We start from the raw sequence: 144179 nt of genomic DNA, 5'->3' as shown, positions 1-144179 counted from the left end.
ATATACAGCCTTGATGCACTCCTTTCCCAATTAGGAACCAGTCTGTTGTTCTATGTCTGGTTCTAACTGTTGCTTCTTGACCTGCATACAGATTTCTCAGGAGGCAGGTAAGGTGGTCTGGTATTCCCATCTCTTTCAGAATGTTCCACAGTTTATCGTGATCCACACAGTCAAAGGCTTTGGTGTAGTCAATAAACCAGAAACAGATGTTTTTCTGGAACTTTCTTGCTTTTTCCATGATCCAGCAGATGTTGGCAATTTGATCTCTGGTTCCTCTGCCTTTTCTAAATCCAGCTTTAACATCTGGAAGTTCACAGTTCACATACTGTTGAAGCCTGGCTTGGAGAATTTTGAGCATTACTTTGTTAGCATGTGAGATGAGTATAATTCTGCAGTAGTTTGAACATTCTTTTGCATTGCCTTTCCTTAGGATTGGAATGATAACTGACCTTTTCCAGTCCTGTGGCCACTGCTGAGCTTTCCAAATGTGCTGGCATATTGAGTGTAGCACTTTCACTGCACCATCTTTTAGGATTTGCAATAGCTCACCTGGAATTCCATCACCACTGCTAGCTTTGTTTGTAGTGATGCTTCCTAAGCATGACTTCACATTCCAGGATGGCTGGCTCTAGGTGAGTGATCACACTGTGGTGATTATCTGGGTCATGAAGATCTTTTTTGTATGTTCTTCTGTATATTCTTACCACCTCTTTTTAATATCTTCTGCTTCTGTTAGGTCCATACCACTTCTGTCCTTTATTGTGCCCATCTTTGCATGAAATGTTCCCTTGAGATCTCTAGTTTTTCCCATTCTATTGCTTTCCCCTATTTCTTTGCATTGATCACTGAGGAAAGCTTTCTTATCTCTCCTTGATGTTCTTTGGAATTCTGCATTCAAATGGATATATCTTTCCTTTTCTCCTTTGCCTTTAGCTTCTCTTCTTTTCTCAGCTATTTGTAAGGCCTAATCAGACAGTCATTTTGCCTTCTTGCACTTCTTTTTCTTGGGAATGGTCTTGGTCCCTGCCTCCTGTACATTGTCACGAACATCCATCCATGGTTCTTCAGGCACTCTGTCAGATCTAATCCCTTGAATCTATTTCTTACTTCCACTGTATAATCATAAGGGATTTGATTTAGGTCATACCTGAATGGTTCCCTTCCATACTTGTTAGCATTTGACTTACGTATTGAGGTGCTCTTATGTTGGGTGCATATGTATTTATAGTTGTTATATCTTCTTGGGTTGATCCTTTGATTATTATGTAGTGTCCTTTGTCTTTTTTTCACAGTCTTTATTTCAAAGTCTATGTTATCTGATATGAGTATTGCTATTCCTGCTTTCTTTAGATCTCCATTTGCATGAAATATCTTTTTCCAGCCCTTCACTTTCAGTCTGTATGTGTCCCTTGGTTTGAGGTGGGCCTCTTGTAGACAGCATATATAGGGGTCTTGTTTTGATATCCATTCAGCCAATATTTGTCTTTTGGTTGGGGCATTTAACCCATTTACATTTAAAGTAATTATTGATAAGTGTGATCCCTTTGCCATTTACTTTGTTGTTTTGGGTTCAATTTTATAAACCTTTTCTGTGTTTCCTGCCTAGAGAAGATTCTTTAGCATTTGATGAGCTGGTTTGGTGGTGCTGCCTTCTCTCGGCTTTTGCTTGTCTGTAAAGTTTTTTATTTCTCCTTCATATCTGAATGAGACCCTTGCTGGGTACAGTAATCTGGGCTGTAGGTTTTTCTCTTTCATCACTTTAAGTATGCCCTGCCATTCCCTTCTGGCCTGAAGAGTTTCTAATGAAAGATCAGCTGTTATCCTTATGGGGTGTTATCTGTGTGTTGTATCCCCTTATGTGTTATTTGTTGCTTTTCCCTTGCTGCTGTTAATATTTGCTGTTTGTATTTGATCTTCATTAGCTTGATTAATATTTGTCTTGTGCTGTTTCACCTTGGGTTTATCCTGTTTGGGACTCTCTGGGTTTCTTGGACTTGGGTGGCTATTTCCTTCCCCATGTTAGGGACATTTTCAACTATTATCTCCTTAAGTATTTTCTCATGCCCTTACTTTTTGTCTTATTCTGGGTTGCTTTTTCTTTCTAAGACTTTTTGCTGTGGACCATTTTTAAAGTCTTTATGTGAATTTGTTACAATATTGTTTCTGTTTTATGTTTTGGCCATGAGACATGTGAGATCTTGGCTCCCCCACCAGGCATTGAACCCATACCCCCTGCATTGGAAGATAGTCTTAATCACTGGACCACCAGGGAAGTCACCGTCCCCTACTCTTTATTGATAACCCAGCCAGTCCTTTCTGCATTCAAACTGCAGTAGTCATATATGCCTATGACAGCTGTACTTCCAGAAGTCCCTGATTTGGCTCAGTCATTTCAACCAGGGATCGTCAAAACTGAATTACCACTCAAACACTCAGAGAATACTTGAACACAGCTCCTGGGTCTCTGGGTACTTCTCATCATCAACCAGGGGGAGCAACCATTCAGTTAACCAACAGCTGGAAGGTGGAGAAATCAAAGACCCAAAGCTGAGGGAAGGGGAGAGTGAGAGCTTGCTGACCTCAGGCTCTGAGAGCCTTCCCTCTTACACCCTCCCACGGCACATCTCAGTTTCCTGTATCACCTAATATTGATGTTACCGCAGCACCTGGGCTCCTTCAGATTGACAGCCTTGAGGGCTGCAGCATGATGTCAGCTATCACTTTGAATTCACCCTAGGTCATCAGAGTAATTGCGTAGAAAGGCAGCAGAATACTCAGGCCCCACCCAGCCCCTCATATGGTTCTCTCTTCTGACTTCTCCCATTCAAAAGACAGCTTCTGAGCTGAATCTCTCTTTTCTCCCAGCTCCCACCTCCATCCTGTCTTCAAACCCACTCTTCGAAAATCCTCCTTCCTAAACTGCAGTTGTTATAGACTATTTCTAAGTTACAAAGGGATTGTACATATTCCAAAAATTTTCCCTGCTGGAATTTCTTTGGAACTCAAAGCACATTTCCCCAAAAACATGGTGTCGGACAGATTCTTAAATCACCCATAAAGCTCTGTTTAACATATGATTAGATTAATTCATCATACTTTACTCTCTTTAGTTACTGCTCATGTGATAGATGAGCAGTCCAAGGCCCAGTGAAAGTGAGTTTCCCGCCCCAAGGCTCTCAAGGAGATTGAAGTGAGGACAGAGGATGCCTGGAGGTTGTGTGACAGGTGGCTTTGATGGGCTGGAGCTCAGGCAGTGGAGAACATGTTGGAGACAAGGTTGTATGGACACAGTTCGAAAGGCATTAGAGGAAAAGGGATGGAGAGTCTCTGAAAATGGATAGAATTTCAACACTGAATATCACAAACTTTATTCTCCAGTGAAGACATAAAAAATAACCACAGAGTGCAGATCTCATATGTGGAAATTGTCATGGCAACTCGTTCCAGGGTCAGGGAAAGCAAGCATCTGAGAACTGCATAACACTGTCTTCTGACTCTTTATCAGGGGACTGGGTGACTGCTTAAGGAGAATGAGAGGGCAGCTGCCAACACAATCACAGCAAGTGTCTCCCTTTCTTCACTGCCCACACCACCTGCCCATCAGCCATAGGTGTCTCACAGGTGGGCCCTCCATGACAGAACATGACCCTCCTTTAAGGAAGAGGGTAGTGTTTCCCATTCTTGCCTTGATTCAGGCCTAATATGTAAGTGTCTGGAAAGCTGGGAGGCCCCTCAGGTTGTGGACACACCAAGGGCCTCGGAACGACTCCAGCACTGGAGGGGAGGGGACCTGGGGAATGTCCTCACTTGCCCCTGGGGAGCAGTGGTGTGGTGAACTCGGAGCAGTGGCTCTGTCACAGTGGTCCTCTAATTTAAGTGAATGTTCAACATGTATCGAGCACCTGCCATTGTGTGAAGTATTTCCACATATTGTCCTTGAAGTTTGCTTTAATTTTATTCTATCTATATAAAAGTAACTAAATTGAGGGGGCCAGAGAAGGCAATGGCACCCCACTCCAGTACTCTTGCCTGGAAAATCCCATGGATGGAGGAGCCTGGTAGGCTGCAGTCCATGGGGTCGGTAAGAGTCGGACAGGACTGAGCGACTTCACTTTCACTTTTCACTTTAATGCATTGGAGAAGGAAGTGGCAACCCACTCCAGTGTTCTTCCCTGGAGAATCCCAGGGACAGAGGAGCCTGGTGGGCTGCCATCTATGGGGTCGCACAGAGTCGGACACGACTGAAGCAACTTAGCAGCAGCAAATTGAAGGGGCAGGAAGGGTACTCTTCCACTCCTGCTTTTATAAGTGAATATTTATTTTATAGTTTTCCTGTCATAACCATATGAAGAAGGCCCACCCTGTGTAAAACCTTGTGATCAATTGTATGTGTGGCAGGAAAGTTTGGAAATATAAAAACAGTCCTTCAAAAGACTTTGCAGTTTATATGGGAAATCAAACGTGCCTCAATCATATGTGGAAATCAGGCAAAGAAATGCTGATTGTGGAAGAGGTGTACTAAGGATCAGCCTTGATATTCCAAACTGGGATTCTGCTCTTATGAATCCACTTTTTCATAGTTCATTTCTTTTGAATAAGTAAAGCATGCGTGGAAGGCTACAGTCCATGGGGTACTCCCAAAAAGTCAGACATGACTGAACCGACTTAGCACACATACATGCATGCGCATGGTACAAACTCCAGTAGGGACAAAATGGTATTCAGTGAATAGCCTATCTCCCCTTCTTCCCAGTCGTCTCATTTTTGTCCCCAGATGCAACCATATTTCTAATTTCTTATACAACCTTCCGGAGTTTTCTGTGTATTTACATATATCATTATTTTCTTCCTCTTTGATTTAATTAACAGCATATCTTAGAATACTTTCCAGAGTAGTGTTTACATAGACTTCCCTTGTTTCTTTAAATTAGGATGGGTAAGCTGCAGCCTACAGAGTCATATCTGGTCTCTGTTTTTGTAAATGAAGTTTTATTAGAACACAATCACCCCCATTCATCCACACATTGTCTGTGGTTGTTGTTACACTACAATGCAGAGTTGAGTAATTGTGACAGAGAATGTAAGATCTGCAAAACCTAAATGCCCTTTACTGAATAAGGTTTTTGACCCCTGTTTTAAATGACTGCCTAATGTTCTATGTATGAACTGTTAAAATTTATTTTACTAGTCCCCTATTAAAGGACAATTCAGTTATTTCTAATGTTTTGCTATAAGTACAGCTATGATTGACATATTACTATTTGTGTTATTCTCAAATATGTGAGTATATCTCTATAATTACAGGAGGAGATTACTGGGCAAAATATGTCATAGATTTTTCATGAATATATGTGTTAATGATGGAAAGAAGGCTAAGACCAGAAGATAGACCAATAGCAAGAATGAACTGAGAACTCTGTGCTGCTAGGAGATAAAATGAAGAACACTATTTCAAAAGAGAGTAATGGTGGTTGCTTTCATCCATTCCTTGGAATGGGACTGTGGGAATCTGATGGGTAGAAAGTACATTGTTGTTGTTGTTGTTTAGTTGGTAAGTGTCCAACTCTTTTGTGACCCCAGGGACTGTAGCCCACCAGGCTCCTCTGTCTATAGAATTTCCTAGGCAAGAATCCTGGAGTGGGTTGCCAATGTCTTCTTCAGGTGATCTTTTCAACACATGTCTCCTGCATTGCAGATGGGTTCTTTACCAATGTGCCACCTGCGAAGTCCACATAGAATTATGTGTCTCATTCACATAATCTACTGATGTATCACAACTGTGCAAACCAATGCAAGAGCATTCACTCCTGTGAAGGTCACTCTTTGTCCTAATTGCAAACTCCTCTCCACCTCCCTCCCTGTTCTCATTGCCCGAAAAGAGCTGTGTCAGAGCCTTGGAGGCAAACACATTTGACTGTCAGAGCTGCTGCTTTTGGGGACAGCTGCATAGATCACTGGGGTCAGGGAGTTTGACTTTGTGTGGACAAGTTTGCTTGGCTTTGCCTTTACTAGACTGAACAGGTCTTGGTGATGGGGCTCTGGGTTCCCCAGCCTGGGAAGCCAATTTGGGCTCATGTCCTTAGAAAGGTGGATCAGGAGTCAACGAGCTTTGGGAAGAAAATCTCCCCAAGAGACTCAGAAGAGTTCAGATCTTCTCTGTAGAGAACAAGAGGTGGATCCAAGAACTAGGAGCAAATCAGGCTTCTACTTTCACCCACTAATGCCTTTCTGGGCACCAAGCCATATGCTAAAGGTGAGCATGTAGGGATTAAGAGAGAATTTGGATGCCTGGCCAAGGGCTCACAGCCTAGTGGAGGAAAACAGAAAGACCTGCAGTTCTCAACCTGTGTGCACCTTTTAAATTTTCAAGCAAAACACATCAATGCCTCTGTCAGACATGGCACAAACAGCTGACTCAAAGTAGTTCACAGCTTCAACTTTAGATTGAAACACTCCTTTACATAATGCCATATCTTTGCAAAGCTAGGTTGTTGGAGGTTATTGTGCTAAATAGAAAGTAACACATAAAACTCAACATAGAAGAGAAAATGAGGGTGGTAGTATCCAGTTTGACTCCAAGTTTGAGAAGCTATGTATGCCAAGAGGGTACACACATCCCACTGGCAAGTGAGTGTGGTTAAGAATGAAATAAAGCATGACTTTTTCTCCCAATTTATATGTATTGTTTTGTGAAGTGGCTACTAAGTTATCAGGAAAGAAATATTTTTTAGTAAATGGAACTATTAGTATATATTTTTGGCCTTTGTGCACTAGGAAAAAAGGAAACACTAGGGCACTGAGAACTGGAAATGTTTAGGAACTCTGAAATGGACATGTAACACTGCTTCCAACATTGTGGCCTAGTGAAAGCTAACACTCCAAGCTCAGCTACCACTTCCTCAACTATAAAATAGGGATAATAAGACTGAAAACCCTTGGGGGGCTATTGTGAAAGTTAAATGAGATAATGCAAGTAAAGAAACACTGGCAAGTCTAAATCCACAGAGCCTTGGGTACCATAAGAGAAGCAGAGTTTAGCCCTAACTACTCTGACCTACACCAGCTTCAATTCATTTGTAAGCCTTTGGTTTCTCAAATCAAGTGCTGTTGCCATGGTTACTCTTGTAATGTCTGTAATATCTGGTGTCAATCAACTCATTCTGAAACCAGAAAATTAATAATCCCCCTGAAATTTGTCATGGTATTACGTGAATGATGTCACCATCAGTCTTTCGTTAGGGCTTTCCTCCTAACATTAGTTCACAGTGCTTATTCTGTTTGAGAAGCCTAAGGATCCTTGAAGAAACAAATTTAAGACAAACTGTATCAGAATTATTCTCCAGAGTCTCTGACATATTTCTGTTTTAAAAAGTTCAATTGGCTTGACTATGGTACAGTTTTATTTTGGTTTATACCTATTAAAAACAAATTTTGTGTCTGAGATCTTATTTCACTCCCAAAGACAAATATATAGTAAGATTTATGACTCCTCATTTGAAAAAAGAAATGAACAAGAAAATCCTTCCATTTTGGATGCCACCCTAATTCCAAAGCATCCATGAAGATGGCTGTTTCTATCATTAAACAGAGCCTTCCAAACCTTTCAGCAAAGCTGGTATCTTTTCTGCTAGTTACAGATGGGTTTTAAGAACTTAACAGAAGTGTTAAATTTAGGGAAGATGATCAGATTAGATAAAAGAAGAGAGAAAATCCAAACTCTAATTGTCTAAATCAGTTGTTCTCAAATGGGGTGGGAGGCTGGGGAAGGGTGTTCACACATCAGAAGACATTTGGCAATGCCTGGAGACATTTTTGATTGTCACAACTGTGGAGGGTGCAAGGAGGTGACATTGCTATTGGCATAGAAGCCAGGGTTGCTGCTAAATTTCTTAACAGTGCACACTGGATAGCACCCACAACAAAGATTTATCTGACCGCAAATGTTAAGACGACTGAGGCTGAGAAGCTCAAGATGGCCTTGACATTGTTCCTTTTCTTCATTGAATCACACTTTTTGATTCTTCCTTCTAATACCTCTTCTCCTGACCTTATGAATTTCTTTGAATAATTAGCTTCTGAAATTAGGTTATAGTAGCTGTGGAAAAACATCAAGTTTTTTTCCAAATCAGTGGTTCTCAACAGTTCTGCACATTAGTATAACCTGGGAGAACTTTCAAACTATGTCAGTGTACAGACTCTACCTTGACCAATTAAATCCATATCACCAGGGTTAGGACCTAACTACAGTATGTTTTTAGTTTCCCAAATGACTCTAATGGGCAGCCAGGGTTGAGCACCAGAAATCTAAATAAAGAGAAAGGTTATTTACTATACTGTTCATGCACCCATGAAGAGAGAACTCAGTTGCAGGAGGGTGGGTAGAGGGTGGGTAGTGATATCTCTACCAATGTAGAAATGCTTTTTTCCCCCAGGGCTCAGGTTGACTATTTGAAGGAAGGGCTGTTTGAGATTTTCACTCATGAGGCTTGATCACCTGTAATATTTCACTTTTTGGTGGCTAAACTATGCCTGACCAAAATTTTATGTACTTATAAGTTCTCAACATTTTCTTAATCTTTTTCAAAAAATTACGAGTAAAAGAGAATTATATAGCCCTCTTACAGTACCCCCAAGCTTGACTTTCACCTTTCCCTGCGTCTAAAGAAGACTGGAGTATTTTTTCTCCTTGGATCTCATGCACCAGTGGAACCCTATGCTTCTTAGCATGCTGAAAGGCCAAAGGAAGGTTTTCCAATTTACCCTTTCTCTGTCCCTTTCACCCTCACCCGTAACCCCCTTAGCAAATGCTGCTTGAGCAGATGGTTTTGGTGTGATGCCCCAGAGGTTAACAGATGTTAATTCTGATGGAACAATAAAAAGACAGAACTTTTCCATTGCCACATTCAACCTAAACTTGTGGTGTTCCCCCAACAAATAAATGGTGCTTCAGATGGCTGACTTTAAAAATCCTAGCCAGGGTCAAAGAATTCCAAGAACAAGGGGAGAAGTAGAAGTCATCAAGGGAGAACTGATTTCAGCATCATAAGAAATGAACATTTTTTAGTAGGCAACCTACTTCTCATTTCCCAAGGATTACCACTGTCTGGCCCTGCCCAGTGTCCTCCTTGAAGGATATCAGATATTTAGGGAAGTAGACCTCTTTCTCTTGATGGACTGTGATAAACTATAAGTGTTCTATCAAAATGGAGCAAAGGCCCATAGATATATCCTCAAGAGTTCAAGAGTTTTCTCTTGATGAATATTTTTAGTATTATGCTGTCATGTCATTCTAAACAGTATGCGTTAGTCTGTCAGTCATGTCTGACTCTCTGGGATCCCATGGACTGTAGCCCACCAGGCTCCCCTGTCCATGGGGATTCTCCAGGCAAGAATACTGGAGTGGGTTGCCATTCCCTTCTCCAATTCTAAACAGTTTATTAGCACAATTCTGGTCATCTGAATAACTACTTTAAAATTAAGATGCCACTCTCTATAGGTACCTGAAATTGTGTTTGTGTTTATGTTCAAACCCTGCAAAGGGTCAGTAATGTTGCTGAGTGTTGCCCTAAAGCTGAAGTAGTAATTTGACTACAGAAAGATTGGATAATGGAGACATCACCTTCCCATAGCATAGCAATCCTACAATATTTGTTCTGTGAATGGATACCTTGCATGGATACCAGTTGTGAACATACCACCTTGAGCCAACAGGTGATTGACAGTGAGCAGAGTAACATATAGACAATAAAGCACTTTTTGTTCAATTCAATAAAAATATTTTAATTATTACTATTAACACCATTTTATAATATCTCCTTATGATAACCAGCGTTCACTACTTTAATGCTTTTATTTTGAGGTATAAAATGACTAAATTTATTTTTTTATTTAAATTTATTTATTTTAATTGGAGGCTAATTGCTTTACAATATTGTATTGGTTTTGCCATATATCAACATGAATCTGCCACAGGTGTACACATGTTCCCCACCCTGAACCCCCCTCCCTCCTCCCTCCCCGTACCATCCCTCTGGGTCATCTCAGTGCACCAGCCCCAAGCATCCAGTATCATGCATTGAATCTGGACTGGCAATTCGTTTCATATATGATATTATACATGTTTCAGTGCCATTCTCCCAAATCATCCCACCCTCTCCCTCTCCCACAGAGTCCAAAAGACTGTTCTATACATCTGTGTCTCTTTTGCTGTCTCGCATACAGGGTTATCGTTACCATCTTTCTAAATTCCATATACAGAGTGAAGTAAGCCAGAAAGAAAAACACCAATACAGTATACTAATGCATATATATGGAATTTAGAAAATGACTAAATTTAGAATTGTACCAGAAGCTACTTCTTTCTAGCATTAAACTCCAAATCATCTGTTTTGCTTCTGCAAATCATTATTTATCATATTTAATTGGTATTTTAAATTTAACTTTCATTAGTCCTGTATTTTGTTTATCCTTAGTTTACACATTTGTTTCTGCTTTGTTTTCACATGAGAGTCATATATTTAGGGGATATTAAAAATGTTAGTTCTTACTGGAATTCTAGGAGCACTCATTTTTTTTCCTTAAAGAAAGATTTGCACATTGGTCAGTTTTGAGAAATGCAGGACTAAAATGTTTCTTTTTGAAACCAAGGCTGGTTGAAACCTCAGATTTAGACTAGATTTGAACTTGGAGCCTAGCTGAGCCAACAGATTGACATTCTCCACTCTGTTGAGAGGATATTAAGACAGATTTTACCCAATTTTCCCTGCCTTTACCAGAAGATGAATAGCCATATTTTCTTCCTTCCTAGGTAGACTCGCTGAATACTTGTTCAGTAATAACGGGAAGGAAGAAAGAAGTTTAAAAATAGACAAAAATAAATAAATCTGAAAACAAGATTACCAACAGGAAGAATACAGATTGTAAACTTTGCTTCCTATTGGTATAATTTCAAAACTGATACCCTTAATCCTTTTATCTAAAATCTACTGTAACCTTTTTCACTGCATGATCCCAGACCCCACAAAGTCCTCCTGATCACAGATCTCAGTGTTCTCAGTCTCACAGATGCTCATGAAGGCATCTGGTCGGATACCAGGAGATGCTGACTGCTTCTTTCCCTGCCCCTCCTGGTAGCTCTGTAGCAGCCAGTCCTCCTGTCTCAGTTACCATTTGCTGTACACTGCCCCTGATGCCTGTGCTCTTGAATTCAAAGCATTGGGAATGCCCCTCGCCTCTCTTGTTATGTAACATTGGTGGCTCAGAGGTTAAAGCATCTGCCTCCAATGCGGGAGACCCGGGTTTGATCTCTGGGTCGGGAAAATCCCCTGGAGAAGGAAATGGCAATCCATTCCAGTATTCTTGCCTGGAGAATCCCATGGAAGCCTAGTAGGTTACAGTCCACAGGGTCGCAAAGACACGACTGAGCGACTTCAACTTCACTTTTACCTTTACCTTTGTTAGCAGGATACCAAAGGTCTTGTGCTTTAGTGTCTTACAGATTTTCTATTTAAATGGAAAAATCCAGTTTTTACCTTTAGCTCTCTTTCCCTAGGATCAAGAAGTAGAATTACTAATGCAAAGGGAGAAGGGAGAAGACAGGTATCTACAAGGCAAGGTGAGAGTCCCCAAAAGATGCTAACTCTGCTGACACTTTGACTGTGGATCTCTAGCCTCAGAATTATGAGAAATCAATTTCTGTTTAAGCTACAATGTCTGTGGTACTTTGCTGTGGTAGACCAAGCAAACTGGTACAGGGAGAAAGAGCTCAGGGCTTTCAAAAATCCACAAGTATTATGGAGGGGCCCATATATGGTGTCAATCTTCCTTTTCTTCAAATTTCTCTGTGTGATCAAGTGACCTGTCAATTGATTTCCTTAGTATACAGTGAAACATTAGTTCCCACTATTTCCATGCCAGATTCTAATGTTCTCTGAGTGCTCACAGGCATCTTACTTGCACCTTTATTATAAAACTATGTCTTATTTTTAAACTTTCTGTTTCAACCATGGTCCATTTCTCCACAAGATAATGAGTCTGAAGAACAGGGACTGTGGCTGTTTTTTTGTCTTCCAGTAGATAGTAAGTACTCAACGAATGTTTATGGAACAAATGATTTAATAAATGAATGCTTTAGAGATTTCCCTGTCAGTCCAGTGATTAAGAATTTGCTTTCCAACGCAGGGGAGACAGATTTGATCCTTGGTTGGGAACTAAGATCCCACGTGCCATGGGGCTGCAAGTACTGAGCCCATGCGCTCTACAGCCCATTCTCCACAACTAGAGAAAGCCCAAGTGCTGCAATGAAGACCCAGTGCAGCCAAAAAAAAAAAAAAACTAAATGAATGAAAAGTATATTTAAAAAGAACAACAAAAAAATAAATGAACACATTAATTAAAAAAAAAAAAAGGCACCTTTATCCAAAAGATAACTTGAAGGAGCTCTTTACCCTGGGAAATTTAGACTAAACCAGTTAAAATGATTTATCTAGCCCTTAAGTCAAAGTTGTGGTGACAGCTGGGCACCAGAGTGGTGCCACTTTTTGGAAGCTACCCAAAAGCCACTGCCTATTTGCCCAACCATAGAAGAGGTTATCTACACCCTGCAAGTTCTCTGGAGGGAAGAGGCCCCAAGGTGCTCTGCCCTGGGAAATCTGCAATGGCCTCCTATCCCTGGGAGGGACCTCTGTTAAATGCTAGCAAGGGAGAAGGTGACTGAAGTAAAAAGTTTGCTCTCTCAGACACATTTGCTGTTGAAAGGGTTTGCCGCTCCCCTTCTGAACCACTTTCTTTTCGGGAGCTACTTGATGCTGATCAGCTTTCCTAGGCAGCAAACATTTTCTGTAAGGAGCCAGATAGTCAATGCTTTGGGCTGTTTGGACCATGCAAATATGCACGTAAATATTTCTAGAAAGTAATGGACACTCTCCTCACTCATTTCCAGCTCACTAGGAATGAGCAAATATCAAGGCCTGTCCTCAAGACTGAAAGAAAATGAAGATAAAGGATACTGGAAAGGAAATAAGATGAAGCCACGTTTAGACCAGCAAAGCCTAGGTTGCCACCTGCAAAACAGCTCATTTAGGTTACAGCTCAAGTTATATTGATTTTTCGTTGAAAAAGGATGAGCTTATTTCTCTCATCAGAGTAAATGCTCTCATTTCAGACAAACCAAGGAAACTGGTGACTCGCTGACCTCAAATTCAGTGAATGCCCATGAGGGGTTGGCCTGGTCCTCGGTATGAAGGAAGGAGAACTCACAGCTGATATGACCTGGTGTTATGCCAGTCTGTGCAGAATTAGAAGATGGATTATTGTGGATTTGTTTTCCTTTGGGAATTAGGGCTGGCACTGGCTTAGCTTCAGTGCAGCTGAGGTATTAAATGAAATGCATTTCTATCTTAACAGCCGCATTCTATTTAGCCCAGTGACTTTGGGGTGACTTCCAAAACAATCTCATCAGAATGAGTTGGCAGATTAGGGCTAACTTGCATGTCAGAACTGCAGGCAAGGAGAAATGAAATGCACGACATTGGTCCTCCTCCTGCTCGCTGAAGAAGATGAAACGCCACAGTACGAGGTGGGCAAATGAGTATTGGTTGAACTTTAGATCTCCTTCAGTTAGCTAGCTTCAGGAAGATTCAAAGCAGTGTAAAACCTTCACGACTAGGTTAAAATATGCCACCATGTCTGGCCATGCATGATGCTGGAAGGCTTTCTAGGTTCCATGTCAGCTCTGATTTGAAGTTTTTCCCCTGTCTCCTTACCTGTTTGGTGAATTCACGCAGTTCAATCAGAGCAAATATGTACACACATACTGAGCATAACTCCCTCTAGATGGCCCTCCCCTTAACTGAGAAGTCTCCTAGCTCTGGAAGGCTCAGCTTTCTTATCTGCAAAAGGAGGCTTAGCCTCCACTTCTCACGATTGCTGTAAGGATTGGAGCAATAATGTATGATAACACGTGTGAGGATGGCTTATAAACTCTACAAACATCGGCTTTCATTTTACCCTCTCTCCTTGCCCAGAACCCAAACAGAATGTGTTCTATTCAGCTGACTGGAAACCGGGGAATGGACAGCTGAGTCAGCAACCCAAAGACTTGCTCTCTCATGGTCTTCTTGCCTTTCGCTTCCATCAATCAGCACTTATCAAAATAACGTCTGCATTAGAGCGGGAGACATTTGATTTACAGAAGCATGGATTTCTTGAAGGATTGGGACTAAAATGTTTTTCCAGATGCAATTCAATTTGTCAGTAGCTCCTAATTTTCACCTGTCCATCCCTGCCAAGCCAGTTCTGCACAGATTTGTCCTTTAAACATACATAGAAAATCCCCAACACAGTACCATGCAAATAAGCACAGCATACACACAGAATCAGTCTTACAAATGGACAGCCAGATGATCACCCATATTCTGTAATATGGGAATGCTGCTGAGGTTTCTCTGCTGTAAAATACCTCTCTACTAACTTGGGCTATATTCCCCAAATGCCACCATTATGGAGTTGCTCACTTTAAAAAAAATTTTTTTTAATTTGCTTTTTTTTTTTTTAGTTTTTTATTTTTTTAATTTTAAAATCTTTAATTCTTACATGTGTTCCCAAACATTTATTTGGCTGCAACAGCTCTTAGTGGCAGCATGCAGATCTTCATTGGGCGCATAGACTCTCTAGTTGTGGCACAAGCGGTCAGCAGTTGCAGCACGCAGGCTTAGTTGCTCCACAGCATGCGCAATCTTAGTTCCCTGACCAGGGTTAGAACCCACATCCCCTACACTGCAAGGTGGATTCTTAACTACTGGACCCACCAGGGAAGTCCCTGGAGTTGGTCACTTAACTACAGAATTGTCCCTTTTAAAAAGCAAATATTTCTTAGAAAGGTAATATTTTACAACAACCAGATATTAACAAGTTCATGTAAATTTCTTTATATCTTTTCTAAAGTACAGCCAGGAGCTTCCTTTAATCTAGTAGAATGGAGAGGGGTACTGGGGACACAGAAAAGGATGTAGGATGTATCAAAGAAAAGAGTATTCCCATTCCATCCCATTTACTCTTCTGTAGCACTTTCCAGTGGATTCTTGGCTATCTCCTCAGCTTTGTGTCAAATGCACCCTGGGGAGTATTCGTTTGATTGGTCAACCTCAGGCCTCATGTCCATTCCCTATTTGCAGAGTCGGGGATGTAAAACTGCCAAGGTTTTCACTTCTTGAGTGGGAGAGGTACTCTGTCTTCTGTTAAAAATCAAAATCCCACTGGGTAAATTTAAAAAATCTTACTGGCTCTATTCAGCAATTCCTGAATCAGGCAATATCCAGCCTGGCAGAGAGGAAGGAGCTCTGAGGAGCTGAACAAGGAGAGATTTTTATAGGCCAAAGTGAGAGGAAACAAAGAAGTTATCCTGGGTATTTGCTGATTGGTTGAAGCAGAGTTTGTTTCCATATATGGAACAAAGGGAAGTCTTCGAGCCAGGTCAGGTAGCTTGTGCTAAGTAGGCAAGAGCTGATTGGCTGACCTAGGCCTGCCTTTTCTGGGAGAGTTGCATATAGAACCTTAGTTTGGGCTTGCTGATTGGGTCTTAGCATGAGTGACTCCATCTTGGGCCCAGTCTGGTTACACTGATAGCATCAAGACTCATGTAGTGAATAATTCCCTCAAATATAAAAGGACTGAAATGGTAGACAGTTTCCCAAATGACAAACGCCCTTTAGTCACCTTTCATGTGTCAAGTACTGCATTCAATTCCAGGGATAAAACACAGCCACTGTCCCTAAGTAATTGATAGTGAAATAGGAGAAACAGACATGTCAGGGGACAGCTACACAGCTGTGCCCATTATAACAGTACTTAATAGAGTGCAAAAAGTACTATTGGATCCTGCTGCAGAGAGTGACTAAAACCCAGGAAACTGGAAAAGGCCAGAGTGAGGAAACACCATTTGAAATGAGTCTTGAAGGATCAGTAGAGTTTGCCTCTTGCAGAAGAGAGGGAGGTAACTACCTTTCTTGTGTGGGGAGGACATCTTGTAGAAAGGTGTGGAGTCATAAAAAGTTAACCACTCAGAATTCTTTGTTATAATCAACTTCCACTGATTTAGGCCAACTTAATTTTCATTTTTATTTACTTATTTATTTATTTTTGGCTGTGCTGGATCTTCATTGCTGCCTGCGGGCTTTCTCTAGGTGTGGTAAGCGGAGGTTACTCTCTAGCTGCGGTGCACCGGCTTTTCATTGCGGGGGCTTCTCTTGTTGCAGAGTACAGGTTCTAGAGCACACAGGCTTAGTTGCCCTGTGGTATGTGGAATCTTCCTGGACCAAGGATTGACCCTGTATCCCCTTAATTGGTAGGCTTATTCGTAGCCACTGGATCATCAGGGAAGTCTGGCCAACTTAATTAGAAAATGAATTCATGAGATGCTAGGTGATAGCTCAGAGGTAATAGAAAGCCTGGAAACTAAGGTTGGAAAACTGGTAGGAATCAAGGGATTGGAGCTAAAGGGCTGGATCTCGCCCTAGTAGCAGCTTGTCAGGATCCCACCACTGTCCTTTAACACAGAATGTTGCTGCCACTGCCACCAGCAGAATGGATTATCGATGGCCTTTGCATCTTTCAAAGTCCTGGGCCAGAACACTCAAGTCCCCAAACCAGAGGGTACACCCATACTTTCACTACTCCCCAGTGAGAATGCCCTTGGACTCCCACCCAAAATCACCACTTGGGATTCTCCCCAAATATGATAAAGGGTTTGTAAACTGAGCAGCCAAAAAATTAATAAATAAAATTGACGGATGTTCTCAGCAAAGAGTGTGGCCTAATCTGAGACTATTCAGAAATTCTGATTGTTAGATTCTAGGGTAGTGGAGGAAAGGGATGCTAGAGGAGGGTGGAGAGCGAAGACATCAAATTTTTGAAGACTTGCATGACCACCTCATTAATTTGAACTTTCTCCCATAGGCAGAGAGGGTCAGCAGAGACAGTAACAGCCAAATGACTGTGTGCAATTTTTGTCTTTCCAGAAAGATGATGTTGGTGGCACTGTGGACAGTGAACAGAAATGGAAAGAGATGGAGAGGAGGGTCAGTCAGGGCTTGTTGCTGGATTACAAATGAGAGACACAGAGAACTTGGGCTAAGGCAGTGGTGGGGCTGGAACTGAATGACAATTGGTGGGATTTGATCAACTTGAGGTTGCACAGATTTTACCAGCTTCACTCCCCTGCTCAGCGACTCCAGTGTGGAGAGTAGTAGAGAGCCAGGAAGCAGCTGCAGGCAAAGAAGCCTATCTTCCCCACTTATCTATGCCTACCCCAGGAGCAGCTGGGTACTTGTGGTTCAGGGCAGAGAGGAGATCTTTTGTGTTCTCCTCATCAAGGCAGGACCTGTATTCTGAGGCTCCTTTAACACTCTCAACTGCTGGGCCTTATTGGCCTAGAAGAACTGAAGGTGTGATGATGTCCTGATACCCTGCTGAGAACTCTATACCTGCTCCACAGTCAGCTCATTTTAGAAGTGTGGACCCGAAGTCCTCAGCAGTCTTGATCTGTATATTGTCACCCTGCTTATTTAACTTTAATGCAGAGCACATCATGTGAAATGCTGGGCTGGATGAAGCACAAGCTGTAATCAAGATTGCAGGGAGAAATATCAATAACCCCAGATATGCAGATGACACCAACCTTATGGGAGAAAGGGAAGAGGAACTAAAGAGCCCGTTGATGAAGGTGGAAGAGGGGAATGAAAAAGCTGGCTTAAGACTCAACATTCAAAAAACAAAGATCATGGCATTCAGTCCATCACTTGATGGCAAATAGATGGGAAACAGTGACAGACTTTATTTTCTTGGGCTTCAAAGTCACCATAGATGGTGACTGCAGCCATGAAATTAGAAGACGCTTGTTCCTTGCAAGAAAAGCTATGCCAAACTTAGCATATTAAAAAGCAGAGATATCCTTTGCCATCAAAGATCCATATAGTCAAAGCACTTCCCTGATAGCTCAGTTGATAAAGAATCCACCTGTAATGGCGAGACCCCGGTTCGATTCCTGGGTCAGAAAGATCCACTGTAGAAGGGATAGGCTACCCACTGCAGTATCCTTGGGCTTTCCTTGTGACTCAGCTGCTAAAGAATCCAGTTGCAATGCAGGAGACCATGGTTTGATCCCTGGGTTGGAAAGATTCCCTGGAGAAGGGAAAGGCTACCCACTCCAGTATACTGGCCTGGAGAATTCCATGGACCATACAGTCCATGGGGTCACAAAGAGTTGGACATGACTGAGCAACTTTCACTTTTCATGAATTTTTCCAGCAGTCATGCACAGATATGAAAGTTGGACCATAAAAAAGGCTGAGTGCAGAAGAATGGATGCTTTTGAACTGTAGTGTTGGAGAAGACTCTTGAGAGTTCTTTGGACTGCAAGGAGATCCAACCAGTCAATCCTAAAGGAAATCAATCCTGAATATTCACTGGAAAGACTGATGCTGAAGCTGAAACTCCAGTACTTTGGCCACCTGATGTGAAGAAGTGACTCATTGGAAAAGACCCTGATGCTGGGAAAGATTGAAGATAGGAAAAGAAGGGGAGGACAGAGGATGAAATGGTTGGATGTCATCACTGACACAATGGACATGAGTTTGAGCAAGCTCCAGGAGTTGGTGATGGACAGGGAAGCCTGGCATGCTCTAGTCCATGGAGTCACAAGGAATTGGAACAACAACAACAATTCTTGAGAGCTTTATTGCCTGAATTAGTGTCACTCTCTCATCCATTCTATGGGCTAAATGTTATTATAATCCACATTTTACATGTTACTAAGCTGAAACACAAAATTAAGTAACCTGTGCAAGTTTAGAAAACTGACAAGTAGCAAAAGCCAGACATAAGCCCGGGAATCTGGCTTCAGAGGCCATACTCAGCAGCCCCTCAAGAAAGGAAAAGGAAAGAAGGAAGTGACTCAAAAATTCTGTGCCTATTAGCCCTACAGTCCACATGGATATGACTGGGAACACCATGGTGTCTATGTTCTGGAGCAAGATCAGCAGTGGCTTCACACCTGAAAACAAGTGCCCCCCAGGCATATGCAGAGGCTTTCCAAGTGTATTGAGGGTGCAGTCAGTTTTAAGGGGACTGACTTCCATGTCCTCACCTTCCATGTGTCCTTTTCTAAGATGGATCTTCTTCTGAACTTACCGGCATTGACAGGCAGGCTCTCATTCCCCTCTCCCTTCCATTAACACCAAAAAAGCACGCCTCTTGTCCTTCCCAACTATTGATTATCCCAGGTTGTAGGGCCTCAGACAAAGGGACAAATGGAAATTCTGGAGCTGAGAAAGCAAATAACTCTAATGATTGGACAACACAGTCTTTAGAAATAAATGTTTCCAATACTTGGCTTTCAACAAGACTAAAATACTACCTACTAGAGATAAGAAGGGGACGACAGAGGATGAGATGGTTGGATGGCATCACTGACTCAATGGACATGAGTTTGGGTGTACTTCGGGAGTTGGTGATGGACAGGGAGGCCTGGTGTGCTGCGGTTTGTGGGGTTGCAAAGAGTTGGACATGACTGAGTGACTGAACTGAACTGAATAGAGATCATGGATCACTAAAAATAATTGTTGATGCTAGAGCACTACAGGACTTCTGGCATATAATTCAGGAGTCTGAGACTTGGATGACACTCCTATAGAGAAGGGCTTCCCAGGCAGCACTAGTGAAGAACCCACCTGCCAATGCAGGAGACATGAGACGTGAGTTCATCCTTGAGTCAGAAAGATCCCCTGGAGGAGGGCTTGGCAACCCTCTGGTATTCTTGCCTGGAGAATCCAATGGATAGAGGAGCCAGGTGGGCTACAGTCCATAGGGTTGCAAAGATTGGACTAGAGCATGGATGCTTGTAAAAATACCTCTTCAGGTATGCAAATATGTGAACAAGATTATTTAGTACTCATATCATTAAAAATGGAACTAGGAATATAATTTTACCTTTATTTGAAATATCCACCCATGGGTATATAGCACTATTCAGCCACAGATATATGACTAATTGGAGGTTGGAGGTGACACCCACTAAAGATGTATTTCCCAAATTTTTACTTTTATCCTTCTTTTAATTGAAGTATGGTTGATTAAAAATATCATGTTAATTTCAGATATACAGCACAGTGATAAAGTTATACACACACACACATATTCTTTTTCAGATTCTTTTCCCCTATAAGTTATTACAAAATATTGAGAATAGTTTCCTGTGCTATACAGGAGGTCCTTGTTGTTTCTGTACTTTACTTATAGTAGTGTGTTTATTTTAATCACAACTTTCAAATTTATTTTACCCTCCTTTCCCCTTTGGTAACCATAAGTTTGTCTTCTATGTCTGTGAGTCTCTTTCTGTCTTGGAAATAAGTTTATCTGTATTTTAAAAAAAATTTTTTTAAGTAAGCCAGCCAAAGAAAGATATCATGTGATATGGCTTATTTGGGTAATCTACTTTTACCTTTAATAATCATCAAATTTTGTAATATAATTATACTGTCTTGATAAATTACACACCAATAGTCATTTTGATGATACCTCAATGCAGAAAACTGTTTTTAACACTTAGACAAAAGGTTCTCAAAGGTTTTCTTGTGTCATAGCACCCTTATTGAACCAGAAGTATTTCCACTTAATGATATTCATATCCTAATAACATAGTAGACATTTGCAAAAATTAAACACATAAAGTGAGAGGAAAAATAATATTTCTATTTCATTCTTAAATAACCACAATTACTTAATAAGACGTGTGCACCTCTTGTACTCTGCACAGCTTCTTAAACCTGGGGGTCAGATTGGCACCACACCCTCATCGCCTGTCCCACACTGACTTTGTGCTGACTTGCTTTCAAATCAAAGCAACTGCAGAAAAAACAGTTTTTCAAAAATGTAACCTCATCAAAGGAATGTAGAAACAGTAAACTACTTCTAAACTGGCAGTTGACACAGTGTTTCCCTAGCAAATTTAAAATATCCCACAGTTTCCCCGTGATTTCACTGAAAAGCTCCTGGCACACCTTGTAAGTAGTTTGGGAGTAGCCATCTTAGAGCCTTAGATTCACAGGAAATAATTCCTTTAATTTCAATTTGTGCATCTCTTTTGTTGCAGCAAAAATGGTTGTATAATTAATAAGACTTACAAGCATAAATTACATTTTGTTGGAATAATATTCCACGGAGGAAGTAGAATGTAAATACCTTTTTTCATGTGTCTTTTTAAAAAGATGCTATTACGTATCAATTTTATATGGTATTTAAATATCATTGGATACATTTAAAGGAATGATATGACCTTTATTTTAAAATATTTATTTTTCAATATCAGAATTAATGACATATCAGCTGTTACATGCTTTGCCACTGTTTAAGTTTATGATTAAATATTTACATGTCAACCTATGTGTGAAGGGGCTATATTTTTTCAAAATTCCTTTAGGGCAGGGCTGGGTTCGATCCTTGGGTCAGGAAGTTCTCTGGAGAAGGAAGTGGCAACCCACTCCAGTACTCTTGCCTAGAAAATCTCTGCTTATTAGCAGCAGTCCTGGCCTCTTTCCACTATAGCCAGTAGTATTTCCCCTGACCATTGTGACAACCAGAAATGTCTCTGCAGCTGCTGCTGCTGCTGCTGCTAAGTCGCTTCAGTCGTGTCTGACTCTGTGCGACCCCATAGACGGCAGCCCACCAGGCTCCCCCGTCCCTGGGATTCTCCAGGCAAAAACACTGGAGTGGGTTGCCATTTCCTTCTCCAATGTATGAAAGTGAAAAGTGAAAGTGAAGTCGCTCAGTCATGTCCGACTCTTCGCGACCCCATAGACTGCAGCCCACCAGGCTCCTCCATCCATGGGATTTTCCAGGCAAGAGTACTGGAGTGGGTTGCCATTGCCTTCTCCGGAAATGTTTCTAGATATTGACAAATGTCTGGGATGGGGGTGACAAAACATCTCACTTGAGAGCCATTGTTTTTGTGGTGTTTAAGCAAAAGGGTATAAAGACCATAATCTAGACTTGACTTACGTGACAGGCAATAAAGCATAATCCTTAGGAATTTATGTTTTAGAACTTCTGGTCCTACTCTTGCTTGACTTGGGTGAGAGAGCCGATTTCTCTAAACCCATCTCTTCATCTATAACCAGAAACAAACTTTATTAGCACTTCAGAGTTGTTGCGAGCCTTAGATGAGAATATTCGTGGGAGAGCCACAGTGAATATGACACACAGTAACCTGTTGGTAAATCTTAGGCATTATAAATAGTTATTCCCAACACTTCTTCAGGATGTACTTCCCTATGGAGGCTCCTCGTCTATAGCAGCATCTGCCTGAACTCCTCTGTCTTGATATTGAGAACTTTTATCATCTGCCCCCACACTGTCAAGCTAGCCTTACACCCTAGTGAGGAAAGCATTGCACACCAGGCTCAAAACAATGCAGTCTGATTTTTGTCTAGGTCCAGTTTCTGATTTTTTTCACCAAAGACCACTGTGATCCACTTGGCCTATCTCCTGGTGTATGTGTGTGTATGTGTGTGTGTCTGTGATGGTGTGTGTGTTTGTGTGTGTGTTAGGAGGTATGCAACAAGATATCAGTTCATTTCAATCACTCAGTTATGCCCAGTTCTTTGCAACCCCATGGACTGTAGCACACCAGGCTTCCCTGTCCATCACCAACACCTAGCGCTTGCTCAAACTCATGTCCATCCAGTCACTGATGCCATCCAACCATCTCATCCTCTTGTCATCCCCTTCTCCTCCTGCCTTCAATCTTTCCCAACATCAGAGACTTTTCCAATGAGTTGGTTCTTCCCATCACATGGCCAAAGTATTGGAGTTTCAGCTTCAGCATCAGTTTTTCCAATGAATATTCAGGACTGATTTCCTTTAGGATTGACTGGTTGGATCTCCTTGCAGTCCAAAGAACTCTCAAGAGTCTTCTCCAACACCACAGTTCAAAAACATCATTTCTTCAGCGCTCAGCCTTCTTTATAGTCCAACTCTCACATACATACATGACTACTGGAAAATCCATAGCTTTGACTAGATGGACCTTGGTCAGCAACGTAATGTCTCTGCTTTTTAGTACATTAAGTTTGTCATAGCTTTTCTTCAAGGAGCAAGTGTCTTTTAATTTCATTGCTGCAGTCACCATCTGCAGTGATTTTGAAGCCCAAGAAAATAGTCTGTCATTGTTTCCATTTATTCCCATCTATTTGCCATGAAGTGACGGTACTGGATGCCCTCAAGCCAGTTTAGATTCCACTCTCCTACACCTGCTCTGCTCACACAGTTGTCTCTCACCTCTCTAATCTCCTTTAGCACTGGAGATCTGTATCACACACTGTAGCGCTTAACTATATACCCTCGGGTCACTCCCCTTGTTTCCTGTGTCTGTGGCATGGCCCCATTGAGATGAGTTCTTTAGGGCAGCAAGTATCTTACATCCTTTTTAGTATGTGTGTGTGATGCTCAAATGACAGCACACAGCATTGAGTCAATACAAGTTAATCAGTTAATTGTCTGGATCATTATATTTTGGTGTGTGCTACTCATGACATCTGTGTCCTAGGAAAGTTTATTCAGAGATTATCATGGGATTTGAAAATAAATAGCCCCTCAAAGTTGTACATGCATAGTAAGACAAGGCTATGTTGTGGAAATTCCCCAGTTGTTTCACATTTAATATGTCCTTCTGTGATTGAACACTGATGGGAAGGACAGGGAACATTAGACACCCAAGCTCCTCTTGTTCATGTACGATTATAGTCTCTAAGTGTGCTTTCCTAAGTAATTCCCTCAACTGCGGTTCATTAACATCCGTTAACAATCCCCTTCTGGCCTTAATTAATTACCTTGCTTTGGAGTTAAAGGGGGAGAATGGTTGTCAAGGGCATTATTTGCTCAATTACCCAAAAGCCATAGATAATGTGTGGTAATGAATTGGAAGATGGAACACCCAGCCCTTCTCCACCCCCACAACGGTAAAACAGCTCTGCCCTTTAAGGTGTGTAACACCAGCCCTTAGAAAGAACTTGTGTTCGGGACAACCCTAAATGAAATAACAGGACGTAATATCTTCATTTTCCTTCCAGCAGAAACACTAAAATTCTACGTTAATGACACAGCTCAGTTTTTTAGATGATTCAAAGACCGATTACCAAGGTTTCTTGCTTTTCTTTCATTGCCTACTCCTCCTCCTCATAGTCTGCTTTTTTTGGTCATTTCATGGCTATTTCATAGCTGGCTTCATCCCTAGGCTAATTATATCTTGTACGGTATAATTAGATCTTCTTGCAGGGGCTTCTGTTATAAAACTACATTTTACTTTTGTTTGCTTTTTAAAAAGCATATTCTGCTAGGCTTGGGTTTTAAACTACAAAAGGAGTACTTTCTCCTTTTTTAAAGAAAGCGTGATCTTCATCAGACCAGAGGTAAATGTGATCCTCTTTGAGATAGTTGCTAAGGAGATACTTGGTGTCATGTGGAAAATAACAAGGCTTCAGCGGGTAAAGAGCTAAGGTGAAGAGAAGGAAGACAGAAGCCAACCATCTCTTTTTTAATAGGATAGTGAAATCATGGCATTTTCCTTCTCTAATAGAAACTGTATATATTTTATGTCCTTGAGATCTTTCTCTTTGTACTTGAACCAAGGGAATCTGAAAGCAAATTTTTTTGATTGGGTCATGACTTGTCAGGAGTTGTGACTTCCTTCTACCCACTATAGCAGATTTTGAGCTGATATTCGCTTGGGGTCTTGAAACTATGACAGTTCTAGGATCAGTGAAGGGAGTGAGGAGGGATGGGGTTGGATTGCAAACCACTTGGGAATTCACAGCACTTGAAATGTTGTAATTCTGTACAGTTTTTAGATATAATTATTAGAAAATGTAAGGGCTTCCCAGGCGGCACAGTGGTAAAGAATCCACAGGAGACACAATAGACATGGGATCAATCCCTGGGTCAAGAAGATCCCCTGGAGGAGGAAATGGTGACTCATTCCAATATTCTTGCCTGGAGAATCCCAGGGACAGAGGAGCCTGGTGGGCTACAGTCCATAAGAGTTGCAAAGAGTCAGACACAACTGAGGGACTGAGCATAAGAAAATTATTGCTTAAAATTGTAAGATATGTGTACCAATAGGGGTCTATCAACTTGCACTGCTAGCGTTGAGAAAGAGTCTCTAACTTTCTGGGGGTGGAAGGGGGGCTCTATGAGGTGTGTGTGCATGGATGTATGTTCATGTATGTGGTTGGTGCATGAGTGTGCAGTATGTGTAAGTATCCACGTTTGTGGTATGGTGGGGTGTGTGTGTGTGTGTGAAGGCTTCACTCAGAAGGTAACTCCTGAGCTGAGTCTTGAGGAATGAGTGTCCCAGGGGGATAGAAGGGTGAGGACCTTTAAATCAGAATAGACAGCACTTCAGCAGTAGAGAGACAATGAGGAAACAGAAGCTAGCTTCTGCTAAAGTGGAGAGTGTAGGCTGGAAGATGAGACTGGATGAACGGCTACACACCCGCTTACAAATGCCTTGTCCGCCCATGTGCTGTGTTGTGCTTAGTCGCTCAGTCGTGTCCAACTCTTTGCAATCCCATGGATTGTAGCCCATCAGGCTCCTCTGTCCATGGGGATTCTTCAGGCCAGAATACTGGAGTAAGCTGCCATGCCCTCCTCCAGGGGATACCATCTGAGCCACCAGGGAAGCCCAAGAATACTGGAGTGGGTAGCCTAACCCTTCTCCAGGGAATTTTCCCCACCCAGGAATTAAACCAGGGTCTTCTGAGGTACAGGCAGATTCTTTACCAGCTGTCATATTTAGCCTGAGCTAATACTCAGACCAAATATGACACCTGAGGAGAGGGCAGCTAGTTTGATCATTGATCGGATAACTATTAAGCTGGCAGCATGGAGCTCATCCGTCTGTGCTGAGGCCTGGCCTCTCTGCTTCTCGGCCATCTCCTCAGGTTCCCTTGTCCTCAGAAGCTAACCTAAGCCAATCTGTTTAGACTCACTGGATTCAAGCTTTGGTCCACTCCCCGAGTCAGCCTGTTACCGCCCATGCGGCAGACGCTTTAGGCTTTGACTCCAGTCGCCAACTCTGAATCTGTTTCTTTTCAGCTGAAGGGCACATCCACATCCTTCCTTAAAATGGAGGTTCCAGATCATTGCTTTTGTACATACCTCCTTTCTGTACCTTTCATATCCACCTCCTCAACCAAGTGTTATCTTATTTTTATTTATTTACAGCTGCACCGACTCTTTCACTGCTGCGTGCAGGCTTTCTCTAGTTGACGGGAGGGGGCGCTACTCTTCACTGTGGTGTGTGGGCTTCTCATCCCGGTGCTTTCTCTCGTTCAAGAGCATGGGCTCCAGAACTTCCGGGCTCCAGTAGCTGCAGCCCGTGGGCTTAGTCGCTCCGTGGCAAGTGGGATCTTCCCAGACCAGGGATTGAACCCACGTTCCCTACACTGGCAAGTGGGTTATTAACCACTAGAAGTCCCCAAGTGTTTCTTTTGAACATTCTTTTCAGTTCACGACACAAAGTTTAAATATCTCTTCTTACCTATTTGAATAAAAGATTTATTTTGTTTTGTTGACTGAACACCATGGACTGAAAAACTATATGCCATCCTTCCCCCGACTGTGGCACAACAGGAAGTATATTTGATCTTTGTCCTCAGCAACTTGGGATTTCCTGAGTAATAGGAATGTCTTTTGTCATTCATAAGGAGTGCCTTTTGAGCCTACCTGAGTTTATGTCAATGACTTAGTTTTGATTCAATGGACATGAGTTTGAGCAAACTCCCAGAGACAGTGAAGGACAGGGAAGCCTAGCATGCTTCAGTCCATGGGGTCGCAGAGAGCCAGACACGATTGAGCGACTGAACAAGTGGCCCATAGGTAGCCTCAGGATGCGGCTGGTCACCAGAAATCCTAAGAGATTAGAAAGCTGGAATTTGTAGTCCCACCTACTGACCACTGTAAGGAGTGGCTGCAGATCAAGTCCTATAAAAACTCTTGAACCGCAAGAGCTGAAGGGCCTCCTTGCTGGTAAGGGTGGCACACCTCAATTTTGTGAGAACAGAAACTTCTGTGCTCAGGGTGCTTCTGAACCTTACCCTATGTATCTCTTCATCTGTAGCTTTTTAGATATCCTTTATAATAAACTGATAAAAGTAAGAAAATGTTTGATTTCTGTAAGCTGCTCTAGCAAAATGTTTTAATCCAAGGAGGAATCACGGGAACCACCAGTTTAGAGCCAGTGGGTCAGAAACACAGGTAACAACTTGCACTTGTAAATGCCATGGGAAGTGGGACAGTCTTGTAGGAATGAACCCTCAACCTGTGGGGTCTGGCACTTTCCTCGTTGATAGTGTCAGAGTTGAGTTAAATTTGCAGTACACCCAGTATGGCCACTAAGAATTGGAGAATGGCTAGGTGATGTTAGAAAACATACACCAAACCCACTGATCAACCACATTTGGCCATTTAGGCCCAGAGGTCTCATTACCAGTGTTTCCCCCATCCTTCATCAGTCATGGTTTGGCACAGTCCTTCTAGAAGATAAAAAAACAAATTTGGAATCTACCAAAGTTCTTCCAGTTCTCATCACTTCATGGTTTTATCCCTAGGTTTATTTGCAGCTCATAAACGCAAACAATGGAAGCTAAATAATACTTTTTGCATAATTTCTTTTTCAATTTCGCATCCCTGTATATCACTTTTCTGTGTCAGAGGAAAGCATGTTGACACTCTGTCTCACAGGAAAAATGGAATGTCCCCAGGAGCTCCCCGGCTGCCACTCCTGATGCCAGGATAATGAATGCTGATATACTCACTAGTATCAAGGCATCATCAGCCTGGAATTTTTGCATGGGCTCCCTCATTCTGGAAGTGAAACATAATAATGCTTAATTAATAATGTTTAAACATATAATGAAAACAGACAACTTCCTGATTTCAGTAGGCACTTGACATACAAGAAACTTGGCTGTAGTACTGTGAGATGATTTTAGCTCACATTTGATCATATCTCAGCACCTGGCTCAGTTTGATGGTGTCACCACTATCTCTGGAGGTCTGGCACACCTTGGCACCTCATCCAGGTTTCTTAGTAACTCCACATATTTGAAGTTTGCAAAATGATCAGATCTTGTCTTTGTCGTTTGGGCTACTATAACAGAAGTATTAATACCATTGATGGGGGGCACCTAAACAACAAATATTTATTTCTCACAGCCTGGAAGCTGAGAAGTCCAAGACCAAGGTACCAGCAAATTTGGGGTCTGGTCAGTCCTGTTCCTGGTTTGTAAATAAATGTCTTACTGCTGGGTTCTTGCGTGATGGAGAGCTAGACTGAGAAGAGACAGTAGTAGGGACTGAACCGTGTCCCTCTCAAAATTCATGTTGAAGCCCTAATCCCAGTACCTCAGAATGTGTTTGGAGATAGGGCCTTTAAACAGCGATTAAGTTGAGGACTTAAAGTCAGCCCTAGAACAGTCTGATCAATGTCCTTACAAGAAGAGGAGGTTAGGACACACAGAGAAACACTATGGATGCACATGAAATGACTATGTTAGGGCATGGAGAGAAGGTGGCCATCTGCAGACAAACAGGCCTCGGAAGAAACTAATCCTACCAACATCTTGATCTTGAACTTCTAGTCTCCAGAAATGTGAGGAAATTAATTTCTGTCTTTTAAACCACCTAGTCTGTGATATTTCGCTATGGCAGCCTGTGTGGTCAGGCCATTCAAGATGGCTGTTCTCTTGCCCTTGGTGCATCCCATTATTCAGCTAGCCCTTTCACTCAATGACTATTCAATTCTCACTTGACCTTCAAATCCTCTTAATTAGAGGGCGTCATCAGTAACTGCCTATGTATTTGCCCCCTGCCCAAGCCACTGGTTTCCCTGGTAACTTATGAGTCTACCTGACATTAATTCCCCCTGTAAATGGGAGCCTCCTTCTCTCCTGAGTAGCATAGACTGCTGCCCAGGCCTGCCTGCTGTCTGTCCTTCACAGTGGGGTGTTGCTCCAGGACCTTTTGCTTCAGATTTGTAAGATTCCCTATTCAACAAACCACTGATGTCTGTATTGCTGTCTCTGGGTTCTTTCTTTTGTCTCATGGCTGTGCAACTGGAAGGCCTGTGAGATGCAGTGAACACAGCCCTAGCAAATTAATACATATCCTAATAGACAATTGTTAATAAGCATTTAAACAAAATAAGAAACTTCTTTTTTGCAGTTATGATGTAAAGCAGAAATAGAATGACCTAGTGATTTTGCAGTCTTATCCTTGTTTCCAGGGAGTTTGGAGGAAAGCAGTAGCACCATAACCCACTGAAAACTGAATTGGGCTGATTCTGGGTCTGGATTACTGCCACGACTCAGGTGCCTGTGCGTGCATGCCCATGCTCAGTCATGTTTGACTCTTTGCCACCCTATGGACTATAGCCCACCAGGCTCCTCCGTCCATGGAATTTTTCAGGCAAGAATATTGGAGTGGGTTGCCATGTCCTCTTGCAGGGGATCTTCCTGACCCAGAGATCGAACCTGCATCTCTTGAGTATCCTGCATCGGCAGGCAGATTCTTCACCACTGCGCCACCTGGAAATCCCTATTCAGGCACCTAGTGGTGGACTGTGGATCATATGTTTTCACCTATTGTAATTCAGTTACTGTCTACCGCTTATTTTCAGAGCCCACTTTGACTTTGAAATGTGTCCTAACTTATATGAGCAGTGATATAGTCATCTTTATAGGTAAGTTTGGGTAACAGGCTTTTCTACAAGAAATCTCTTTTGAGCTGGGATCAGAAAATCTAGCAACAGTTTCCCTGGATAATTTGCTGAAGGAGAAAAGGTGCCAAGTGTCATTGGCAATGTGGCAAGATCATACCACAAAACAAATGAGCAAGCTAACAAATAAAAAGCAAGTTTGTTAATGGTACCTTGTTATAGGCCTCAGTAACCGCCCGCCCCCCCCCCCCCCCACCATGCCATCAGCTTAGAAACACACCATCAGCCTAGAAATCCTCCACCACCCGAGTCCAAGTGCATGCATGGGGTTGCATTTCACGTGACCTCTCTTCCTCCATGTTCTTTCAAAGGGTTTCTAGAGGACTTTAGCTTTGATGATATCTCCCATTAAGCCTGCTTTTTAAAGAAATCCAGTAACTTCCATTGGTGGTTCAGTTTAAGACTCTGCACTCACAGGGGCTCAGGTTTGATCTCTAGTCAGGGAACTAGGTTCCACATGCCACAACTAAGACCTGGCACAGCCAAATAAATAAAAATATTCTTTTTTAAAACTGACATATTTATTTTAAAAAATAAAGGCATTCAATTTTATTTGCTCCATCTGCATAAATATATATGGGCCTATGGAGGAGATCCCACAGTATAATGGATCAGCTACCCTTGATTTCCTGTCTCTGCACAGAGAGTGAAAGGATATTTTCCCTTCCCACAAGTAAATTTGCTTACAGGCAGAATGAATGCAAATAAAATTTTTAAAGAGTAGCTGTAAAGAAAGAAGATCCTAAGTGTTCTCAGTGCATACGCACACACAATTGTAATTATGTGAAGTGATGAATGTGTTAATTAACTTTAGTGTGGTAATCATTTCATAATATATACACGTATCAAATCATCCCCTTATGCATCTTAAATTTACACAATATTATATGTCAGTTATATCTCAATAAAGCTGGAAAAATGAAAGAGCAGCTATGATAAGGAAGATGGCTAGCAAGTAACAGTAGCTTAAGGAAAAATAAAATCTTTATATGAAATAACAGAAAGCTCGGGAAGTGGCCTCCGAGACGCTATTTTTATTTTCAGCATTTCAGGTTAACACAGATTGAGTTAATGATGTTTTCCTATAGCTCCCAGGCAGCTCAGCAGTGGCAGGGCTCAGACTCACAGAGATGCACTTCATGCAGATTTGAAAGAGATGAGAAGTCAGGCCTAGGGGGTGTGCTAAGTCTCCAGTCTGCAGACACAGAGGAAAGCAGTATTATGTCAGGGATTTCCTACTGCACCCTAGACACACGGCAATTTTCACAGGTCTTTTCCTTGTCAGTTTAACCCGTTTTACTCAGCTACCCAATTTCAATGGCTAACAGGCTTTTTTATTAAAGTAACCCCAGAGGTTCAATGATGGAAAATGAGCCGTGTGAGAGCAGAGGATCATTTAAGAATCCTGAATTCCATTTCACCCCTGGTGTTTATGTTTTCCAAGGGAGAGATAAAATGGTGTATGTTCAGAAAAAGGAAATTTCTGAAACTCTAATGGGAAAGTTTGAGATGCTTCCTGCTGCAAATAGATTGTTAAAGACTAAAGAATCAGCTCAAACTGAGGTCCACTCTTTGGTTGACTGGTGATTGCTACTTAGAGACTTTATGTCAATCTGTTTAAGTCAATGAAGATTGGTTAAGACATTTTGAAGTTCCAGGTCCGCTGTCTTTAGAAACATTTTCTCAATATATGCCTTTTATGGAATTATGTTCTCAACATTATTTAATTATTCAAAAACCTGACTCATGGATGCTTCATGAGTTTCAGCAAGTTGTGTCTCTGTGTGTGAGTGTGCACATATGCTCACATGCCTGTGTGTGTTTTTATGTGTACTCTTTGGGCAACTCTCTTAAGTTTTCTGGACAGTTTTCTGCATTGGGGTCATATTTTTTGAATCGTAAGCTCCAATAGGACTACTCCCATACCATGAGTATTGAATTCTATTATTGCATTATGACCAACCTAGATAGCATATTCGGAGAAGGCAATGGCACCCCACTCCAGTAACTCTTGCCTGGAAAATCCCATGGACCGAGGAGCCTGGAAGGCTGCAGTCCATGGGGTCGCTGAGGGTCAGACACGACTGAGCAACTTCACTTTCACTTTTCACTTTCATGCATTGGAGAAGGAAATGGCAACCCACTCCAGTGTTCTTGCCTGAAGAATCCCAGGGACAGGGGAGCCTGGCGGGCTGCCATCTACGGGGTCACACAGAGTTGGACACGACTGAAGCGACTTAGCAGCAGTAGCAGCAGATAGCATATTAAAAAGCAGAGACATTACTTTGCCAACAAAGGTCTGTCTAGTCAAGGCTGTGGTTTTTCTAGTAGTCATGTATGGATGTGAGAGTTGGACTGTGAAGAAAGCTGAGCACCGAAGAAATGATGCTTTTGAACTGTGGTGTTGGAGAAGACTCTTGAGAGTCCCTTGGACTGCAAGGAGATCCAACCAGTCCATTCTAAAGGAGATCAGTCCTGGGTGTTCATTGGAAGGACTGATGCTGAAGCTGAAACTCCAGTGCTCTGGCCAACTCATGTGAAGAGTTGACTCATTGGAAAAGACCCTGATGCTGGGAGGGATTGGGGGCAGGAGGAGAAAGGGATGACAGAGGATGAGATGGCTGGATGGTATCACCGACTCAATAGACATGAGTTTGAGTATACTCCGGGAGTTGGTGATGGACAGGGAGGCCTGGCGTGCTGCAGTTCGTGGGGTTGCAAAGAGTCGGACAGGTCTGAGTGAGTGAACTGAACTGAACTGATGATGCTAAAAACATAAGCATAATAGAGATGGTGTAAGATAGAGGATTTTCCTGAAAAGGGAATTGGAAGTTTTTGGATATTGCTATCATATTATAATTCATATTATCAATGCACATTGTCATATTTTGTTATTAAATTAAAATAGTAAGGGTTTTGTATATCCTTTTTTTCCCTCCCTACTCCCAAATGAGATAAATGAGATAAAGACAATCAGCCTGATGCGACCTATAAAAACAGAAGTCATAAATGTTTGGTCTTCCTATCAAACTCTCGGCCTTTAGGCAGCATCTGTTTCGTGTCAAATGCACTGTCTATGGTGTTTTTATTGACCTGTTTTATTGTGGCAAAAGCATATAACATAAAATTTACCATGTTAACCATTCTTAGGTGTACAGTTTAGTAGGGTTAAGTATATTCCCATTGTTGTGCAAAGGACCTACAGAGCTTTTTCATCTTGTCGAACTGAAAGTCTATACCCATAAAACAGCAACCCCACCTGTCCTCTTTTTCTCAGCCCCAAGTAACAACCATTCTACTTTCCATTTCTAAGAATTCGACCACTCTCATGTAAGTGGAATAATAGGTATCTCATGTAAGTGGAATAATACAATATTCGTCCTTTTGGTGATCAGCTTATTTCGTTTAGCATAATGTTCTCAAAGTTCATCCATGTTGTAGCATCTGACAGGATGGCCTTCATTTTTAAAGGCTGAATAATATTCCATTGCATGTATATGTCACATTTTGTTTATCCATTCATCCATCGATGGACATTTGAGTTGCTTCTACCTGTTGGCTGTTATAAATAGTGCTGCTATGACCATAGGTACGCAGATATCTACTTGAGGTCCTGACATCAGTTCTTTTGCATGCATACCCAGGAGTGGGAATGCCAGATCATACTACAGATGTATTTTGAAAATTTTGAGAAACCACTGTCTGTTTTCCATAGTGGTTGAATCTTTTTACAGTCCTACTAACAGTGCACAAGGGTTCTAGTTTCTCCTCACCCTCATCAACACTTGTTACTTTCTGTTTTTCTGATATTAGCCATCCCACTGGGTATGAGTCTTACTGACTTTTGATTAATAGGTTCTACAACTTTTTTTTTAGGGTCCATTTCAGTCTCCTATAATCCTCACTATTAAAATTTCTTGGTTTCTGTTTTTTCACTCAGCCTTCATTTAGCACCGACTTTGTGATAGGGATAAGGGGATACAAAGACTTTTTAAAAAGACACCTTACATGCCATCGGAGAGCTGACAGTCTCATCAGGGACAGACCTGTAAATATATAATCATGTATTTACATGTGATAAACATGTTATGTGTACATCACATGAGCAATGTGCCAAGTGTCAAAATACACTCAGATACAGAGTTACATGGCAGAATTAAGGAGGGAGTACTTAACTGCTTGGGGAGAGAACCCCAAGGAAATAGTAGTTGAGCTGGTTCTTGAAACATAAGACAAAGAAGGAAGGCTTAGGGATTTTGCATGTGCAGAGGTACAAAAGAACAGAAGAACATTCAAGTTTAGGAAACCACCAGCTGTTTCTTCTGGATATGGTCAGAGCATAGCATATGGACAGAAGTGTGAAAAGGCACAAAGGAATGTGACAAAGGAAATGGCAGAGTTGATGCTAAAATGTACACAGGAGTCGTACATGAAGAGTCTTATGTGTCACGCTCTGGAAGAGGATGTCACTTCCATGATTGGGGAAGTGACATGGTTGCAAAGTGTAATGGGGCTGGGGTAGGGTTGGGGAGGAAAAGAATGAAGATAAGGAGCACACTTCAGAAATTTCAGTTGTCCTCTACAAGTTAAATTAAATAGAGATGTTGATGTTGAGCCAGATTCAAAAGATGCTTAATGGTTGAATACATGGGCTCTGATGAGTCTTTCTGAAGTGATGCTTAATGGAAGGTGAGGAATCTAGGATGGCTCAGATTTCTGATATGTCTCATATTTCTGAAGGGTGATGGCATTACCTGAGAAGAGAAAATAGGGAAAAGGACAAGCAGGCTGTTGGTGTTTGTCAGGGTGACAACTCCAGGAAGATGACAAGGAGATAGAGTGGTAAGAAGCACCTGTGAGATACAGAAACGAAGATGCTTAAAGACATAATTGGAAAAATTAGGCTGGAGTTCCAGAATGAGGTCTGAGCCAAAATGGCATAGATTTGGAAGGCACCACTGGTTAGTAAAGCCACGGGAGGGGATGACATTATTTAAGCAGACCGTGCTGATCAGGAGAAGGTTGAGCACAAAGCTCCAGGGAGCCCAGTATTCTCAGGGTGAGGACTTTAGAAGAGCCAGAAGAAAAATGTTCTCTGGTCAGCCAGAGAAGTGAGATTATGACTGAAAATTGCCCAGTGAATTTGGTAACCAGGTTATTATTACCTTGGCAAGAGCATGTGCAGTGAAGCAAAGGATTCAGAACTCAGATTGCAGTGAGACTGAAAACCCTAAATGCAGAATACTCTTTCAGGATTTTTGTAAAAAGGAAGAGGAGAGGGTAGGAGAAATAGCTGGAGAACCAGAAGAAAGTTTTTATTTTCACTTTTTTCGGTTGTTAGTTTTTCTGAGGTGCATGTTAGGAAGCAGTAAAGATGAAAAAGTTGGCAATGGAAAAGAAGGGGGAAAATGGATGAACTGAAACATTGGATGGATTCAAAACAATGAGTAAAGACAGTACATTTGGCCAAAACAGAGTCCCTTCTGCTTCAAGAAGATTAAAAAAAAAAAAGATGTTTGTAAGTGGTATCATTCCTATTCTTTATAGCAAATCTCTTAATTTTCAGTGAAGATAAAAAGTGAGTCAACATTTTTCTCCATTTTTAAAACAATAACAAATACAAATCTTTATATCTAAATTTCTACTCCTCTTAGTCATTAGAACTCCAATTAAATCTTTTGTAAAAGTCGCCTTTGGTTTGCATGATCCAAAAACAAACAAAAGTTTTCTCGTAGGCATTACTCTTTAGGATTTCCCAGCAAAAGAAGGATCCTGAGTTCATTAATGGTGAGGTTACTACGCAACCATGGCACTATCTAATATCTACCACAATGGCCCTTCAAAGCTTCTACGCCAGGTAAGTAACAATGTGTACAGTGTATTCATTAAAGGACAGGGAATGGTATTATCCTAGATCCTGCATAGAAAACTAATGAAATTGATGAGTAGATATTTCTTGAAATGAAATCTAGAGTTACACTTCTCTCACCTACCAGATTAAAATTCTCTGGTAAGAGCACAAAACTCTGGTCACCACAGTCCAATTGACTGAACAAGGAGGCCCTGAGAGTGGGGTGGCTTTACTTCTATTGTGGCCCATGTAAGCAAAGCACAATCTCAGCCTATAAATGCCTCCAGGTTACAAAATTGAAGCCTGAGGACAACCAATCACGAACAGCCAACTTTCTTAAACTATACCTGATCAACAATTTCCTTGCTCTGTTCCACCCTTTCTCTAAAAGCCTTTCCCTGAGCTCCTGTTTGGAGAAGGAAATGGCAACCCACTCCAGTATTCTTGCCTGGAGAATCCCACGGACAGAGGAGTGTGGCAGGCTACTGTTCACGGAGTCGTGAAGAGTCGGACATGACTGAGCGACTTCACTTGAGCTCCTGTTAGGGGAGCACTCCTCACCATTTCAGGTTTGCCACTATTTCAAATATATTTTTGCTCAGATATGCCTCAGTTTATCTGCTAACACCACTCTATAAAAACTATGGACTGAATGAACGAGGGGAAAACTTGGTGAATAATACCTGGTTTCGATTTGGCAATTCACATCTATTCATGTAAATGGTCTTCTCTTTCCTCTAAGGGCTATCTCACTGCAAAATATACTCTGGTCTGCCTCCTCAGTGGGATGTTCACTCCCAAGGTAATGGCCTCTACAACACTGCTGTGTCTCTAATGCATGTCATGGGAATTACTCATTTATGTCAGGCTTCTGGCAATGATCCCTGCTATCTATTCCCTCTAGAAAGTGCTTCAAGCATTCTAATCTAGTTGCCTTCCTTCAAGATATGGAGAAAGAGATTTTGGAATATTAACTACCATCTACCTAGAAGAAAATAACTGGCTTTTCAAAGGTGTGTGTGTGTGTGTGTGTGTGTGTGTGTGTGTGTGTGTGTGTGCGTAGCACCCAATTCTGGTACATTTTGAACAGGCATCAGATTGTGTTACTACATCTGCTCTTCATATGAATAAAGACTGTAGGTCTGAGATACAATCTGTGAGAGTCAAATTTCTACCCATAAAGACAGAGCTACCTTGAAAAATGCATTTCACTGAAATTTTACTCTAAATGAGTATTCAGAATTGCTGCTGCTAAGTTGTTTCAGTCATGTCCAACTCTGTGTGACCCCATAGACAGCCTCCCACCATGCTTCCCCGTCCCTTGGATTCTCCAGGCAAGAACACTGGAGTTGGTTGCCTTTTCCTTCTCCAATGCATGAAACTGAAAAGTGAAAGTGAAGTCGCTCAGCCGTGTCTGACTCTTAGCGACCTCATGGACTGCAGCCTACCAGGCTCCTCCGTCCATGGGATTTTCCAAGCAAGAGTACTGGAGTACGGTACCATTGCCTTCTCCATTCAGAACTAGACATGCAAATTAAGAAACTTATTTTAATACAGTATAATTGATTTCACCATAGTTCCAAAAAACTTGGAAAATAGAACTTCACACTTGGCAAACTTGGCCATAAAAATGCACTAAGGTATTTCATTCTTCTCATCAACCATAACTTTTGATCAAAAGTGAATGCCTTACCAGAAAAACAAATGACCAAATCAAAAATGGATAGAAGACCTAAACAGACATTTCTCCAAAGAAGACATACAGATGGCTAATAAACACATGGAAAGATGCTCAACATTGCTTATTAGAAAAATGCAAATCAAAACTATAATGAGGTATCACCTCATATCAATCAGAATGTCCACCATAAAAAAACAATCCACAAACAACAAATGCTGGAAAGGTTATGGAGAAGAGGGAACCCTCTTGCATTGTTGGTGGGAATATAAGTTGATACAGACACTATAGAGAACAGTAGAAAGATTCCTTTAAAAACTAAGAGTGAAACTACCATATGACCCAACAATCCCACTATTGGGCATATACTTTGAGAAGGCCATGATTGAAGAATACTCATGTACCCCAGTGTTCATGGCAGCAGTATTTACAATAGCTAGGACACGGAAGTAACCTAGATGTCCGTCGACAGGTGAACGGATAAGGATGTGGTATGTATATACAATGGAATATTACTCAGTCATGAAAAGGAACACATTTGAGTCAGTTCTAATGAGGTGGATGAACCTAGGGCCTGTTATACACAGTGAATTAGGCCAGAAAGAGGGAAACAGATATCATGCATTAACTCATATATATGGACTCTAGAAAGATGGTACTGGTGGACCTACATGCAGGGCAGTAGTGGAGACAGAGACTTGTGGACACAGCGAGGGAAGGAAAGGGTGGACTGAATTGAGAAAGCAGCATTGAAACATACACATTACCATATGTAAAACAAACAGTGGGACTTCACTGTATGACACAGGAAGCGCAAATCCTGGGTTCTATGATGACCTAGAGGGGTGAGACAGAGTGGGACGTGCGAGGGAGGTTCAAGAGGAAGGGGACATATGTATACATATGGATGATTCATGTTGATGTATGACAGAAACTAACATGATATTATAAAGCAATTATCCTCCAATTAAAAAGAAATTTAAAAATGCCTTTTTTACCTACAGATTTGTTTGTTTACCTCTGTCAGAGACTCAAGCTGTCCATAAAATTTAATGTGTTCATGTGGATCCATATTGGCTAATTTTTTTAAAAAAGCATGGATTTGAGGACTTTTCTGCCCTGTTTATGCACAAAAATTATCCTAAACTGAAAGATATTTTGTGTTCCTTTACTCCCCTCTGCTGGTAAGTTCTAATATAGTGCTTAACTATTGAAAAGTTGATAGAAAATGTTCACTGTGTTCTTAAAACCATAAGAGAAAATAATGTTGAAAATCATGGAAAAAATTTGCGGTTCTTTCAGTTTGATTTATTAAACATTATTTTCTAGAATAAATCATTGGCCTCAGTTCAGTCACTCAGTTGTGTTTGACTCTTTGTGACCCCATGGACTGCAGCACCCCAGGCTTCCCTGTCCATCACCAGCTCCCGGAGGTTGCTCAAACTCATGTCCATCGAGTCAGTGATGCCAGCCAACCATCTCATCCTCTGTCGTCCCCTTCTCCTCCTGCCTTCAATCTTTCCCAGCATCAGGGTCTTTTTCAATTATTCAGTTCTCCTCATCAGGTGGCCAAAGTATTGGAGTTTCAGCTTCAGCATCAGGCCTTCCAATGAATATTCAGGGCTGATCTCCTTTAGGATGGACTGGTTGGATCTCCTTGCAGTCCAAGGGACTCTCAAGAGTCTTCTCCAACACCACACTTCAAAAGTGTCAATGCTTCAGTGCTCATTGCCTATATAATTTGTTTTTAGAGTCCACATATGGTTTTCCTCCATACTTGTATTTAATACATGGTCAAGAGAATGGAGGACTTCCCAGGTGGCTCAGTGGTAAAGAATCTGCCAGCTAGTGCAGAAACCACAGGAGAAATGACTTCAATCCCTGGGTTAGGAAGATCACCTGGAGTAGGAATTGGCAACCACTCCAGTATTCTTGCCTGGAAAATCCCATGGACAGAGGAACCAGGAGGGCTACAGTCTATGGGGTCACAGAGCTAGACATGACTGAGCAACTGTGCATGCATGCACCCAAGAGAACAGAGCCACATGGAATCGTAGGAAAAGGGCATTTAGCTTACAAACTGAAATAGTACCATACCTTGTTTGTATAAGCCATTTAGTTTACAAAACTTCCTCACATCAGTCTCATTTATTTCTTAAAACAGTAGCATTTGATAGATATGCACATTCTAAAATATAGAACTTATTCTTCCTAAAAAGCAAATATGATCACTGGGTTGGCTACAGGTAAAATTCTGAAATAGACTCAAGTACTTGACACCTCCAACTTTTCCTTTTTTTTTTTTTTTGCCATTTTCTCTATAAAGTCCTTTTTCTCTTCTTCTGGTGATGCATGATCTAATATTATCAAGGTCATGTCTCTCAGTGTAATTTCAGTTTTAAAAGAAAGTCAGAATGAAAGCTGAAGTGATCAGTCACTAACAGGAAATTACAGAGGATAGGAAGGTTTTCAGTTGCTACTCAAATCAAGATGTGTGATGGCTTTTGAATCAAAACCAAAATCTATAAGCAGCTCATGCAGCTCAATATCAGAAAAACAACCAAATCAAAAAAAGGGCAGAAGACCTAAACAGACATTTCTCCAAAGAAGACATACAAATGGCTAGTAAATACATGAGCAGATACTCAACTTTGCTCATTACTAGAGAAATGAAAGTCAGAACTACCATAAGATATAAGAATGACCATCACCAAAAAGACTACAAACTATAAATGCGGGAGAGGGTGTGGAGAAAAGGAAACGCTCTTGCACTGCTGGTGGGAATGTAAATTGATACAGCCACTGTGGAAGACAGTATGGAGATTCCTTTAAAAACTAGGAATAAAACCACCATATGACCCAGCAATCCCACTCCTAGGCGTTTGCCCTGAGGAAACCAAAATTGAAAGAGACACATTGTTCTTTGCAGCACTATTTACAATAGCTAGAACATGGAAGCAACCTAGATGTCCATCGACAGATGAATGGATAAAGAAGTTATGGTACATATATACAATGGAATATTACTCAGCCATAAAAGGGAACACATTTGAGTCAGTTCTGATGAAGTGGATGAACCTAGAACTTATTATACAGAGTGAAGTGAGTCAGAAAAGACGTTGTGGTACATATATGCAATGGGATATTGCTAGTGTTCAGTCACTAGGTCGTGTCTGACTCCGCAACCTCATGAACTGCAGCATGCCAGGTTTCCCTGTCCTTTGCTATCTCCCTGAGTTTGCTCAAATTCATGTCCATTGATTCAGGGATGCTATCTAACCATGTCATCTTCTGCCACCCTCTTCTCTTTTTGCCTTCAATCTTTCCCAGCATCGGGTCTTTTCCAATGAATCGTCTCTTTGCATCAGGTGGCCAAAGTATTAGAGCTTCAGCGTTGGTCCTTCCAATGAATATTCAGGGTTAGGTATAGTGAAGTGGATGAACCTAGAGCTTGTTGTACAGAGTGAAGTAAGTCAGAAAGAGAAGAACAAATATTGTATACTAATGCAAGTGTATGTGTCGTTAGCTGCTCATTATTGTCCGACTCTTTGTGACCCCATGGAATGTAGCCTGCCAGGCTCCTCTGTCCTTGGGGATTCTCCAGGCAATATCACTGGAGTGGGTTGCCTTGCCCTCCTCCAGGGGATCTTCCTAATCCAGGGACTGAACCCAGGTTTCCCACATTGCAGGCGAATTCTTTACCATCTGAGCCACCAGGGAATGGAATTTAGAAAAATATTACAGGTGAACTTGTGTGCATGGAAGGAATGGAGATACAGATGTAGAGAACAGACCTATGGACACAGCAGGGGAAGGAGAGAGTGAGGCGAATTGAGAAAGTAGCATCTACATATATATACTATCATGTGTAAAACAGATAGCTAGGGGGAAGCTGCTGTATAACACAGGAAGTCCAGCCATGTGCTCTGTGATGACCTAGAGGGGTGGGATGGGAGAGGGCAGGGAGGCTCAAGAAGGAGGGAATAAATATATAAATATGTATATATATATATATATAATTACAGATGATTTGCATTGTTGTATGGCAGAAACCAACATAACACTGTAAAGCAATTATTCTCCAGTTAGAAAACAAAATTTTTGAAAAGTACACAAACAAAAACAAAAAAAGGCTGCACCGGCATTCCCTGCAGAAAAGGTGCTGCAGTCCAGTTGATTGTGTATCAGACTGAGTGTGTATTCTGGAGCCAGGCTAGAATCTTAGCTCTGCCATCTAACAGTTTAGGACCTTGTACAATTTTCTTAACCTTGCTAACCCTTATTTTCCTCATTTGTAAAACAGGAATAGTACCTATTTCTGAGGGCTGCCATGAGGATTAACGCCTGACATGTTGCATATAATAAATACTAGTTCCTTCTGTTGCTTCTCTTGGCGGAACTTCTCAGATGGCAGAGTTAGATGCCAAAGGTTAGACAGGAACACCATTGATTTCAGTTATGAGGTTGTGAAGGTGAGTATGCTCTTTCTGAAGAATTTTTCTTAAGAACTATTTCGTAGAAATATTTACCAACCAGGCCCCATAGCTGCCTCTCCCAGAGTTTCTGTAGGTATCGAGGATCCTCCTCTGAACGTGAGAGATCCACGGAGCTTCGGGTTTGCTTCTGTATACTCTTTCTGGGCTGCAAGGCTACTATCTACAGTGAACAACTGCTTCTACTTGTTACAAAATTGCTTCCGTTTTAAGTTTTTGGTTTTTTGGCCATGAGGCACATGGGATTTTAGCTCCCCAACTAGGGGTCGAACCCCACTCCCTGCATACCACTTCTGTTTGGAGCGGTGCAGAGGGACAGATCCTGTAGGGCTGACCCTGCTGCATGGATAGTGGAAGAACAGGTTATGAATTTAGGCTGGTCAGCATCGTAGACCAGGGGGTCAGGTGCCCGGTATCCTTGAGAAACCACCAGCACCCCCTTAACCATCACTCTGGTCTCAAATGTGTGAAGATGTCTCACCCGCTGGTCCTGTGATCTATCACTCACTCTTATCTCACCTTTCAACTTCAGGGAAAGTTCCAAAGCCATCAGAGCTCCCCATCACATTGAGTTCCACAGAGACTGAATCCTGTGGACACCGAAGGTGGTTCAGTGAATTTAAGACTGCTGGCAGGGCTTAAGAGAATACACTCATTTTAATTCTGGCCATGAAAATGTACTGGGGTAGTTCATTCTTCTCATCTCCAATAAATTTTGATCAAAAGTCAAGGCATTTGGATTTTAAAGCCTCATATATTCTGTGGATTATAGTAATGTACTTTGCTGCCATGACCTTTTCAGTTTTCTGGAATTTGCTTGACTCAGTCTGGAGCTCTTCTCTGTTTACAGTATTATTGACCTCTCTGCATGAGGCACACAGAAGACACAGATAAACACAGTAAACTCTTTGAAGGACACTTGCAAAGGGGAAGTCTCACACTGTCTAACTGTGAAATGGGGATGCTGTCCTTTCCCTTTGTGTTCAGCATTTGGGAGTGAACACTTTTGCTCTAAGGAGTAGGGAGAAAGGATCACATTCAAAAGATCCCGGAGAAGAATTCTACACACCGTATGGCACATAGGGGTAAACTTCTCCTATGGTTTGGCATTTCCTCCAGCTGTCAGAATTCCCCAACGGCTGAGACTTCTGAGTTTGTACCAGCTACAAATACCTACAAGGAGATCCAACCAGTCCATTCTGAAGGCAATCAGTCCTGGGTGTACTTTGGAAGGAATGATGCTAAAGCTGAAACTCTGGTACTTTGGCCACCTCATGCAAAGAGTTGACTCATTGGAAAAGACTCTAAAGCTGGGAGGGATTGGGGGCAGGAGAAGGGGATGACAGAGGATGAAATGGCTGGATGGCATCACCGACTCGATGGAAGTGAGTTTGAGTGAACTCTGGGAGTTGGTGATGGACAGGGAGGCCTGGAGTGCTGCAATTCATGGGGTCACAAAGAGTCAGACACGACTGAGCGACTGAACTGAACCGAACTGACAAACACCTGTAATACTTATTAACAGTTAACATTTATTGAGGTCTTCTGTGCACTGGGCAAGACACTAATAATTTCATGAGTCATGTAAGTCTTATAAAAGGTGGATACTCTAATAATTTCCCACTATAGGTGAGGAATTTGGGGCTCAGACAAGTTAGGTAACTTTTCCATAATTACATGGTAGAGCTGGAATTCAACCTCTGGTCACCTGACTTTACTTTCTCCTAAGGGTATTCTCAATGGGTTCACATGAACACGGTGAACATTCCTCAAACACCCACCACCAAGCGCTTGGAAATAATGACAGAAAAAATAATTTACCAGTCAAATACAGGAAGAGCAGCCTCACTCCCTCCTCTTATTGGAAAGTCCCAGCGCACAATGGTGTATTAAAAGCCCCTAGAGTCCCTGTGGTGAAGAAATTGGTGCATTTGTTTGACAGGAGACCTTTTTAACACTCTAAACAGCTGGAGATCTGGAGTCTGTGCCCACAGACGTGCTGGCCTATGGGAGCCCTGCCTTCCGCTCCTCCCACATCCAGAGTCTTTCAGTTTTCATCCTCCAGGTGTTTTGTTGCTTTTGTTTGTCTGATTATCCTATTCCGTAAGAGTGGGAGGGAAAGCTTTTGCTAATAAGAATCCCTTATTCAATAATTCAAAAAGCATTCATTGAGATCTTTAGTCCAAGTTCAGGGCTACCTTTTATGGCAAGTGAACATGAACCTGGCCCCTGCCCTCTCAAGGGAATTTAGACCTGGAGGAGGAAAGTGATGCGTGCAACTAGCTGCTCCCACCAAGGACTCTAGTGTTGCCTCCCTGAAGCCTCAGGGAAGGTTTTGTGGGAGAAATCACCTTTGTGCAGGCTGATGAGTGTCATCTTCCTTCAGATCAATTACAGCTCCATTTAATTTTCAAAATGGCAACGACTATACTTTTTCATGATTGTCAGGTAACATCTGTATTAATTTCCTAGGGCTATCTTAGAGAAGTAGCACAAACGGGGTGCCTTCAAACAGCAGAAGTTTATTTCCCACAATTCTGGAAGCTAGAAGTCAAGGTTGGTGGGGCAGTGCTCCCTCTGAAAACTAGGGGAGAACCCTTCCTTACCTCTGCCTAGCTTCCGGGGGGGGCCCCCAATCTTTGGTTTCTGGGCATGCAGATTTAGCACTTCAATTTCTTTCTCCATCATCACGTAGCATTCTTACTTCACAAGACTGTGCCTCCTCTTATTATAATAGTTATATCGGATTAAGGGGCAACCCTACTTTGGTATGACCTTATTTTAACTGATAATGTCACATTTTGAGATGCTGGGGTTTAAGACATCAACATATCTTTTGGAGGGACACAATTCAACCCTCAACAATATACCCATTATAAATATTCAAGTGTGCCCATTATATCCATTATAAATATTTAAATATTATCACTTCTGTAAAAAAGTGATAATAGCAGAAAAGCACAAAGATGAACACAAAAGTCACTTGGCAATGTTATAACTTGGATGTAACTACTGTTAACATCATTCTGTTTTTCTTTGCATATACACATATGAAGCACAATCATACTATACATATAACTTTGTGACTTGCTTTTCCTCAAATTATATTTTGAACATCCTCCAAATCAATAAATTTATATCATCTATGTAATGGCGCTCAATAACTTATCAAGCCTGTATTGTGATTGAAGGCACTATTAAACTGTCCACTTTGTAGGTTTGTGAAAGATGGAAAAATTCTTAAGCTTTTCTGTACTTACAGTTTTTATTTAATCATTTTGGCTTATCTATCATTGTCTTTTTTCCGTTCCATTTTTCCTACCTTCCCTCACACCACTGCAAAAAAACCAGCTTGAATTTCTTGCTCTAGAACAGAACAGAAATTTGCATATGTCTCTTCCACTCACAAGTCTCAGAAGGCTATTATTCTATGTTTGACACCTTCTGTCTGTCATTTCAGAGTTGTCACAAGTCCTGGGCTACTCTTTTGGATATCAGAACACCACACAAGGCAACCTCAAAAGGCAAGAGAAAACCCTGTGGCCTGAGACTAAAAGACCTAAACCTGAGTAGTCAGATGATAACATTTACTCTCTATTCTATTTGCATAATATAAAATACAACAAAACATTTTGTTGGGTTTTCCAACCTAATAACCCATGGCTTCCCTGGTGGCTCAGATGGTTAAACGTCTGCTTACAATGTGGGAGACCTAGGTTCGATCCCTGGGTGGGAAGATCCCTGGAGAAGGAAATGGCAACCCACTCCAGTACACTCGTCTGGAAAATCCCATGGACTGAGGAGCCTGATTGATAGGCTACAGTCCATGGGGTCATGAAGAGTCGGACACGACTGAGCGACTTCACTTCACTTCACTTCAAGAAATATTTATCAGTTCAGGCCACTGTACTTTGAGCCTAGTCCAGAGTTTCTTAAACTTTAGTGTATAGACAACTCATCTGGAAACCTTATAGAAAGGCAGATTCTGATTCAGTAGATCTGGAGTGAAGCCTGAGTTACTCTTTTCTAACTTTTCCATGTTGACAGCAGTGGTGCTGATTCATGGATCGCATTTTGATAGCAAGGCTCTAGCTGAGAGCACTGATTAGGGAAGGCATCAGACCTATGCCTTAAGTTGGGCTGCCTGAATAACAGGCACTGAGAAGATTTGTGAGCAGGAGGCTTACTGGGGCAAACTCTTGGAATAGCAAGAGCAAATGAGTTTGGAAAGCAGGACTAGACAGATGGAAAGACTAAGTTGTGATACAGTTGCCACATAGGCCTCAGCTCATCCTGTAAGACTTTCTAAGGTTGGAAGGCCCTTCAGTTGTCCTGAACGGAGGTAAGGGACAGGTCTATGTCCCCAGACATGGACCAGACATGGCACACAGACTGCCCCCAGGAGGAGGTGTCCTCTGGGGTGAGGCAGCTACCTTCTGTGAGAGCAATTCTCTGTCCTCAAAGGAACTTGGTTATGAGCCTTCTGTAGCCAATACTTTTGTAAGCAAAGAAGAGCAAGCATTTCAGCCTTGGAGGGCGATGTAGGTGAAGCATTGCTGTGCCATTATTCTGGTGAGAACTCCAGTGACCTGAGAAAATCACTAAATTATTTTCTGTTAGTCAAGCTGACTTTTAGACATCTTCCCAAATGTTTTGGTTTTATTAATCAATGAAATAGTGTCTGTGCAACGTGCCAGGCCTTGAAGGCAATGATTTCAAGGCCGATCACTTTGGCTTTACAGAGAATATCTCCGGATCTGATTTAGAAAGCTACTCAAGTCATCTTCTCCCAAGCTGGGGTGCAAGAAGAAAATGTAGGGAAGAACTTTGAGAGATACTTGATTAATTTCACAGAAAAAAGAGTGAGATAGCTAAAGAAAAAATGTGTGCTGCCTAGTGGCGCTAACTAGAAGCAAAGTCTAGGGAATTCCCTTGCCATCTAGTGGTTAGGACTCTAGGGACATGGGGTTATCCCTGATTGGGGGATTAAGAGCCCCACTAACTGCAGGGCACAGACAAAATTGAAAATAAATAGATAAAAATAAAGGCAAAGTCTAATGATCAGTCAAGTTACTCTGTGGGGCATTCAGTAGTAGTGTCCTTCTACTTCTAGAGGTAGGTATGGGAGTTTGCTGAAGTGAGACAAAATGTCTAGGGATGAGTAGCCATATGGAAAAAAATAAACCTTGATCCATCCTTTATTCTACAATGGATAAATTCCAAATGGGTCAGAGATCTAAATTTTTTAAAAATGAAACCATACCGGTATTTTTTCAAAAAGAATAAATGAATTCTTTTATAACTTGGGAGTGGGAAAAACATTCCTACCTATCATTCAGAGTCTCATTAAGGGAAGAGGCTGATTATTTTAACTACAGTTTAAACAGACAACAGACAAGCAAAGCAAATAGTCCAATAAAGGTTAGTTTTTAGAAGTGCAACATAGGACTTCCTTGGTGGTCTAGTGGTTAACGATTCACCTGCTGATGCAGGGGACATGGGTTCGATCCCTGGTTGGGGAAGATCCCACATACTGCAGAGGAACTAAGCCCCTGCACCACAACTAGGGGCATGCCCTAAAACCACTCTCTGTAACAAGAGAAGCCACCTCAATAGAGGTCTGGTTGAATAAACTATAGTACATTCATAATAACCAAAGAGAAGATGTATATCTAGCTCATTTAAAACACAGTATTTTTTCTGTACATTTCCAGTGGGACACTAATATAGAGGGAAAAAACACACATGCAAATTGAAACTTCATTCAGCAGTCTTATGTTAGCAATACTGCTATCTTATTCTGTTAATATATATGTATTATTTATACATATGTGTGTGTATTTATAAACATGAATAAAGCAAGTAAATAATTGTGTCAACACATTAAGAACTAGTATTTTCATCTTAAGAGAAAGGACAAAACATAAAATCAAAGAGCTCAGCTTTAAAGAAAAAGCACTAAGATACAGTTAGAAAATTTAATATTCAAGAGATACAGTGGGTCCTAAAACCCAAAACAAAGGGAAGTTTGGGTAAAGGAGGAGGCTAAAAACCATGTAATTTTTTACAGTTATGTCTGAAGCAAGAAGAAAAGAGGAGAAATACGTTTAGTATAGCTTCTGATGCACTGGTCCTGTTAAAATTGATGGCTTTTTCCATAGTGCTTGTGTCTCCTGAATGCTAGGCCCAGTCTACCATTCCACCTTCACTTTTTATTGTTAATTTCTGCTAATTCTTCAGATTAGTTCATTGTTACATGCTTCCCCCATCAAGGATCTTTCACTGTACCCTATCATGAACTATTCCTTTCCTTAGGGTATATGTCTCTTAGTTAATAATTATGTCCCCATTCATATAATTACTTGGTTGATATTCTCCCCTACTCCCCTCCTTGGAGAGCCAAAATCGTGTCTGGTTTCACTCATCCTGTACCAAGCTGCACCTGTGTGTTCAGTCGCTTCAGTCCTGTCTGACTCTTTGTAACCCCATGGACTGCAGCCCACCAAGCTCTTCCTTCCATGGGATTCTCCAGGCAAGAATACCGCAGAGGGTTGCCATGTTTGTTTCCAGTTTAGGGCATCCTCTTTAAATTGGAAAAGGTAGAATATCTAAGTACCTGAACTCCAAAAGGAACAGAATGCTTCTAAGAAAACTGTTTCCCATTTAAACCCTTTCAAGTCCGGCAAATGACGCATTTGGCCTCTGGCACTATTAGGCGATAAGCACACAACTGGATAAGGCAGATAAAGTTTTGTTTTTTGTTTTAGTTTTCGCTACTCTTGCCAAGTCTACATGGGACTGGAGAATGGGTGGTAGTAAACGTATGCTGTATTGTCCGTAGTATCTGAATCCACATCTCCAGCCCTAACAATATTTAAACCCTGATGGGACTGCTGACGTTTGAGAATGGAAAAGCAACCCGGGGACGAGGGCTAGGTATGTGCAGTCTTGTCTGTCAACAAGATAAACCACGCTCTCTGCACCGTGAGGGCCGGGAACCAGTCTTCTTCGTGGTCTAAGTCCAGACCCCACCGAATGAAGCTTTTGCAGCGGCCGCCTCCCCTAGACTTTCCTCCCGCACTCCACTCTTGGCAGGTCTTCTTTGTTGTATTTTAACTACAGAAACGCAAAGATCTGGGGGTCATCATCAGTCCCCTAAGTATGGACCAGTTCCCAAAGCCGAAGTTTCCACCAAACATTCCGGCTTAGGGTTACTAAAATCAGCGTTGATGAATCCCGACCAAACGGTCTCCCTTACGATTCCGTAGAACCGGTTTCTTCGTAAAAGGGACTTCAGCCTCCGCCGAGATCTAAAAACAGAGAGAGAGAGAGAGAGAGAAAGAAAGAGAGAGAGAGAGATGTCTATTACATTGCCCCAAATATATTATGTCGGGTTCAGGCCAGGTGTTTTAAAATACACAATAGACAGTATTTCCCTATAAATTATGGCTAAGAAACAGCAAGTGGAACTCATTTTTCTTTCTGTGTTTCTTAGTTTTGCCCTCCACACCCTTCGCGCTCGGCCCTGTCGCCCTCCCCCGGCGGGTAACCCCGTAACGCCCTGGACAGGCAGCTCCTGGCCACCTTCCGGGGTCCTGATTTTGAAAAGAGGAGCGGACCAATCAGAGCGCGGAGCGCTGTTTGGCGCTGCCATTTGAGCTTGGGCTGAAACCGAGGGTGGGCCGGCCGCGGCGCCTCCGGTGTCTGCAGAGGCGGTGGGGCCGGAGAAATGCGGAGGGTCGCTTGACTTCACTAAGCGCACCGGGATGTGCTGGCCGGGGCAGCCGGCAGGCTGATGGGGGAGGGTAGGAGCAGCCTGTGAAACGGGGTGACGGCGGCCACCAGCCCGGGCGGGGACCGGGACTGGGAGAGGCCCCTGAGCAGCCGGCTGGTCCGGTGGCTGGGCTAGGGTGGGGGGCGTGGGGTCGCAGGGATAGACGCTCAGCTGAGCCTGCTGGGGTCAGGAAGGCGAGAAGAAGGGTAGTTACTGTTCGGAGAGAGACGAGGACAGAGGGAGGTTTGGAAGAGAGTGGCTGGAAGTAGTGAGAAGCTGGTAACAGGCGTGCTGCAAGGAACTGAAAGGATCTGAGAGAAAGAAGAGAAATCTGTGTAAGTAGCTGAAAGAATTAAGTGACAAGAAAGGAGGCCAGTGAAAGTGAAGGAAAGGTGAGTGGCACAGAGCTAAGAGAAGGGTCGGTGAAAGTGTATAGAGGATCGAGGAAAAAGCCGTGGAAGTGGCTGGGGGCCGGGGCCGGAAGAGTGTCAGACCGGGCCGGAAGGCAGCGGAGCTGAGCGCAAAACTGAGAGTGTTTGGAAACTGGAAGACTTGGTGGCGAAAGAGGGTCAGGACTCAGATCGCACCTCGGAAAGTGAGCGACATGTCCGGGATGTGGGATCAGAGGCTGGTGCGTTTGGCGGTTGTACAGCAGCTTCGGGCTGCCTATGGAATTAAGGTCAAGGGTGGCCGTGCGCAGTGCGATCGCAGGAGACAGGAAACAGCAACCACGGAAACAGTGGTAAGTTCTGGGGAAAGAGGTTTAGATTTTAAAAGTGGGCCAGGGCGGGGAGCCCATTCTGTACCATCGCTTATTACCAGGTCATGCTAAAATGTTCATTCTGTATGGATCCAAAAGAGAATATGTTTAAGTGTGTCCACCGCAGTAACACTGACAGTTTGAACTAGATAATTCTTTGAGGGGCCTAGGGGTTAGCTGTCCTGTACATCATAGGATCTTTAGCAGCATGGGCTTCTACACACGAGAGGCCAATAGCGTGTCCCAATTGTGACAATTAAAAATGTCTCCAGAGATTGCCAGCTTACTGTATTTTGAACAAGTTGCACATGGAAAGGGAGACAGCCTTTCACCACTGTTGAGTAATATTTGGAGAGGGACGAGGGATACCAGTACATTTTCTAAATGAACCAGTAAATGAGGAGATGCAACAGCATTAGGTATAGGCTTTAAAAGAGTAAACTGAGAAACCACAGTGGAATGGTTCAGAAGCAGTTGATTTTTGGGTGGTTGAGGTAAGGGGATTTTGAATGAGATTTTAATATTTGTACAGAATCCTGAAGAATTTCACTGTGAAAAATAAGTTGCATATAAGGAGTTTGTTTTAGATTTACATCTAAATATAAATATATACCATATATATATATATATACACTCATCTAATTATATGGTACTTTCTTTTAAGATCTCAAATATGGTAGGTTTGTAAGTGTGTGAAAGAATTCGTGTGCATATTTCTTTTTCTTACCTCTAAGGAAAACTGACACTTTGCTTTTAGAGTCAGATAGACTTTGATTTGTTTTTGATTCCTGCTCTCCTGCTATTTGGGGTGTGATATTGGGCTGCTTGTCCTAAGCCTCAGTTTCCTACTCTGTACAGTTGGAATGGTGTCTCTCCTTGAGTTATTGGGGGAGTCAAAAAATAAGATTTGTAGATAAGACTAGCACACAGTGCCTGTCACATGCCACTTATTTATTCAGCCAGTTATGATAATCAGAGGTCTACATTCTAATTAGTATTCATGCTAGAAACCCTAATAAAGTAGAGAAATACAGAAGATCATTGTGTTATGAGATCTAACATGTTAGGTAATTATTTAAGTACTAGATTTCTTAAGCTCTTCGGTGTTTATCTAATGAGAATTTTGAACTCTTTATGAAAAGTGCTAGGCATCTTTTTAAAGATGATATTGTAAGTGGTGTTCTAATAACATTTTAAAAGCATGTTATTAGTTTTATTTTATGAGATTAAATTATAGCACTTATTTGTGAAGTCAATTATTAAGTCTAATGAACAAAAAAAAAAAACACCAACTCAATTCTAGGTATGTATGACATTTGTAAACTTCAGCTTTGGCATATGATTTATTTTTGTATTTTGTTTATGTAGTATCAAGAAAATTCTGATTTACCTAAATAAGGGGTTGCCTATACTAACATAATTTTTTTTTTTCCTTAAAATTTTTTTTTTGGCTGCACCTGTAGCATGTGGGAAATTAGTCCTTGACCAGGGCCTTTCCCAATGAGTCAGCTCTTCCAAATCAGGTGGCCAAAGTATTGGAGCTTCAGCTTCAGCATCAGTCCTTCCAATGAATATTCAGGGTTGCTTTCCTTTATGATTGACTGGTTTGATCTCCTTGCAGTCCAACGGACTCTCAGGAGTCTTCTGTAGCACCATAGTTTGAAGGCATCAATTCTTCAGCACTCAACCTTCTTTATGGATCAACTCTCACATCCGTACATGAATACTGGAAAAACCATAACTTGACTAGACAGACCTTTGCTGGCAAAGTGATGTTGCTGCTTTTTAATACGTTCTCTTGGTTTGTCATAACTTTCCTTCGAAGGAGCAAGCGTCTTAATTTCATGACTGCAGTCACCATCTGCAGTGATTTTGGAGCCCAAGAAAATAAAATGTCACTGCTTCCCCTTTCCCCCTTCCTATTTGCGATGAAGTGATGGGACGGGGTGCCATGATCTTCGGTTTTTAAAAGTTGAGTTTCAAGCCAGCTTCTTCACTCTCCTCTTTTCACACCCATCAAGAGGCTCTTTGGTTCCTCTTCACTTTTTGCCATCAGAGTGGCTGTTGTTACTGTTCAGTTGCCCACCCCTCTTCCATCTCCTTCATCGGCTCCCTTTTTCTTCTGTTCCTTAAGCGTGGATCTTCCCCAGGGTTCAGATCTCTGTTCCTCTTTTCTGCTCTGTCCCTTTTGTTGTTGTTCTGTCGCTAAGTCGTGTCCAACTCTTTTTGACTCCATGGACTGCAGCAGTCCAGTCCTTCCTGTCCTTGACTATCTCCTGGAATTTGCTCAAACTCGTGTCCATTGAATCCATAATGCTGTTCCACCATCTCATTCTGTCACCTTCTCCTCCTGCCCTCAGTCTTTCCCAGCATCAGGGTCTTTTCCAGTGAGTCAGCTCTTCATATCAGGTGTCTGAAGTATTGGAGCTTCAGCTTCGGTGTTAAGAGTAGTATCATTTGCATATCTGAGGTTGTTGATATTTCTCCCAGCAATCTTGATTCCAGCTTGTGATTCATCCAGCCCGGGACTTTGCATGATGTACTCTGCAAAGAAGTTAAATAAGCAGATGACGACATACTGCCTTGTCATACTCGTTTCCCAATTTTGAACCAGTTAGTTTTTTCCCTGTGCGGTTCTAACTTTTGCTTCTTGACCCGATACAGGTTTCTCAGGAGATGGGTCAGGTGGTCAGGTACTGCCAGCTCTTTAAGAATTTTCCATTTTGTTGTGATCCACACAGTCAAAGGCTTTAGCATAGTCAATGAAGCAGAAGTAGGTGTTTTTCTGGAACTCTGTTGCTCTTTTCTGTATTCATCTATTAAATTGAACCAGATGCTTGAGAAAGGACTAGTAAGATTTTGTCAGATCATTAAGAATGTGAATGATTTTGCCATGTCATGCAGCTTGCAAGATCTTCGTTCCCTCCGCCGGGGATGGAACCCTGACTCAAAGCAGTGAGTCCTAACCACTGGACTGCCAGGAAATTCCCTGAATGATTTATTATTGTAAATAAAAGTTAAATGTTAATAATATGCTTTTAAAATGTTAAGTGCTTCAAGAACATTCAGGGGGAGCAGCTGTATCTAAAATAAATTAACATAATGTGATTAGGTATGCCCACTTAATCTAATTTTATATAAGCAGACATGTACAGGCTTGAATTAAAAATAAATTCAAGTCCAAGATATTGCTACAGCCTTCTTAAACAGTGACTCAATTTTGAAGTTTGAATATATGCCCAAAGATAGTGATAGATTCTTTATTCAGAGGTAAGCACACTCAATCAACATATGGATATACACTACTCTTGGGATCTTCACATGTATTAACGTTTGAACGTAATACATTCTATTGTGACTTCTTAAAAATGGTTTTCAAAGTGTGAAATAAAATTTAAATTGTTTACAAAATCCTTTCCTTCGATATTCAGAGCAGTTTGCTTAGTACTCTCCAGTAATGTGGAAAGGGTTCCCAGTGTAAAGACTGGGGCGCAGTGTAAAGACTGCCTGCCAACACAGGAGACGCCAGAGATGTGTGGGTTCAATCCCTGGGTCAGGTCAGTCGATTTGGTCTTCTGTTCAAGTTAATAAATATTTATAAGGTGACCAATAGAAAGTTTAAGGTCAGTATTTATATGTAGTTACTGAAGGAGCTTGTAGTATTTTCCAGAAATGTTAGTATTTTGGGCCAAATTCTGTGTAAAAATTTCCTGACTGAACACTAAATGGATTAATTTTCCATTATGGGATTGGAAACTGAGGGAATTTGCTTCCTTGCTTAAGGGCAAAGTGACTGTTTTGGTACTCCCAGCACCTAGTATCTTAGTATACAGAAGTTACTTTTTAACAAATGCACTTGGTGTAATTGTTTTCTTTGTCTTGACTAATAGTTTATTTCTGCTATCTTCTTTTATTTTTTAATTTTTAATTTACCTAGTATTTTATTTAAATTAAAATTTTTAACTTTAATTTTTAATTTACCTAGTATTTAATAAAGCTTATATTGAGCCTAATATTTGTGTTAGAGTTACTGAATTTGTCATTCTAGGGTAAAATATTTGGAGTAGCATTAAATGCATTGCCCCAGGCTGTTGTACCAGAATATGGACATATTCCAAGGTGAGCAAAGTTTGAAATGAAGAGTAAATGTTTCAAACTACTGTTTGAATGTATGAAAATAAATAGTTAATTGATGCACACAATTAGTTGGAACTAGCAAATGATTTTATTTCTCAGCATTTACTCAGATTAAAAGTTGTCTTTTTAAAATTTTGCATATTTTAACTTTTTAATTTGTATTCATTTTCAGGATTGAATTTTAAGGTTCAGTAATGAATAAATGTTAGAAACAAGAATTTTTGGTTCTCTATCAGTCTTTTCACTGCTGTTCTGATTATACCCAGTGATATACTAAACTACCAATTCAGTTATAATTTTTATTATTTTTTGTTTTAGAAATGTTGGCTAAAAGAATATTTAAGCTTTTGGGGTATTTGTGAATATAAATTATGTAACCCATGAACTTTTTTATATCACTATTTGTAAATAACCTTTTGGACTAACTGCATCAGAAATTACTAGGGAAGTTTACCTCTTAAGAAAATAGTTTAAAAGTGTGTAATATAAACAAACTACCTTACTAATTCATTTCTCCTCTATCCAAAATAAGGTTCATTCTGGCTATTATTGTCCAATAACCTAAGTGTTTAGTTGATGCATTCTCTAAAAGCTTTTGAACACCTTTTTGCCTTAGGACAATTTTCCCTCACTCACACTGTGGATTCACAGTCTTCATGAGGAAACCACTTAGTATTTTGCCTTTTAGATGGCCTATGAAAGGCCTTTTGATGATGATATTCAACATTTAGAATTGCAGTCATAAACCTAGTGTGTGTGTGCATGCTGAGTCGCTTCAGATGTGTCCGACTCTTTGTGATCCCAGGGACTGTAGCCCACCAGGCTCCTCTGCCCATGGGATTATACCAGCAGGAATACTGGAGTGGGTGGCCATGCCCTCCTCTAGGGCATCTTCCCAACCCATGGATCAAACCCACCTCTCTTATGTTTCCTGCACTGGCAGGTGGGATTCTTACCACTAGTGCCACCTGCGAAGCCCCATGTCCCTAGTAGCAATGACTAAATCTTTGTTGTAATTTGTTTGCCTGCTTTAAAAAGAAAACTTTTCTGTCAATAACTCTGCAACCTTCAGCCACTCTACATCAGTAGAATGCCTTCATTTTCTTGTAGCTGACTTCCATTCAAATTTGTGTTCCCAGCTGTTAACTAAGCATATAAAGCCAATATTGATTGTTAAAAATTATTCAGTATAAAGAAATTGAGCACACACCTCTAAAAACATAAGTGTTGTAAGGACTGGGATCAATTTATCTGACTTTCTAAGAGGTAATATTGATGAGGGAAAAAACCTTAACTTATTTTGGGGCAAATGTGCAGATGCTAGGTTTTTTAAGCTATGTGTGTCATGCAAGATCACCTGTGGAAAGAGACTAGGTAAAGAAAAGGAGAAGGCCTTGGAGCTCTGGGTGATCTTAGGATGAAGAAGTCTGGCAGAAAAAGAAAAACCAGGAAAGTTTGAGAAGGAGCAGTCAGGCAGACAGCAGGAAATAAGTGTAGCGAAAAAAGTATTTTCAAGATTGTCAAGAGTGGTCATGTATCAAGCAAGATAAAGACAGTGACTTGACTCTGGATTTGGCAGGGCAGAGGCTATTAGTGACTTTGATGGAGTAATGGGGATGAGTTTGATTGCAGAGGATTTGTGCATTTTGCCACCTGAAAAGAGTTCTGTCTTTTAGTTTTCTTGTTGATGCTTGCACGTCTTTAGAAGAGCATGTTCATACAGAAGGGCTTTTTAGGAAATCAGGATCTGTTATTCGTCTAAAAGCACTAAAGGTAAGCATATACTTGAACTATATTTGTAGCACTCTTTGATTTGGTTTTTAGGATTGAAATATTTAGAATTATTACATGAATTATTGACAGAAATTGAGTTTGCAAATAGCTTTTTTTCATGACAGAAGAACCTTTTTCCAAAGTGAGTGTATATCGTTTATATAATGCTTCTTTTTTAAAAAATTGAGGTATAATTCACATATATTTAAGGCATACAACCTGATGTTTTGATATACATATATGCTGTGAAATGATTTTCACAATCAAGCTATTTATATAATGCTTTAAAAATTTACAGAGTACTTTCAAACCCATGGTCCTTGTCCCTGTGTATGATAGGAAATGAAAGTTCGTTTAAAACTTTGTTTTTAGCCTTCTAAAAAGTACTGATATATACTAAAACAACAGTTAAGAGAAATTCGTTCAAGAAAGCTCTTTAGAGTATAAGGAAGGATACTTTATTTGTGTTAAACCCTCAAACCCCAGAGTGCTCAAAATGATTATATTTATTTTAGAATAAACTTGATCATGGTGAAAGATGCCTGTCTTCTGCACCTCCTTGTGATACCGCGGGACTTCTTAAGCAGTTTTTTAGGGAATTGCCAGAGCCCATTCTCCCAGCTGATTTGCATGAAGCACTTTTCAAAGCTCAACAATTAAAAACAGAGGAGAAGAATAAAGCTACATTGTTGCTCTCCTGTCTTATGGCTGACCACACAATTGATATATTAAGATACTTCTTTAACTTTCTCAGGAAAGTTTCTCTTAGGTAAGTAGTAAATAAAAGTTTTGGGGAGATGACAGTTTAATTTCTCAACTAGTTAGATATACCCTTATGATAATAAATTTCATTTGGAATAGAAATTTTTCTTAAAAATATATTTTTCCTTACTATAAGAAGTATACCCCGTATAATGAAAAATATATAATATTTCCTTGTTGTCTTGTGGTTGCCATTGTGAATGCCTTAATGGCTTATTAGTGTTATAGATTCTGAGGCCATTAAATGGCTTCTAATGATAACTATGTTTCTAAAATATTTGTGGTTTGTTTTTCAATTTGTCCCTTCTGGCTGTCATTGAGCCTGTTTGTTCTAGACATATTTATTGCCTTCAGTACTTTGAATTTTCTGTGTGTGAAAATGAAAGAAATGTGTTCAATTTGTGTGGGGGAAAAAAGTGTGGACCTTAGGGGTAGCAGTGTTTTCATGACATATATTTAAGCACACAGAGGCTGTGTATTTCTGATTCTGTCTTATTTCAAGTCAGTCATGTAGATGGGTAGGTGAGGGGTAACTGTATCTTGGTTTGTGTTTAACTGATAAAGTGAGAGTGTGCTCAGTGTTATTTTAACTCTCTATTTTTATTTTTGACTCCATCTTATAAAACTTTTTTTCATTTAAGGTCCAGTGAAAATAAGATGGATAGCAGCAATCTTGCTGTAATATTTGCACCAAATCTTCTTCAGACAAGTGAAGGACATGAAAAGATGTCTGCTAACACAGAAAAAAAGCTACGATTACAGGCTGCAGTAGTACAAACTTTTATTGATTATGCATCAGATATCGGTAAGATGTAGCTGCATTCTTAAGTAATGGAATTTGTTTAAATGAGGGAGATCCCAGCTTTTTCTGAGTGAGCTCCCAAGACAACTGTTAGGAAGTGGTTATGTACTATTTAAACATTTTGAGGGGTGCTAGAGGAAAAATCTTGATTGTGAACGTTTTCATCTAGGGCATGTTCCAGATTTTATCCTAGAAAAGATACCAGCTATGTTGGGGATTGATGGTCTCTGCGCTACTCCATCGCTAGAAGGCTTTGAAGAAGGTGATTACGAAACTCCTGGTGACTATAAGAGAAAACGAAGACAAAGTGTAGGAGGTAAGTGGTCATGGCAGTCCCATCTGTGGAGGTATGGCAATTTGCTTTTGCCTGAAATGTATTTCCACATAAAAAACATAAGTTATTAACTGTCCCGTTGCTTTTTTGAATCTTTTGGCTTGTATGGTATTCCCACCTTCTGTTTCTTCTGGCCTTCTTTGTAGCTTTTCCTTGTGCCTTCTTTGTTCTGTAACAAAATACTTATGATCCATCCCATATCAAGGTATTTATCCAAAGAATATGAAAACACTAATTTGAGAAGACATATGCACCCTTATGTTCATAGCAGAGTTATTTTCAATAGCCAAGATAAGGAAATAACCTAAATATCCACCAATGGATGAATAATAAAGATGTAGTATGTACATATATAATGGATACTACTATTCTTAATTTTTTGAGGAGTCTCCATAATGTTGTCCGTAGTGGCTGCACCAATTTACATTCCCACCAACAATATATGGGGGCTCCCTTTTCTCCACATCCTCTCCCAACACTTGTTATTTCTTGCCTCTTTGATAATAACCATTTTAACAGTTGTAAGGTAGTGTCTCGTGGTTTTGATTTGCATTTCCCTAATAGTCAATAATTTTGGACAGCTTTTCATGTGCCTGTTGGCCATGTGTGTGTCTTTAGAAAAATGTCTGTTCAGTTCCTCTGCCTATTTTTTGACTGGGTTGTTTGTTTTATTTGGTTGTTGTTGTTGAATTATATCAGTTCTTTATGTATTTTGGATGTTAACCACTTATCCAATATGTGGTTTGCAGATATCTTCTCCCACTTAGTAGGTTGTCCTTTCATAAAACTGATGTCACATAGGCTACTGCCTGTGTTTTCTTCTAGGAGTTTTATGGTTTCAGGTCTTACATTCAGGCCTTTAATCCATTTTGATGATTTTTGTCTGTAACGTAAGACAGTGGTTTAATTTCCTTCTTTTGCATGTGACTGTCCAGTTTTCCCAACACCATTTATTGAAAAGACTATTCCCTCTGTATTTTATATTCTTTTGTCATAAGTTAATTTTCCATATATGTATGGGTTTATTTCTGGACTCCTCTGGCTTCCCTGCTGGCTCAGTGGTAAAGAATCTGCCTGCTAATGCAGGAGACGTGGGTTTGAACCCTGGATCGGGAAGATTCCCCAGAGAAGGAAATGGCATCCCACTCCAGGATTCTAGTCTGGGAAACCCCATGAACAGAAGAGCCTGGTGGGCTGCAGTCCATGGGGTCGCAAAGACTTGGACTCGGCATAGCAACTGAGCGTGCACATATGCCTACATTCACCCGCTTTCTTTTGGCTGCCATTTGCTTGGAGGATCACCTTTCATCCCTTCACTCTGAGCTGGTATCTATCTTTAGAGCTGAGGTAGGTCTCCTGGAGGCAGTGTATTGTTGGGTTTTGTCTTTTAATCCATCCAGCCACTCTGTATCTTTCGATCTGTGAATTCAGTCCATGTACATTGTGGCTCAGACAGTAAAGAATCTGCCTGCAAGGCAGAATACCTGGGTTCAATCCCTGAGTTGGGAAAATCCCCTGGAGAAGGGAATAGCTACCCACTCCAGTAGTCTTGGACTTCCCTGGTGACTCAGATGATAAAGAATCTGCCTGCAGTGCAGGAGACCTGGGTTTGATCCCTGGGTCAGGAAGATCCCCTGGAGCAGCGAATGACAACCCACTCCAGTATTCTGGCCTGGAGAATTCCATGGACAGAGGAGCCTGGCAGGCTATAGTCCATGGGGTAGCATTTTCACTTTCACATTTAGGATGATTATTAGCAGATGAAAACTTAGTACTGCCTGAACTAGAACTTTTCTGGCTGTTCTGTTTGTCCATTGTTTCTTTTTCTTTGTGTTTCTGTCTTCCATTTTGTTCCATGGTGTTTTTCTGTTTTCTCTCTCATGTTTTGTGTCTCTGCCCTAGATTCATGTTTGGTGGTTACTGTGAAGTTGCTATAAATTGTCTTGTGGATGAAATAGTCCCTTTCTGCCAGTAGCGTCTTATTGCCTCACTTGCTTGTGTGAGTTTCATCCTTTCCCTCTTCCCCTTTTGTGTTTGTGTTGTCTCAGATTATACCGTTATGGTGTGTGTTCATTGCCAAATTGAAGTAGCTGCGGTTTTACTGCTTTTTTTCCCTTTAACCTTTAATATAGAATTGTTTGACAACTTATTCTGATACGGAGTTGCAATTTTCTGATACCGTTTATCCTCTTACTCAAAGCTTTGTTTACTTTTGCCTTTTGTTTCTGGTAGAAGAGTTCCTTTCAACGTTTTTGTAAGGCAGGTCTAGCACTGATGAACTCCCTCAGCTTCTCTTTCTCCTTCTAATCTGAATAATATAGCTGACAGTTTTTATCTTTAAATATTTTGAGTATGTCATGTCATTCCAATCTGTTCTGGCTTGTCCTTAGTCATCAAAATTAGAATTCTGCATGTTCCTATCTGCCCCTTTCTCGTTCCCATATCCTACTGTCTACCAAGTCTTATCACTCTGATCTTGTAAATACCTTTATTACTGCCTCTGTTTCCACAGGACCTACCTCAGTTCAGAGCCTCATCTCTTGCCTGGTTAATTCCCATTCTTCCTTCAGGTGTCACCTTAAATATCACTTCCTCAAGGATACCTTCTCTAACTCCACGATTTAAACCTGTTGTTAATATTTGCATTTCATGCTGTTTACCCATTTTTCGATAGGTATTTATTTGTTTGTTATATTTAATGTTTGCTTCCTCCAATAGAAAGGTTCATAAAGGTCACTGTTTCATATTTTCGCTATTGTTGTATCTTCATTGTGTCTGACACATAATAGGTACAAAATATATATTTGTTGAATGACTGAATAACATACTTAGAAGAACCTTTAGCTAGTTTGCCTATCTCCAAGGAGGCTTACACACACACACACACACACACCCCCCCTACCCCCAACTAATCTATCATACTGCTGTCAAAGTGCAGAAATGATGGTTTTGTTCCTTTTTCCCTTTGGAGAAGTTCAGATTCCTCAAAATTATATACAACCTTGTTTTCCTAACACACAAGACTTATCTCTTAACCATATGCGCTGTTCACTAGTTGCTCTAGCTGTATCAAACTCCTGGCTTCTAGTATACATACATTCTGTTTTTTCTTACATGCTTTTGCATATGCTAGTCACCTAGCCTGAACTCTACCTTCTACCTAATCAACACCTACAAGGTTTTATTTCCCTTTCCAAGCTTTCTCTCTTGGTGCCATTTCTTCCCTTCCTCAAAAGGTAATGATACCCTCTTCTATACTCTTTTATACATTGTACTCATTTTATACATTGTAGTTAGTTGTTTTATAGTTCATTCTATTTAATGTTTTCCTATTTATTTATGAGTTATTGATGAAAGATAGGCAGATGTTATAATTGACTATATTATATATGCCTTGCATTTCAGATTTTGTTAGTGGAGCATTAAATAAATTTAAATCTAACAGGACACCTTCTATTACACCTCAACAGGAAAGAATTGGTAGGTATTATATATTTTTATTTAATTGGACATTCATATATGTACAATATGGGCTTCCCTGTTGGCTCAGAGCGTAAAGAATCTGCCTGCATTGTGGGAGACCCAGGTTCTATCCCTGGGTCTAGTAGACCCCTAGAGAAGGGAATGGCACCCGACTCCAGTATTCTCGCCTGGAGAATCCCACGGACAAAGGAGCCTGGTGGGCCACAGTCCATGGAGTCACAAAGAGTCAAACATGACTGAACAACTAAATTTCACACTTTCATGTATATTATACAGAAATTAATTGTGATAATAATTACCTGATTTAATCAATTCCAAGTGTAATTTTTAGTGGAGATATTGTACTATAACACTGTATTATGACATTGGATATAAATGGGATTACATATATAATTACATTGGAGATGTTGAACCTAATATTATAGGTAAGAATTTATTTTAGTCTGTGTTTGTTTGTTTTAATTTTCTTGTTTTTCTTTTGAACTTTTAATTTTGTATTGGGGTATAGCCAGTTAACAATGTTGTGATAGTTTCAGGTGAACAGCGAGGGGACTCAGCCATCCACACATATGCAGAATTTTAGTCTCTTGTTATATCTGTGATCTTCTAAGTCATGTTCTTCTATTTGCAAGTGGGATGCTACTGAACATGTGAGACTGAAAAACTCAATCTCATTTTTATTTAGAACCAGAAAATTATTAGTGTTTGTTCCAGTTTTTTATTTTGATTTGCTTGTGGCTACAATTATTTAACCTGGTAATAGAAAATTTGATTGTTTTCATTTTCCAGATTGAAGAGATTAATTGGTTAATAGTTATTATTAAAAGCAAAAATATTTAGATTAGTTTTTGTTTCAGCTGTTATTAAGAATCTTGCCTCTTTATAACTTGACTTTTTATTTTAAGTAGTTACAAAGTGTTATTTAGTTATTAATTTATTTTTGATAATGCTAATGTAAACATCCCCCCATTATTGGTTAATTTTAAGTAATAGCTTTAGAAGAAGAAATTATATGAAGTGTTTGTATTTTTATCAACTCTGGGAGAAAAAACAAATTTTTTTTTCAGCCCAGGTATCCATTTCACCAGCAGTTCTTACACCAAATGCTAAGCGTAAGCTGCCGGTAGATTCTCATGGTTTCTCAAGTAAGAAAAGGAAGTCCATCAAGCACAATTTTAACTTTGAGTTGTTGCCAAGTAATCTCTTCAGTAGCAGTTCTACACCAATATCAGGTAACAAATAGAATTTGTATAACTGGATTATAAACATTAACATGAGTGCTTATTCTGGACAAAGTGCTATTTCATAATAATTCCTTTAGGAGGCAGATTTTATTCTCTGTTTTATCAAATCTCTGGATTTTGTAAAGTCCCCTAACTTTTAAAATAGACAATGTGGTTCAGTATAATTAACATGTATGTATGTGTGTTTTACTGCTTGCCTGTTGAAAGCTATGGGTCGCTGTGAATAGGAATAGTACTGGAGCTCAGGTTTTACCTGATTGAATATCCTGAATTCTACTTTAGTTACTTCTGGATCTATGGCTGTGACTAGATTGCTGCCTTCTGTTGAATTGAGGTCACCAGCATTTGAGTGTCTCTGAATTCAGAGTGGGGGTGTTACCATTAATGTAATCATTGTGGGTTAGCTGGGGGGATGGGTAGTATTTTTAGTTTTATACTCAAGTAGCTTTTATAAAGGAGAAGGCAATGGCACCCCACTCCAGTACTCTTGCCTGAAAAATCCCATGGGCGGAAGAGCCTGATAGGCTGCAGTCGGACACGACTGAGCGACTTCACTTTCACTTTTCACTTTCATGCATTGGAGAAGGAAATGGCAACCCACTCCAGTGTTCTGCCTGGAGAATCCCAGGGACAGGGGAGCCTGGTGGGCTGCCGTCTATGGGGTCGCACAGAGTTGGACACGACTGAAGTGACTTAGCAGCAGCAGCTTTTATAAAAAGCCTTTAGCTTTAACACCATTCCTTATGGCATGGATTCCACGTCCCTTTACCAGCCCAGTCATTTTATTCTGAATGAACTGCAAGTTACTAATGTGGCCAACCAGAGCCTCCAGAGAAAAATAAAATCACACTAATTTGAATACGAGGTTTAGTGTGATCTTGGATTGTTAGTGTGATCTTGGATTGGCTTGGCCCTTTAACATGTATGTGTAGAATACAAGTTGGCTCATATTAAACTATGATCAACCCCAAATGAAATGCAGCTCTAAGCCCAGAGTCTTCCATCTCATATTTGTCTCACATTTAGTCAAAATGTGAGTGGTCTCAGATTCTTTTAGATTTTCTTTGTTTTCAGACAATGTTAAGAGTTCTACTTTGAATCTGTTAGCCGGATTATGAGGTCTTCTTCCCAAAAACCTCTGTTTTGTTTCCAAAAGCTTTACATTTTACTTGTCTGTTTTATTTTAAAAGATGAACAGATTAGCAACTTGTTCTCTGTAGTCCTTCAGGTTCTCTATGGTTCATTAAAGTGTGATGATAAGAACTCTGAAGCTATGTCTGTAGTTCTTCCAGTCTTTACAGGTTGGAGATACAAGCTTTAACTTAGTATATTTTTAATCTTCAGAGAGTTTTCCACTTTGGAGGACTATTTCCAAATGGCAGATGTGCATCGGAGTTCTTCTTGCCTTTGTTTATTAGCAATACAGTATCTTCCCCAGGAAACAAACCTCCTTCTCTCTAAGCTCCTGACCCCAGAATAAAGCTACCTGAGTCACATTTGATATATCCTATAGCCTCCAAGCTTTTTTTTTTTTTTTTTTAAGGCAAATGCACCCAAAAGGTCACTGTAATGGAAAACTCTGGGGACCTATGTAAATTCTTCATCAGTACCAGCAGAAGGTTGAGAGGGTTCATGTTCACTGAGTGTATCCTGGGCAATATCCAAACACAAGTCAAATGTATATGGAGCCTTTGCTCATAACTCATAATACTTTTCCCCTAATTTTTTTCACTGTAGTTGGTTTCATGATACAGTCTTAAATAACTTTATCAAAATGAGCTGTTGTAACCTCCAGTTGTTAGCATGGAACATGGCAGTAACCATGTGGTTAGACGTGTGTTATGGGTCATCAGTTTTTGTCAAAAATATTGGACAAATTGCACTCTAGAGTCAGATAGACAGCAGGTTGGCTAGCAGGTGCATACTGCATACTCAGACACTAAATTGTTTTCCAGTAGTTCATTTTTGATAATGGCATGAATTAATCTTATGCACCAGGCTCTGTGCTAGACATCTTATATACATTATAGCAATACTTATATTCACCATAAAAATCCAAATTTAGAGCCTAAAGCCATTTAGTTAGTGGTGGACAAACTCAAAGTCTGTCTCAAAAGCTTATTTCTCTAATCTGCAACAGTGCCCACCTCTCCCTTGTAAGTACTGAGTTTAACGTAAAACTCTAATATAAAAATAATGGTGAATCTGACCTTTAATTGGCAACTAAAAAGAAATTGAGAGATGTTATGGGGAGGGAGGTGGGAGAGGGGTTCATGTTTGGGAACACATGTAAGAATTATAGATTTTAAAATTAAAAAAATAAAAAACTAAAACAAACAAAAAAAAACCAAAATGCAAAAAAAAAAAACTAAATTGATACTTTTTTTTTCTTTTTTAGTTAACTTGGGTTATTTGACCCTTGAAGATTCTAACCAAAAATTATATGATTTTGTTGTTGTTTAGAAGTGGAAATTAAGACTTTAAATCTAATTGCTGTTAATATTTTATACTTTGAAAAGAAAATAAGTATGTATGGTCTGTCACATGTGGTTGTTTTTATAGTTCACTGTGATACAAGCCCGGAAGGGTCATCTCAGAGTTCATTCTCTCCTGTCGCCATCAGTGGAAACCATTTGGTCAGTACAAATGTGCTAAGGCGAAGTAAAAGGCTTGCAAGCAAAAAGGTTTGCAGGTAAGTTATCCAGGTTGGGTAAAATTTGATATATATACTTAAAAAGTATTTTGTCTTTCTATTGAGAATCATATTTGAATAATAATTTTTTTAAATTCCCTTTGCCTTTATAGTCTCATTAATCTAGGGCCTGTCCTCCAGAGAAAGATTCCTAATTTGAGTCCATTTTGCCTGTTTAAAATCTTGTTTTATGTTGATGTGGGTAATTTTTAAGTTTCCTGTTAATATAAAAAGCTAGTCTAATGATTCTGGTTTATAAGTGACTAAACTCTTGTGATCAACAGAAAAGATTATTTTTAATGCAGATACAATGTGTTCATGTATGGTATCTTAAACCTAAAAAATTATTACTCTGTTCAGTTACTAACAGTGTGATTTGCTCTGGGCTTTCAAACTTTATTTTGTAGGCATTTCTCTAGTTCTTATGCTGTAAACTGATGTTTTTAATTTCACTCTTTCTAGGGTGGAATCAGGAAAAGCAGGCTGCTTCTCTCCTAAAATCAGCCGTAAAGAAAAGGTTCGAAGATCTCTTCGTTTGAAATTTAATCTAGGGAAAAATAGCAAAGATGGAGTAAGTGTCTTTCACCATTTCACTGCTATTTATATTAGTGTAAAGCTGAAGACTTGATGCTAAAAGATCCTCTTAACCCTGTCTCTCCTCCATCTCCTGCCCTGTTCTCAACTCTTCTTTATACCAAGCATTTACACTTGAGCTGTTATCTCCAGTTCCTCCTTTTCTATCCTCCTGAAATCAATTCCAGTGACGCTTCCATCCCAAACTCTCCCTGAAATAGACCTCGCAAGATTACTCATGAATTCAGCACTGCCCAAACAGGCGGACTCAATCCATCAGCAGCATGTGACCCAGCTAATGACTTGCTCTTCTTTGGCATATTTTCTTTCCTCGCTTCAAGGACATTTTGATTTTCTTCCTTCTTTGCCAGTTACTTTTCTAATTCCTTTATATTGGAGTACCCAAAAAGCTTTGCCCTTGGATTTTTTCTCACTCCACTCACTCAAGGTGATTATCAGCTCTAACTAAATATCGTGTATTTACTTAGGACTTCAAATTTGTATCTCTAGCCCAAATTGCTCTCCTGAACAACTTGACTGCTTAACATTTACCTATTTGACCTCCCAAATGGAGGTACTGACATCTTAATAGAGCTCCCGAGATGCATTTCTTCACTGCTATTATTTCTCTACTCCTCCCTGTCTCTCCAACCCATGCGTCTACCTGCAGTCTTCACCATCTCAGTTATGGGAACTTATTCTTCCAAGCACTAAGGCCAAAAACCATGCAGACATTCTGGACCCCTCACTTTGTCTCACACGTACCATCTAAACCATTAGGGAGTCCTGTCTAACTTCTGCTTCCAGAGTCTATCCAGACTGACCACTTTTCATAGCACTTTATTTCTAACTTTTTGAGTTATGTCATGTAAAACTTAAATTACTACAATAAGTTCCTACTACCTGCTTCTACTTTGCTGCAATACTAGAGCCAAAATTATCCCCTAAAAAGCAGAGTTAAATTATGTCACCCCTCTTTTCAGAACCCTCCAGTGGCTCCCTGCTTCACTTTCAGGAAAAAAAAAAAAGTCAAAGTTCTTACACTGACTTGCAGTGCCATGGTCTGTCCCTGGCCTCCCACTTGGAGCTCTCCTCCCTGCTCATCTGACTGCGTTCACTTTTGCCTCTTTGTGGTTTCTTGATTGTGCCAAACCTTGCATCAGCGTTAGGGGCTGCAGTGGCATTTTCCTCTCCTTGGGGTGTCCATTCCCCTTATACGTTCTCACTCTGTGTTCTTTACTCACAAATCATCTTCAGATCAGTGTATTTAAAATTGTACCTCCCCCCGGCCACAAAAATTTATACCCTGACCCTTCACCACTCCATATCCTTCTTACCCTGTTTTACTTTTCCTTCTAGCACTTTTCATCTTATGTATTGTATATTGTACATTATAATTTATTGTCTATCTTATTCTGGTCTAAATCTCCTCATCAAGAATGTAAATTCCATGAGGGTAAGATTTTGGTCTGTTTTTGTTTTCTTTCACTCTTGTGAACAGTCCTGGGCACATAATCTCCTCAAAAAGATTTTTTAAGTTAATGTATCAGGCTGTTTTTATTTTAGGTCATAATATATCCACTAATAGCCAGTCAAATGCTTATAATTTCCATCAGTATGTATGCAAATATATTGTTTGCTATAAAATTATTCTCAATTTATATATATCTTCCTTTTAAAATTAGCTATAGAGGATTTTGATAACTACAAAACAATAGTTTGTCCTAATATTTTGAATTAACTAGGTTTATTTCTTAACCAAAATTTTTTCAATTTTTTCTGTACAGAATGAGTGTTCTGGTATCAATAGATCTGAAAATGTTGGTCGACGACTTGCAAATCAACAAAGTTTAAAAAATAGGATTGACTCTGTAAAAACAGGTCTGCTTTTTAGCCCAGATACTGATGAAAGATTAACAAAGAAAGGTATGTTTACATGATATTGGTAGAGTTTTACCCCAAAAACCTACTTTAATTTTTTTTTTTTTTAGTTTTCTTTCCATTTTATTGAGATAATTGACATATAACCTTTAGTTGCTTTTTTAATGATAAAATGTATTAAGTACTTTACTGTTCTAGAAATTGAAAAATCATGTTTGAATAGTGAAAATATTTGAATTGGAGTGTATGTTTGTATGGACAGTTGGATCTTTACAATGTAATTACAAAAATGTTTAATATTTATACACTAAAAAATTACTTTTTTTGTATTGACTTGTTATTTTTTATCCACACTTTAAACTTTTTATTTTGTATTGGAGTATAGCCAGTTAACAATGTTGTGGTAGTTTCAGGTGAGCTGCAAAGGGACTCAGCCATACATATATATCATAAAAATTTATTTTTAATACAAATCTAATTTATTGGAATTAAATGCTTAGTATTTCATTTATCATGTATTTGAATAACATTTCAAAAGTAAGTCAAATATAAGTTTAAAAACACTGAACTGCTTTATTTTAGGTTCGAAAAAGATCAGTAAGTCGGAGGGAAACTTATTAACTCCAGAGCGGCTAAGTGGAACAAATTACCGGATATCTTGGATAGGACCTAGTAATTCAGATTTTCAAGAAGTAGATGGAAATGAAGCTTCTCCAATAGATGGAACTCTTGAGGTGGAGAACTCTTCTTTGGAGCCTGATATGATGGTTGAAAAGTCCCCTGTTGGTTCATACGAGCTCACCCCTCCTAATGTACACAGTAAGCACAGTAATAACATAACTGGCAGCTCTCTTAGTGGTGATGAAAATAACTTGACCACAGAAACTGTGGTGAAAATTCAGAAAGCATTTTCTGAATCTGGAAGTAATCTTCATGCATTGATAAATCACAAGCAGTCATCATTAACTAATGTGGAGAAAGTAAAATTCAATGAAACATCTTCTACCAAAGGTAGCCCAGAGAAAAATCTCTTGAAAACTAATTTGACTGTGATAGAATCAAATGGACACCATACCAGGAACGATGAAGAGAGCTTTTCAGAAAGAGACTTCTCACTACATCAGCCTCAAATATCGGATAGAGAAGCCACTATAAAATGTTACTCAACTCAAATGAAGATACAGCTAGAAAACAACATTCATTTGAATATACCAACAGATTATTTAAGCAAGCAGGAGTTGCGCAGTGATGAACATGTAGGGAAACAAGAGTCCCCAAGGGATACCCTCAATACTAAATTAAAGGAGCATGAAAATTTGATTGAAGAGAACTTATTGAAACACACAGCTTCTAGGGAGGTTGTGGCTAGCACCTCTTCCTTGGAACAGAGCACGTGCAGTAGCGCAAACCTGTCAAAACCTGGTCCTGGGGGAATCATTAAACAGCAGTCACTGGTGGAAACACGTGATGAAACGGTTTCTGAATGTTTACAGACAGAGCATGGAAGGGTTTCAGACCACATACAGTGGTTTAACAGGCTCTCTTTAAATGAACCAAATAGGACAAAAGTTAAGTCACCTCTTAAGTTTCAGCGTACGCCTGTCCGTCAGTCAGTGAGAAGAATCAATTCTTTGTTGGAGTATGGTGGACAACCTCCAAGGCATAAATTAGTGAGTCTTGGTGATACTGCTTCTCCTCTGGTTAAATCAGTGAGCTGTGAGAGTGCTCTTCCCTCTTGTGTAGAAAGTATGACAAAAGATTCCTCCCATCCATGTGCCAGATCAGGTCCTAAAGAACAGAAGTCATCTTGCAAGCAGTCAAATATTGATATGATTTCAAAATCAAGCATGGAGGTAACTTCTACATCTTTCTTACAAATGAAGAGGCACTCACGCTCTGTGAATGCTTCTCTTGGGTCCACCAGAGTTTGTAAACAAGAAGCGATATCTAATAGGCAAATTAAGGTTCCCTTGGATGATCTAACAAACCATGATATAGTAAAATCTACTGTAAGTAATGATAAGGTCTTTCCCCCTGGCGTAAGCAGCAGGGTCCTTAGAAAACCATCAGAAAAAGAGAGGATCTGGTATAAAGGTTCTCCAAAAAATCCTATTGGAAAAGTTCAACTACTACCAACAAGTAGACCTGTAGACTTATAATTGGTAAATGTTGTACTTGTCATTAATGTATATAAAATTATCAATTGGTGATATGACTTGCAAGGTAATTGATGTGTTTGTAGCTCAGGATGATATGTGATGAATTTAATTTCATTGTACAAGGAACTTGAATTCTTGTTTTTCTTAATTATGGCAATATTTAAGCTGTCTTTAATTTTATTGTGATCTCTTAAAGCAGAGGTTACACTTTACTATTTTAAAGAAATTGTTGACTGGGTTTATAAGAAGTTAATTTTTGAAAATTGGATGAATTTTATTTTTTAACGTGTGATAGAATGGAGTGAGTTGTGCCGATTTCTTGTTACTCCTAGGTCAGATGTGGTTTCTCCAAGAAATCTCAACACATAGAGGAAGAGATAAGCCCTGCAGATCTTATTTCTCAAATTCCATTAATGTTCAGTGTCTTTAAAAATCCCTAGAAGTTTGCTTCGATCGCATTTTAATCCTTTGTTCCTTTTGGATGTAATTAGGTTTATATTGCCTGTAGATGTGACAGTGTGTTCCCTTGAACTAAGAATAATGGCCAATGCAGAATGACTCAAGTGTGCCCATATAGTATGAGGCTGCAGAAATAACAGATGACTTTTAAGCCATACTATATTTTTAAAGTTCATTTGCACAAATACATTTGTATCTGTTTTGTCCAATATAGAATTTAAAATTTTTTAAGAAGGAGTAATTAAGGTTGGAAGATTTTAATCAGAGTGATTGCTTGTATGCAGATGCTTGGTTTTAGACTTTGAAGTGGTTGATACGCCTCTGTACATTTACCTTGGATTCTTACAAGAACCTGTGATGGCTTTGTCGTGTGTAAATGTTATTTATTTAGCATAGGCATTAAAGATAACTCTGGAAAATGACTTGCCTGAGACTCTAATGAAATTCAAAGTGCCTTTTAGAATTTGATCCGAATTGTCAAGCTAATCTATCTAAATTGATATTTAAATTATTAGAAATAACAAAGTTTTAAGGACAGAATACTATCAACAGTAGAGTGTATCTAAGTTTTAGAAGAAGGAATATGCATGCAGAACCAATCACTAAAGACAGTTTTGCAGGTCAGGTGTTAGAATGCCACAGTCAAAGGCGAGGGCAGAACAGAACCACACTGCACACCACTCAGAACCACCAGGCAGCATGAACATGTGGGAGGAATTGAAAGTCATCAGAGGTTTGCTTTACCAAGTCCTCCTTGATAGCAGTACATCTTATTTAAAAGCTAGTTCCTCTTTCTATAATCACTACCTAGGAATTGACCCTTTCTCAGAATTAGGAAGTATTATTTATTATATAAAGACTAAAATCTATAGATAGAAACATCATGTTTACCTGACATCAAAACAGGTTTTTAATACAGGTATGCATTTCTGTTGATGGTATTTCTAATAGTAAGTGGATATAGAAAATATTCTTAAATTCTGAGATGTTTGTTGTTGCAAGCAGTTTTTTTTTAATTTATTTTTAAAAACGTATTAATGTCCTTTGATTTCCATGGGAGTAGGTGAAATGTTGAATTGGAAGCCTAATTCAGTAAGAAGACAAGAAATTAACTGTACAAATCACCGGAATCAGTGGATTTTCTGAGAGATTAATAATAAAAGATATTTATTAAGAAAAAAAAACTACCCACATGTCACTCCATTTTTTATTAGCTGAAAGCTGCAGTACAGAGTAAAGGATTATGCAGGTGCAAAGCTTGGAGATGTGGTAACTGGAGAGTTGGGAAAGTTGAGTTTTAGACTTGATTTAGTATTTGTGTTTTCATTTTTTCTTAGACAATATAGAGATAATGTTTTTAATCTCATGGGGATATTTAATCATATGATATACAAACATACTTAAAAGTCTGGACATGTGCGGTAACTCCAAAACCTATTTTCATTTTATTCTTACAAGTAAATAAAAATCTAATACTAATTTGGTTATTATGGGCAACAAAAAATACAGTTATACATAGAACTTAATAGATAGCTTGGCAACATTCTAAAATCACTAAAAATTTTTGATACAAGATTTTGAAAATCATCAAGCCCAGGATGTTTTGTTTTTAGAATATAAAATTTCACATGAAGCATGAACAGTGTATTTGGTCAGATTTCCATTCAACACAAAGGCAGCCAATTATAATGGCATTTCCGTTTTTCCAGGCACAAAATGAAGATAATAGTGAAACATTAAAGTAAAACTTAGAATTGGAAAAAGCTCTCATTATGTGTGAATAATAAATATTAAACTCCAGCATGGTCTTTAAGCCTAGAACCAATGGACAATATATTTGTTATTTTGCGCTGTTAGCATGCACTGAAATAAAAAGCTGGAAGCATAGAGCATCCCTGGAAGAAAAGGTACTAGGAAGGAGGTTGGCTTCAAACCAAAAGGTCATGGATGAATTTTGCAGGCCCCTCTTCATTGTGTAAAGTTGCTGTAGATGATAATGGGTTTGGGGACAGAACAAGGATACAGAATTCTGGATTCTAACCTCATCAAGGTGTTCACTCTGAGATCTCCAAGTACTTTACTCATCCCTAGTCTTGATGAAAGAAATTGAAATACTTATATTCATCCTATGGCTTTACATATCAATTCTTGTGTTTGAAAAGAATAAAAATGGATACTTTTTCCGATGTGCAGAGAGAATGATTTCAGGCAAAAGAAATCTTACGTGATAGCTGGTGTGGAATTTTAGAGATAACAATCAGAACTAATAGTCCTAGAGGTTTTCCTGTGGTTTTGGATTATCACTTTAACAGAAATTTAGAGCATCTTGTATTAAATATCTCCATAGTTTTCCTGCTCAATGAAAAGTCTTCTGTAGGCACTCAATATACCTGATCACTGCCATCATTAAAGGTTCTTAAGGCCTCAACTTTTGTTTGTCTCTCCTATCGGTGCGCCAGTGCCTGTTTCATCTTAAAGCTAAAAGACGTTTAAAAAGCTGAAAGGTGGCTAAATTAAAGGTGCGCTATTGCGAATGAAGGACAGAAGTGAGGAGGCATCTAGCGCATTGTTTAGATAATTGCTTGAGAAAAGGTTCGTTACTCCCATAGGGGTCGACAGAGGAAGAGGGCGTCGGGGAGATGTGTACGTGGAATTCGTGGGCGGAAGGCCCCCGGCTTCTGGGTTGCCTTCTGGGGAGTCCTGGCCAGGCAGCCTCCACCTGCTGGAGGAGGGACGGGGCGGGGCTAAAATGAGGAGGGCGGTGACGCACGAGCGACCCAGATCGCCCCGCTTCTCGCCAGACCCCCACCGAGGCCCAGACCGCGGCAGGCTCCTCCGGCTGCAGCTCGGTGAGTCCTTCGCTGATGCCAGCTCAGACCTCAGCCTGACGCCCACCCGAGACAGGCGGGTTCTTAGCGATCGGGAGCGGGGAGGGCGCCCTGCTGAAATCCTTGAGCCGGAGGCTGGGGGCAAACAAAGGATGGATGCGAAAATCGGAGGGCCGGCTCCAAATGAGAGGGAAAGAGTCGGGAGGAAGAAGGTTGGGTAGCTCATCAAATCTGAACGATGTTGGCTGGAGGTGTAAATGAAACAAAGACATCCTGCATGCAGAGCCGGGGAGGGAAAGACGGAGATGGCCGGAGAGGCGGACGCCTGCCTCTGGCCTTTTGGTCAGATTGCGGGCTCTGCTTGTCTCAGCTCTTTGTAGAACAAGTTTTTACATCTGAGAGTGGCTTCTTAAAACCCTTTCCTTTACAGAAATAGAATTTGGGGGTTATGAATATTTCCGTTTCAGGGGAGAAATGCACACCGCCACCATCTCTGCCAGCTCCCAGAGAAGGATGGGTAGAAGAGGGTTTGCAGGGCCCCTGCCTGAGGTGTCCGCCCTAAGGTCCAGCAGCTGCGGAAGGAATCTGTGTGAATATTTGTTCTCTTGTTCTGCAGGCTTCTGGTTGCATAGAAGCCAACGTTCAGGACAGGTTGACTCCCCAGATTTTCACCTTCTCTTTCACCTGTTCTGTTTTCTCTCATCACCTTTCAATTGCCCCAATTCCAACCTCCAGAACAGTGAGGTAATATTGCCAACATAATAACAGCAGTCTGGGGGTCTCTGTGCCCGACGCTGTCCTCAGTGCTCTTGCATGTGCTCCCACACTTATCCTCACAGTGACCCTAAAAGACAAATGCTTTTCTCGTCCCTTTTTGCAGAGAAGTAAGCTGAGGCATGTGCTCACGATCCCCTGCTCCCATTTGGTGCAGCAAGCAGCCCTCATCTTCCTTCCCGGATTGCAGGGCAGGCCTGAGCTGTGCATATCTTCATCCCCACCCAGGATCTCAAGTGTATCCCCTGTTTGCTAAGCTAAGAAGGTCTCTTCTACCAGCCCCGCGCTTTCTGTGCTTCTTTACACACATACATGTATGTCTTCCAACTCCTTCCCATGAGCCTTTTCTTCCCCAGGACTAGGGAAGCCAAGATGTCACTCTCCCTGTCCCTTTCTCAAGGTTGAAGCAAAGTTTTGTTGTTTGTTTCTGTTTAAAAGCAGGAGCGAGTGGTGGTGTAGGAAGGGTGCAGAACTTCCAGAGAGCTATGATGACAATAAAAAATGACAGAACTGCCATCATAGTCTAGTCTTTCCCAGGATGTGAGGACACAGGGAACTGGCCATCTCAGACAGTTTTGTTTCTTTAATACCTTCTCACAGTTGATGTCCTGGGTAGCGTGGACACGTAAGGTCTAAGCAAACCCTTAAAATTTTTCTTTGCAGTCTCTCTCTGGGCAGTCTCTCTCTGAATCACTCCCTGGAGGGAATCACATGATTGCATCATCACAGCTGATGATTGTGGCCAATCGATCTGTGCGTGGTCTTTTTTCTGCAGGTTAAAAATGGTCTCCAGGATGGTTTCTACCATGCTATCTGGCCTGGTGTTATGGCTGACTTTTGGATGGACTCCAACAGCTGCTTATAGCCCAAGGACCCCAGACCGGGTCTCAGAAACAGATATCCAGAGGCTGCTCCATGGCGTGATGGAGCAGCTGGGCATTGCCAGGCCGCGGGTAGAGTACCCAGCGCACCAGGCCATGAACCTTGTGGGCCCACAGAGCATCGAAGGTATTTGCTGTGTTCTGCCAGTTAGTTTCTATCATTGCTGTTGTTCCATTGCTAAGTTGTGTCTGACTGTTTGCAACTCCATGGACTGTAGCACACCAGGCTTCCCTGTCCTCCAGTATTAGCAGTTTCTATTAGCAGTAAAATAATTAATACATAGTGAAGAAACTCTGCTTTCTCCCTGTTTTCCCTTTCTTCTTATACTATACAGCATATACATGCAGACACATAAGAATATGCCCTGTGAGAACAGCGACCTTATCTCATTCACAGCTGTAGCCCTAGCATCTAGCACAAAGCCTGATACATTAGTATTTATCAAGTGAATGAAGAAACATCTAGTGTTGTCACTAAAAAAAGATTAGAACCCAGATCCCACATCTTCTCCCCAAACTGATCTTTGGGAAATTTTATCCCCAGCTGCCTACCTCTGAGCCACTGCCAGCTGGTATTTGTAAAAGATCTTCAAAATATAGGACCTAAAGGATCTGACTTGATTCTTAAGGAGGACATCAGATAAACCCAGAAGGAGCCAATGACGTACTGGCATTAAGACTTTAGGTCAAAAACTTTAAAAATATATCTTAAAGTATAACAAATGTTAATTTAATTGTTTCATGGTGGTAAGACCATTGCCCCCTTGAGTTTTCCTGAGTTTCTGGCAATATATTTTTAATACTTTTATTAGAAAGTGGTACTTTTTTGCTTAGCGCTTTATTTATAGAGAATTGGAGTCTAGGTCCTGAGCAGCTTTTAAGAGCAGGTGCCTTATTTCCATGCCTGGCTTTCTCTCTGATTCTGAATGTTCTCTTTCTCCACTGAGCTGGAGCCCTAGAGCCAGAGCATGGTTGATTTCATTTGAACACAAGAGAACCCAAGTGCACAGGAGTGGGTCTGAAGAAAACATGTGAATTCTGTCTCTGAGTTTTGTCAAAACACACATCCAGCAAATGCTATTTCTTGTGCATCAATTTTGTATAATTTTGCCTAAGTCCATAATTTCTTACAACAGCTATCTGCCTTGAGGGTCCAGGGAATGCCGTGGATATTGTTGACATATGATTCTCATTTCTGTCCTGTTACCCATAGCTCTAAACCACTGAGTAAAACTAACTCCGTGGGATTGTTGTCTATGTGACTGACATTTGATTTCAGGAGTGGATTAACGCAGATGACTTGAATCAAAAGCGTGCCAGCCTAGCACAGGGCTTGAGGTGGAACAAATCAGACAGAGCTTCACACCACCCCTTCTGGGGTGAATCTAAACCCTGCCCAGCACCTGCTGCTACCTCTAGCTTCAAACACACCTACCCATTTCAGACCAGCTCTTTCAAGACAGTGAATATCTGCCCCTTTAACCATAAGTGCTGTTTAGTCACCCAGCTGTTGTCATGGAGACAGTTTCCCAGGTTTCCATTAATACTGGAGGCCTGACCATCTGTGCAGAAGAGAAACAGCAAATCCCTCGACATCAGCAGCCTGTGTTTATCCAGAGCCTCCTTACCTTCACTCAGCAGCCAGCTGTTTGGCACCTGCTCTGTGCCCGCCACCGTGCAGGAGGCTCTGAGACAGCTCTGTTCTAGAGGCTTCTTGTCTGGGATTAGGGGCGAGGAGAGGTGATTACAGTGTGTCCGGGCCAGTGTTTTGACAGATATACAGGCAAGGTGCTACCATGGAAGTGAAGAACAAAGCATAACTTATTCTGCTTGGGTGTAGATGGAGGTGGTGGCTTTAGAGAAATGCTTCTTTGAAGAAGCAATGTTTGAACTGGGTTTTGAAGTTTGAATAGGAATTCATCAGGGAATGGCAAGTGAAAAGGCACAGAGATAATGAAAGCATGGCTTAGAACAATTCAGAATCAAAAACTGTCTTTATTACCCTTGGGGTAACGTGAGGTCGTGAGCTTCCCAGGTGGCGCCAGTGGTAAAGAACCCACCTGGTGCAAGGGATGTAAGACATGTGGGTTCCATCTCTAGGTTGGGAAGATCCTCTGGAGGAGGGCATAGCAACCCGCTCAGTATTCTTGCCTGGAGAATCCCAAGGACAGAGAAGCCTGGTGGGCTGTAGTCCACAGGGTCACACAGTGTCGAACACGAATGAAGCACCTTAGCACGCGTGCAGTGTGAGGTCACAGCCGTGTTGGCTCTCTTCTAACAGTGTCTGTGGAAGGTATGAATACCAGCTTGTGTTCTAGATTTCTGTTACTGTGAAAAATTTATCAGATACTTAGCAGCTTAATACAACCCTTACTTGTTACACCAGAGTTTCCTTTAGTCAGGAGTCGGGCATGGGTTAGCAGGGCCCTCGGCTCGGAGTCTCATCAGGCTGAAATCTCGGTGTTGACAGGAGATGCAGCGCTGGCTGGAGCTTGGGGTTCTCTTCCAAACTCATCTAGGTTTTCGGCAGAATTCAATTTTTTGCTCTTGTGGGACCAAGGCCCCTTTCTCTGGTTGGCTGTCAGCGGGGTCCCTCAGGTTGGTTGTAAGCTTCTCACAACTGGGCAGCTTACTTTCTCAAAGCCAGAGGGAGACTGTCCCTTTAGTCTGCTAATCATCATTCAGTATAATTATAGGAGTGATGGTCCTTTATCTTTGTCATTTGTCAACAGAGTGATAGTCCACTGTGTTCCCAGGTCTCACCCACGCTCGAAGGCAGAGGGTTCATGCGGGGCATGTGCACCAGCAGGTGGGAATCTTGGGGGAGGGGGGTCATCATAGAATTCTGCCTATTACAGCTTGAATGCAAACTAACAGAGAAAATAGTCCAAAGACTTTAGAGGGAAGAGGAAACAAAGTGACTTGTTTCCTGTTGTGGACTTTGCCATTTAAGTTATCTCATGGTCTAATATTTTCTTATGTGAGTTTGTGATTGTTTCAACTCACTTGTTTATCTCTGCTCAGACGATCATTCCTGCTAATTCCCAGGGGTCTGAAAGATGCATGGGTTATCTTCCATATACCTTCAACATTTATTTTAGTATTTTGTTATGAAGGACCAAGTTAGAAAGGTTTTCTAATTTTTCTAGGAAGAATACCCAGAATATAAATACAAAAAACCTCAAGATGAGAGCAGGGAGGCTGGTGTGGCTGCAGTTTCAAAGTCATCTGCTCAGAGAGGCCTGCCCAGCTGCCCAGAGTAGCTCTCCCCATTCTCTGCCATGGTCCCCTTTTGTATTTTTTAAACTCTAGCGTTTAAAAAAACTTATAATGAATGTTTGTTTCCTTGCTTGTTAATTGTCTGTCTTCCCACTGGAATGTCAGTTCCACGAGGCCGCATCTTTTGTTTACTGCTTTATACCCAGACACATCGTAGGCACTTGGTAAATATTTGAAGAATGAATGTGTATTTGAATAAATATTTAAAAACTCAATATATCTGGCAGTGGGCTGCCCAGGTGGCTCAGAGGGTAAAGAATCCACCTACAACGAAAGAGGCATGGTTCAATCCCTGTGTTTGAAAGATCCCCTGGAGAAGGAAATGGCAACCCCCTCCAGTATTCTTGCCTGGAGAATTCCATGGACAGAGGAGCCTGGAGGGCCACAGTCCATGAGGTTGGAAAAGAATTGGATACAACTTTGAACAACAACATACCTGGCAGCAGTAAGTACATGAGTATAGAATTTATATTCTATTTGACACCTGGGTCCCTTGAGACTTCTTCCCCTTAAGCTCAAGGAAAATATTCCATTTCTGTTCTCTCTTTTAAAAATCAGGAACTCAGTGATAATGTGCTCATCAAAAGGTCTGTTTACTTTGACTATGACTGATCACCAGGGTGCAACTTTCCTACCTTCTGTATAGGGGCGTATTGAGAAATGGGGGCTTTTTGCAGTTATGGAACGAACCCAGCAGAGGGCCTACTAGACCTGAAGCATATAAATGTAAGAGGATTCCTGAAACCTGGTACCCAGCCGCCCAGTTGTTAAGCCAGTCTCCTTGTTGACCTGCTCTAGATGGTCACTGGAGAGGAATCATTTGCCCAAAACATTAAGAGGTTATTTTTCACTTCTCCATAGGTACCTTAATCATGACTTGGTAAGGAATAGCTTTCAAATGTGTGAATTAGTAACCCAAAGCAAAACAAAAATACAGAGTAAAGACAAACAGGCACCAGCTTACTGTTTTATAGAGAAGAAAACGTGCTTTAATGGAAAGAAAAACCTGAGTTGAGTCTTTTTTTTTGTTTTTGGTTGGTAGTTTATTTTTCCAGATTGAGTCTTAAGCATACTTTTTACAAGCTGTATGTGATCTCAGTGACTTTCCTGAAACTTGGTTTTCTTATACATAAAGCGGGGCTCTAGCCTACTCATATGCGAAAAGCGGGTGCTGTTACAACTGAATCAGGCCAGCCTTTTCTCACTTTGCGGAATACCAGGAGCACAGCTGCAGCCTTTAATGGCCTTCCCTGATATTACTGCGGATGATTCACCCAGTTAGCAGTACAGCTCAGCAGTGCCGTGCACCTTGCATCTCAGCAGTGTCCCCAAGCTCAAAGCAGCTCATTGGTCAAAAATGATATATATAAGTGGCTACTGTTGTTATATTTTCCCCAGAAACAAGGAAAGCCACCAGCTGTCCAAGAGGTTAGTTCAGAGAGCCATTAGCTATGAGGTAGAGATGCTTGGGAGTCAGAAGTGGCTCTGCCAGCAGACGCTAATGTTAGCTTTTGATGAATCCAATCAGAAAATGTGCTTCCGTTTTCAGGATAGCAGCCTCAGGTAGAAGGGGGTCTGCTCAATGCCACGGGTTCATTTCCCCCTACCCTCCTAGACCACCTGATAACACCAGATATCAAACCACTGAGGGATTTATATATATTGGCGATTGATGGATCCCAAATAAATTTAAACCAATATTGCCAAACATAAAAATGCCAAAATTCCTTTTCATAACGCTAAATTTGGGGATTAAAAATTTTTTTTTTACTTTAAAGAGAACAAAAATTATTTACTTAATAAGTGTCAGGTGGAGAAAGAATTTGTAAGATAAGGTCTATTTAAAGGGGTGGATCCTAAGGAGCCTCTATTTCGTCAACCTCTGGCCTCTTAAAGGAACCGCAGTGCCTCCATTTGACCACAAGGGGGCACCAGTTGCCTCCTACTTGAAGGTTCCTGGTGGTTTAGTTGCTAAAAAAGCATGTCTGACTCTTGAGACCTCAAAGACTGTAGCCTGCCAGGTTCCTCTGTCCATGGGATTCTCCAGGCAAGAATACTGGAGTGGGTTGCCATTTCCTTCTCCAGGGGATCTTCCTGACCCAGGGATCAAACCCTAATCTCCTGCATTGCTGTGGTCTCCTGCATTGTGGGCGGATTTTTTACGGACAAGCCACTAAAGATGCAGGTTGGAGAGAAGAGTCTTAAACATTGATCAGCTGACCTGAGCCTCTCAATTTCAGGTTAGCCTCTGTCTGCAGTTGGAAGAAAGGGTAGGGGCTGAGGCAGATATCTTGACTAAAATCTGTTTCTAGGTTATCCTCATTCTGGGAGAGCCAATGGGAGCAATGGGCTTGAAGGGTTGTCTTTGAGTGCAGCAGGGCCTCCAGTTTGGCTCATGTCCTTTGGGGTTCTGTTGAGCTCCCCCTGTATTCAAATCCTTAATATTTCCCTGGATGATTTCCAGTTTTTTATCTTAGGCAATGACACCAATAGTGATAAGAAATTGAAAAGGAGTAGGGGGAAATTGGGTTTTTTTTTTTCTGGTGGTAGGGGAATAAGGAGATAAAAATGATGACTTATTTTACTGTTGCTTTTAAGGTGTCCTGGGACATCCAGGGGGTAGGTGTCCAGAAGGTACTTAGATGTATATGACACAGAAGAGCTCTTTGGGTGAAGGAAGGGGTTTGAGAGCCATTGTCATATTAGTGGTAGCTGATGTCATAGAAATGGATGAAGTTTCCTGGTCAAGTATTAATTAAGAAGAGCAGACACCTGAGAAAAAGCCAGGAAGACTCCATTTATAGGGTCAGGTAGAAGAATCTTCAAAGGAAACCCAGCAAGATTGGGCATTAAGGAGAACCAGACAGGTGCAGTGTAAACAAAGAATGAGAGTTTCAGGAAGGGGCTGTGGTCACTTTGTCAAAATTGGCAGAGAGTTTGTATGAAATCAGGACCGTTGGTGCAGAGTGTACCCTGAGTGTGACCCCCCTGAAGTTCCTGGGGCTTTGGGTAGAACAGGTTCTGCAGAATAGTGGGGGCTGGAAACCACAGTGCAGGAAACAGAAGGCACGGTATAAAAGCTGTTCCAAAACATCGGGCTGTCGGGGGAAGACTGTGAAACGGCTGTAGAAGGATGAGGGGGTTGGTGACGGAGAGATGAGGCAGGTTTTTATGTAGGTTGTTTTAGAGATTTGAGCTTGTCGAAGTGCTAATTAGCAAGAGCTGATGGAGAGAGGGGCTTCCCTGGTGGCTCAGACAGTAAAGAATCTGCCTACAATGCACGAGACACAGGTTTGATCCCTGTGTTGGGAAGATCCCCTGGAGAAGGAACTGGCAACCCACTCCAGTATTCTTGCCTGGAGAATCCCTTGGGCGGAGGAGCCTGGTGGGTTACAGTCCATGAGGTTGCAAAAGAGTCAAACATGGCTGAGCAACTGAGCATGCATGCACGCGCGATGGAGAGAGAGTTAAAGTTGTGGGATGAAGGGCAGATGATTGATGGGTAAATGTTCCTGAGGATATGGGAGGAGATGAAACCAAGAGCTCAGGTGGAGGCCAGGGTTTAGGTCTTTCCTCAACTGGGCAAAAAGGGAAGAGGCAGAAGTGTGTCGGGATGCAGTGAAGCTCATGCTTCGTTGTTGTTATTGTTGTTCAGTTGCCAAGTTGAGTCTGACTCTGCAGCCCCACGGACCGCAGCACGCCAGGCTTCCCTGACCCTCACCATATCCCGGAGTTTGCCCAAGTTCATGTCCGTTGAATCAGTGACGCCATCCAACCATCTCATCCTCTGTCTCCCTCTTCCCCTTCTCCTTTCAATCTTTGCCAGCATCAAGGTCTTTGCCAATGAGTCGGCTGTTCATGCTCACCCCCCACAATCACTTCCTTAATTCCGTCGAGGAGGCCAGGTATTCTTAGCCACATTGTGCAGAGGTGGAAGGCAAAGTTCAGAGAAGTGACTTCTCCAGGGATGCAGTTAGTTTTTGAACGTGGTTCAAACGCCCTAGACCCTGGTGTACCCTTCTTCTGTTCTGGCCTGCTGTACACAGCATGCTACTTCTTAGGCTAGTTGATTAATGGTTTGGTAGAGCACAGGCTTGATCTTGGGCCAAACTGGGAAACAGATTTATCTTTAGGGATGATCCTTGTTCCTGGGCTCATTGTTGACCTTTTGAATTTGCTGCTCCATATAGACTGCCTGTGAAGTGGCATTTATGATAAAGGGCTGCCTCCCTTCCCTGCCAAACTACGAGATCTGCAGGAGCAGACGCAGGGTCTGACCTGCTTTTTCTGTATGTAGGGCCTAGACGGGGCCAGGCATGTAATAGATGCTCACGAAATGTTTTTTGAAAGAACCTCTCACAGTACGCGTGCTAGAAACACTGACCTCTGAGATGCCAGCAGGTGAAACTGGTGTTATCTTAGTTCAGATCATCTAGCCTGTAAGTATATTTTGAGCATTGAACCCTGACAATCCAATACTCACTGGCTTTCCTCCCACCTGCTTATTTAGGATCTCAGCTCAAGTGTCTTAAATCCATGCATGATCCAGAACACAGAGGACTGGTCCCTACCCTGGGGCACTTAGCCATGTTCCCCTCTTTCCTCTCCTTCTCCCCTTCAGCTGGGCACCACCTCATCCTCCAGACCCCAACCACTGAGCAGCTGCAGCCTCAGGGAGTCTGTCATAAAGTGTTGGGTGGCATGGATAGGAGGAGACTGCTCTGAGTACCTCGTGTCCCTAAACCCTAGAGAGGCTTAGGGAAACAGAGCTTTCCATTTTATTTCTCACTGTTCCCAACAACCCGCTACCCCACCCCAACCCCGTGCTCTCCATAGATTCACAGGAGAGGTCGTACAGGGAGACACACATAACTGGGCATCAGGCACCAAAGGGGTGAAAGTGAAAGGGGCTTCCCTGATAGCTCAGTTGGTAGAGAATCCGCCTGCAATGCAGGAGACCCCAGTTTAATTCCCAGATCGGGAAGATCCACTGGAGAAGGGATAGCCCCATTTCCCTCCACAGCCCCACTGCCCATGAAGGCAGAGTGTGTCCCTGCCTCTGGTTGGCCAGCCAGACTCCTTCTTCCCTTAGTTTGAGCTTTTCCTCAGGAGGTATCTCATTCCTGGTGCACACAGGCTTCTGGTGGGTGTCCTCCCAGACACGCTGTCCCATCTGAAACCCAGAGCAGGTTCAAACTGGGACCTCGACCTTGTCCCACATCACCTGAGACTCGCCATCTGGAGAGAGGGTGTGGCAACAGCAGCTGCTGAGTCACCGCAGGGCGTGATGTCCACAGATAATGGGAAAAGCGGATCACACGCATATGGGAAATGGGAAAATGGTAACAAGATCTTACATAATACTCTATGGTTTGCAAAAAATCCTTTCCTGAGCCCTGTCTCATTTGATATAACCTTTCTAACCGTTAAAAAAAAAAAGTGGATGTTGCTTACACCGCTTGAGCTTTTCAATTTAGCTGGCAAGCCAGCTGTGTTAGGTTTGACTGCATTTCTCCAGCCAGCTGTCTTCCATCCCCATCGACTTGGCTAATCCTGTGATATCTGGCTGAGAAGCTGTAATGATGCTGGGAGTGGTGGTAAACCACGGGCGAATTGGGGCAGATGGTGTTCCCCGGATAGGAAGCTTCAGAAAGCAAATCGTCTGACAAAACTGCCCTCTTGGAACAAATTGGTGCAAATACCTTGGGCACCGTGGTCGTAAAGAAAGCTATGGAACCCGGCTGGGAGGGTTTAGCAGATCCCAGCTTGGCACTGCAGTTAAAAGTAAGCATGACTTTCACTCGAGGCAGGCCGTGGGATTGGAGTAGCAGAAGGGGCACGTGGTATGGACAGTGGGGGACGTGGTCACCGTGGACCCGAGCAGGAAGAACGGTGAGGCTTGAACCCCAGGGGTTTGGGTCCTGGCTCAGACCAGCTGTGTGGCACTAAGTCAGTCCCTTAAACTCTATGAAGTCTAGTTTCCCAGTCTGAAGACGGAGGTGAGCTGCCCAGACCTTCTCTCGGGGTTGATATAATAGTCATGTTAAATCAGGTATATGAAAGCGTTTGGGGCAATATGAAGTTTTACTCATAGTGGGAAGGACTGCTGTCGTGGATGTTACCGTATGGATTTCCAGGTGTGAATGGCTCCAGGGCTGGAAGGTGGTATGTCTGCGGTGGTATCCCGTGTTTCCTGTTCCCTGCGTCCTTGACTTGGCCTGGGGAAAACTGCCTGCAATAGCTGCCTGTTAGCCTTGGAGGAACCAGTTGACCTCTGGCCTTATGAACTGCTATGCCGCCTATCAGTGTTACCTTAGGAGTCAGCGACTGTGTCTGCAGTGAGGATGGATGGTTCCTGAAAACCAGTGAAGAGTGACTTTTCCATACTCAGCAGTGCTCTGTTCCACTTCTTTCCTGGGTGGCTATAAAAGTCTTGTGTTTGGCTGGGACGTGGGTTATAGAATCATCTTAAAGGTCAGGAAGACTGGCTGTTTAGTCACCTGCCAAGCCCAGAGCATGCTCATGTGCGTGTTGGAGACGCTGGTGTGAGAATGGTGTGCAGATGGGTTGGAAAGCGTGTTCTCAGTGGCTTGAGAGGAGGCTGTCTACATGTCTGTGTTTCCATGGATGTGACTGGCAGGCTGTGATCAGTACAATTCCCCTGAACCATGCATCCTATCAAAATACCATTTAACATCTTTCAACTTTTATGAACTTTCTGAGTAATTATTGAGTGCCTACACATTTGGGCTTCCCAGGTAGTGCTAGTGGTAAAGAACCTGCGTGCCGATACAGGAGACAAAGGAGGTGAGTGTTCGACCCCTGGCTCGGGAAGATGCCCTGGAGAAGGGCACAGCAACCCACTCCAGTATTCTCGCCATGGACAGAGGAACCTGGCGTGCTGCAGTCCATGGGGCTGCAGAGTTGGACACAATTGAAGTGACTGAGCAAGCATGTTACTATGAGCCAGAAACGGTGGCCTGGACATTTGCAAACCAACCAACATACATCTAATGTATTTACAAAGGATCTTTGTGAACTAGTTAAGAGTCAGCCATTATCTTCTAACCTGTTAGTAAAGGTTAAACTCTGACCTGAGGGACTAGGGCGTTTTCCCGAGAGCCGGGGCTGCGGCAGCACTAGACAGGCTTTGCCCTCGCTTTCGCAGCCCTGGATGCATTTTCCTTCTGCGCTTCAGTCTCGGGGCCTCCAGAGGAACGCGTGTGTGCTGAGTCGCTGCAGTCATGCATGTCTCTTTGCAACCCTGTGGACTGTAGCCTGCCAGGCTCCTCTGTCTGTGGGCTTCTCCAGGCAAGAATGCTGAAGTGGGTTGTCATTTCTACTTCAGGGGATCTTCCTGACCTGGGGATAGAACCCACGTCTCTTACGTCTCCTGCATTGGCAGGCAGGTTCTGTAACACTGGCACCACCTAGGAAGCCCTCCTGAAGGATAAGAATCAGAAAACACAGGCAAGACCAGGAATGATGAGCTGTGTTTTCACACACCTGCTAGCTCCAGTGGGGTGGGTGGGCTAAACACAAACTGATGTCCAAGGAGCTGCTGGTTAGTGGCTTGGCCCGTGTTCTCTTATTGTAACCAGAAGCCCTTGTTTAAGCAGCTTGAAGTCTAGGTGAGGAAAAAGGATGTAAGAATGGAAATGCACACTTTCCACAGGCTGGGGTAGAAGCTGGGAGTCCAGGATATAGTTCTCATAGTCACCAAGACAGGAACTGTGGGGAGTAAGCCTGCCCCCCACCGGTCAAAAAGACGTAGCAGGCCAGTTGAACTTGAGCTGGGCTTCCTTGAGGAGGGAGCATGTGGATCAGAGGGACTCAAGTTCAGGAAGGAAGAGGTAGGAGGAAATAGACTTTTTTATGTAGAATGTGTTGAGTGCAGGATGGTTAGGGGTGGGGAGGAGGTGGCAGGAAGGCTGGACACTTTTAAGGTTGCCACTGAATTTCTCTCTTTAAGGGGATCTTGGGGGGACTTAACCTGGTGGTCCAGCGGTTAAGACTGTGTTTCCACTGCAGAGGGCATGAGTCTGAGCCCTATTTGGGGAACTAAGATCCCACATGCCAAGCAGTACAGCCAAATAAAGAAATAAAAGCTCTTAAAAAAAACAATGTATACAAAGAATGTTGCAAGCGCCTCTGAGGACAGGGGCAGGTGGTCTGTGAGGCTCAGGGCCCTGAACTCCCCCAGGGAAACACCTGCCTCCCCAGCCCGTCCCCTTGTCCAATGAGCTCTCTGTCTGCTGGCAGATAGAAAGGTCACCTGAGTCTGGAGGTGCCCTGGAGGCAGCAGTGGGCTGGTGGTACTGGGTGGAGGTGGGTGGGTACTGCTTTGCGTTTTGGTCAAATACATGCTCACTAGGGACAGCACCGTTGGAGTCTCAGGGACTGGAGTGTGTGTCGCTTCAGTCACTCAGCGCATGTGGATGTCAGAGAACAGAGGGAGCCTGCCTCCCACCACGCTCAGCACGGGCTGGGTGATCTACCTGCAGACCCGCTCATTCCTCTAACGCTTCACTGTCCTGGGTAGTTCTTCCCTTGGACACCCTGGATTGTAAGCCCCTGGGGGAGCAGAAACTGACCCTTCCCAGCACTTCAGAGGACACTGATGCCCAGTGGGAGGTGACCCTGTGCAGTGGGAAGAGAGCTTTGGCGTGGCATTTGGCCTGAGCAAGGCAGAGTGATGCTCCCCCAGGGCCCATAATGACCGTGGTGATGGGCCCTTCCCCTGGGGCTCCCCGGCAGGCTCAGGACACCACTGGCCCTCTCCCATGGAGGCCTGTCAGAGCTTATCTTTGCCTGAGACATTGAGGCCAAGGAGACAGTCAATCCAGAAGACTGGCCAGCCCTGCAGAGGCCCAGGGGACCTTCCTGGTACCATCCTCCCGGTCCAAGGACTCAGCAGGCCTGTTGTCAACAAGCCCAGCCCAGTTTGGATGAGATGTGGGTGACTAACGTTTTCCTCCCAGGCAGCAGGAGTGGACTGGCTTGCTGGGAGGAGTCCCTTTGCTGTAAACTACCAGAGACGCCCGTCTCCCGAGCTGAACCAGTGGGTGTCTTGCTTTCTTCTTCTTTTTTCTTAATCCTTCAGCAGATGATGGGAGGGGTCATCTGTTGAGTTTGTCCAGACTCTGAATAGTCCTTGGTCATTGGAGTGTGCAAAAATATGGCAACAATACAGGTGCTCTTGCCTGAAAATGTTTCCAAAAGGATGGGAACAAGAGCAGTTCTTCTGACAGTAAATGATGCATTATGCTAATATCAGAAGGACTTTTTTTTTTTCCCTCCCCACATGTGTGGTCAGTGAAGAGAATTTTGGCAGTTGGTTCTCATTGAACCAAGTCTGTATACAGCACTCTGGAGCCTGGTCATCACCTCTAGCTTTTTTTACAGGAAGAGTTGTGGTGCCTAGGGGTCTGGGCTGTGACGGCAGGACATGCCTGCAGCAGGCAGAGGGCGGTCAGCCCACTCTCAGCTCTCCAGATCCAGGCCTTGAGCAGAGAGAGCAGTTGGTACCCACACAGCTGTCTTTGCAGCCTGCCCGCCCACCCAGGCCTCCCGACCCTGCTTCGGGGCATTCATTTGTGGTTAATGATGAGTCAAATCTCATCCCTTACCCCTAGTTACAGCACCAAGGAGAGCACATGGTGACCATCAGCCTCGCTCCAGTCTAAGCAGACGGGCTGAGAAGCAACTAGTGGGATACATAATAGTGTTCTTTCTTTAAATGTGTTAGGAGAAGAGAACTAAGGTTTATTTTGTATCTACTATGTGTCAGACACTATAAATATATGTGGTGGTGGTGGTGGTGATTTAGTTGCTAAGTTGTGTCCAACTCTTGCAACCCCATGCACTGTAGCCCACCAGGCTCCTCTGACCCTGGGATTTCCTAGGCAAGAATACTGGAGTGGGTTGCCATTTCCTTCTCCAGAGGATCTTCCCAACCCAGGGATCAAACTTAGGCCTCCTGCATTGCTGGTGGGTCTCCTGCATTGCAGGTAGATAAATATGTGTGTGTGTGTGTGTGTGTGTGTAGTGTGTGTGTGTGTATATATATATATATACACACACACACATTTTTGTCCTCAGAAATCCTATGTGATGCTTTCCTCTTGCAAGGACAAGTTGAGGTGTAGAGTCGGTGAGTGATTAATTGGGCAGGACTGACTAGCTAAGGGGGATAGGGGTCTAGATTCAAATCATGTGAGTTTGACTCTAGAGCAGGGTTTTCATTCTCAGGGCCTGTGATATTGGCCAGAGACTCCTCTTGTTGAGGGGCACCTCTAGATGCTGGCAGAACGCCCTTGCTTATGGCAACCAGAAATGTCACCTGTGGATCATTACCGCCCCCTGTGGAGAACCAGTTTTCTACAGGCTTTGTGATTCCTGCTGCAGCACATTTCAAAAGGATATTTGGGGGTACCTTGGTGGCTCAGAGGTTAAAGCATATGCCTGCAATGCAGGAGACCTGGGTTCGATCCCTGGGTTGGAAAGATCTCCTGGAGAAGGAAATGGTAACCCACCCCAGTATTCTTGCCTGGAGAATCCCATAGATGGAGGAGCCTGGTGGGCTACAGTCCACGGGGTTGCAAAGAGTCGGACATGACTGAGTGACTTCACTTTCACTTAATGACTCTCTAGATGGTATGGACTAATTATTTATATTAATTTTTAATATAAAAGTAATAAAGGTCATTATGGATGATTTGGAAAATCATATATAATTGCATATATTTCTATGAAAAGATAAATTAGGTCAAACTCCATGCATATTTTTAGGCTCCATTTCCTGCATAGTATCAGATTGATTTCTGTAAATGTTCGACTAATAAGGTTGTTCTCTCTCTCTCTCTTGTTTGTGGGAATTTTATTTCACTTGTTAACTATGATTACCTTACAAATCCTTGAATTTAACAGGCAAAAAAGACATCTCTTTCAGTTTGTATTTATTTGATTACTAATAAAACTGACCATCTTTCTATTATATAGCTATTTGCTTTTCTTGTTCTCTGAAATATTTGTTAATAAGATGTGTTGTTGTCTAGTAAATCTAGCAGTGTCTACCCACTTTCAGATTTTGCCTTCTTCACAGTGCAGGCTCATAACTGAAGTTCCTTACGCTTTTTAGCACTAATTGAGGGATTGGACTCTGGGAAAGGATTGGGAGAAGAGAGGAAGGGAATGCCTGTGTATAAATAATTGATTACCTAAATTAGAATGAATCGAACCCTGAAGTTGGAAGCAGAAAAGAGGAGAGAATGGCTTTTGCCTAAGGTCCTCAGACTATGAGAAGGGAGTGCCCAAGTACCTGGCCAGAGAGTTCCTGTGATGGCCACCAGGTGGTGCTATCGGCCTGGGACGATTTTGGTGTCTGGTGCGGGAGGGAGAGGAGAGTATAAGTGGTCACAGGTGAGTGAGGTGATAAAGAGGCTGAGTGTCGAACACAGAGGCTTGTTGGGTGTTTGGAGTTAACCTGCCAGTGACCAAAGTTGGCCTGGTGTGTGTATGTGTTTTTATATGTGTGTACAGAAGAGGAAGGGAAGGTTAAGACCAGTTATTAGCTTATGTATTTATTGAGATATAATCCATATACCATAAAATTCACCCGTCTACAGCATACACACTGATGGTTTTCAGCATATTCTCATCACCATAATCAACTTTAGAACATTTTTATCACCCTTCCCCTCAGCTGTCACTCCCCCTCCATCTCTGCCCCCCACCCCCTCTCTTCACTTCGCATCCCCCTTTCCCAGTCCCTGGCAACCACTAACCTACTTTCTGTCTGTCTGGATTTGTGTACTCTGGACACTTCATGTAACAGGATTGTACAACGGGTGTTCTCTCGTGAAAGGGCTACTCTCTGGTTGTTACTACTTGTCCCAGCCAACACTGCCCCGGTTGACTGTGTAGCAAGAGGTGTCAGCGTAGCTGGATAGGCCATTCCAAGTGCTGTGGCATTTCCAGGCCTATTAGGATAGAGGAAACGATAGACAACAGCAAGACTCTCATGTGACAGATGAATAGATTCTCCTGGGAAGCTTATGGAACTAAAGACTCCTGGCTCCCGATCTCTCCAGAGGGCTTCCCACGTGGTGCAGTGGTAAAGAATCCGCCTGCCAGTGCAGGAGACGTGGCTCGGTCCCTGAATCGGGAAGATCCAGTAGAGAAGGGAATGGCACCCCACTCCAGTACTCTTGCCTGGGGAATCCCAGGGACAGAGGAGCCCGGTGGACTACAGTCCGTGGGGTCGCAAGAGTTGGACACAACTTAGCAACTAACCAACAACTCCAGGAATTCATATTTGGTAGTTCCGGGGAGTTGAGGCTGCTGAGGATTGTTTTTTTTGTGGTGCCCCAGGTGATTCCAATGATTGTCTAGCCGTCGGCAGTGGGCAGTCAAGTAGTGGAGAAAAAGGAACCTGGTCTGGAATATGGAGGCATGAGACCAAAATTACCTTTTCCTGCAGACCGTCTCTTTCAGCTGCAGCTTCACATCCAGCGCCTCTTGTGGGAAGGGAGCTGCACGCTATGGTCGCCACGACCACGTGCTACAAGGCTGGTTCATGTCAGAGCGTCGTCTTTGACTCGGCGTGACAAGAGTGCATTTTTGAAGGCCATCAAAAACAATGACATCAGCCTTATTTAAATACTGCTCGGCTGGCAAATAGCTTTAATGGGATATAGCAGAAAGAACACTGAATCAGAAGCGGAAACTCGCCAGAATTCTCCACTGAATACTCCCTGGAGCTATTGTGAGCATCTGGTGAGAGTGGATGAGAGGTGTGGCCCCTGGCTTAGATTAGGGAAGCGCATGACAAGACGGGGCTTCAGAGAGCGTCTTGTCCACCTGTCTTGTTTCATGGCAGGGGACACTGTGGTCCTGAAGTTCCTTGCTGAGGTGGCGGACGTACCAGCGACCAGCAGTGCAGCCAGGCGTGGAGCTGAGGGCTCGCGTCCTCTGCCGCCTTCTTTTCCCGCTGCGCCTCACTTCACATCTCTCTCTCTGGGGATCTGAGGGATGCCACTGAGTCACCTGTCATTTCCAGAAGTGAGGAAACTCAGGCCTGATTTGTCCAGGGTTCCAGAGCTAAATGATTTAAATTTGCCTTGGATAAGTAGGAGTTAAAATAATGAAAACTCCACGATGGCATTCACGGATGGCTTTTAAGAACAAGCCCAGAACAGATCCAAGCTTTGTGAGGCCTGAAGCTTATGTAATTTGGAAACCCTCTTTAAGACAAATAGTACCAAATTACAAAATTAGGTCCAGGGCCTTGGAAGCAATCTATGCATACGAGAGACTTTGAATCTTCAGCTTCATTCACTTCACTGTCAGTTCACCTCTAGGAACAGTTATAGCAAGATCCCTGATCATGTGTGTCCTGCTAGAATTTTTTTATTTGTATAAATCACACATATCCTGCTTCTGAACCCCTTAGTTACACCAGTCTCACCAAATGGAGGCCATTCTGTCAACAAATGTCTTGAGTAGCTGCTGTACATAAAGAATACTGAAGGGGGCGAATTCCCTGGTGGCCTAGTAGTTGGGATTCTGGGCTTTTACTGCTGTGGCCTGGGTTCAATCCCTGGTCAGGGAATTGAGATCCTACAAGCTGTGTGGCCAAATTAAAAAAAAATGAATACTGAAGGAGACAGAGGCTACAGTAAGGAGTAAGGAGTAACTACAATAAGTAACGGGAACTTCCCTGGTGGCTCAGACGGTAAAGCATCTACCCGCAATGCGGGAGACCTGGGTTCAATCCCTGAGTCAGGAAGATCCCCTGGAGAAGGAAATGGCACCCCACTCCAGTACTCTTGCCTGGAAAATCCCATGGATGGAGGAGCCTAGTAGGCTACAGTCCATGGGGTCGCAAAGAGTCGGACACAACTGAGTGACTTCACTTCACAGTAAGGAGACCACAGTCTCAGGATATGCAGTTCCAAAGTATATAATAATAAATCCTGAGACCATTCTTTCTTCCCAGCCGTGGGCTGGGCCAGGGATGGATGCCTGAGGGATCTCAGCCTCTATCTGTGTCTCCAGCTTTGGCCTCAGAGAGCCATCTTCCTTTCAGAGTCTCTCCTCTCCCTCCATCAGATGGGGAATGGGCATCAGTATGAGTGAAACTCGGGGTTTTTGAATGAAAGCCTTTTTGCGGTTTAAACGACATCTCTGTGGTTGGGCACCCCTTCCTAACCCACTGCAAAGTCCCTTAAATCTAAAATCACTGCCTTCAAATGAGTTAAAAGTACATTCATCCATCAGGGTTCCTTTTCCCTAAAATGTGCCTGATGCCATTGAGATAGTTAGAATAACATGAGTATCCTGAAAAATCTCTGTGAAGATTCTCAGGATATTTATTTCCACTTTGGTAAGAAGTGTGTGCATGCTAAGTCACTTCAGTCCCGTCTGACTATGTGTGACCCTATGGGTGGTAGCCTGCCAGGCTTCTCTGCTAGTGGGATTCTTCAGGCAAGAATATTGGAGTGCTTTGTTATGCCCTCCTCCAAGACAATCTTCCCAACCCAGGGTTCAAACCAGTATCTCTTATGTCTCCTGCATTGGCAGATGGGTTCTTTACCCCTAGTGCCACCTGGGAAGCTCTTTGGTAAGACATCTGTACTCAATTCTGTTTATTTAATTGATCATATCAGCATTAACTCCTGTATTTTTTTAAAGGTGTGGGTTTTGCCACTTTGAGAGAAAGAAATGGTGATAGAGATAAGTCTGGGTCATGAGGGGGCCTGGGTCAATAGAGGGTGTTTTGTAATGTTTTATTTCATTTTTTAAAATTTCATTTTAAAATTGTTACCCTTAGTTTTATTGATTTCCCTGGAGAAATGAGGAGTCAGAGATGTGAGTCCCTTTAGGTAAAATCAAGTACTGTTCATGTCTTACTGAAATTTCCCTTTCCATTGGTGGGAGGAATGGCTGAGCCCTTGGTGTCATCTGAAGCTCACTGTGATTCTCGTGGCAGCTTTATTATTAAAAAAAGAGCCTTCTGGAACGTTAAAGCATGAAGGGACATTAAAACCTTGGGAGGGTTTACAGCATTTTGAAGCCAGGGTGGAAGGTTCTGAGCCCCTGGGTTGAGAAATGGCTGGATCCTTCTGGTGTCATAAGCAATCCTATCACTCTTGGGACCCTCCCTGTTTTGAATCATGGATTTCAAACATCCTCAAAAGCTCTTCTCCGGTAATTCCAAAACTCTTAACAAATCAATCCTAAGAAAAAATAAACAAATATGCAGAGGAGCAGAAGGATATTTAGGATATGGTTCTAATTAAAATTTTTAAGTTTTCCTTCTCAAAATCTTGTATAAGCCGTTAAATATGAAAAAAACAAACCCCAGAGTAGGAAAGCAGTCACAGCCACTACCATCAGAGGTTTTTAAATTTTATAACACACAAATAGTTTATTTGTTTTTCTTCTTATTAACACCAAGAGAATCAAGTCAAGGCTGTAACTTTAAAATACTGAATGGCCATCTGTTGAATTGGGCATACGCAGGGACATATCACAGAAGATGAAACTCCATCCTCCATCAGCATATGAAACAGCAAGCCTGCTTGCTGTCAGAAGCCTTCAAGTACAGGCACTACAAAAGAAACACGTCGTGTGGGCCCTCTCAGACTGCCCGGAGTAGGTTGGAGCCATCTGGATGTTTGCCTGCAGTTCCCCTGTGACGACTGAGTCTGCCAGTTACTTCTGTGGCTGTTCTGTTGATCTTCTGGCCATTTCTCTGTTTGGTGGCACCTGAAGCCAAGGTGAAAGAAAAGAACATTTACTAAGTTCTGTGTTTGTACCAGTTCATCTTAATGAAGCATAACTATCACCCCTGTTTTACAGAAAAGGAAAATGAATATTTTAAAAGGTAAAGATATCTTGTCCAGGATCACATAAAGTTTAAAGCATGGAGTGCATGCATTGTAAAATGACAAGTACTTAACATTTGCCAGGATCCTGCAAAAACTTTACAAGGTCTATCTTATTTTTATTTTTTTTTTACTTTATTATTTTATTTTTAAAAAATATTTTTAATTTTTAAAATTTTAATTATCTTCATTTATTCATTTACATTATTTATGCATTTCATTATTATCTTATTTTTTAAACTTTTTATTTTGTATTGGGGTGTATTTTGTATTAACAATGTTATGACAGTTTCAGGTGCACAGCAAAGAGACTCAGCCACATATACACATGTGTCCATTCTCCCCTCAACTCCCCTCCCATCCAGCTGCCACATAACATTGAGCAGAGCTCCATTCTAAATATAACAGTGTGTACATATCCATCCCAAACTCCATAACTATCCCTTCCCCCATCCTTTTTTATTTTGTCCTCATACCAACCTCTTAAAATTGATATAATTTGTATCCACATTTTATAGGTGAAGTCATACAGTATGATGGAGCCAGGATTCAAACTTAGGTAGGCAGACTGCAGAGCCCCTGCTTTTGCACAGCATACCTCTAACTTGAGCTGTCCATGTAGACCCCAGCCACGGGTGGCTGCCACACACTTGACAGATGCCTGGTTTGAATTGTGATGTACTCTAAATATAAGACACACACCAGATTTTGAAGGCAATACCATAAATAAATAAATAAAACAATGCAAAATATCTCATCAGCCCTTCTTATTTATGACATGATAGCAATTTGCATTTATTGGGATACATTTTTTAAAATTAAACTTCATCTGTTCTTTATTTGTTTGAACTAAGGCTACTAGACAATTTAAAATTAACTATGTAGCTTTCATCATATTTCTATAGGATAGCACTACTATCTACTATTGCAAGTAAAGAAGGGGCTATGAAATTTGTTTTTCATCAGTAGTTCTAGTTAAAATTTTGGTTAGTAGAGTGGGTGGGGAGGTTGAAGCCATTTCAAACTTTTTAAAATTGTTTTTTAAGGCTATTTTAAAATGTAAGCCTGGGTTCATGAATGAATTTGAATTATGCTTTCTTCACTCTCTGTACCATGTGTGGGTAAGAAAGACTGCCGTTTCTAAGGTTCAGAAGGAACTTGTGATCTATGATTTCAGTGTTGCGTGGCTGCTGCCTCTCTACTGTCCTCGGTAGTGGGAGCTGCTTCCAATTCCACACACTTTGTGACAACCAACTTTGTGTCTCCTCCAGCATGCCAGGGGGCCCAAGCTCTGGATATGGCACTTGGCACTTAGTTTATCCTAAGTAATGAAGGTCGAATAAGTAGCTAAGCATTTTTTATTGGTTTTGATGTTGTCGTATTATTTTTTAAATTGACACTTAAATTTCTATTTTCTAGCTATTATGGATTAACATCTCTCTGGAACATTGAGTACAAGCTTTTGTGGGAGGATATGTTTTCATTTCTTTTGGGTATATATCAATACCTAGACCTGGAACACCTGGGTCATAGGATAGCTCTGTGGAACTGTTCGAGAAGCTGCCAGATTGTTTCCCAGAGCAGCTTCCTCCTGGTATTGATCCATTCCCATCGGCAGTATGTGAGGATGTGGTTTTATTCTTAACTATTGCCAGGCAGAGATGACATGAATACAAAAGGAAGAAGTTGGGAATATTTGTGTGAGATAGGAAGACTACAGACCAGAAACACTGTATACCAAATGTTTGCAGGAGATTTAGTCCAAGTGCCCCTCCTTCCTCCAACACACATACCACCTGCCCTCTCCTCGCAAGGCTAGAATTCAGAAACAATAAAAAGAGAGAAAAAAAGGTAACAGCTGCTTAGAAACTCAGAAAAGAATGTCCTGCGAAGAGATCATAGTTTGTCCAAAACAAATGCTTACGCTAGCTCTTTATAAAAATGCTTAGTTACTTACGGCAGCTTTGGATGGAGGACGGGAACTAGGGATATATCATGCAGGTACCCATTAGTAAGACCAAGTGGGAGTGTTCTTTGTCATGGCCCCAAAGCCTTCTCTGACCCCAGTTCAGTTCCTTTGTCTTCATCTACTGACAAGGGGGCTGACACATGAAATGTTTGGATTCCTGAGCCAGGTTTCTGCTCCTCTGACCAGTGCGGAACCTCAGAAAGGAGACGACTCCAGGCAAGCAGAGTACCAAGCCCTATCACCTCTCCCATCTCCATCTCGTTCAGAATGGACCCATCATGCTCTCTGCTGCCCCTTATTCACACTTCCTTCTCAGTGTGTTCCCAGTGGCCCGCTTCCCCGGTAACACTCAAGCTTTATCAAAGAGCTTAAGTCCAGGGTAGAGGACCACCTCCATGATCATGAGGGCTTGCTGTTGATTCCACCTATTGGCTCACCCATTCAGTGCTTCCCTATTCTATGCTTCTGCAGACATCCTCCCCTGGTGGCTCAGATGGTAAAGAATTTGCCTGCAAGGTAGGAGACGGAGGTTCGATCCCTGGGTGGGGAAGATCCCCTGGAGAAGGAAATGGCAACCCACTCCAGTATTCTTGCCTGGAGAATTCCATGGACAGAGGAGCCTGGTGGGCTACAGTTCACGGGGTCGCAAAGAGTTGGACACGACTAAAAGAATAACACTTTCACCTCGCTTTCAGATATCGCTTATTTTCTTTTGTGTTGGAAGCTATTTCCTTGGATGTTCAGTCTCTAACTGTGAAGGTTGTAGCCATTTCCTTGGTTCTGGTTTGGCCTCTGAGGTCTTCCTTACATTGATTTTTGCCTGCCTACCTGGATCATCACTGCCATTGCCCTTTCTGCTGACCTGAGAACCTGATGTAGCCTGCTTGTTTCTTTGGCTGGTACCCCAGGGGGCCAGGAACTCCTGTCAGTGAAGTCATGAACTTAAGTTAAAATTATTATCCCAGGAATTCTATAATGTGCAAAGACATTATACACGAGCAGAGTACCATGTGTTAATTCATACTCATTAGAGACCCTCACCCACAGGAATGACACCCAGAACTTGTCACATCACTGAGAACAGAGATGTGGGGCCCGGATTTTGGACAGAGGATGTCTTCAGTAAGTGAAGTTTCAGAAAGGAAGATGTAGTTGGGAGCTTTGAGTAATTGGAGACAACAGGACTCTAGGTGGAACCAGGTGCTGGAGGCTCCAAGTTCATAGTTTGCCTTTTTTATAAAAACCAATATCCTCACCTAATACCCATCCCTACCCCAATTTTGTGTTGTTGCTATTGTTCAGTTGCTAAGTCATCTCCAACTCTGCAACCCCATGGACTGCAGCACCCCAGGCTTCCCTGTCCTTCACTATTTCCCAGAGTTTGCTCAAACTCATGTCCATTGTGTCGATGATGTCATCCAATCATCTCATCCTTTTTCATCCCCTTCTTCTCCTGGCCTCGATCTTTCCCAGCATCAGGGTTTTTTCCACTGAGTCGGCTCTTTGCATCAGGTGGCCAACATATTATAGCATCAGTCTTTCCAGTGAACATTCAGGGTTGATTTCCTTTAGGATTGACTGATTTGATCTCTTTGCAGTCCAAGGGATTCTTCAGGAGTCTTCAGGAGTCTTCAAGAGAACAATTTGAAAGCATCAGATCTTCAGTGCTCAGCCTTCTTTATGGTCCAACTCTCAAATCCATACATGATTCCTAGAAAAAGCATAGCTTTGATTGTATGGACCTTTGTTGGCAAAGTGATGTCTCTGCTTTGTAATACACTGTCTAGATTTGTCATAGCTTATCTTCCAAGGAGCAAGTATCTTAATTTACCATCTGCTGTGATTTTTGAATCCTGAGAAAATAAAATCTGTCACTATTTCCACTTTTGCTCCATCTATTTGCCATGAAGTGATGGGACCAGTTTTGTTTATATGTCCCATTATTTTTTCAACATTAGTTGATACCTTAACTCAAGCTCCGCTACCTCCCAGTCAGGTCACATAATTTCAGCAAGAATCACAGACTACAGGTTTTAAATGACCCCAAACTGGCTCTAACCTCAGTACAAAAACATACCTGGTCTCCATACAAATTGCCAAATAGAGACTTCATTTCAGGCAGCAAATAAATTTACATGAAGGGACTGGAAATGCTACAATGTAAATTACCTGTTACAATTTTTTCAAAACCCACAAAATTCACAGCTATCCTGAAAATGCCTCATTTTCAAATTAATGCATTTTACTTTGATTTGGGGTTTGAGGTGTACGTGTTAGGAAGGGGCGGGGCTTGTGGCAGCTGCAGGCAAATAAGTTAAATTCAAAGAATAGAATTTGAACTTTTGCAAATGAGTAAACAGCCAAAACAAACACCGCTTTGGAAAAAAAATACACATTTTCTCCTTTTGAAAAGCAAGCAATGCCTAAGCAAAATACCTTAAAAGTTAACTAAAAAGCTTTTCTAAAATAAACAACTCTGCTTGTGATCCTAAATTGGGACCATATGGACATGTGAAAGCTACAAACGCACTACGTTTCCACTCCGAGTTTCTGCCTTCACTGTTTGCGTGCCTCTGAGTAGATGCTGATAATGTTGCCTTTGGTCCCAAAGGAACCTGAGATTCTTAGATCCTAGGATGAGGGAGCAAGCAAAAGAAGAAAGAAAAGGAATGAAAACAAATGCCTTTCAAGACAAAATATCTGAACAGTGAGTTCTATTTTTGCTTCCTTGCCAGCAGGCGCGACTCAGCTCAAATCTCTCCGGCACATATAGGATGATGCCAGCGAAATGGGGTGCATTTACCAGGGATGCTGGCTACGTGGGGAAGTCCCTGTTGAGGAGCCAGGCTCACACTCAGAGCATTAGGATAGCTTTAGCAAGCCGCCTGGACTAGCCTCCTGCCCTGGGGCAAATCAATGAATAAGCCAATTCAGCATAGATAGAATCATTCCTTTGTTTTTCTCAATTACCAAATGTTGTGTGCTTTGGGGTCACTTGTCATGAGTTTAGAGAATGTGAATATTGCAACATAAGTCCTCACCATTCTAAACAACTTAAACTGAATTCCGTTGCTAGGAAGGAGAATTGAAGACATAGCATCCATCGCTAATTGTACATGATTAGAGGCTATTTTCTCATTCTAGGGTGCGTCTTTCTTTTCTCCCACAGCGCTCATGGTCTGTTCCATGAAGCTGGAGCTTATATTAGGTGTGTATTTATGTGGACATGTTTTGTTTCCTGTAACTGGATAGCAAATCCTTGAGAAAGAGATGATGCCGCCTGGTTGGGGAGGGGGTGGTGTGCTTGCCTTGAAAACAATGAGTGAAATGAGTTCAAGCGTTAATTTTTAGTTTTAAGTGAACAAGGATGTACTACTGTTAATAAAGAGTTCAGCTGTTTTTGAGCCCTTGTTGCTAACTGCCCCAGGTACAGAACTGTGGGCATCAGAATGAAAAATATGTAAGATTGTGAATCTGGGCTCTGTTAATTGTGCTATTAGGAAATATTGATTGGATAATGGAAGGAGTTTACATTTATTGAGTGCTCATTACATTCCAGGCACTTAGTTATGCATTTTGTATCTTATGCCCAAGTTAAAAAGGGTTTGGGATATCATCAGATGCCTGACAACATGTGGATTTGAACCTGAACAAAGGGAAGCTATAAAGTTTCTTAATAAAAAAAGGTGCTTTCTTTCTGTGCACGTGTGCCTGGTCGTGCTGCTGCTGCTGCTGCTGCTGCTGCTGCTGCTGCTGCTGCTGCTGCTAAGTCGCTTCAGTCGTGCCCGACTCTGTGCGACCCCATAGACGGCTTCCCACCAGGCTCCCCCGTCCCTGGGATTCTCCAGGCAAGAACACTGGAGTGGGTTGCCATTTCCTTCTCCAACGCATGAAAGTGAAAAGTGAAAGTGAAGTCACTCAATCGTGTCCGACTCTTAGTGACCCCATGGACTACAGTCTACCAAGGCTCCTCCGTCCATGGCATTTTCCAGGCAAGAGTACTGGAGTGGGGTGCCATAGCCTTCTCCGGTCTAGTCACTCAGTCGTGTCCGACTCTTTGAGACCCCATGGACTGTAACCCACCAGTCCCCTCTGATTATGGGGTCTTTCAGGCAAGAATACTGGAAGGGGCAGTCATTTCCTTCTCCAGGGGATCTTTCCAACCCAGGGACTGAACGTGCATCGCCTCTGTCTCCTGCATTGTAGGCATATTCTTTACCCAGGCTTGTCTGTGGATCCTCAGTAAATGAAAATCGGTTGCTTTTCACAACTACATTTGAACTTTAGGACTCTCATTTCTCACCAGGAATCAAGGCAAAAAAGGCTTTTTAATGCACAGAGTTAATTTTGAGAATGGATATGTACAGAAACTACTTTTTAAAAAAATTTATTGAAGTATAAATACAGTAAATATAAATCAATATTGTATTAATTTTTGTGCAGCAAAGTGATTCAGTTATGCATATAAATATATTTTATTTTCCATATTCTTCTCCATTTTGGTTTTCTCATAGGATATTGGGTACAGTTCCCTGTGGTATACAGTAGGATCTTGTTGTTTATCCTTCCTATATATAATAGCTTGCATCTGCTAACCCCAGACTCCCAGTTCTTCTCTCCCCTACTGCTCTCCCCCTTGGCAACCACAAGTCTCTTCTCCATGCCTCTATGTGAGTCTGCAGAAACTACTCTTAATCGTTTTCATTCTTCCTTTGAGCCCACTGAAATTACTGGGTTTGAAGGAAGAAACAAAGGTTAGACATTAAAAATTTTTTAAATCCCACCCCTTAAGTTGGCCATTTCTTTCAGGTGTTTCTCCCTCATTAATAAGGGCTACGTTGTTTCTTTCCAGCCCTTTCTCCTTGCTTCTACTCTTTGCTCCAGCGCAGACAATCATGTGCATTGAAACTGCCTGAATGCTGTGCTGAGAAACCCAGGCATGATTGTATAGGAGGTGACAGATTACAGGCATTCTCATTTTATTGCGCTGCACAAATGATGCAGGGTTTTGTTTTGCCTTTTTTTAAAACAAAACAAAACAAAACAAATTGAAGGTTTGTAGCAACCCTGCATTGAACAAGCCGATCAGTACCGTTTTACCAACAGCATTTGTTCTTTTCTTGTCTCTGTCACATTTTGGTGACTGTCACACTGAAAGGGAAAGTGAAAGTCGCTCAGTCCTGTCTGACCCTATAGTCCATGGGATTCTCCAGGCCAGAATACTGGAGTGGGTAGCCTTTCCCTTCTCCAGGGGATCTTCCCAACCCAGGGATCAAACCCAGGTCTCCTCCATTGCAGGTGGATTCTCTACCAGCTGAGCCACAAGGAAAGCCCAAGAATACCGGATTCACACTACTAGAAGCTTTTTCATTATCATATTTGTTACAGTGTTCTTGTGACCACGATGACTTTCTGAAGGCTCTGATGATGGTTGGCATTTTCTAATAAAAATGTGTCTTTTTTTTTTCAAATGTGCCCTGATACCAGTTTTATTTTTTTTTTTAAATTTTAATTTTGTATTGGAGTATAGCTGGCTAACAATGTTGTGATAGTTTCAGGTACACAGCAGAACAGCTCCGTGATACATAGTAAGAATGTATGTATCTTCTTACTGAAGGTATATACATAGTTTTTTTAGACATAATGCTTTGCACACCTAATAGACTACAGTACGGCATGAGCATCACTTTTATATGCACTGGGAAACCAAAACATTTGTGTGACTGGCTTCATTGTGATATTTACTTGTTGGCAGTGGTCTGGAACCAAGCCCGCCACATCCCCAAGGCCTGCCTAGCGTCCTCCAAGTTGAGGAGTGATGGCTCTTTTTGTAAAACTGTGTGTGTTTCCAGGTTGTGAGGTAAACACCACAAACCTCCGGGCCAGCCAGCCCTTCCTCATTAAGGCCCCCTTGTCCCCTCACGTCCAGCCGGTGCTGCCCCATCACAGGGTCCACCCCTGCTCTGCGGCCTCGGAAACCACTCTCAGGCGCCCTGCCTGCCCCACTTCACCTTCCTCCTCAGCCCTGGGGGGAGGATGCCCAGGTGGCTCAGCGGTAAAGAATCCACCTGCCAGTGCAGGAGAGGTGGGTTCCATCCCTGGGTGGGGAAGATCCCCTGGAGGAGGAAGCGGCAACCCACTTCAGTATTCTTGCCTGGGAAGTGCCATGGACAGAGGAGCCTGGTGGGCCACAAGCCGTAGGGTTGCAAAGAGCCCGACACGACTGGGCGCGCACACCTCAGAAAACGTCAGCCCCACCGGGGCCTTTGTTGTCTCGCCACTTTCTTTCCTCTTTCTCTGCTGCCCCCTCCTTTGCACCTTTTTTTTTTTTAGTTTTTTTTTTTAATTTTAAAATCTTTAATTCTTACATGTGTTCCCAAACATGAACCCCCCACCCACCTCCCTCCCCATAACATCTTTCTGGGTCATCCCCATGGACCAGCCCCAAGCATGCTGTATCCTGCGTCAGACATAGACTGGTGATTCGATTCTTACATGATAGTATACATGTTAGAATGCCATTCTCCCTAATCATCCCACCCTCTCCCTCTCCCTCTGAGTCCAAAAGTCTGTTATACACATCTGTGTCCTTTGCACCTTTGAAGGGAGAAACAGAGGAGGGCTACACTCATTGGAATCACCTATCTGACTGCTTCGGTCTCCCAGACTGTGAACAAAAGGAAAGCTGGTCATCGCTTTATAAATGATGTATGGAGACACGCGGAGGAATGAAGGCCCAGACCACAGTGTATTTTTAGCGTCTGCTGTTTGTGGTAACATAAGTGAAAACTGCTGGATGCCTTCCCTTCAGCTGAATGGCTGGTATTCAGGCGAGTGTGCCCGCTGCCTGCCAGACTCTCCTCACGGAACTCCCTCTTTATGAGGTGGGTGACTGGCTCCTTGGCACCAGGCTGCCCCACCACAATTCTCCTTTATTGCCCAGTCGCATGGCTCCCCAGGGGCCCCAGCATGGGGCTGCGGGTGAGACAGCTGGCCACGAGCTTGTCAGGGTGTTACCAGATTGCAAGGCAGAGTCTGCAGGGCAGGGGCTGTGTCTGGATGCTCTAAAACTTCTGGCATGAGGCTGGCACTCAGACACGCAGGAACCATGATGGTGAGGCCCGAGGCTGGCGCCCCATCTCAGAGTCATTCTGCTGGTGCCTGGCTTGAGTAGGATGTCAACCCCCACTGGTTGCTGACACTCTGGAGCCTCAGAGTGAGATAGAAAATATGAGAGAGGCCTCTTATGCCGACAGGTCATTCTACCAACGATTGCTCTTGAGCTAATCTTTGGAAAGGGTCCGGATGGGCTGCCTGAGGCCCCATGGGGGCATGGAAACAGCCCTGGGATCCCAGAATGCAAATAGCACTGACTGGCTGAGCAGCTTTAGGCAAGTAAAGGTCTCCCAGGACTCACTTGCTCACAGTTATGAGTAGTAACTCTTGTCCTACTGACCTCACTAAAAATTTTTAATAAAGATATTAAAATAGTCAAAAACAATTGAAACCATAATGTTACAAAAAGGCAGGGGAGTGGTGCAGTCCCTTCTATTTTCTTCATTTCTGACCAACCTTAACTTCTACCAAAACCATCCCCCTCTGACCCCAGCTCTTGCATCATGGGGCAACCCATGGGGCTCCGCTTATTCCCTGAGAGGACATTGCTTATTCCATGAGAACGTACCTTCATGCTTCATGAGCAAGGTCTTTGCCTTCAGTCCCTACAGGATTAGTTTGAATGAAGAAAGGTGCAGTGGGCTCCTTTTCTTGTGAAATGTGTGAGAGTGCCTCTATAATTAGAATAAAACTGTCTGTAAAGGGACTTCAGCTAGCTATAGTTCCTTTATCTGAAACCTTAAGTGACTTTCAAAAAGCCTCTCAGTGGCCACACTGAATGTCACGAACTCCACGAACCTAGATGGTCATGCCAGTGTTCTCAGTGCTAATTTACTCTTAGTTTGCATCTAACTTGAGTAAGTCTGGCTCTCTCCCTTTCTAGCCCTTGATACTGAATGCATGGGTAACGGAGCAATAGCATCAACATCACCTGGGGGCTTGTTGGAAATGCAGTGGCAGGTCCATCCCTCATTTGTTGATCAGAGTCTACATTTTGACAGGATCCTCAAGTTATGCATATGTGTGTGCTAAAGCCAATTAGAAGACAAGACTTGCAGGACCTAGACCTACTATTTATTTATGCACTGCACTTTATTATGAAAAGGATTGAGGATGACTAGGATTAATAGCTTACAAAGAAGGAGAAGACAAAGAACTTTAAAAGCTCTAGCAGCTGGGACCACTTATTACAGTTGTATTGCTGTATACATTTTAATGCTCTGAGAACACACTGCTGCAGCATTGTAGAGTCACGGGTATTCCCAATAATAGTCCCAAACTATCAAGAAGAGGTAAGGACATATTCCGAATTTGCTGTTTATAGAAGCAAAAGGGCTTAACATTTATTTGGCAAAAATGAAATATTTTCTGTCTATTCTAGAGACATTTGTGGAGTGATATGGCCGTGATGGAAACATAAATAAAGCATCGTCACCAGATAGAGTTAATTGCCCGAAATAATTTAAAAGCTGTAGTGAAAGATCCCATGTTTAACCAATGGCATTATTTTCCCAAATAAAGGGACCTCTAGATTTTGGAAACTTCATGTGAAATGGAGCAGAACCCCCATGGTCCCTCCCACTACCCCACCCCCACCATGACCTCTGCCTGCCTTTTGTCTGTGGAAAACTTTAGTCAAGGGATAAGTTTAATCAGAGAAATGAGAACTTGCCGAAACAAAGGCAAACCATCAACGGAGACCAAATCATAATAATGTAGTCATTCAGCATAGCCAAGGACCTTTCTTTCTTTCTCAAGGGCTGTAGATAATATTCTGAGCCATATCCTGTGAGCTGTCTTATAGATACTACAACATCAGGTGGAGAAGTTAGCTACGTGATGACCAGACTGTACCCAGGACATGAGCTGCCACAATTCTAGGAACTGTCCTCAAAGAGACGGGAAATGGACCCTGGAACTAAAGGTTCACTGTCCTTGAAGCAATTGAGATGACACTCGTCAGAGCACCGAAGACCAATTTGAAGACGACTGTCAGATCAGAGAAGACTGTGCAGTTTCTGCATGTAGCCCCCTCCTTCTGTCTGTAAAAGCTCTTGCCCCACTAGTTGCCAGTTAGTGGGGAGTCGGCCTTTGGACAGATGTCCACCCCCACCCCCACCCCTGGTTGCCAGCATCTGAAGTGAAGCAAACTTCCTTTTCCACCAAGCTGGCATGTTTATTGGCTTTGGGGCAGTGAGCAGCCAGATCCCCCTCACCTCTCATAGTGCATGGACACTTGACTCCTCTCTCCCTTCTGCACTGTTTGAGATTTCTCTTATTTCTGCTCGTATTGTGACTGCTCCACCCCAATCTGTGTCACCGTTCCCCTGAGTCTCAGCAGTAGTGTGTTATTAAGCCTTCTTAACTTCCCTCCGGTCTACGTTTGTACAGTGGCCTTCAGAAAGATGCTTGAGTACACTGGATCTGGAGTAGAGGGCTGAGATTTTTTAAAATTCCATAAGTGATTCTGATGTGCACCCTTGGTGGGAAAGAGGTTTTTAAACTATTGATAAATTAATGCTCTACACAACATCCAATTATTATATCACTCTTCTTCCTATAAAGCTTTGGTTGCTGTTTGTTATTCTATCAGTTCATAATTTTCTGCCTGGTATTAGCTGTCTCTCCTTCTATTTAGCTCTTCCCTTCCAAGCAGTGCTCATCATTGATGCTCAAATATTCCTTGCTCTCACCTACCTCTGTGCCCTACATGTGGCTTTTCCTTCACCACCAATAAGGACGGATCCTGCCTTTCCTGCTTCAACTCAAATGTCACCTCTTCCATGGAAGCTTTCCTGGAAGGTTCCCTATTTCCTGAATTTCCACATCATTTAGAATACCATAATGAATTATATCAAGGAGTGTACCTTATCATATACCACTGGCTTGTTGTTTTAGTGCCGAACAACCAGCTAGAATGAAGAACTAAGTAGGGAGCAGGAATCCTGTCTTTCACATTTGTATTTTCTATGGCACAGAGCATAATCATTGGTATGTTGCTTCTTGCAGGCAATCCTTCACGTTGTAGATCTAGGTTAGATATTGCTTCTCTGCATACCTGTGACATCTCACTGTAACCCTGTCACATCATAACTCTGCATCTTAAATGTATTTCCTTTCTTTTTATTGAGGTATAGTTAATTTACACTATTGTGTTAGTTTCAAGTATACAGCAAAGTGATTCAGTTATATATATATATATACATATATATATATATTCACACACACTTTTTCAGATTCCTTTCTATTACAGGTTATTGCAAAATATTGAGTATGGTTTCTTGTGTTATAGAGTAGGTCCTTGTGGTTTACCTATCTTACATATTGTAGTGTGTATGTGTTAATCCAAAATTCCTAATTTTTCTCTCCCCTCCTCCTGCTCTCCCTTTTGGTAACTATTAGTTTGTTTTCCATGTGTGTGAGTCTATTTCTGTTTTGTAAATAAGTTCACTTGTATCATTAAATGTGTATTTCATTATGTATCCCTTACAAAACTGTGAACTCTGTAAGAGCAGGAGTCATATTTACCTGGTTCATCATTGACCCTCTAGTCCATGTCTTGATGGTCATATATACTCAAGAAATATTTTTTAAGCTGACTGAATAATAATTTTAAAATATGTTTCGTTTTTAGAGACAAATGGACCAGACAGCATCCTTGGCATCCTAACAGTTTGAATGACTTGGTTTCAGGTGCAAAATAGAGCAGCATAATCTAAACACTATACTGAACCAGTTAACTAGCATTTGATTGTATACTCAAGCATATAATTTTCTAGTTATTTTCTATATGTGGTTAGTTTTGTTGGCTGGCTTCCCTGATGGTTCAGGTGGTAAAGAATCTGCCTGCGAGATGTGGGAGACCTGGGTTTGATCCCTGGGTTGGGAAGATTTCTTGGACAAGGGAATGGCAATCAACTCTAGTATTCTTGCCTAGAGAATTCCATGGACAGAGGAGCCTGGCAGGCTATAGTCTATGGGGTCACAAAGAGTCAGACAAGCTGAACAACTAACACTTTCACTTTCTTATCTATAAAATTCAAGCTCTTGGAGAACAAAGGATAGCATTAAAAAATTTTTTTATTTTGTACTGTGGTATAGTCAATTAACAATGTTGCGATAGTTCCAGTTGAACAGCAAAGGGACTCAGCCATACATATATATGTATCCGTTTTTCCCTAAACTCCCCTCTACCCATCCAGGTGCAAAAGATAGAATTTTTTTTTTTTTTAATTTCCATCTAACTCCCATAGTTCCTCAGCGAGTATTTTTTGATTTGATGTAATTAAATGTAGTTTTAAAAGAGCCTGTGTTATATCTGCCTGGTGCTAAACATCTGTTGCTTCCTAACAAGTGTGCCATTCATTCTAATGGCACTGGTGCACAGAGGTAAACAGAGCCTTGGCAGGCCTTCCATAAAGGAAACTGTTTGCTTCTTTCATTAATTGCTAGTGGAGCATTAAGACATGCATCTCCCTGAAGCCAAGTTGGATAATTCCTGGCACTTAAGCCTAGGGTGCTTTCAAAAGTTGAGACATGTATTGACACACCAGAAGGCATGCCCTATAGCAATCACCAAGGTGGCTCTAATGCCAAGATGGTATAAAGCCTCAGATATATCAATACCAAGCATACAAGTCTGTCTCTCTAAACTTTTGTGGGTCTTGGGTTAACGTGAGATAATAAATGTGAATTTCTAGAATGTCTCTGAAGGCAGGCACCTCAGTATAAATTGGAAAAATCTTCAGAGAGATACAGAAAGTTTAAAAATAAAATGATCAAAGGTTCACCAAATAAAACAACAGAATGAAAGTGGCAATGCTAATAGCAGAAATATATGTCAAGATATGATTTGTCAATTGTTATTAATTTTGCCAGTTAATGACAATTAAAATGAAGAATTTATACTCTTGGACATAGCAATTAGCATAGCATCAAAATGCTATAGCAAAAACAATGAGAAATAAAAGATACTGACAGACACTTACTGGTAGTAATAGATTTCAACACAGCCATCAGATTATGATAGATAAAATATGAATAAGGACATAAAAGAATGTAATTAATAATGTTGGATAATTGGCTATATTTAGATATTTATGGGTTATATAAAAATACCTCTTAAATACTCACATGGAAAATTTATAAAAATAATACCTTTCTTTAAAAATCCAGAAATTTTGTGCACTACTCATTCAGTGAGCTATAATATAAATGTAAACAAAAAAAACCCAGTTACTTTATGGTATCCATATTTGGAAGCTAGAGGAATTTGGAATTAGAGGTACAATTATCCTTTTAAGAATTAAGACTCTACTCTTCCACTGCAGCGGGCCTGGGTTTGACCCCTGGTTGGGGAACTAAGATACCACAGGCTATGCTATGTGGTCAAAACAAAAAAACAAATCAAAAGAATAAGTGTTAATCAAGCACAGTAAATTAAGACAGAAAGATGCAATATGACTTCAAAGAAACAATGGTATTCCCAGGACACTGGGAGCTAGCCATGATCCTACTAAATATATTAATATTTCCAAAGGAAAAATATGTGTTGATCTAAATGGGAGCTGATTCAACCAACAAAGAGGGAGAAAAACAAGTGTCAGAGGTTTATGCCTTGGCACAACTTGTCCAGGGGAAAAGGGAGACTCACCTAGCTCGACTTAAGTTACATAACCCATTGGCAAGCCTTGTGAAGGTTTAAGTATGGTTACTTTATGCTGTGCTGCGGTTAGTCGCTTTAGTCGTGTCTGACTCTTTGTGACCCCCAGAAACTGCAACCTGCCAGGCTACCCTGTCCATGGGGATTCTCCAGGCAAGAATGCTGGAGTGGGTTGCGTGCCCTCCTCCAGGGCATCTTTCCCACCCAGGGTTCAATGCATCTTGCAGGTTGTGTCATTCCCTTCCTCTACTTTCATTCAACCCCTTGCCACCCCCATTCCCCTCTGGCAACTAGTAGTCTGCTCTCTGTATCTGAATCTGTTTCTATATTTTTTTCATTTGTTTTGTTTTTGAGATTTCATATATAGGTGAGAGCATATAGTATTTCACTTAGTTTAATACCCTCCAGGTCCATCCATGTTGTCATATGGCTGTGTAATATTCCACTGACTGACACTCTCTCTCTCTCTCTCTCTCTCTATATATATATATATGCACACATACACACACACACACATCTCCTTTATCCATTCATCTGTTGATTCATTCAGTTGCTTTCATATCCTGGCTATTGTAAATAATGTGGCAATGAATATTGGACTGCATATATCTTTTTGAATTAGTGTTTTAATTTTCTTTGGATAAATACCCAGGAGTTGAATTGCTTGATCACATGGCAGTTCTGTTTTTCATTTTTTCAGGAACCTCAACAGTGTTTTCACAATGGCTGTACCAAAGAGTTAATTTTAAAAATAGAAAACTGAAATATCTAAGTATTGATAGTACTTTTGTGAAGGGCCAATAGTTTTGTAAGTTTAGAAGATGAGAGGAGATCGTGAAGGGTAACAACAGCAAACCTACTTAAGTTTTAAAAACTTATGTTAGCAAACTATTACAAATATAATATCCAGAAGTCAGTCAGACAACATGGAAAGTGTTTGCAGGAAATATAATGCCCCAAGACTTGATACCTTTATTATGTAAAATGTTCTTGAACGTTGATAAGAGAAACACTAAAATTCCAAGAGCATAAACAGACAACTCACAGAAAAGAAATTAAATCGGGTAAATAAACATGGAAAAAAATCAACTGAGCTAGAAATCAAAGACATTCAAAATGAAACAGTACTTTTTCTAAAAGCCTTTAAAATTAGCAAAGAAAACATAAAACTTTATTTTTGTAAAACCCAATACTGGTTAAGATGTATAAATATAGAATTCTCAGATTTTGTTGATATTTTATAAATTGGTACCTCCTTTCTGGAAAACAGTTTGGCAATATAATATAAAGAGCCATAAAAATATTTATAGCATTTGACCCAGTAATTTGACTTCTGGGAATCTTTCCTGAGGAAAACTAATCCAAAATATGGAAAAAATTAAATGCCTAAAAGCAAATTGGGAAACACTAAACATCCCACAATGGGAGAATGATTAATCTGTTGTGGTAGAATCACTGGATTGAAGACTACATGGTCATTTATAATCATGGGGCTAGACACCGTGCAGCCACATGCTTTAACAGTAAATGAAAAAGGAACAAATGCATAGAAAAAGATGCACAGGGAAGAAAAGACTGAAATAAATGCACCCAATTTTAAGTGGTTGATCTAGAATGGGAGAAGGTCAAATATTTTTTTCTTCATCCCCTTTTATTGGTAATTGGTTGTCATTCAGCCTGTTCTTCTATCTGGATGCCAGTTGCACCCTTTTCTCTTCCCTGAACCCAGTGCCCAACTTGCAAAGCCCAGCCCTTCAGTGCCACTCAAGCTCCAACTTGTCCAAAAGCCCTCCCATCCTATCAGCCTAATGAAACCCTCCCTTTCCTCTGTTCCAAGCACTGTATTTTAACCTGTCCAGCATAGCACATACATGGTGTGCCCTGAATGGAAATGATATTTATGCAGTTTGTGCCTGTTTTCACAATGAAAATTTTAACCCCCTAAGGGCAGGAACTATTGTATTTCCTTTTCTCTCTCCACAGCATAGGACACAGTACTTTGCTTGTGTGGTGTGCCTGAATAAATAGTGGTTGAAATGAATGGCATTGCCCTGAAATGATCTACTTTTGATTTCCTGGCAGGTGGAGCTCATGAAGGTCTGCAACACTTGGGTCCCTTTGGCAACATCCCAAACATCGTAGCAGAGTTGACCGGTGACAACATTCCTAAGGACTTCAGTGAGGACCAGGGCTACCCAGACCCTCCAAACCCCTGTCCCATTGGAAAAACAGGTAGTGGGCATTAGTGGGCACGCTCCTGGGTTCCCATGAAAGGTAGGAGCTTTCGGAGGAAATTAAAAATGCTAACATTGGCTACATATGTTCAGAGAAATAGTATTTCTAGTCCCATGAGCCCCTATGTATTTATTTGTAGGTGGATTGGAAAGGGAAGTTGATTCTAGAACTCTTGGTGAGTTCTGGTGCTCAGATATACCTGCAGAGGACTCTCTTGCCAAGGCTTCATCTTCTCTCTCCCTCTTTGGGAATTGATGCTCTTTTCTGCATGTGCTTCATTTTTCAATAAAAGAGAGGGTTTTCTCTTTTTTTGCCTCTTTGATACAGTTGCTACTCACTTTGGAACTTGCTTCCTTTGTGGATGACCCATGTCCTTTTGTTTTCCTCACTTCTCTTGACAACTGACATTTCAACTATGTTGTAACCAGTGAGCATCTATCCTGAAATATTTCCTTGGGAGTTGGGAGGTGGCATGAGAGAGAGGGGACCCAGGAAAGTAAGTTGGTTAAGGAAGTAGGTTGAAACCTTCCTTGCTATTCATGTATTGCTCCCAACTTTCTACCCCCGAGTGCGAAAGAGGATGAACGGTGAGTGAGCTTCACTTATGCTGGACTTTGAGCAGCTTACTTTGCTGGTTCAGAGTAGTTTCTCTAGACAGAGGACTACCTGAATTCAAACCCCTGGTCAGGAGATGTGACCTCGAACAAGTGAATAAACTGCTTGCATCTCAGCTTCCTTATTAGCGAAATGGGGGTTATTGGGGAATTAAATGAAATTATCCATGTTAAGCACTTGGCATATCACCTCACGCAGAGTAAGGACTCATTAAATATCATCCAGACTGTAAATAGCTTTGCCACTAGTGAGCAACCAGAGTAGTCTTTTCCCTCCAGCCCAGTAATAATAATGTTAGTATTTATTGGGCTTCCCTGATGGCTCAGATGGTAAAGAATCTACCTGCAATGCAGGAGGCCCGGGTTCGATCCCTAGGTCGGGAAGATCCCTGGAGAAGGAAACAGCAGCCCACTCCAGTATTCTTGCCTGGAGAATTCCATGGACAGAGGAACCTGGTGGGCTACATGGGGTCGCAAACAGTCGGACACGACTGAATGACTAACACTACACTTAGTATTTATTATCCTTACTTTACATATAATGAACCTGAAGCTTCCGAAATAGCTTGCTCAAGGTTATTCATGTAACAAGTAGCTGAGCCAAGACTCAAACTTGGGTCTATCTGATTCAGGACCATGGACCTACCCACTAAGACATGTTGCCTTGCTCTGAAAATTCTAACAGTGTTGGTACCTCAGCTTTTCTTAAACACAATACAGGCTCTCTTTGAAAGAGGTTCCTTCTGAAAAATAGTCCTCTTTTCATTTACGGTGAGGTCTCTGTTTCCCATGGGGGACAGAGCCTCCATCCTGGGATGGGACAACCAAAATAGTTGGATGTGGCCAAGCCAGTGTGGGGATGTTGGCCCAGGACTGTAGGAAAATCTAAATGACTGCACAGAACCAGTGATTCAGCCACATTTCACTTGCTTGTGAGGCTTTGGATGAGCAGGAAGAAAGACCAGTTTAAAGTCTGAAGAAAATAAATAAATAAATAAATAAAAAGTCTGAAGAGTAACAGTCTCCGTGGGGATTTGGTTAAACTGATTCAATATCATATCGGACAATGGTTCTTAAAATGTAGTCCTGGCAGTATCAGTATTACCTAGAGACTTATTGGAAATGCAGATGTTCACCCCTATTCCAGAGCTATTGATTTAGAAACCCTGGGGGTAAAAAATAAAAAAGTAAAATGTTAGTTGCTTGCTGCTACTAAGTCACTTCAGTCATGTCCGACTCTGTGTGACCCCGTGAACTGTATGTAGCCCACCAGGCTCCTCTGTCCACTGAAACAGAAACCCTGGGGGTAGGATGCAGAAATCTGTATTCTAAGCTGCCTTCCCTGTGATTCTGGAGCATACTGAAGTCTGGAGACTGCTGTTAGAGGAGAATGGAGGGAGAGCCAGAGTTTGAGCCAACAGATCCGCTGTCTAGTCCTCATTACAGTGTGTCAGCTTACTTCCTTGGGCCTCAGTTTCTTCATCTGTAAAATGAAGAGATAGTCAGGGCCTTAAAAACGTTCAGTGTAGCCCTTGGTAATCCTTGAAACAAGTAATATGGAGATCTATGTAATCAAGCCCTAATCAGTAGCACTTAGGAGCTCTGAGATGGAGCAATCCTGGCTGGCTGATAGAGTTGGATAAAAACCCAGCTCCCAGGCCCTTTCTTGTCTGCCGTTATCTTCCCTTTTCCTCCCTGCCTTTTCATTAAGCTAGCATACTTCTCCCTCTTTGTTCTATCATAATCTGCATTCTAGAAAAAAAAAAACTCACTTGCTAAATTTAGCCATTATTTGTTAGAAATTGCTTGAGACATGCCTCATTGAGAATCATGACACCACATAGTCCAGCCATCCAAGAATATCCTTCACTTCCCTCCCTAAGCCACACTCACCTCTGAATCATGGCTCACTCAGCCTGATAGAGCAGCAAACAGAACTCACAGTCTGTCCTGATCCTCAGGGATGTGAATTCCAGGGAGTATTTTCAGGCTCCAGACACCTTCGGTTCCCAGAGCCACAGGCCTCTATCTCTGCATCTCAGTTCGGGCCCACTCAGAGGTACCTGAGAAACGATTAGGAAGAGGTTGTGAAGCTGCCATGAGCAGACTGCCTGACCTCTTTTGCTTTGCTCTCCCTTTCCTCCATGTTAATTGCTCTAGATGAAGAAAGCAGATAACCAGCTCAGTGAGAAGTGGGGAGCCATGTTAAAGTCACATTAGGGTTTTTTCCAAATGCTAGTGCTTTCCTCACCAGCTTCCTGCTGCTAAGGGCTGAGAGAGTGGATGCTGAAAGCTGCTGGTAGGCGTCGGAGCGGTCTCAAGAGACCAGACTACCTGCCTGATTGTGTTGGACCTCTTTTAGCAGTGACTTTGACGCTTCACTCTCCCTTTGAAAGGAAGTCTTTTCCATTTCCCTAGTTAGTAGTAGTATAGTTGCTAAGTCATGTCCGACTCTTGCAACCCTGTGGACTGTAGCCTGCTAGGCTCTTCTGTCCATGGGATTCTCCAGGCAAGAATGCTGGAGTGGGGTGCCGTTTTCATTTCCCTAGTCCTGCCCAAACCACCTTCCCAACCTCCCTGCCCCCCACCACTTTTAACGCTATTGTCTATAAAGCACATTAGAGACAGGAAACAAGACTCAGAGCACTGTGGCTTGTAATGACGGGGCTTAGGTAAAAGCAGCAGCCAGGACGGATAACCTTTTTCTGTGTTTGAATGGAAGACATGCTTTATTTCAAAGAGCATTGATAATATGAACTGTCATTTAAAGAGAAATGGTGAGAAGGGAACTAAGACACAGAGGAAACCTATTATGTGCCAGATGCTCTATATGATCATCTCTGTTCCCCATAGCTACTCTGAAAGGTAAGGATTTGATTATTCTCATCTCATAGGTGAATAAATGGACTTAGGCTAAGTTAACTCTCCCAAGGAACTAAACCCATCTATCACTCATGAGCTAAGATTTCAACCCTGAGCTCGGGTCTATCTTTCTGACTCCAGGCTTACCCAGTTACCACTACAACACACACCATCAAGTTCTGTCTAATAATTATTTTTCTTATATAAAGGACTTTCTCCAAGAAGCCAAAATCATTTCAAAAGAGCCACCCAAGAGAAAACAGAGCAAGTCATGTGAAATGGAAGTATATCAGTAAAGGAAATAATTGCTGTTATGGCAGACAAAAAATAACACTGGCTTAACGCAATAGAAGTTTATTTCTTATTTGTGTGAAGTCTTGCCAGAGGTGGGTGAGGGTGTTGTAGAGGTGGATGGTTCAGCAACCCAGACTGCCATCTTTCATCTTTGCACTTGACAGCCACAGTTGCCCTGGTCAGCAACATGTAGCAAGCAGATCAACAGATGCTGGGGGTGAGGGTGGGCCTGGGAGAGCAAGAGAGGGGGTCCTCCAGAGGGTTTTTATGGGCCAGGCTTGGAGGTGGAATACATCACTTCTGCCCACATTCCATCAGCACAAATCCAGGCATATGACTCCACCTGATTGCATAGCAAGGCTGGGAAATTAGCCATGTGCCGACGGGGAATGGGAAGTGGGTTTGGTGAGCAGCCAACCATTCTCTGACATGGGTAGGAGAGGAATGGGAATCTGGGATGAGCAAATCCCAGAAGGATATTGATTTAGAATGACTGATGTGAATACATTCTGACCTTTGGATGTCTAGTTGTTTTTAATAAATTAACTCTTAGAATAACAATAGATACTTGGCTGTTCCTCAAAAACCTTTTGTTGTTTGCAGTAGATGATGGATGTCTAGAAAACACTCCTGACACAGCAGAGTTCAGTCGAGAATTCCAGTTACACCAGCACCTTTTTGATCCAGAACATGACTATCCAGGCTTGGGCAAGTGGGTAAGTCCAATCTTAATTGCTAGTAAGTTGTATACTCTGGTACTCTGAAGGTACTGATGGCAGAGAGAAACAATATGGGTGGGGAGAGAGAAGGAAAATTGTTTAGACTCTGATTTTTTTTTCCAAAAATCTCTAGTTGAGAGGGACTTTTAATTCCAAACCACACTCACCGCCTAGAGCACAATATACCAACCCATTTGAAGAGTCAGTGACCTGAACCAATCTCATCAGCTCTAATCTCAAGAGGGTTCTACTGTGGTCTGTTCCATAGGCTGTGTCATAACACGTCCGAAAATCTCATCAGTGTTTCATGCACCTCTTACAGGAAGTATATGAAATTTCTGTTTTGAAAAAAAAGGATACTAAGAAAATTTGCAGGTTTTTTCCCTAGACTGAGGGAAGTGATCTCTGCAGAACTAAGGGAAAACCATGCCAGAATTTGAGAAACAGACACGCAATTCTGCTTTATGGAAAAAGAAGAAAAATTCCACAATATGCAGCAGTGAACTTGCCATCAATGGCAAGAATCTATAACTGCCAGTTAAGGAAATTGTTTATACGCACTTGGAAAGAGAAAGCATGACCATTTGGCATAGGTTTGCTAAAAACAAGTTTTGTCGATCTAATCGTATCCTTCCACTTGCCAGCATTATTCATTTACTTGCCAGCTTGATGAGGGAAATGAAGTGAGCATGGTGCGTTTGGACTTTAGCAAAGTATTTGATGAGCTCTTTCATGATATTCTGTTGGAAGAGGTGGAGAGATACAACCTAGGCAGGAAAACATCACCGAAAGGGAGCTTATTAAAGAGTCCATGTCGAGAGGGAGAGCAGTTTCACATGTATCCTATGTGTCTTAGCGATATCCCACTACACATTTTTATAAATGTTTGTAATAAAAGCTATAGAGCATATGCTTATCAGATTCTCAAAGAAAGACACAGAGTTGGAAGGGAGAGCATTGAATGACAGAGTTGGGATTCGAGAAGATCCCAACTGGCTGGAATAATGGATCGAACAAGATCACAGTGGAATGCAGATAGACCTATTTTCCTGTGGTTTGGATGATGTAATCAAATGCAGAAGCCACGTGAGCAAAGTGGAAAACTACTAAGGAGGGTTAGTTCACGTGTACAGAGGCGGCCAGTGCGCCGTAGGAGGAGTGAGTGAATGAGGAATGAGCAGATACTCCTAACTGCCCAGGCCTATCTAAAGCTATAGGTCTCCATCACTGGCAGCCAACTTCCTACCTGTTTTACTGGGAATACTGTGGTCTCAGAACTAAACTCTCTCTCTTCATTTTTACATTGTTTTAGAGAGAGAGAGGTCCCTCCTCATTAATGACCACTTCCATTTTTTCCATCATCCAAGCACTGAGTTTGATTCCCTCTCCAGTCAACGTGCACATTTCCTGTCTTAAAATGACAAAGCAACAATGCCCTCTAAGTTAATTTTGCTCCCTCCACTATGCATTATTCTATTTCTCCTCTTTCTTATAAGCAGTGATGTTAGGGAGAATTTGCAGAGCCATCTGAAAGCCTGCTAGCAGAGTTTAAACATGTGGAATTACATAGGTAACCATCTATAGGTTCTTGAATAGGAGGCTAAAATCATGAAAGTGTTCTATAAAAGTTATTCTGGAGACATATGGAAGGAAGAGATATAGAGAGAAGAAACTAAAGGTGGGGGAAAAAATGGAGATAATTCTAGTTATGAAGGCTGTGAACACAGAGAATTTACGTGAATCTCACTAAAGCAATAAGAATCCAAAACATTTCAAAGGGAACTAGGGGACTGACCAGATTTGGTGTATGGCATAAACGTAGCATGAGAAGGTGAAAAGAGCTGTGTCAGGTTTGTAAGAAATGGATGGTATGAACGTTTCCTCTGAGGAAGTTTTTTTAAAAATAAAGAAAGAAGAGAGGGAAGTAGGAGGGAAAGAAAGGAGCAGAGGAAGAGTAGGAAAGAGTAGGTCATAGGGGAGCATTAGGAAGGAATCTACAAGAGATGGGCGGAAGTGCCACCTAACAGAAGCAAGGGCCTGGACAGAGCCTGCTGTGTTCCAGGCGCTTGTTGGGTGCTCGATATACAATAGTCATTGACATGCTATTGGTCTCAAGGAGCTAACCAACTTGGGATAAATTGCATGAAAATAAAATGAACCCACCTCAGCATGGTTCAGCTTCCTGATCAAGCTCTACCAGGTGCAGTTACTGGGGGAGATGGAAGAGAGTAGGCAAGGAAGACCCAGGGCTGAGGACTCACATGGCCAATTGTACAGTAACCACTGAGGATGCCGAAGGAGCTAGTCTGGAAATGAGGGGAAGGTGCGAGGGAAAGGTGCGAGGGGAAGATGGAGCCCAGTCTCAGTGAGGATGTGAGAGAGATGGAAACTTCCCTCTTGTCAACTTTCCTCCCCTCTTCTTGAAAATCTCTACAGATTTCTCTCATCGTGTGCCACTCCCAGCACTCCACTATGAAGTCAGCTACCATCTCATTGTTTTTGCCTCTTTTCAATACTGATTTCTTTCCTTTGAGTCACTGCCATTCACTGTCTACATTAGAGCTAAAGACTAGAAGTTTAGGACTATTACAGATCAATGACCAGGAACAATGTTTACACACCTTCCTCATCTGTAATTATGTGTCTGTTTAAACTTGTTTCCTTCATTTATTTTCTCATTACCACCTAGCAGTCAAGCATGAGTTCCACTTCATGTGGAAGTGTGAATTGAGTATGTCTTGCTTTTCTAAGCTGGGGTCCCCCAGCTTTCCTTAACGTTCATAAAGAATGATGGTCTCAAGTTCCACTGTCCTTTAAATTAGCAAAGGGATCATCTTTCACAAGAGAGCTACACACAAGATCCTGATTCCTTTTTTTTTTTTTTTTTGCTGGTAATGTTTCCCTGTGTTTGAGCTGAGCTGGAGCTCAGCTGAGTCTTGAGTAGTGATTCACATAAATATCAGCGTCTGTCTAATTTCCTGCATTTCTCTCTCTTTGTTAATGCATCAAGATACATTTATTAAATGCACATCATATACCTTCCAGGCCCTGCATTAGGTGTTCAGTTCAGTCGCTCAGTCATGTCTGACACAAAGATGATAATAGCCATTGTGTTTTATAAGACAGTAAATAGTCATATTTGTTGAGCACGTACTGTGTGCCAGACAGTGCCAAATACTTTATGTGAATTATTTCATTCAATCTGCCCTTCCCTATCATGCTCATTTTACAGATGAGAAAATACAGGCTTAGAGACTTCCCTGGTGGCTCAGATGGTAAAGCTTCTGCCTACAATGCGGGAGACCCAGGTGCAATCCCTGGGTTGGGAAGATCTCCTGGAGAAGGAAATGGCAACCCACTCCAGTATTCTTGCCTGGAAAATCCCATGGACAGAGGAGCCCGGTAGGCTACAGTCTATGGGGTTGCAAAGAGTCGGGCACGACTGAAGCGACTAAGCAAGGATGCATGAAGAGGGAGTTTAAAAGGTCTGCCCAACCCCACGGAGCTGATCATTGACAGAACTGGGATTTGAACCAGAACATTGGACTCTAAGAGTTCCCTAAAAACTGGATAAATCCCTTTTCTTTCCATGGCTCAGCACTCACAGTGCGTCCTGTACAGTGGTTCTGTCGAGTCTTGTCTACAACTGGTTGTCCTTCAGATGATATGTCACCTGGAGCTGCCGTAGACAAAGGCTGGCTACCATAGATGTCAGCCAAGCCCTCCTTCACACATCCGTTACCGAGTGTTACTCACTTAGGAAGAAGTTGTCTTGAAAAGCAAATGTTTCTCCTTTCCAAGTGCTTTTCACATCTTTTCACCAGCAGCTTGGGTGACTAGAGGCTCCTGCTTAACCGGATGCAGCTGTGCTGGGCCTTGAACCTGAGCCGTGGGAGAAATGAGACACAGGACCCTCTGCCTTTCTTTGTCTTTCACGCCCTTGTTGTGTCTGAAGAGTCAGATGCTCTTCACTTTGGGTTTCTCTCATGTTTCCATGTCATTAGTCATGAGCTATGCCTTTCTGATATGGTCTTCTTAGTATTCCCCTTGGGAAATGCCTGGAGCCAGTTTATCCCAGAATTGGTGGTGACTTGGGCAAAGTGGTATCTGCCAGATTTCTCCAGTGTAAAGTTACTATTTTTCCCTTTGAAATTAATAATTAATCTGTGGGGATTTACTTCAAGACTGTATAAATATTCTGTCCCCATTAAACTTTCAACTAACAATTTTAGTATCCGCTGATGGCACTCACCAGAATAATGATAACTATAGTAGTTTTAAAATGGTGATTTATTTTAAAATGTTACTATTCTTTCGGCATTTCTTGGTTGGCATTCTATTCTAAGCAAGAGTTTCCCCTGTTCCCCATTTTTTTTTTAAATTTTTATCAGTATAGATTCATTGTTTCCTATTATTATTTGTTTTGCTGTTCAAACTGTCCTAGATTTAGCCAGTGGGAGTCTCTGCAGGCTGGCTTTTCTTTCCTTTCCCCATGTCTCATCACTTTTTGAGTACTTCCTTACTTTCTGGCCCAATTAGATATCCCAACTTCATTCATCCTTGTACTTTCCCTACCCTAGCTCTGGAATCAGACATTTCTCCAAGAAGCCTCCCTGGTTCCATTTAGGAATGGAATTTGAAACCAAGATCTAGGCAGTCATCCAAAATCTTGATGGCACAATGGAAAGCCCTCTTTGTGAACTCAGACCTGCTGCTCACATGGAAAACAGGCTCACTGCTCCCCCTCCCCACCCTATCTACAGGGAATGGGTGTCAGGAGAGGGGCTGGTCTCTTCTCATTGGCTTTGTGTACTTCTTTCACCCACAGGAGACCTGTCAATCCCTGCCTTCAAATCCATACAATAGCAGGGTTAATCAGGAATGCCAAGGTCACTGGCAGGCAGGGGTGGGAAGGCATCTGGCTCATCCTCACCTGCACTCTTAGGGAAATACAGGGACCATCTTTGAGAGGAAGGCTTGCAGTACCTTTCCTTTTCTCTTTGAATGAAGGCTCTTATGAGTATAACTCTGGCCTTCTAAAGGGGAGTAACTAAGATGCTACTGTCTTTACCCTGCTGGTGGCACAGTGGACCTCGACCATGGCTGACTGGCTGTCCCACCCCATGATACTAGCTCGAGGGTCCCTGTGCCCTCCCTCCCGCTCAGGCAACTCATCCCAGTGATGCGCAGAAGCCTCTTTCCTGGCCCCCTATCTCCCAACCCCTGTCCCCAGCTTTGGCATGAATTCCTAGGACTTTCTCTTTCACCAGGAATTGTTCCATCTACAGAAAGGTAAGCACAGACAGCAGGAATGAACCTCACAGCAATACCCTCATTCCTCGAGTGAATGATCTGCACTTTTCTCCCTTCTGAGATGAAACTCATCAGTGCTCCAAGCAAGCATGAGATTCAGGCTGCGGCCAGGACCGATCTTTGGAGCTGTGGAGGCTCCTTGACGCTCTGGCACGGCCTCCGTGCATAGTTGAGGTTGGGCAAGAGATACACATTGTAAATTGTGGATGGAGTAGATTTTAATGAACATGAAAACTATGACCTCGTTCTTGGTATTTGTCATTTTCATTTCCAAATCTACCATGAAAAAAAAAAAGAACTTGATATCCAAACACCCCAGAAGATACAAGGGTTGTATAAACTTGTTCCTTACCAGAACTCTGTCATCTTCTTCTTTTAAAAAATCAATGTCAGGGTATTTTAGAGTAAGATGAATCGCCTCTTTTATATATTATCTCCCTTCTGATGAAGAAAAAATTTTTTTTAAGTAAACAACTTGAGAAAGCCCCCAATTCCTTATTTCCCATTCTCTCTTCAGGTTAAGTGTCCTGTCTCTTATAATCCCAATAGAAGGGAAATATATTCAACATGCACATGACATTCTAGAGCTCATTTAAATCCACTATGTGTTTGGAATCCAGAAATATGTGGAAACACTTATACAAACTGTGGTAACAGAGCCTGTCTTGCACCCCTCTCAACAACATAGCTTTTCTTCTGCCAAGAAGATTTTTGGCAGTTTTTAAAAGGTTCACTCTATTAAAAATGTTATAGACCAAATGGTTTTCCAATTGTCTTGACTGGGGGCACTGACTCAAGCCACACGAGGAAGGGTTGCAGAAGTCGGATGTCTCATTTATTTACATAGAGGACTGTTGCTAATAGTCAGACACTCCTCTAGAGAACAGTTTATGTGTACAGCTCATAAAAAGGGAGTTAGACACTAAAGTAAAATAAGATAAAATTGTTTGTTTTAAACAAAGGCTGTTCAAAGTGAGGAGATGGGTCTCCAGTGCCCCTTGTGTGTTAGAATGTCGTATTTTCTGATTTATATGATTGTTGATGACATGGGTGTGCCTTGGGGCATCACAGAGAACTTCACTAAAAGCTGCACAACACCGGCTTTTCTCTTGTGGTCTCTTTCTGACACGACACTCCTTTCATCTGGTTTTGTTTCTAAAATATGTGTATGCAAATATCCAGGGGGCCACACCAAGGATATAATAGCCATTGGCCAAACGTGACCCATACTTCTGCATTTGTTTTCTTTTCTCTCGACTCCAGAACAAGAAGCTCCTTTATGAGAAGATGAAGGGAGGACAGAGACGCAAGCGGAGGGTAACGTCTGACTGGCTGTGAGGCTGGGGGATGTCTAGAGCTTTCTGAGTGGGGCAGTTGACAGGCTGTTCCCCTCGGGCGGTAACAGAAAGTAGCAGAGTCCTTTCACGTACAGTCCTGCATGGGGGCGAGGGTGAACAGTGGTCCCTAGTGATAACTGTGCCTAGAAAGTCTGCCCTTGGTTTCTGTGATGTCTTCTCCAGGCTCTAGCATGTAATTTCTAGGGGCACACCAAGTTCTTTTTAAATCTTGTTCATCTGTATCGGAGTATAGCTGTTACTGTACAATGTTGTGATAGTGTCAGGTAGACACCAGAGGGACTCAGCCATACATATACATGTATCCATTCTGCCCAAAACTCCCCTCCCATCCAGGCTGCCACATAACACTGAGCAGAGTGCTCAGTGCTATACAGTGAGTCCTTTGGTTATTCATCTGGCACAGTAAGTTTTGTGGCAAATCCACCACCATCATTGCACTCACAAAAAGTCAATTGCATCCCACCCGTGGGTGTGGATAGGGATGTGGGGAGTACAGGAGTGATATGTCCTTCCTCAAAGGATCTATAGGCCACTGGAGGAAACGGCCCACAAATCCATCCGCATCAATTACATAAAAACTCAAACCAAGAACCAGGAAGTGTTGAACCGCCTGCCCCAGGCAATAATTTTGAAGAAATGTCGGGGCAAAAGAGGACATGAACAAATCTCATTCCTTCTGCATGCTTTTTTTTCTTGGTCCAGCCAGACTGATGTAAAAATCCAGTAGGTCCATTTTATTTGTTTACTCACCGGAATTTGCAGGGTTAGTTCTTCACCATCCCAGGGCTGCCCGAGGTGCTGTTCATTTAGCCACTACAGTGATTCCTCTTGTAAAGCTGATGTCACTTGACTTTGGGCTTCCAGTGTATTTGATGGTGTTGAGACTGAACAAGTGGCCGGTGGTTGGTGCCTTTTTAGACAAAAGTGCCAGGCCACCTGCCATTTAAAAGCAAAATTTTGGCAGCACTGAACAGCATGTGGGATCTTAGTTCCCCCACCAGGCATTGAACCTGTGCCCCTCCCATAACCCGCTTCTGCCTACAACATTGGCAGCATGGAGTCTCAATCTCTGGATCACCAGCAAAGTCCCACTTGCTTTTTTTTTTTTTTTTTAAATCAGATTTTAAAAGTTAAAGTCTGCTTGTTCCATAATAAAATGCTGCCAGATAGTAACCATCTTAGTTAAAATATACAAACCAAACTGTACATGCAAGGCCACTGACTATTTATTTAGACTAGGAAGTACCTGGATCCTGGCAAAATTGGCGAGTTTGGACAGTGGTCATTGAGGCCTTTCTGAATAGTTTTGCCAGATCTAGTCAGAATGCTTGAAGAGGTGTAGGTTTTCCAGACTCAGCATTAATTCCTCAGGCCCCCAAAATGAAAAGTTCCAAGTCCCTGTGCTGCCTGGCAAAATACAGAAGACCCATGGCCAGTTCTCTATTCAAGAAGCAAAGTTTTGCTTTGGAAACAGATGTTCAGGGAGTTAATGGGGTTATTCAGAGATTTTTCTTAGATGATTACAGTTTCCATTGGTAGATGGTGGCAGGGAAGGTCTGAAGGGTGTAATGTGATCTTGAGAGAACATCAAGAAATTCCGTCCCAGGAGTTCAGAATACACATAATTTACCAGTAAGATGGCTTGAATGTCTCCCCATGGTGCAATAAGGACATTTCCAAATAAGAACAGTGACCATACTGAAATGGGTGTCTTAGCATGAAGCTTTAATTGTCTCTGCTGCCTGGCTCACTATTCCTCCTGCGCTGCCTTGGTTAATGACTGCAGGTCATGATTTAGGTCATTTTTGTATGAGACCAGTGATGACCAAAACTCAGTTTGGCTAGCACACATGTTATAAAGGATTTTATTTTGGCTTCATGTTACTCCACATAGGAAAGCCTGAGAATTTATGAAAATAGGGTCGCTTTGACCCAGGGGTATCAAGTTCTTCCTATTCTCAGACATCTACAAAGATCCGTGCTCATGCCATAAACCAGGGGCCTCTCAGGTCTGGAGGAGAAACAGAACTTACCTCCCCTGTCATCAGACCTCAGATTATGTTCCCATCTTGATTGATGACTTTGACCGCTCCCTCCAGTATACAAATCAATATGAAGAAATTATGGGCTTGCTATTGTAAAAAATCAGGGCTTCCTCCAGTGACGCTCAGCATCTGCTTTGGGTTTCCAGAGGTCATCAGAGGCAAGGGTCCAATCCCAGTGGTTCTATCAGTTGTGAAATAGCAACTCTGTAACCTAGCCAGTCTCTCACCCAAGGGAAAAGGTAAATATCTAAGTGCCTTGAGTTCTTCAGAAGGTATTTAAAACCAAGTATCATCACTATTGGGCTTCCCTGGTGGCTTAGTGGTAAAGAATATGCCTGCTGATGCAGGAGACGAGGATTCGATCCCTGGGTCAGGAAGATCCCCTGAAGGAGGAAATGACAACCCACTCCAGTATTCTTGCCTGGGAAATTCCATGAACAGAGGAGCCTAGCAGGCTACAGTCCATGGGGTCACCAAAAAGTCAGACACAACTGAGAAACTGAGCATGCACACACATCATCATTATTAACCTTGTATGTAGGATTCAGTACTCAGACATTTACCAAAGAAGCTCAAGTGATTGCTCCTTTTACTTTCCCATTAATTCAGTTCCTTCATTCCCTGCTTCATCTGTTGTGGCCTAGGTCTGGGCAGAAAGACTTGCTCTCATGACAGTCCCTTATCAGGACAGCTTCTCCCCAGAATTACAACAGAGCCTTGGGTGGTTTTATGTATCTTTCTAAATTTGCTCAAATCCAGTTGAATTCCTAGTTGCTTCAAGAAGAAAAGGTCAATAAATGACCTTTTAAATGGCAACAAATTTTTAATTCTTAGGAGGTCTCTTGTTAATATTTGAGATCTGCTATTTATCTTATTTAAAGAGTTTGTCAACCTTTTGTTTCTATATTTGATAAACATGACTGTCATGAAGGGATACATGTATATGTATGACTGAGTCCCTTTGCTCACCACCTGAAACTATCACAGCTATATGTCAATATCAAATTTTTTAAATGCTCAAAAATCATATTAAAGAACATAGCTTAGAAAAAATATTTTTTAAATTAATATTTCATATCCTTTTAAATCATTAGAAATTTCAGAATATATTTTTACTAAGAAAAAATAAAAAATATTTATAGTACTGAATGTACTTTTTCTGTCCATATGTGCTCCACCTAGCTAGAGATTCTGAAATGATTCTCTGGGTTAAGCCAGGCCATTCTAGTAGACAATTCCTAATATAAAAAAGTAATTATTTAAATATTTTAAATATGCTTCCCAGCAAAGTACTGTTATTTGGTGACATACCACTTTTCAGATCAATGAGAACATTGCATACTTTGTAATTCTCAGCTTGTTTGTGATGCATTTTTGCAGGATAAGTTGGGCCTTTCCTCATTCATACTTTTACCTATCAGAATGTGGAAGTACATTTTTAAATACTAAACTCAGTTTCCAGGCCTTCTATTTAGGAGAACATCTGCTCAAAAGTCATAGCAGACAACGTCCCATGGGCAAGAGAGACCCCCTGTGAAATGCCTCCATTCATCCGTGGGGCCTAGAGGTGCCATGGGATTGCAGATATATTGTAACGACAGTTTCTTTCTTATGTTTAATTATTGGAAGACAACTTCAATAAACAAATACCTTTCAAAACCTGAATTTTTGTCTGCTTGCTACATACTGTGATAATACTCCAATTCCCAGTTTCAATCCAAACCTTAAAAAAATAGATATAAAATAAAGAAGGAATGGAAAACATTGACTCATTCAGAATACCAACAGATGAAAAGAATTTCAGACAGTGGAGTCTTGAGTCAAAAATAAAGGAGTTATGTAAATAAGTTTATTTGCACTTTTTTTTTGATTCCACATATAAGTGATGTCGCGTGTCATTTGTCTTTATGCGTCTGACTTGCTTGACTCAGTATGACAGTCTCTAGGTTCATCCATGTTGCTGCAAATGGCATTCTTTGTTCTTTTGATAGCTGAATAATATTCCATTGTATATCTGTACCACATCTTCTTTACCCATTCCTCTGTCGATGGGTGTTTAGGTGGCTTCCATGTCCTGCTACTGTAAATAGTGCTGCAGTGAACTTTGGAGTGCATGTCTCTTTTCTAATTACGGTTTTCTCTGGGTATATGCCCAACAGTAGATTGCTGGATCATATGATAGTTCTATTTTTAGTTTTTTCAAAGACCCTCCATACTGTTCTCCATAGTGGATGTACCAATTTACGTTCCTATCAGCAGTGTAGGAGGGTTCCCTTTTCTCCACACCCTCTCTAGCGTTTAGTGTTTGTAGATTTTTGAGGACCATTCTGACCGATGAGGTAATACTTCTGTAGTTTGGAGTCACAGATGTAGGAAACAGACTTACGGTTACCAGGGAATAAGGGGAGACAGAAGAAATTGGGACTGACATATACACAATATTTGCCCCTGGTGGCCCAGCTGGTAAAGAATCCGCCTGCAGTGTGGGAGACCTGGGTTCAATCCCTGGGTTGAGAAGACCCCCTGGAGAAGGGAATGGCTACCCACTCCAGTATTCTGGCCTGGAGAACTGCATGGATTGTATAGTCCATGGGGTCACAAAGAATTGGACACAACTGAGCAATTTTCACTATACACATAACTATATATAAAATAAGTAACTAGTAAGAACCTGCTATGTAGCACAGGAAATTCCACTCAGTACTCTGTAATGGCCTATATGGGAAGAGAATCTTTAAAAAAAAAGAGTGGATATATGTATTTGCTGTATACCTGAAGCTAAATTGTTAATCAGCTATATTATAATAAAAAAATTTTTAAATATCAGAATTTTATACATCCTAAAAATAATAATAAGTAAAGATGATTTCTGTATAATTTCCTTTCCTTTGGCTTTTGAATTTGACTGAGAAAAGGTGACAGTGATAGCTAGAGCCCTTGATGAGTCCTTTTTGAGTGGAATGCTGCTTTGGAAGAGTCAGTCATAGCAGCAGGTAATCTGTGACCACTCTTCTCATTTGGCTCCATTCTGTCCTCTTCTTTAGAACATTCTTCTTGTAAAATGGTTTAATTCAGTTTGTATTCTCTCTTCTCTAAGCCCATGGGATAATAATTCTGTTTCATGTGAGGCTTTGTATTTAAGTTTAGGGTTTATTAGCTGGTTCACTTCAAATCTTTATTCCAAAAAAGGGAGTGGGACCAAACTGCATCTGATAATGAGTTGTGCGAAACAGTTGTGTTAAAGACATAATTAGACACGTCTGTCAGTCAGTGTTTCTCTGGCTACTGAGGTATTGATTGGAGAAGGCAATGACACCCCACTCCAGTACTCTTGCCTGGAAAATCCCATGGATGGAGGAGCCTGGTAGGCTGCAGTCCATGGGGTCGCTAAGAGTCGGACACGACTGAGCGACTTCACTTTCACTTTTCACTTTCATGCATTGGAGAAGGAAATGGCAACCTACTCCAGTGTTCTTGCCTGGAGAATCCCAGGGATGGGGGAGCCTGGTGGGCTGCCGTCTATGGGGTCGCAAAGAGTCGGACACGACTGAAGCGACTTAGCAGCAGCAGCAGCAGGCTCCACTGTTACCTAGTTAACCCAATAGGTGAGAGAGTTCTCGTTCACCTTTTCTGTGAGATGTCTGTATCTGTTATTCACGTATGATTCTAAACCATACATATTTTTCAGAGTGTCAATCCGTATCTACAAGGACAGAGACTGGACAATGTTGTTGCAAAGAAGTCAGTCCCCCATTTTTCAGATGAAGATAAGGACCCAGAGTAAAGTGAAGACGCAGTGTGGAAGTTCATGTGGCCTGCTGTACCTCCTTGGCACTGCTTCTGCCCGTGTGTTGTTAGAGCCCCTGTGACGGGCAGCATGTTTCTAATTCAGATAAGTATGGATGAAAAGCAAACGTATTTTGGTATTGTGTTGTCCTTCATGCCGATAGCTCTGCTTTCTGCTAAATTAGGGTGAGAGCCTTTTTTCCCCTTTAAGTGTGGATCTGCAGTGAGCATTAAAATTGAATTGTATGTGTCAACAACAATAAAAAGCAAATGAATGAAACGTCCTCTGATTTCTTGCAATTTAAAATGGTGTTTTGGGTGGCACTGTTTTGGCCAAGACTATAAAAAGCTGGCATTTGGTTTTTATTATCCAGTTCAGTCAGCCCTTATGCACTGTTACACACCAGTAAAGGAAACAGTACCCAAGAGGAGGAGCTGACACATTTCACTTGGGTACATCTTAATAAGTGTGCAAGCACAGGTGTGTGGATTTTTTAAAATTTGAGGCTCTAAATTCTTAAAATTAAAAAAATTAATTTAAAAAATTAAATTTAGAGCATTATATGAATGATGGCTTACTAGGACAAAATCTTAAATGTGATCTTATTTTAACAATACTGTGAAGTAAATATGGAGTCGGTATTATCAGTCCCATTTTACAGATGGTGGGACTGAGACTCAGCTTCCATGAAAAGCTGAAAGTGGCACAGTCAACAAACAGGGACTACGGTCAACTGACTGTGAGTTGTTTTATTTACTCAGCAGACTTTGGGTTTCTACCATGTGTCAGGCACAGAGCTGGGCTCTGGTGGGGGGTGGGGGCGGGTGGTGCGCTGGGGACTCAGACTGACACCAGCAAAGTCCTCAGGCAGCAAAGCATCCAATCCGTGAGCTCCAGGTAGGTCAGTCAGCTCCACACTACTTTTAAATCTTGGAATGCAGATGCAGATGTGCTTTCCTGCATGTTTCTGAAGAGTCGTGCCCTCTTCTTTCAGCTGAGCCCTCCCAAGTGAGAAAATCAACTCAGAGAAAGGCTGGTGGGAATTAGTTCGTTGGTGAGATTGTTTTTGTACTCTTTATACCTCCTCAGTGCACAGCTGTAAAGGAGATGATGGTTTCAGGCTTTGATATCATTGGCCTCAATTTCCTTTTCTATAGAAGGGAGATGACAGTGAGAAAGCACTCAGGGACAAAAATCATTCTTTTTTCTTTTAAAAAAATTTTTGACTGCACAACACAGCGTGTGAGATCTTAGCTCCCTGATTAGGGATCGATCCTGGGTCTCCTGCATCAGAAGCACAGAGTCTTAACCACTAGACTGCCAGGGAAGTCCTAGAATAATCATTTTTCATTTTAATAAGTGAAAATGTGCTACGTGCTAAGTCGCTTCAGTCGTGTGTGACCCTTTGTGACCCTATGGGCTTTAGCCTACCAGGCTCCTCTGTCCATGGAATTCTCCAGGTAAGAATACTGGAGTAGGTTGCCATGCCCTCCTCCAGGGGACCTTCCCGACCCAGGGGTCAAACTCACGTCTCCTGCATTGGCAGGCAGGTTCTTTACCATTAGCGCCACCTGGGAAGCTCTAATATTTTGATTGCTCAGTCGTGTCTGACTCTTTGTGACCCTGTGGACTGTATGTAGCCTACCAGGCTCTTCCATCCATGGGATTTTCCAGGCAAGAGTACTGGAGTGGGTTGCCATTTCCTTCTCCAGAGGGTCTTCCTGACCCAGGGATCAAACCCGGTCTCCCACATTGTAAGCAGATGTTTTACCATCTGAGCCACCAGGAAAGTCCTAAGCTCTAATAAGTTATTATTAAATCTAAATGTCAATGACTTGTGTAACAGAAATAGCTTGTCCATATTTAGTTAGCACCTGAGTCTGTTATTATCACTTATACAAAGTAGGAGAGGTATTGGCCCCTGTTTCAGAGTAGGAAGCATTTTTCCTAGAGGGTTTCAGCAGGCAAATTCTCCACAATCCATAGCATCATTTCAAAGGCATCATTAACACCTGATTTTAAAAGATAATTCACTCACATTCTAGAGATGTTTAGAGCTGGGAGGGTCTCACCTAGGGATTCTGTGTTTCATAAGCATTTTAATTACAGTTTATAGCAGTTTCAGCTCTCTTAGAAAAAAGACACCTTTTTTCCAAGATTGATCAGAAGGAAGGAAAGATGGCCAAAGACATATTCCGAGGTCAGGAGAAAGAAGTATAAGCGAAGCAGGAGGAGGAGGTGGCTGATTGACTCATTTGCCTTTCAAGGCGCCCCCCCCCCCTTTTTTTTGGCCTTTCCCTCTTTCCTAGGCTCCCTTGTCAGCTGACATCTGGCTGGGTCTAACGTGAGGTGGCTGAGGGCAGAGTAGAAACTGAGAAAATGAAAGAAAACAAGGTAATTCATTTTTGCGCCCAGGAGCTGCGTCTTCTCTGAGGCTCCATCTCCTGCCAGGTAAGCCTGGTCCCCCAGGGCACCAGTCATGTCGCCTCTTCCCCTGGTTCCTGCAGCTAAGGAGGTCACGGCTTCTCCGTTAATCTCTGGTTTATTTCACCAACTCCTGTTTGGCTTCCTGGCCCTTCTATCACCTGTATAAACCATTTTCTATTTTGAATTATTTCTGTGTGAATTCCTTAGGACATTTTCTATTTTCCCAACTGGTCCCTGACTGATACACTCATCCACAGGGCAATCAAAAATGAAGTAGTATGGAAAAAAATTTAGAACAACTCCCGTGGGGAACAGAGAGGAGAGTGTTTCTTTATTGTTCATGATTCCCTTAGGGATATTGTTAAAACCGCACATTCTGAGACAGTAGTTCCAGAAGAGCCTTCTATTTTGCATTTGTTTAAATTCATAGGCAGTGCTGTTGCTGCAGGCCCTTGAACAACATCTTGAGTGGCCCAGAAGTAGGGAATTAGAAAAAGGTGAAAGACGTGAACTGCTCTGAGAGCCCAGTTTAGTAACTTACTCTGCACTTGTAAGGAGCCTGCCAACATGGTTTATAACCTTATCCAGTCACTCTCAGCACCTGCAGGGGAAGAGCTGATAGGGTAGACATGAGAGTGAGCCCTCCTCACTGACACATGTACAACATTAAGGAGTCAAGATTCTAAGACACGAGGAAAAGCGATCCTGAGATGCCCCATTGTAGACACGAGGCTCTGTGAAGGGTCAGGTTGGCTCAACTGATTGGAGAAATGTCAAAAGAACTATGGAAATGATGTGACCTGAAATAAGCTTCAATAGATACAAAGGGGAATGAGAGGGAAACAGAAAAGAGTTAGCAGCCTCGGAGAAGCTGAGTTTGGATTCTCCGCAAAGGAAAAATTTCAAGTAACAGTGAATGATGTCTCTGTTGTGATGACTACAGCAAGTAGAGTTGAGTGGAGCTGACGATCAATAGGCTTGAAGTAGAAGGTCAGGGGAACCAAAGACAGAATCAGTAATGCAAGAGGTAAAGTCTTATAGGGAAGGTCAAGGGAGCAAGGTTCTGTACAAGGTCAAAGTTGTACACAGGCTTTTAGATTGCAGGCTGAATCTGAGGTCGAAGAACCTCTGACACTCAGTGGGATTCTGTGCGCCTATGCATATCTGGAGGGGTGCTTTTCCTCTTATGAAAGAGTTCCAGATTCTCAAAGGGATCTGTGACCCCCAAAACCTTAGAAATCAATGCTAAAATTAGTACTGTGAGCCATGTTGGTTGTCACTGAGGAGTAGAAAAGTCTGTTGAGGAGCCCTTGAAAAAGGCAAGAGGGTGGAGTAAAACTTAGGGGGATTTCAAAAGGAAATGTCATGGCCAATAATCATCACTGCCCTCTAACCACCAGGTGAAAGACCAAAGAGTTAATTGCTAGTAGATCCATCAGGCCAGCAGCTCCTGAATTCACTGGTCAATCAGATCAAACAAGAGACAGATATTATGGGCCTCTAGACCCTAGTAATCTCACAATTGCCATAAAATTAAAGTAGACCAATACAAAATAATCCTGCACTTCCTCTGACACTTAAGAACTATATCCCATTTAGCCAAATTCAGCCCTTTGGGAGTCATCAAGCACCTATTTAAGAGGGAAAGATGCTCCATCTGAGCATCAGAACTGCAAGGGGCACCTGGTGGGCTACTGGGTTCCTCACCACTTTGCAATCAACACCACTCTCCATCAACTGCAGTGTTCTATGTTCAATAATCATTCAAGCACATACCAGGCAGGTGGTCCAGAGAATCTCTTTTCTTAGGGCCCCTCCAAGCAACAGTTTAAGAACCCCAGGACACTCCATCTGCTGAAGTCAGGTGGGAAGAGATTATTACATCCTTGTAGGCTCCTGTGCCATCTTGCTGCCACACAGCCTTGTTGGTAAAGCTTGGTCTTGCCTGATGTGTAGACACTTGCCTAGCTGGGTGGCTGACGTGGGGCTCCATGATTGGGATATGAAGTTAAAATTCTCTCCATTCACAGTCACGGCTGCTTTCTAGAGCACAGTCTAGCTCTAAGAGCATGTGGAGTTGCTCCATCACATGCCACTCCGTCACGCTCTCCCCTGCTCTCTCTCCAAAGGACCACACTAACACAGAGTAGGCCCAGCCACACCCTTTCCCAGGAGACTTAGATACCCAAGAAGAGCCAGTGGCCCTTCTCCCTCTCACTTTTGTCTCTGCTGCAGATGGTATTCACACTCTGCCCCTAAACGCACGAGAGGCTGGCATCTGAAGCATGTGTGTGTGACTCCTCTGGCTCTTTATGACAGTCTCTGCCTCCCCCACTGGACCCCTCTCTCAGCTCGCTTCTCCATGTTACCCCTAAAACTATCACCAGACGGGGCTCTCCCATGCACTGTTGCCTCTCTCTCCCCTGCACTTTCATTGGGCACTTAGTTTATAGTCTCTGGGGAGGGCATTCCTGTACCTCCATGTGTGAGGATGGCTGAGATTCTCTCCAAGGTTCTGTGATTCCATCCAAACATTTCATGAGCTGGGGCTGAGCCCAGTGGAGAGACAGAAAGGATTTCTGAGCCCAAGGAACTCACCATGTGGAGGGGCTGGTAGGAGGACCAGAGTCATGGCAGAGTCTGTGCAGGTATAATGAGGACCCAGAAGAGGGGCAGCTGACCCAGAGGGAAAGGGTCAGGAAAGGAAATCAAAAGGTTACATCCAAGCTGAGTCTCAGAAGAGTTTTTCAGGGGTTCCCTGGTGGTCAGTGGTTAGGGATCCACCTGCCAATGCAGGGGACTCAGGTTTGATCCCTGGTGTAGGAAGATTCCACATGCCACAGGACAACTAAGCTCGCAGGCCTCGGCTACTAAAGCCTGCACACCTAGAGCCCATGCTCCACAACAAGAGAAGCCGCCACAAAAAAGTCCACTGTGACTGGAGAGGAGCCCCACCGTCCACAGCTAGAGGAAGGCTGCACACAGCAATGAAGACCCAGCACAGCCATAAATAAATAAGCAGAATTTTTTTTAAAGGAGTATGTTTTTAATACATTTAAAAAAAAAAGAGTTCTTCAAAATCAAGAAGGAGGATGGAAGGGAGAATGTTTCAGGCAAAAGAGTGTATGTTCAAAATTACAGAGGAAAGTGAGGAGACAGTGCTTGGGAGAGCCCCGTCTGGTGATAGTGTTAGGGGTGACATGGAGAGAAGAGCTGAGAGAGGGGTCCAGTGAGGGAGGCAGAGACTGTCATAAAGAGCTAGAGGGGTCACACTAGAAAGGATGGATTTTATCCTGAAGGGTGAAAAATCTCAAGAGGATTTCATCAGAGGTGGGAACATTATAATTGTTTTAGAAAGATCACTGGCAGTAGTGTATAGACCAGGCCAAAGGCTGTTCAAGTTTCTAATCTACACAAGAAAAAAAAAAATAGGAGATGGTGGTAAGGGAGCTAAAAATACTGAAATGTCAAGGCAAATAGAAATTTCAGGTCTTGTGAGCCCTGGGAGAGATTTGTAAAGCTAGGTGGACTCAGGACTGGGCGAGTGTATTATCTCCACCTCATTATGTCAGAATAGTCAAGACTCACTCGTAGAGAATATGAACTCCCACATATGGGGTAGATCTTCCTAGCAACTTTCACCTGGAAATACAGCCAGATAGGAGGTCACTCTTTGCCCCAACATCAAGTAGTGTTGACTCTTTTATCACTCTTCGTAGGAGTGTGTCTCTAGGAGACCTCCACGTATTTCCATTCAGCCCCTGTAACTGGGCATAATAATAATGAGTTACTATCTATGCAGAGCCGACAAAAGCCCATCTAGTCAAAGCTATGGTTTTTCCAGTAGTCATGTATGGATGTGAGAGTTGGACCATAAAGAAATCTGAGCACTGAAGAATTGATGCTTTTGAACTGTGGTGGTGGAGACGACTTCAGAGTCCCTTGGACTGCAAGGAGATCAAACCAGTCAATCCTAAAGGAAAGCAGTCCTGAATATTCGTTGGAAGGACTGATGCTGAAGCGGAAGCTCCAATACTTTGACCACCTGATGCAAAGAACCGACTCATTGGAAAAAGACCCTGATACTGGGAAAGACTGAAGGCAGGAGGAGAAGGGGATGACAGAGGATGAGATGGCTGGATGGCATCACTGACTAGATGGACATAAGTTTGGGCAAGCTCCAGGAATTGGTGATGGACAAGGAAGCCCGGCATGCTGCAGTCCAAGGAGTCACAAGGAGTCGGACACAGCTGAACGACTGAACTGAACTATGTATGCAGAGCAGGTTATGTATGTGTGGATCATTTAATTCTCCCTTCTTACATTTTCTAGATGAAATAATTAAGGCAGAGACATTTCATAACTTAGCCAAGACTCTGTAACTGTGGCAGAGCTGGAACTTGCATTTTGGTCTCTTGATCGCTATAATTAATACCCATCTGTGTACCACACTGCTAGCCAATATTCAGTTTATGATGTGTCTGCCTCACTCGACTAAGTTATAAACTCTCTGAGGTCATGGACTGTGTCTCATTTTGCATTCTATCCTGGAACTTACATAGGGCCTGATAAACACAGTAACTGCTGAATGAATGACCATTATGAAATGTTTTAAAGAAGTCATGTGAGTTTGAATATCTTATAGTATGTGTAAAGAAGGAAGAATGAGAGAATGCTTAGGACTTGGAGCTTCCATTGCCAGGGCCCAGGTTCAATCTTTGGTCTGGAAACTAAGATCCTGCAAGCTCCATGGTGCACCCAGGGCAGGGAAAAAGAAGATTACCGTTATTATTTCTTTATGTTGAGTTGACAGACTGACAATAAGTTGTGTATATGATTGTCAAGTTCTTTTAAATATCAGAAATAGAACCTCACCTTACTTTCCTGAATCATCATCCAGATATGGGCAGCTAAGACATTCCAGCTACATATCTCCATTTGCTGTATTCAAACGATGGCTGTGCGTGACTTAATCATCAAGGAAATAGACTAGACTAGGGGAGTGGTCCTTGCTTACCATGAAGGCAGATCTCTGGGCAGCCTCCGCATTGGGTTACACTATGGCCTTTCATCTTTGGGTGTTCCTCTGACCAGGGGAACATCCAGTAGCCATGTGGGAGGCAAACAGGACATATGTGAGTCTTTATATTGTGCTATGGCAACGGCTTTGGGAATTAGAACAGTGAGACCTTGGGAAACATGGGCTAATCCATGGGAACTTGCTTAGTGCACAGAGGAGTCCCAAGGAGAAGTCAGAAGGATGGGTGAGTTCCATCACCCCCCAAAAGCAACTCCCAGGACATTCATCAGGAGAACTGTTAAAAGCCAGACCTACTTAAAGAAGTGTATATTTTGAGAAAGTAACATTTCCTAAAGCCACTTGAAGCCTCAGTTTTGTGAACAGCCTGAGTACAGCAGGATTCAGAATGCTTGTTCTTCACATTCATGACTTCCTGTTTCTAAAGGATAAAAGAGTCTCCACCAGGACTCTGTGGCTGTCAGGCTGCTCTCAGTTTGGTGACTTCATTGTAGATGAATCAGAAACAGACGAATCAAATTTCCTCCTAAAATACTCATGGGTTTGGCAATTGAAAGAAAATATGTAGAAGATAGCAGATCTGGTGGGCTTCCCAGGTGGTGCTAGTGGTAAAGAACCCGCCTGCCAATGCTGGAGACACAAGAGACTCGGGTTCCATCCATAGGTCAGGAAGATCCGAGGGCGTGGCAACCCACTCTAGTATTCTTGCTTGGAGAATCCCATGGACAGAGAAGCCTGGCAAGCTACAGTCTGGTCCAAAGAGTCACAAAAAGTCAGACACCATGGAAGTGGCTTAGCAAGTAAGCAAGGATAGCAAATCTGGTAGCTCCTGGCCTTTTGAGAAAGCAGAGGCCACTGAAAATTCTTGTAACTATTCAGAGAGGGAAATGGGTTGCTATTGGTACAGAGGAAACCCCTGAAAAATCTAGCAAGAGCTTTGTGGCTGTCTTACCTGGGCTTCTGAGGTTTGTAAGCAAAGGCAAGGTGATTGCAAAGATTCTACTAGGAACATGTCCTTGAATTTGGGTTCAGAAACCTTACTTGTGAATTGTAAAGAAAGAAAGTTTTAGAAAAGAGATGCTACAAGATGGGATGAAATATATAGATCTAAAAGTCCACCCTAAGAGACTGCATGTTCTGTTATTTGATGACTTTGATGTGGCAGTATAACCTGTTGATAAGCTATTCCTCCCAACAGAAACCAAGTGTGTGTGTGTGTGTGTGTGTGTATTTATACATGAAACAGAAAAATACTTGTAATCACTCTTGGTGGAGGCATGGGCTTCCCTGGTGGCTCAGTCCATAAAGAATGCAGCTGCAGTGCAGGAAACCAGGGTTCAATCCCTGGGTCGGGAAGATCCCCAGGAGAAGGAAATGGCAACCCACTCCAGTATTCTTGCTTGGGAAATCCCATGCATAGAGGAGCCTGGCAGGCTACAGTCCATGGGGTCACAAGGGTTGGACATGAATTAGTAACTGAACCACCTCAACCTTAGCAGAAGCAACTGAACACATGAGGAGTGAGAAATATGCTAATAAAACCAGTTGGACAACTTTAATAAAACCACCAGCAGGCCATCATATAAATTGTTGTCTTTGGATGTCACTTTCCTTGGTCAGGGGGCTTCCCCGGTGGCTCAGAGGGTAAAGCGCCTGCATGCTATGCGGGAGACCTGGGTTCGATTCCTGGGTCGGGAAGTTCCCCTGGAGAAGGAAATGGCAACCCACTCCAGTATCCTTGCCTGGAGAATCCCATGGATGGAAGAGCCTGGTGGGCTACAGTCCGTGGGGTCGCAAAGAGTCGGACACAACTGAGCGAGCTCACTTCACTTCACTTCCTTGGTCAGAACTCATCACAGTGCGGTCCATTTACTCATTTATTCTTTCAGCAGTCATTTTTCAAGGACCTAACCTAGGCATCAAATCCTGAGCAATGCTCTAGGATTTGAGAACCTCATAAAAGCTACATAAAATGTAGACGCTTCCTTCACGTGCTGTACAGAAAAGCAAATAAAAAAATCTTTGGCTCTTTGTACATAATTATTCTGTATTGATCCCATACCATCAGAGTAGTTAGGCAAAAAAACCTGTGTGATTAGATTTGCATTTGACCTTGGATTCTGCTATTAACAAATTGAGTGACCTTGAATGTTATTCTGTCTCTATGAATTTTAATTCTTTCATCTGTCAAGTGGGAAAGGTAATACTCAGTTCATTAAATTGATGTAAGGACAAATTCCCTGCACTACCACACCTGTATTCAACCTTGATGTAGGTGCCAGATTCAGAATTAGTCAGATTACAGTGCACAACACAAATTCTGTACTCTGGATATTTCCAGATGAAAGTGATTTAAAGCAAAGAATTAGGTGCTTAGAAAGTTATTTGAAGGTGTGGAGGAGCAGGCAGGAAGCCACAGCTGGGCTTAACCAGTTCAAGGTCACCAGCATAACTGGAATCCAGACATCAGGAAGTGGTGACTGATGTCACTACCACCACCACCCTGCTCTGACAGATGATGATACCCCCAAAGCCATTGTCTTGACACAAGTGTGCAGCTACTGTCTCTCATAGCAGAAACAGCAGCAGAAAAATACTCTCCTCTTTCAAAGCGTATGGGAGTGCATCTATCTGATGTTTTATTTTCTTCCAGAATCCTTGCTGGCCTCAGGTTAGCAAATGCAGTTTTTAGTTTTCCAGTCCTTCTGTGCAGGAAGGCACATAGAAGGGGATAGGAATAAGTATTGTGTACCAGTTGACCATATCCAATGTTTCAGCTACTTAGTACAGTGTCAACATAGAAGATCCTAAATGTTAATCATCATTACTAATAGATTTACAAATTTAAGCCAACATTCATAAGCTATTACTCTTAGACATGACTGTAGTCTGTATCATATCTTCCTGCTCAACTCTATCAAGCAAATCATCAGGAAATCTCTCTTTTCCATCTAGGAGTGGTTGAAGCACAGATCAGTTGAATGCTCTGTCGAAGGTCAAAGTAGGGCCTGTTGACCTGATCTCAGTTTAGCCATTATTCACCATTTTATAGTAGCTCCACAGGAGAAAGTATGGCCAAATTGTAGACTGAAATTTCAAATTCCTTTTTAAATGAAAATATTCATGTTGAGTAATTGCAGCAAAGGTGTCACCACACTCAAGCTTTATCATCGGCATTGGCATAGGAACCATCTCCCCCTGCCCCATTTGACAGTGGCATGAATGAAAAAGGTGAAAACGGAGGTTTTTTCTTTTTCATTTTTCACTATACTTTGCTCTTTTTTTGATTGAGGTTTGGATTGGGCTGTTACCTAATTTATCCTCCGTGCCTTTTGGAAGCTTTCAGGTTGGATGATGCTGTTTTGGAGTGTCTGGTGGGGAATCATCATCATATCCAGGCGGCACCCATTATCCAAAATGGTCAGATTACTTTTCAACCCTGAATATTCACTGGAAGGACTGATGCTGAAGCTCCAATACTATGGCCACCTGATGTGAAGAGCCGACTCATTGGAAAAAGACCCTGATGCTGGGAAAGATTGAAGGCAGGAGAAGGGGACAACAGAGGACAAGACGGTTGGATGGCTTCACTGACTCAGTGGACATAAGTCTGAGCAAGCTCTGGGAGACGGTGAAGGACAGGGAAGCCTGGCGTGCTGCAGTCCATGGGGTCGCAAAGAGTCGGGCATGATCAAGCAACTGACAACAGCAACAGCTTTTGAATTAGGCAACCATCCCCCCAGAAAACTCTGAGAGAGTTTGGCATCAGAGAGAGGAAGTTATTTTTATTGTGACAGTAGATGAACTTAGAGAGTGAAAGGCGCCAATGGAAAAGCAAGAAAGAGTATGGAGAGATGCCCCTACGCACCCCCTCATAACCCAGAGAAAATTTTCCAAATCACTTTTTACATATGCCCTGACTCTTGATTCATCAAAGCTGTCTTCAATAGATTCACAACTCAAACCACATTGCAGTAGTTTTTTAAATAAAGCAGAGAATTGAAAAAGTGAATGGAGTATTTCTTTTATTTTTACAGATGGATGTGTTCAATACAAAACACTGTCAGCAGCTAATACCATGCTTGTTAATATACTCAGATCAAGTGGGTACACATTCCCAAATGAAGTATGTATAACCAGATGCTTTTACATGCAGTTTGTCTTCTTCCTCCACATCATAAGAGGAAAGGGCTTTTTGGGGACAGTATTTGTCAGTGCTAAACAGAGTAACAGCTTTTCTCAAGACGCTAGAGTGTTTTCCTCCTGATTCATTGTGGATGTCTACACGAGCATTTCCTTTTAAGTTAAAGCATTTTACACATTCTTTCTCCTGAATCAATTTACATACTTTTCTCATCACTAGTTTTAATAACTAACTTTTCCTACTAAAAATGCATTTCCTTTTGTCCCAACCTTTCTGTGATGCTTGGAAGAAAAGAAACAGAGTTCATTTAAAACACTCTTGTTTATGATGGAGGAAACCACAAACTTTTTGTGATGTTGACCCACTCACAGACAGAGAATCTGAACTTTAGAATATTTTGTGTTTGGAGAGAAGGCACACCAAGGAGAATGGGCTCATTTCAATTCAATATATTATAGGAAGGAAAAGATCAAGGAAGAGCTGGTCTTAAAACTGTCAAAATATGAAAATTTGATGGGAAGAAAGAAGGAAAACAGAGCAGTTGGAAATGTAAAGATAAAAGAGCTGGATCCAGACATGTCTATGTAATTTCCCAGAAATGGAAACTGTACTGGCAATTTGGAAAGAGATAGCGAGAAATAATACGCATTAAACGTTGAACATTTCTTACAGAAATGAACTTGGAAGGCTCTTAGAACACATGGCATGATGGTCTTATGATTCATCTACATATGGCCTTGTTCTTAGTGACTGAGAAAGGGAGAAATGAACTTTCCTAAGGAATTAAACATAGAAGAAGCAGCTAAACACTGTTTCAGAAAAAAGATTCTGGGATGCCTCTGGGTCACCGGCAGGGTATTAACTAACTTGGCCTGTTAAATACTCACAGGGATTGATCACATATGTAATGCCCTTTAAATGTGCTGCATTCTTGTTATATAGGTACCATTTCTTCTGTTTTCCTGATAGTCCAAGAGGTGACTTGTCTAAAGCTGTTTAGGCAAATGCTGGTTGAGCTTAGGTGCAAATAGGATTCCTTCCTCTACACCAGTGATTTCCAAACCTGGTTACTTAAGAGAATCATCTGAAGAGTGCTGTAAAAATACAGATTCTTGGGCTCTAGCCCAGGAAATTTTGATTTAGTATTCTAGAGCAAGCTCTGAGAATCAAAAAAAGGTTAAGTCCCTCCAGTGACTCTGATGCCTAGTCCATTTGGAAAAACAGTTGTGGGTGTTGTGGTTATAGTTACAACCAGAGATAGTGTGAGCACCAGTGAAGATAAGCGATCAGGAGAGAGTGGGTGGGGTGCAGGCACTCCACTGCTCTCTGTTGTTATTCTTCAGTCACTCCGTTGTGTCCACCTCTTTGCGACCCCACGGACTGCAGCATGCCAGGCTTCCCTGAACGGTGGACAGAACGACACCCGACCACAGTCAGTCTTGCAAAATTCTACCAGATCTGAAAAACATGACTTGGCATCACCTGAATTGTTTTCTGAGACCCCAGACCTTTCTAACCAGCCTACTTCCTGCCAAATGATGATCAGATACTCCTGTGGTTTGGAACTGAGCTTTCAGAAGGCACAACAGCCATGATAAAATGCTGTCACTATACCCTGTCTCCTCAAGATGAATTAGGATGAGATAACCAAGCACCCATCAATAAACAGTAAAGGAAAAGGCATCGGGAAATATGGATGCCCTGAAAGTGTAGTTTGACCCTGCTTCAAAGAGAAAAGGTAAAAAGCAAAGTCAGTTGACAATATGCACATCATTCCTGGGCACATACACACATGTTCCTTCTCTCACTTAATATCGCTTTCTTCTTTTGTGCCCTATTTCACCAGGCTAAGAAAATGAAAATATGTGCTTATGGCACATCTTGAAGGTCTCCCCCAAAGACAAGAGAAACAGGGCATTATTAATTTCTCAAGAGACTTTACTGTGATATTTTTAATGGAGTGGATGCTATCCTATCTGGCAGGCTGTGAAACTTCCTCACTTCTCTGGGGTCTTTGGAATGTTGTTTCTTGAATGGTTTTACAAGGGGACAGGATGTGGTTGAAGTTCCCAGAGTGAGTCTGTGCCATCATTACTGGCTGGTCTTCAGTGGGTGGGGCACACAGAGCATAGAGATGTGCTCTCTGATTCCACTAAGAAATAACTAAGAATTGAGGTTCTACTGGAAGGCTCAGATCCAGGGCCATTCCATGCTCATTGGTTCAGCAAGTTCTAAGCAAAGAGCAAAAGCCAGGAAAACTGGAGGTAGAGCAATTAGAAGCAAAGGCTTCTAATGCAAAGGAGAATGAAAAGGAGAACAACTCTGCACTTCTATCTATTCATTTAACAAATGTCTGTGAGCAGCTACTGTACTCTAGGTACTCTGCTAGAGCCTGGGGAGACAGGGAACCAGGCAGAGAGGATCCTTGCCCCCCAGAGCTTGTGGAGGAGACAGACAAAAATGAGGTAGATTAAACTGAATAATATGACTGGTAAGAGCTAGGAAGAATGGGTCTTAGGTAAGGGAAGGACATCATCTAGTGTGTGATTTCAGATGACTCCAGCAGCTGCATGTCCATGTCAATGGAATGGAGGAGAACAGTCAGTAGAGAGATCCCACAGCCATCCAGATGAGAAAGGACCATGACCTGGACTGGGGTGCTGGCAGCAAAGAGATGGGGTGGATTCGAACTCAGCACCTGAATGGCCAACACCATCATCTAGCTGAAGGATCAACCCTAGTGCTTAGTACTTCTGATACAGTTTCCACAGGTGATAGGATAAAACAGCAGACTAAAGCCATAAGATTTGGGGCAGTTTTGTTACCATTCAATTCAGCCTCCTTTATTTTCATTGAAATCCAGTTCAACAAACATTTACTGAGTGAGCATCTTCTTTGCTCAGGACACAACCCTAGACGCACAGTGAACTCAAGGATGAAGAATGAAATAATGCCAGATCTCAATGTCTACATTCCATGGACAAAGATACATCAAGTAGACATGCAACTAAAACAAAGTAAAATATACTCCTAGAATCATAGAAAATGCTCAAGGGTCTGAAAGGAAGCCTCAATTTAAAAGAGGTGAGGGTGGGAAATTCCAAGTGGAAGGAGCAGCAGGAGCAAAAGCCTGAAAGTGGGGCTCTGGGAATATGCTTAGGGACCAGCCATGGTCCAGTTGGCTGGAGCATTGGATTTGCAGAAAGTGAGACTGAGAGTGTCCCCAGGGGTAGGAGCAACCACTTGTAGCTCCTTTCCCATCTTCCTCCAGCTGTATTTGTAGAACTTTATATCAAATGTTTTTATCAAAAGCAAACTCCAATTCCTCTTCCTAGTGGCAAGATTCTTTTCCCTAGATTGACAGCACAGAGCTCACATAGCAATCATGACTATTAAAATAGACACTTGGAGAGACAAAGCCAAAGTTTAGGTACCAATTAAGGGAAACTGTTGTTTGATCCCTTTCCTCCTTCTCCCTCTCCCTCCCACCCTTCCATCCTTTCAAGGAATATTGGAAACATATCAAGGGGCTCAGGCTAGTGTCCTGAGGTTTTGGCTAGACAGGCTTTTTGAGGCTGCCCTGGTAGTGCAGCTGTTAAAGAATCTGCCTGCCAATGCAGGAGGTACAAAAGATGTGGGTTCAATCCTTGGGTTGGGAAGATCCCCTGGAGTAGGAAATGGCAACCCACTTCAGTATTCTTGCCTGGAAAACTCCATGGACAGAGGATCCTGGTGGGCTACAGTCCATAGGGTTGCAAAAAGTTGAACAAGACTGAGTGACTAAGCATGGTGTTGAGAGGTAGCCACAGAGATTTGTCCAAGGAAAGTATACCCTAATCTGCCCATGGATGTTCACGGATCTCTCTGGCTAGCAGAGTAGCTGCTGCAGGAATCATTGTGATTTATTTCAGAAAGTTTTTCTTCTATGGCTCTATGTAACAGTGACTAAGAGCCATGCTTGACAGTATTTATTTATTTTTATTGAAGTAAATTTACAGCTATTATAAAATATTGACTGTATTCCTTGCATTGTACAATTATTGCTGTAGCTTATTTTATACTTAATAGTTTGCGCCTCTTACTCTCCTGCCCCTATATTGCCCCTCCCCCCTTCTTTTTCCCACTGATGTTAGTTAGTTGCTCAGTCACGTCTGACTCTTTGCAACCCCATGGACTGTAGCCCACCAGGCTCCCGCTGGTAACCACTGGTTTATTCTCTATATCTGGAGTCTGCTTCTTTTTTTTGTTATATTCACCAGTTTGTT

General features: G+C 42.1%; 2 protein-coding genes across 6 annotated transcripts; both read left to right on the top strand.

Annotated features, from left to right (window-relative positions):
• Positions 1-49478: 49478 nt before the first annotated feature.
• On the top strand, positions 49479-71101 carry ARHGAP11A (Rho GTPase activating protein 11A). 2 transcript variants are annotated; one of them, XM_069597783.1, is made up of 12 exons: positions 49479-50362; positions 54429-54499; positions 56194-56290; positions 56806-57059; positions 57694-57857; positions 58024-58170; positions 61594-61668; positions 62739-62903; positions 65478-65607; positions 66070-66178; positions 67968-68106; positions 68644-71101. In XM_069597783.1, the coding sequence occupies exons 1-12, from the start codon at positions 50225-50227 to the stop codon at positions 70218-70220; spliced, it is 3066 nt and encodes a 1021-aa protein (XP_069453884.1). In that variant the 5' UTR covers positions 49479-50224; the 3' UTR covers positions 70221-71101. The 2 variants fall into 2 exon arrangements, with proteins under 2 accessions (XP_069453884.1, XP_069453885.1); XM_069597784.1 differs by lacking the exon at positions 56194-56290 and having other exon boundaries at positions 49555-50362.
• Positions 71102-73288: 2187 nt separating this feature from the next.
• Positions 73289-128584, top strand: SCG5 (secretogranin V). 4 transcript variants are annotated; one of them, XM_069597786.1, is made up of 6 exons: positions 73289-73528; positions 75057-75289; positions 111161-111310; positions 115690-115799; positions 122379-122432; positions 128207-128584. In XM_069597786.1, the coding sequence occupies exons 2-6, from the start codon at positions 75064-75066 to the stop codon at positions 128300-128302; spliced, it is 636 nt and encodes a 211-aa protein (XP_069453887.1). In that variant the 5' UTR covers positions 73289-73528; positions 75057-75063; the 3' UTR covers positions 128303-128584. The 4 variants fall into 4 exon arrangements, with proteins under 4 accessions (XP_069453887.1, XP_069453886.1, XP_069453889.1 ...); XM_069597785.1 differs by having other exon boundaries at positions 115687-115799; XM_069597788.1 differs by lacking the exon at positions 122379-122432.
• The last annotated feature ends 15595 nt before the right edge of the window (positions 128585-144179 follow it).

The sequence above is a fragment of the Ovis canadensis genome, chromosome 7, assembly GCF_042477335.2.
Source record: "Ovis canadensis isolate MfBH-ARS-UI-01 breed Bighorn chromosome 7, ARS-UI_OviCan_v2, whole genome shotgun sequence".
Taxonomy (NCBI): Eukaryota; Metazoa; Chordata; class Mammalia; order Artiodactyla; family Bovidae; genus Ovis; species Ovis canadensis.
This window is presented reverse-complemented; position numbering and strand designations above follow the sequence as displayed.

Coding starts and splice junctions, on each gene's coding strand:
- ARHGAP11A (XM_069597783.1), top strand. CDS start 50,225: ATGTCCGGGATGTGGGATCAGAGGCTGGTGCGTTTGGCGGTTGTACAG. Junction 57,858..58,023: donor TGATTATGCATCAGATATCG/GTAAGATGTAGC, acceptor GTTTTCATCTAG/GGCATGTTCCAGATTTTATC. Junction 61,669..62,738: donor ACCTCAACAGGAAAGAATTG/GTAGGTATTATA, acceptor TTTTTTTTTCAG/CCCAGGTATCCATTTCACCA.
- SCG5 (XM_069597785.1), top strand. CDS start 75,064: ATGGTCTCCAGGATGGTTTCTACCATGCTATCTGGCCTGGTGTTATGG. Junction 75,290..111,160: donor GGGCCCACAGAGCATCGAAG/GTATTTGCTGTG, acceptor ATTTCCTGGCAG/GTGGAGCTCATGAAGGTCTG. Junction 122,433..128,206: donor GACAGAGACGCAAGCGGAGG/GTAACGTCTGAC, acceptor CATATTTTTCAG/AGTGTCAATCCGTATCTACA.